The sequence below is a fragment of the Cygnus atratus genome, chromosome 7 (genome assembly GCF_013377495.2).
Source record: "Cygnus atratus isolate AKBS03 ecotype Queensland, Australia chromosome 7, CAtr_DNAZoo_HiC_assembly, whole genome shotgun sequence".
Taxonomy (NCBI): Eukaryota; Metazoa; Chordata; class Aves; order Anseriformes; family Anatidae; genus Cygnus; species Cygnus atratus.
In genome coordinates, this window is record NC_066368.1 from 9,182,643 (window position 1) to 9,326,821 (window position 144,179).

General features: G+C 40.4%; 3 protein-coding genes across 4 annotated transcripts; 1 reads left to right on the plus strand and 2 right to left on the minus strand.

The window, feature by feature from the left end:
- Positions 1–3,281: 3,281 nt before the first annotated feature.
- CASP7 (caspase 7) lies at positions 3,282–26,287 on the minus strand. 2 transcript variants are annotated; one of them, XM_035547832.2, is made up of 7 exons: positions 26,171–26,287; positions 24,433–24,545; positions 8,090–8,238; positions 7,004–7,132; positions 6,396–6,571; positions 6,161–6,299; positions 3,282–4,879 (listed from the first exon to the last, which is right to left on the minus strand). In XM_035547832.2, exons 2-7 carry the CDS (start codon positions 24,543–24,545, stop codon positions 4,656–4,658), a joined length of 930 nt encoding a protein of 309 aa, XP_035403725.1. In that variant the 5' UTR covers positions 26,171–26,287; the 3' UTR covers positions 3,282–4,655. The 2 variants fall into 2 exon arrangements, with proteins under 2 accessions (XP_035403725.1, XP_035403724.1); XM_035547831.2 differs by lacking the exon at positions 26,171–26,287 and adding an exon at positions 25,298–25,369.
- A 5,606-nt stretch (positions 26,288–31,893) lies between these two features.
- NRAP (nebulin related anchoring protein) lies at positions 31,894–82,100 on the plus strand. The gene is made up of 42 exons (XM_035547732.1): positions 31,894–31,965; positions 32,224–32,318; positions 33,021–33,108; positions 36,411–36,515; positions 37,059–37,163; positions 37,812–37,919; positions 38,708–38,812; positions 39,424–39,531; positions 40,620–40,724; positions 43,515–43,619; positions 44,631–44,747; positions 46,499–46,603; positions 47,645–47,752; positions 48,460–48,564; positions 50,466–50,564; positions 51,066–51,170; positions 52,619–52,726; positions 53,634–53,735; positions 54,234–54,431; positions 54,657–54,761; positions 56,986–57,084; positions 58,776–58,880; positions 59,031–59,138; positions 59,754–60,065; positions 61,133–61,237; positions 63,378–63,476; positions 65,267–65,371; positions 65,749–65,856; positions 66,668–66,781; positions 67,597–67,794; positions 69,663–69,767; positions 70,827–70,925; positions 71,720–71,824; positions 72,170–72,277; positions 73,943–74,254; positions 76,950–77,054; positions 77,734–77,832; positions 77,943–78,047; positions 79,347–79,454; positions 80,078–80,389; positions 80,636–80,788; positions 82,002–82,100. Exons 1-42 carry the CDS (start codon positions 31,894–31,896, stop codon positions 82,098–82,100), a joined length of 5,211 nt encoding a protein of 1,736 aa, XP_035403625.1.
- Positions 82,101–82,997: 897 nt separating this feature from the next.
- HABP2 (hyaluronan binding protein 2) lies at positions 82,998–96,996 on the minus strand. The gene is made up of 13 exons (XM_050711956.1): positions 96,820–96,996; positions 95,002–95,035; positions 91,040–91,171; positions 89,935–90,045; positions 89,336–89,452; positions 88,937–89,056; positions 88,137–88,308; positions 87,619–87,713; positions 87,239–87,485; positions 86,126–86,268; positions 85,637–85,771; positions 84,103–84,248; positions 82,998–83,174 (listed from the first exon to the last, which is right to left on the minus strand). Exons 1-13 carry the CDS (start codon positions 96,994–96,996, stop codon positions 82,998–83,000), a joined length of 1,806 nt encoding a protein of 601 aa, XP_050567913.1.
- Between the last annotated feature and the right edge of the window lie 47,183 nt (positions 96,997–144,179).

The following is a 144,179-nucleotide window of genomic DNA, read 5'->3' on the forward strand; positions in this document are numbered from 1 at the left end:
TTGCAGTAGATACAACAACTATAACCCAGGAATGTTGCATCCCACATGTCCCTGACATTGCCTTGGCAGTGTGGTCAGCCCTGCGTTCAGGAGGCATAGAAGGGCCTGCAGAGCTTAACATCTGAGGGCATTTAGAAAACCTGTTCAGAGTGGTATAGTAATTAGCATAATGTGCTAGTCTGTAGTAGTTTTAATACAATGCCCTCCCAACAATTTATAAACAGTGATGGATGTGGATTAGTATCATGTTTTTTCACAGTATCTATTTTTATTTATGTCAACTGGTTTTCACAGTGTCTCCTCCAATATCAACCAGGTAATATAATATAATATAAAAATATAGCTATATATTATATTGTAATATAATATATAAATATAGCCAAGTAATCTTCCTGTGAGCCTGAGAAGTTACATTACCTGCTCATGGCATAGCCAGGCTGAGGCAGAGATGGAAGCAGAGGCTAGGAGGGAGACAGAATGCGCTGATGCATTGCCATGGATTTTGCCAGGAGTTTGATAAATAACCCCCTAACAAAACACATAGGCAACACTCCATGGGACTTGGATAAATAACCCCCTAACAAAACACATAGGCAACACTCCATGGGACTTGGAACATTTAGATGGTAGATGGTGGCTTTGGTTACTGACTTCCATGGGGATTTTCAGCTCATTTGCCTTTCAGTGCTTTCCCTGTCAGCTACAACGAGGTGGCACAGCCTCCAGTGTGTGCCACATGAACCTGCAGAGCCTCTTGGGAAAAGCCGAGGGACTGAAAGTACCATCCTTGAGTTTTTTGCTGCACTCCCTGGCTGCACTGAGAGATTTAGGGTGTTTGCTTTTATTTCTACAGTGATTTACTCCCTGGTGCCAGAAGTAAACACAGAACAGCCAGGAGTGATGGTGAGCACCAGCTGTCACCCGACACAGGGTGGGTTTTATGCACAAAAATCAAGCTGTGAGCTTCCATACCCAGCTCCAGGCAAAGCTGTAAAGGAGAACAAACCACTGCAAACTCAGGTCTGCTGGAGAACTCTGTAGAGCATTTCTGCTTGTACGTTTTTTTAGGGAAACCTTTACAATTTTGCCTTTTGGGGAGAAAGTTTGGTTGCTGTGACAGACTATTATAAATTTTACTGCCTAGTCTTTTCATCTATTGCCTACCAAAAAAGGTTAAAAAAGCTATTTCCAGAACTACAAGTGACTGCACACAGTCAAATTCCTAATGTCAGTAGTGGGGGGACATGTCTGGGGTTGCAATGAAATGCAGTGTAATATTCCTCTCAGTGTGACTGACAAAGGCACCACGACGGGCAAGCGATGCATCTCAAAGCAGCGTTCCAAGAGCCTATAACATGACAGAAGTCTCATCTAGGTTTCAGTAAAAGTCAAGATTTGCAGGTAGAAAGACAGAAACCCATGAGATTACAGTAGGCTTTTCACCATTTGTGCTATCTCACTCTGCATTTTGAAAAAAAAGAAGTTTTTAAGTGTTGTACTTAATTTTTTTCACTTCAGTGGAAAGCAACCTATTAAAAGCATTATGTCTCATTCAGAATAAACAGTGCCGATTCCATGATTATACCCCTCAGATTTTTGTGTACCTGACATTAAGAGATTTGATTGATCTCAATCTGTGGAAATGCAACGAGGCACTTCAGTCAAAATGTAAATAAAGCACTGCAAATGACCGAGATGTTGGCTATTACAAACCTTCACAAATATAATACCAAGATAAGGAAAACAAACGGTGTTAATACTTACAGGCAGATGTCTTTATAGCGTAGAAAGTCTTAGAGAAATACACCTTGAAGTACTTCAAGATTCCTTGTATTGCTTTCTACGGCCAAGCACGGTGTCCTCACCCTGCATCGTCACTGCCTTCTTATAGCCGGGGTACAAATGCAGCTGAAATATGACCCACGAGGAAATTCCCGTTTCTGCCCGGGGAAGTAAATTAAAGGCTTTTCTGAAAGGGGAAATCCAGATTAATATTCACTTACAAACAAATAAAAAATACACACATTTGAGGCAGCCATAAATGTCTCCCATGCAGAAAAAAACAAAACAAAAAAACACAACTTTTTTTAGCTTCAGCTTATTAAACAGTCCCTTTTTTTCCCCCAGAGCTGTGTCTGAGAGATTGTATCCACCCACAACTGGAAGATAAACCAACATTAACAACCATAAAAGATCATAAAGTGCTATAAAATGTAACCGAGTTTTGATTTAAAGAGCTGTACTGACTAAAACATGAGGTGGAGCAGGCTCTCTTACGCTACCTATGTAATGACAGCGTACTTTCGTTCCAGGATCAATGTCCATCTTGGTTGTAGGTGACTTTCTGGGTTCTCTCCAGAGACATCCAGCATAATTAATGATACTGATATTACGCACTAAACCATTTGGCTAATCCTGCAAAAGGCAAGGGAAGTGCTTTTAGACAGAAAATAGATTTAAATAGTTCTAAATTTGAATGGGAAATAGGCTAAATTGCCCGACAGCTTATAAGTCACTATGCAGCTATCTGGCCTTGCTCGGGTCAAAGGGTCAGGCTTCCTTTCTCTGAACAGATTCCTCCCATGCTTTTTGGACGTGATCTAAAGTAATGCTCCACCTAGCAGAGACACTGGCCCCTACACAATGAATTATGTTTTTATCTCTTTCTTTCAATGTTACTAAAACTTGTCTTTCCAAGTTACTTTCCTCTCTGGCAGTGTCTTCAGGTATTTGATGCTTGATATTTGTATACTTCACATACCGGACAAGCCTGAAGGTTGTTTAAGATTCAGCCTTAATTTCTTCCTTTCATTGTAAGTCAGCACAAAGAATTGCTGTGCTCCTTTGTGCTTTTTCCAGGACAACTTTGGTCTACCAGGAGAGATGTCTTGCAAATTAGAGAACTGAAGAGCTTCAGATAACACTACTATTTTGCCTTTTTTTCTTAGACAGACAGCAAGCATTTCAGCTATTATTTGGAAATTCCCAAGCTGTCCTTATTTAGTATCCATAAGGATAAATGTACCACAAAATCTGGTAAAGACCCCCTCTGTCCACTTGTTTATTTCGTTAGGACATCATGTCAAATAGGGTAAGAACCTTTTCCTACTGTTGGAGTAAACTCACAAATATTACCTCCTGATTCCTCACCAGTCACAGGGAATCTCATCAGTCACTGGCTGAACCATCTGCATTCTTCTCTGAGAAAACTTTTGGGAAGTATTTTGGTTGGTTTTCACTTTGCCAGATTAAATGACAAACAGGCAGATATTCAAAAGAAATTAAAAAACAAAACAGGTCTTTATTGATGTCATGCTCAAGACTTCCACAAAACAGTAATTCATTTTATTCAAACAATTGTAAATTTGACTTATGAAAAAATATGCCTCACTATGCCACAGTTCTTGTAAGAAAATTAACTTAATACGTTGGTAATTTGGCCCTAATAACATGTAACTATTTTCTTAGAAGATGTATATAAAAAAAAAAAAAGTATAGAATGCATTAGCTGGGAAAAGGGTGAATAACTTATCATTTAGCAGTCTAACCAAATCATAAAACTTACTTTTCTGAACTAGCTACCAAATGTAAAGAGAATATAAAAAGTAGGAATATGATCATCATTGATGTATCTCCAAAATACAAGATCAAGACAACACAGTAACTAAAAAGGCACTTCTGGTTTCTGATTCAAGTAAGTATTTCCAGTCTTGGCAAAATTCCTCACAGACAGAAGTTAAATCTAAACATCCACTTGTAAACATTCACATAATTCTATCATTTCAACATTAAACCTTTTTTTATTTTTTTATAACAAAGCCTAGACATTAACTTTCTGTGGATTCAAAACTTCTGAATCAACAATCAGATATTTGTATTTCTGCAGACAAACAAATTGCAATACCACTGTTTCAGGTCGTTCTAACAGTTAATTGTCATTTGCAAAGCAAAAGTCTCCAAAGTGGCATTTTAATAAGGCATCATCCAATTACAATTTGCCCAATTTTAGAATAAAATAAAATTAAAATGTTTGTATTTGTCACATTTCCATACTATTCAACTGAATCACCTACAAATAAAACCACCTTTTGCTAGAATGATAACTAAGTAATTTGACTTCCATATTAAGCACAGAGCAACCATTAATCATCATTAATAATGTTCATAAAAAAGGAAATGAATAAATTAGACTATGAACCACCCTTTTAAACAGCTACAAAATCAGTTTCATCTCTGGACATTCCCATAGTATGACAGTCTTCAGAAATTTCCAAGGAATTTACAGTTCCTTGAGCTAGTAGTGAGAGAAAAGATGGAGTCTCATTGATACTTTTAAAAATAAATTTTACAATCTGTTTTCTGGAATAAACCTTTATGGATCAGGTAGCTAACTCTCAGAACATCTTCAATACCAATAAATCAAGAGAGCCACACTAAGGAAAATCAAAATAATTTGTATTAGCTGTAGGGTTGGTCCAGAGCATTTCTTTCTTTAAAATCTTGTATATTGTCCATCCATCAGATACCCCAACTTATGCAATTTATAAATCTAGTGTAATTGCATTATATAAAATAGTGTTATTCCAATTTATAATCCAATCTCCACCCAAAAACATATCCTGATCTCACATCATTGGCTGCATTAAAATCTGCTTTCAGAAGTAAAGTTCCTTAGTGAGCATAGACACTACGCAGGGAATCTGCTTCTTCTCACTGAAGCGTGGATCATCAGACTGTGATTCAAAATTTGTGGCAACCACATAGTTGACCCGTGTGAGGATCTGCATGATCTCAAGTTGTTTTCCATGTTCATTTAGCACAGAGCACAGAGACTGCACAAACCAGGAGCCTCTTCCAGGATTCCTCCATGAATAATAACCTTACAGGGAAGACAGATTAAAAAAGTACATTATTTTTCCTTTTTTTTCATTATCTTGCACTGAAGAATGGAATATCAGAGATTTACTAGTTTGTGTGAAAGATTCTGGATTTACAGTAACTGCACACACAAAGTTTAATTCTTATTATTTGCATCACCTATCCTGCTTTATTAATGTGGAGAATAACATCAGCTCCCCAATCCTTACGATACCAAGGTACCATTCTATATTTTTCCATAGAGCCTTATTTTTGTATTAGCTTCATGCCATAAACTATCCTCTTCCTGCATTCAACTCAAATTCAACATAGTCACTAAAACGGGCTGTGAAAAGGCAGTATCCCCTTCCTCTGCCATCTGTAACGTCAGTGCCTTCTTACCTGCCAAATCTGGGCCTTCTCCTGTTTCAGTGGTAGCTAGCATGAAAGGTGCAGATACAACACATTGGCCCAACATACGCTGGGTCTTAGCTTTTTGCCCACCAATGTACACCAGCTTATCAATGAGGATCTGCAATGCTAGGGCTAGTACTGCAGCAGCTGTGATGGATGCATTAGGGGCAGAGACACAACAAGTTCTGTAGAAATAACATGTTTTATCGGAGTAACTATTACACTTGGAAAATGTCAATTGAGAACTGAAGATAGGACTTCCAACTTCTTCCGGCTATATTAGTAACTCAAATCAAAGATTAATTCTCTGCCTACAAACTTTGTCTATGCTGTAATAAAGGAGTTCAGATCATGTTTTTTTATCAAGCAATTTAAAAAACGTATTTAAGATAACTTATTTCTGTTCCTGATGATTATAGCTTCATACTCAGATTCACACTCTCTATTTTAATTATGCACCTCCTACAAAGTCACTGCTACTGTGACATGCATGCTATACTTTTAGCTCCACAGCACTACAGTAGGAGTACTTTCTTTAGAATCTAAATTCTCATTAAAAAAGAAGGTTGTTAACCACAGTAAATTAAAATTCTGAATGTTAGTGAAAGTGAACATATACAGCACGTCTATTTGCACTTCTGAAAATAAAAATGTTACGGTTGCTGACGACAAAAAAACAAAATTAAAATTCTGAAGACGGAAAACAGAATTAAAAAAAAATCTAACAGAATATAACTGTTTCTTTTTTATTTACTAACACATACCCGGTTACTGAAATTTAAATGTAAAAATGCACATCTAATTTACAAATAGTGTGTGATTAATTCATATGAGTGATAAGTTGTCAGGCTTCTTTCCTCCCCCACTCCTTTTTTTTTTTTTTTTTTACCTGGCACTGTGGAATATGCAAACAGAAAATCTGCTTCTACTGGAATTTTGTATCTGGGATTGGCATCTGTTTCCAGAGTGTCATTTGCAGGTCCAGAGTCAGTTTGTATACCTTCATCAAATTCAGAGCCTCGGCATGCCTGAAATAGCAGTGGAGACGACAAGACCAGACACGTGACAAAACATGTCTTCCCTGCTGCTGCAGTAGTGTATTATATTTACCTTAGAGCTATTACCTGAATGAAAAATAATTTGGGTTTCCCTATAAGGCTTTTACATTTGTCTCCTCTGAAGAGTGCAGTCAGATGTTTGATAGCCATAGGTCCATCGGTGCCATAGATGAGGCCTTCTTCCCCGTGGCTTAGAAGGATACAGGCAAAGCAAGCAGCATCACTGTGATTCTCTTCAGCAGCTACAAGTCAAATACTTTTTAGCCAAAAGGAAGTAAAACTTTAAATGAAAACTTTCTGAGACTAAATGTAGTGGGCCTCTTCTGGAAGGCATAAGGAGTGGATAAAGACACAACCCACTTTTTAATAATGTGATGAGTACCTTGAATAAATGAATGCAGAGTTTAGCCCACTGGAGTAAACAGGCCGAACTCTTCACTAAATGCTCTTCATCTACTATGACAATAAAACTGTATTTCTGAATTGACTTTAGAGAAAGTGTGGGGAATTAAAGCTAATCTGTTCAGAAACACAGTCTTTCTACACTTCCTAAACTTCATTTAGAGGGGCCTAAGCAATCTGTTCTAATCTGACCTGCTCTGTGCAGTGCATAACTTGAGTGATCTCCAGAGGTCCTTTCCACAATAAATTATTCTATGATTGTAAATTTTTACCTTGCTTCAGTAGTTTTTCCATATCATCACAGCTTCGGTCATTGTATATGTGAACCTCAAAACCTAAGTTTCTAAAACTCTTAGTTAGATCTCCAGCATCTTTATCAGTGCCATTGCGTGTACCCATTCCTGTCAGAAAAGACAGAATACAGTTGATTGCACGTTAGACAATTAAAAATAATTTACATATCGGAAGGTGACATAATTTTAAAATAATCCTCTAATGTTAATTTTCAGCATTTAGAACAGTTGTGAGGTTCTTTTTAATGTAAAATAATGCAAAGTTCAATGTTAACATGTATCTTATCCTGAAAACTGTTGGCATACCTCCAGAATCTTAGAACATGGAACCTCTGTGGAGGATTCTATCTCCTTTTGGTTATGCAGACTAACACATGCATAAAGCACCCCAAGGAATTATTGTTGAAAAAGAGTCCCTATGATACCCACATAAAAGACACTGATGTAAATTCTTTGGAATAAGCTCTTCATTTAATGTGTTTGCCCAGCATGTAGGGGAAAAAAAATATGAAGTTGACTATAACACAAATATCATCTGCTTCAAAACTGTACACAGTCTGGAAAGTTAAAGGCATCTACCACAGGAGTGTGAACCGAGCACAGCTACAGATACTAGCTTTTGTAGCACAGCTACGGCTATTAGCTGTAGTTCAGGGACAGGAAAGTTATAACATGGGCTGCAGATACCAAAGTTCAAATTTTAACAACACAGCCTTAAAGTCTGGGACAAAGGTTTAGTTTGAAGTTAGCAGAGCAAAGTGATGTCACTTTGCTCTGCTAACTTCAAACTAAACCTTTTTGAAATATCTACTGCAAAGGAACTGCAAAGAGGTGCTCCAATGTAAGTATTAAAGAACAGGAATAAACTGTAGGAACAACTATTTCTCAAATAAGGTAAGTATAGTAATTAAAAAGCAATATTCTGAAAATAATAGGTTTATTGATAAATGAAAGTATAAAAAATCTAAAATCTGTAATGAATGTCATCAAAGAAATCACAGAATGGTTTAGGTTGGAAAGGACCTCTGGAGGTCATGTGGTCCAACCTCCCTTCTCAAACATTACCTGTTTTATCTTCAAAATTTTTGTTGTTTATAATAATACATTTGCCAACTTTCTTGTAGTCCATATTATACTGGAATGTGGGTGTAACAATTCGGTACTGATTACTGAGAGAGGACTTTGGCTGCTCTTCTTCTCCATTCTTCTTTTTTCTGTGTGAACCAAATGAAAATACTGTTAGTGGCCAGTCACACGCAACGTGCCTATTTATCTTGACTCAGACTATTGCAGCAGCCTGAACTCGTGCTTTTATTTCTCTCTTATTTGTTTTCTTCCTTCATATTTCAGACAGAGATGTAGAGATATTAACTCATTGCTTAAGTCTTGTCATTTCCATGCAGCGATTACTGTACGCTATTGAATTTTGATGACGGTAAAGTCACACTTGACTGAACTGCAGCCAACAGCAGACCCTGACCCAAATACCATGGATAAAAAAAATGGGCTAAACACCAAGTCAGGCTTTTGCAAACTATGGTTCGGGACATAAGTACTGTTTTACTTTTGCTACAAGTAATTCATGGAAACACAGACAGATCATCCTTACTAACTATTCCAAACATGACAACGAGATACACAGTATACCCTATAGCATGACAGGATTTGTTTATTGAATAATCACCATCCCTAGATTTTATGAAGATTGCTAGTTTCTACTGAGAAATGTTATAGGTGTGAACAGGTCATGTGTTAACTTGGTCTGTCAATCAATAGTTTGAAACTAAGCAAAATCTAAGTAAATTTTAAGTGTAATCTCATCAGCATCTGAACCTCACGATAGAAAAAAATCCCCTATAAATATTCTCCATTCATTCAGCTGTGCACTGACCTTTCTGCTTTCTGAGGGAACCATAGATTTAATGAGAAAGAGCTGCTGAGAGATAGCATGGACCTTACCCAGCAATTTACTCTAAATGAAGAATTATAGAACAATCTATTACAGCCAACATGCCCGCCTGAAGTACAGTCATGAGGAACTCAACAGTATTTGCTCTGAGGTGGACTTTTTGGTCCAGCCAGGTGGCTTCCGATTTTGAGATCTCCACAAGCAGAACTGAAGCCAATGAGAGCCTTTAAAGCATCTGATGATGCCTCAGAAATAAAACCGAGCTCTGGGCAGCACAGTTAGAAACATGCTCAGGAAAGGGCAGAAGGTATCAACAAATCTCTTACTGATTTAGTCCAGCATCCTGCTTCCAATAGTACTTACTGCTGAAGTCTGGGAGGAAAACATAACCTGTTTTCTTAGCACAATTAACTGCACTTTACAGTTTGTTTTTAACCAAATGAGATTTTTCCCATAATTTAAGCTCCTCATTCTGACATCTTTCTAGAGAATTACGAAGCTATTTGCTTCAATAACAGCCTGTAGACATGAGATTGCTGCAAATTGATGAAATGTTGTTTAGGAAACGTGCTTTCCTACCTACCTGATTTAACAATTGTTTTGGCTCCAAGCGTCCTCTTTTTTACGACTAAAGGACAGGCCTAACTGGAAACCATAACAAACCGTCTCTGGATGATTCATCATATTTAAATGCTACTGCAATTCAATTTTAAAACAGTTTCTTCATATCTTTGAGTGCTCTGTTATAAAGCACCAAATCAAATAGCTGCACCTAGTGAGTGTTGTGTCTGTATTCTTTTTACACATAACCCTCCTAATGTCATCTCCTCTCTTAAGAGTTCTTTTAGAGACTATGAAACTAGGTTTTGAATTGTACCTACTTGAGGACTGTATTTGATACTCTGAAACTACAGTGTTTTTTTTCTGGCAAATCACCAGTATTGGTATTCTCCCTACATACTACTTCTTGAGGGCCCTGGGAGCAATAATTAAATATGCTTTGCCTCAAAAAAAAAAAAAAAAGATTTTAACCATTTTAAAGAATTATCCACAGTTGTATGGTGTTAATATCACATTTGAGTTTCAAAGAGATCTTGGATTCTTATTTTAGCCTAAAATTTCCCCCTATCCCATATCACGAGATAACTCTTTAGAAAAAAGAAAAAAAAAAAAGAGAAAAAAATTTCAAAACAACAACTAAGCACTCAGATCAATGAAGAGGCTAATTTCCTCAGTCCACACTGGATTCAAATACTACAGATCTACCTGGCTTCACCAGCTTCCTGACTACGCTGTATGACTAGCAGTGGCTGTTACATATAATAGGATATTTTCATGGCTGTTCTACACAAATTCCTTTTTTATCTAGCCCATGAACACTTAGGACAGATCTACATAAGTGGTACGGCGTCATGCTTATACTGCCCGCTCTCTTAAAATGCTGGAAGTGATCTACTTGTAGACCAGAAGTCAGGCAGTCACGTTACCCTACAAAGAAGCTCTCTGAAAATAGCAGCTGGGTGAACTGGCCCCGGAATGTAGCCCCACAACTTCTGCTCTGAAACCACTTCACTTCCGAGTTCAGGAGTTTGCACTCATTCATGCAGAAAGTCTCAGGACTGTACGGGATGTAGCTACTGCTGGCATTTCCAAAAGCAAACCAGAAGCTCTGGGCTGTACAATGTCAAAATGTCATAGACGAGCCTTGCCAGCACGGCAGTCCGCACGAACCCTTTATTTCATTTCCCCATTCCTTTACAAAAGATAGTATGGTTTTGTTCTAATGATTCTTTCCATCCTGACCAGGATAATCAGATAATAAGCAACCACGGTGTATCTTACAGGGTTACGCCTATCATTTCTTTACTGGCAGAACAACAAAACAGTTCCAGAAATCTTTTGGTATCTGTCCAAACTGAATGAATAAGGTTGTGCTATATACTTATCCCCACTCTACAGTCCAGTGAGAACTCTTTTTTTTTTTTTTTTAAGATTTTGTTTGCCGTGCCAAAACAGTGCAATATGGGAATTGCCTGAGTGACCTAAGCTGATAGTATAAAATCCCACTCTTCAGTTTAAACAAGCTAAATAATTGCAATAATGATTAATAATGTAATAAATATGTACTTATCAGTCCTTAAGGGAAATTCCTTGTTAGTGAGAGGCTGGCTTATGACTGAAAGGATAAAGCTTTCCAGAGAACTTTTTTATTTTGTAAGCGCTGAACTGGACACATGTTAATATAAATGTTGACTTGTTCTCTAGGCATCCTAATCACAGTAGTTTCTGAAAGGGTTTCCATGGGTTAATTATGTACTGTTATAAACTGTTTTCATCTATCTGCCGTCAGTTTTATTTCCTTCTGCTTCTCTGACATCCAGCGTCATCCCTCTTTTTGAATTCAAACTTGCCCAGACTAAATACAAGCTTGAATTTTATGACTGTTTCCTCTTTCTTTAGCCTTTAATTACAGCCATGTCTTAATTCCCCACTCCACTAGTGGTCAATGTGATCTTTCCCTTGGACAGAAACAGTCTTTCAATCAGTGCTCTCACATATTTCATGGTCTCTCCTTTTGGTCAAGAGTTCAGGAAGATCAAAACTCCACTTTGGCACACTCATATATTTTGCACGTTTTCATCCTTACCATGTCTCTAAATCGAGGGCTTAGGCTTGACAATGGTCTGTCTGGGAATGGGACTTCAATGGAGATAAATTCATTTGCACCAGTAGTAACTTTGATCTTGACTGTATAAAGGAATGCTAGTTATCAGAACAAATTTTCCGTTACACTTTGGATAAACTATGATGTCAGTATGTAAAGATATCAGGATTTACGGATAAAAATATCACTGTTAACGTTTAAACATCCTTAAAGACTATTTTCAATAAAAAATTAAAATCTTGTCAATTTTACTGAAAGCAGTGTCTCTTAGCAGTCACAATTTCCTCTACTTTGGCTTCCTTTCTGCTAGCATTCCTCTTGCACTATCTTTGCTACCACATATGTTACTGGTATGACAAACCAACGTACTAAGAATCTGTGTACAGGACAAGGGCTTCCTCGGTTGTCCCAGTCTCTCATCATCTCTTCCACCTGCTCCAGCCAAGCTCCTGGGCTCAGGTCCTGATCATCACTTCCTACTCAGAGGATGGGAGGGGTTCCCTGTTTCACATTTCTTTGTTTTTACATTTTTTCTTTTCTAAGGGAAATTATAGTGTTAATTAGAAATTAAATTCTAACAATGATATTACAGGGCATACCTGGGCTTTGAAAACAGCTGTATTCCTTTTTATGCCACAGAAAGTCAGGGACTTTTGTTGCTATACTAGAAGATGTACGTAGCTTTAAAAAACAACAATTAAGATATTATTCAATTTAAGGAAGTTTCCATTCATAGGAGAGTGGAAAAGGTTAAACTGATTCCATGTATTTCTATCCAAAGTACACACACACACAAAAGAGAGAACTCTGACTTTTGTTCTATGAAGTTCAGTAAATTTAAGTTTTATTTTATTAGGACTGTCCCAGAATATTGTGATAGCTTTTTTTTTTTTAGTCTGGCACATTTCTTTAATCTGATGCGCAGCCATGTATCATTTTTGAATGACTGGTAACGGGTTTCTATTAAAAAGAAAAATTGTTTGTCTAAAAAAGTGTGCTTATTTTACAGAATACATCATCTCAGGGTTGCTTCTGGAGTCCCCATACCTTTTGCCATTGGAAAGTATATTTACTGTTGTTTGAGGTTGTCAGCCTTTCTGTTGAGTCCACGCAAAAAGATGACAGTGGTGGTACGGTGACAAAGTCCACAGTACAAATCTCAGTTAATCCGTCAACATCCAAAAGAACTTTGATGCACTTAACCTTGTGGGATGGAAGGCACCTTGAAACTGCAGTGCTCTTTTTTTATTCTATTACTAACCAGTGAGGTGTCTCTCTCATGACTTCTGTATTTGTCGACCTCTTAAAATACTGCATTTGAATAAATTCCTCATTGAATAGAGTGGGTAAGCATGAAGGACAAGATTGTACTTTTAAGACTTCTACAGAAACTTTGGTAGCCTATTGTGCTGATTTTATTTATATGCACTTTGTGTGGTTCTATGCTGCTTTATCTGTCTTAAAAGCCCCACTTCTTCCACTATTGCACGTATAGTATACAGGGTGTTTGCAACTACTTATCACAAGTGCTATGTTTGCTCTCCTGGGGAAAACCTCCCGCAGTGGATTTTCATTCTTCTCTTTAGTAAGCAGTTAAAGGATAGATGGGAAACACTGAAAATGCAAGGAAGATTTTGTCTGAATTCACAAGGCATCATCAAGTTCTGTGTAGTAAAGCTGAGTGTGGTGGAGACCAATTCAGAGTTATTCTTCTGAAGAAGTGATCAGGAAACAAAATTCATAAATTAGACAAATCAAGGTTCAAAATTTGGTTTCCTGTTTCTACTCCAGTCTCAATAATTAGGGGTCTCTTCGTATGTCTGTTGCTTTCTGATGATCATGCATGGATATGTCTTATTCCTATACAACCAAACTGCCAGCTTTAATACTTTTAGCCTGTTTCAATACTTTATCCAGTCTAATTTCACCCTATTTAGTACACCTTTAATTGCTGTACACTTTCCCCTCTTTGATTTTTTTTTCTCGTGGAACCTATTGGTAATAACAAGCACAAGACACTTGTTAAACCTGACTAGAGCTTTTTAGATCTTAAGTACTTTAAAGGCAGACTCTTTGTTCTTTGTCAGATCCATTTTGGTAAAATGTCATGCAGATTTAGAGCTGCATGCAAATAATAGATTATCCTGTTGCCTTTTCCCATTAATATTGCATCAGGTTGGCAAAGCAGCAACATTTCTGGACAAGATGAATGTGTCACTATTTGAAGCTTCCTTTATAAAATGAATATTCTTTTACTGTTAATAACCAGCAAGCATAAATTATGTGGGATTAACTAAGCATTACCCAGAAAGGCTAGTCCAAATACTACATCTGTGTTACGCTGCATTTGATTATATGATTCTGGGTCACACGCTAGCAAGGCTGCATGCTGGAATATGAAATACAATCTACTTTAAATACTAATTGGAGCCACTGCATAAGAGATTGGCTTTTGGGAGATCTCCATTCTGTTTGCAATCTGCCTGTGAAACACAACTGTATCTCAAACCTTTTCTCCTGAATATACCCCAGCAGCAGATGCGATTTCCACTTCTCTCTTTTTCAGACAGGTAACACCTTACCAACGACTCTCCTGAAAGAGCTTATATATAATTGTAAACCAAGTCAGAAAATAAATACTACGCCTCACAATCTATTACTTTAAAGGTTCTCCAAGCTTCCAAATTATGTGCCAGTTGGTAAACTGAAAAATGGCTTAATAGTTGAAGTAACTATCTCCTGAGGAAAAAGGAGGAATATTTGATAATATAGGAAGAAGTTCAAGTAAATATTGCATACTTTCAATTTCTTTACAGAAAGCTATTAGCAAATGATTGCTGACTTTGATAAACCAGCACCAACAAAATAAGCAGTCCTTAGAAGGCCATTTTTAAATATGCTCCAGAGAAATATTAAAACAGTTGAAAAGATTTCTAATATTGAAGTCAGAATCTTTTCAACAAAATAGAAACTCTTCATTTAGAAGAGAAAAGGGGTCCTACAAAATTGAACATAGAAGTTCCCTTAAAAGCATCTACACGTAATTGCACCTATATTACTTACTGTGGCAAGGAGATTGCACAAAAGGCATGAAAACTGACAGTGTCAATCTAGAAAACAACAGCAAACAAGCAACACAATACAAAAAAGAAGCATTTAAACAGAAAACAAACAAACAAACATACAGTCCTATACTTTTGTTCCCTCTAATAGATTAGCCTTGTTTTCTATGCTAAAGAAATTTTAAAGTGGTGAAGCAGATCAATTTGATAACACCGGAGTGTATGGTTTGTATTTATCAATGACAGAAAAAGTCTGGCCAGTGCTTTCTTCTTCACATACCACTCTGCCAAAGTGCCTAAACCACAAAAGTCATTTTTAGGAAGTGGTAGAATGCCAGGAAGTGGCAAGTGAGTTTACTCAAACACCACACCCCCTAGTGAGCACATCCCACAGACCTACTAAAAGTAAGAGGACTAGACAGGCCATAAAATACAGTCTGCTTCTGACTGTTCACAAGATCAGGGCCATAGTAAATATTTAGTCTTCAGCCTCCTTTTAAACTGCCAGTTAGTTCGTGACTTCTTTGGAACAGGATTGTCAGCTGACCGAACAAAGATCATTTAAAATCACCAGAGGAAAAGACTTTTCCTTGAACAGACCTGATATGAGGAAGCTGATGAAGAGAGTCCCTTGTTTCTTCGGAAAAAAACATGCCCTGAGTCCTTCTTCTAACTGTAAACACACTAATCTTAGGATTAATTTTGAAAGGAAAATATTCTTGTATCAGTCCTGAAAGAAAGGAGTTAAGTAAACAACGGAATTACTTCCTTGAACTTGTGAAGATACTAATAGGGCTGGGAAAGACCTGAGCTTTCATTAACAATTTCTTTGCCCAAGGCAAGACTGGGTTCCAGGCCAGTAAAACAGTTTCATATTAAAATCTGACTTTTGGTCTTGCTATGAAACATGTAGCAGTATTGTTACAGGTTTTGCAGAAAATTTGCAAAATAAAATGCTTCAATTTTTTAAAGAAATCCTGGCATTTTCCTAAGTTTCTTGTAGCATGCTGGATCACCTTCAACAGTAAAACACAAGCCATAAAAAGTATTTATTAAGATAACATGCTAGCTATGCTTTGCTGACTTAACTTGATGAAAAGTATTAAACAAACCCCAAATGCTTGACTGGTTCCAGGGGGAAGATACGTGCTGTTACCAACATTCAGAGCGATATAGCTGTGCTCAGGATGGAGAACTGAGTTCGAATTTTGCTTCTGCTGTTGAGTAACTTTGAGAAACTAATTCCACATCACTGGGCCTTCATTTTTTCATTACAAATGCAGCCTAAACAAACTTATTTCAAGCAATTACAGATCTCATAAAGCAATTACAGATCTCATGGCTTCTGTACAGGATGATAGTAGTGTGCAGTAACATAGAGAATGAATTTAAAATCCCCTGTTTTGCCCTTAGCAAGCACACGTTTGCACAATCTTTAGGTCCAGAGTAGGTGAGGTAGCTTACTGGCACGTGCCTGGTGGAAAAAACTGCTGCAACCAAAGGCATTTTTACTGTGTACTGTGGAAGTCTACAGGGGATTTTAGTCCAGAAACCACTCCCTATCTTTGGTTACTGCACATTAGCTTCCCTGAATAGTAAATAATCATACGTAGGCATTAACAGTTTTACGTTAACTGGAAAATACACAAACAGTTGCAGTCCACAGAATATGGCATTCCCCTAAAGGCCCCCGGCACCTTAATGGCCAATCTGCCATGGTTTATCAGGTTGCAGCTGAACTGCAGCAGTGGCTGTGTGCATGTTCCACATCCTTTGAAGCCACAATCTGAAGTGTATTAGCTTCAGCCCCAGTATGGCCTTGCCTACCACAAAGCTTCACAAGTGCAACAGTCACAGAGGTGAGCAAAATGCACCGGTGACCTGCAGCATGCTCACTGCAGTAGCTGACTCTCCTGTGTGTGAGCATGAGCGTGCTTTTCCTTTGATCTCTTGCAAAACGAACCACACAACCCCAATCAGTAGTTTCTACAAACCTGCAGCTTGTTTTATCGGAAGCATGGTTTTCAGATTCATACCGAAACTTTTTCAAAGATTTGCTGTGCCTAAATAAAATATTCCAGTGCTTAAATGCCCTCACTATTAAATATCTGCTTGTCTGAATTTATATCTTGTGTACATTTTCACTCTGTTGGATCCACTTATGAATTCTTTTCTTGCAAAAAGAGCGTATCTCCTAATACCATATCCCACATATACTTACACAGTATAAACAAATTATCTTTCAACTTTAGAGAAACTAAACAGAATACATTTTAAATCCCTCATTATAGACTTTTTTGTTTTTCAAAACCTGAACTACCCTTGTAGCTTTTTTAGTGCCATTTTAGTTTCAGACCCCTCTCCAATCAGGAGGGAAAGTTTTCTAAGAACTTGGAAAACAGAGAAACCCAGTTAAGCACAACTGGAAACACACTGTGTAACTGAGTTGAGCTATTTGAAAGAACAAACCTCAGACTACAACTTTTAACATACTTTGTACATTACAGCTATTTCTGGAGTTCTAGTCGTTGTACCTAAATCTATCACAGAATCACAGAATCACCTGGGTTGGCAAAGACCAACCAAGGTGGATCCTAAAGGCCAACCATCAAGCTGACCTACCAAGTCCCATCACTAAAACATGACCCTCAGTGCCAAGTATCTCACTGTCCTAATTTTGTGTTAGTGATGGCTTTAACATAACTCAAAATCAAAACCAGGGCTACATTTTTATTCATTAAATACAAATGAAGCAGATGGAGTACACTGGTGCTAAGCCAGTCCCACTTAGTAAAAAAAAAGTTTCAACAGTCTTTTATGTCTAATATTGCCCACATTTCATGACAGTTAAAAAAATACAGGATAAAATAAGATAAAAATAAAAACAAACAGCAGGTAGCAGTATCCTAGTCTTTGGGCACCTAATATTGTATGGATATTTTACAGCCTACACGAAAATTTGGAGGTGTAACACCCGCAGTTGACCAAAACAGAGCAAATTCTAAACTCTCAACCATCAATTTGTAATTCACCTTCAGCTTCCTAATTAACTTCCTGCATGGTATCTGCTGTGCAGGTCTCACAATATTATATGCAACATAATATTCAAAAGGTAAAATTTTATCAAAAATAATATTGCTTGCTGAAAGGCTTTCTACTCATTTCTGGAAAACCTGAGCGTATACACCTTCCATGGGTGTTCTGAAAACTGAAATCTTGCACATAATATCCTAAGTAGTATAAAGTATATAGGCAACTCCCAGTTATACAATACAAAAGATACAGCCTCTTTTATCTGTCATTGGTACTAGGAACTATTAAGAGGTCTACAGAGGCTGCTTGGAAAATGACTCAAAATAAAGCAAAACCCCCAAATACAACTTCTAAGAGAACATTCTAGCTAGGATTACCTATTGGAAAACACCAGTATAATTATTATTAGCTTGATATAAGCACCACAACCAAACTCTTTCAGGGTGCACATCCATGAGATTTCCAAACAGGTGGCGGAGAAAGAAGGAGATAAGTAACTTTCTACAGTACCTTGGCTCATCATCAAATGGCACTCCACACTGCATCTGAAAATAGCTTCAGCTTGTGCCAAGAGCAAGTCTAATCTTCTTTGCTAATGCTAGGAGCCCACCATGCTCAGGGCTACATTGGAGAGTGAAACAGGTTGTGTTCTGTGCTCAGGCCCAAAGATTCGCCTATGTCAGCAGTGGGTCACGCTGGACTTTTCTATGGGGCTATTCAAACCCTCACAACTATCACCCTGCGAGCTGAGGTCATGCAGGCCTGACCTACCTTTGCTGACAAGCGGAAAACACGCTCCCATCACTCTGATTCTATCACTGCTCCTATGCAAAAGTGTAGGAAAACAGAGCAGATCTTGAGATGCAGGTGGAACAGCAAGCTTTGCTTTTTAACACATCTTCCTTCCTTCTCTAAGAACCCCATTCACCACCACTACAATATTTACACAGTGAACGTTCCTAAGAAAATAATGCAAAACAACACACATGGTTTACAAAACCCTCTTTTGTATTCTAATTCACAGAACTATTTCCCACATTTACTCTGACACAGTTTTTGTTTATTATAAATTTGGATAGTCGTTGGTCGCTTTAGAAGGTTAAAAATGAAAATATACAACAGCTTTCCTCCAAATTTTAACTGCTGACAAGCAGAGTTTATTGTAAGGAAGGAAATAAATTACTACAATAAAAAGGAATTAAGCTACTTAGCTCACTGTTGTGATTGCTACAGATATAGTTCAAGAATAACCCAGTGTTTGCTGTGCAGCACATGAGAAAGTCTCCAAGGAGACTGGAAGCAAATACTGACTATGAATTAATGACTTCTTAATACTTTAGGCTAGATGCTATTTGAAGACACTTGGGTATTTCCTATATGGCATATTTATTAAGTGTCCAAGGGAAAGCACTGCCCACAGTTGTAACTCGTTGTTAAATGTTCCTGCCGCGTTCTCTAGAAGTTGAGTTCTAGATCTAACAAAAAGTACAGTAACAAAAAATAAAAAACAACCTCCAGCTTAAGAGAGAGTAATGAAAAAGAAACACCTCTGTTGTACTATGTTAAAGTCTCTTTTACTGTCTATGTAGGAATTAATATTAGCAGACTAGAGATGCCAAAAGCTATTACTTCTGAAATTAAATGTTCAGTGCTTTGGGGGACATACTCTGGTATTTAGCCTGTGAAAGCAAAACCCACAAACATCAAACAAATTAAAATGATAGCCTTTACAGGATGCTGAAAGGAAAGATCATCACCCATTTACAGAAAAAAACTAAGGCACGTGGTGATTTGCTTAAAGACATAGAGGAAACCTAAGGCTGAAGCAAGTGTTCAGTTCAGATCTCTGCATTCCAGCCCAGAGCATAAATTCAAATAATGATTCATTGGCTTTTATTTCTTTTAAGGTAACTTGCTATTTTTATTACACCTAATTTAAGGATAAAAGAGGTACTTAGCAATAGTTGGGTTTGAAATGTTTGTAATATTCTGTGGCTGAAAAACCTGCAACAAAACTGCATTTTTTACTTTAAAACTGTGAAAGTTATGATAAAAAAGATGAGGTAAGATTCAAAGCATCATTTGGATTTGAACACGTTAATTTCAAGGCAGAAACAGCTGATCTGGAGGCCAATACAGTTGCTTCACAACCATACAATGATACCAGCAGTAGTTTTTCAGTAAATAAAGCAATGAATGTATTAGATCAAGCACAGTGTTCCCCAGTGTTTCCCCAGTTTTGTCCCTCAAAAAACCAAACTGGGAAACTCTAGAAAACATATGCAGATGTGAGAGCGAAAAGAGAAATACATGATGTGAATCTGTTCTTCACTAAGTTCTACCTGCAAAACATCTTATAAACCAAACAAGAAGAAACTGTTGGTAACCAAAAGTGAATGGAAAATATCTCCTGAAAAGCTAGAGGAACAATAAAAGAGCAAGGCCAAAACAAAGACAATTTTCTACTCCTGTTGCAGCTCCAAAGCTGAGGTTCAGTTGTGGCTGAATCTCAAAAAGGAGTATTTATTCTTTGCAAGATAGGATTATTTATTTTGAGAAATGTGACTATGCTGATACATGGGGCGTGAAGTTAAAACAGCTTTAGTAACATCCATGGTTCCTCATTTTGACGCCACGTGGCCCAAATAAATACCATACAGATGAAAAGAAAACACCCCTATATACCTGTGAACCCTGGATATTTAATTGGTAGATATCATAACTCTTGAACTACAGAAGTAAGATACGCACTGATTTTTCCTGCAAATTTTCAAATTAATTAAAATAGAGTCTCAAACTTTATAGTAGCCTGACTTGGCAGAAATAAATAACATACAAATATTTTGTTACTTTACACTGTTAAACAGATGAAGTACTCTTGGTGAGTGTATGTCAATGAACCCTACCAGACTCTCAATTTCCTTATGGGGATTTTGTTAAAATACATTTCATGTATTCGACCTTCCAATACCTAAAGGGGGCCTATAGGAAAGCTGGGAGGGACTCTTTGTCAGGGAGTATAGTGATAGGACAAGGAGTAATGGCTTTAAGATAAAAGAGGGTAGATTTAGATTAGATAAAAGGAAGAAATTCTTCACTCAGAGGTGGTGAGGCACAGGCTGCCCAGAAAAGCTGTGGATGCCCCATCCCTGGAAGTGTTCAAGGCCAGGCTGGATGGGGCTTTGAGCAACCTGGTGTGGTGGGAGGTGTCCCTGCCCCTGGCAGGGGGTTGGAATTGGGTGGTCTTTAAGATCACTTCCAACCCTAAGCCATTCTATGACTCAAAATTTTTTGCAGTGATGATACTACAGTATCACAGTTTCAATGGTAACTCAGTATTTGTAATTCTTATATATATATTTAAACGATGTTTCCATCATTTAAATGTCTGTTTCCAGACAGCAGAGCTGCAGTGGATAAAAGTAACTAGTAGACAGAGGTTTCTATATAATTAAATTAGTATAAACCTGGTATCTAGATACTACTAACAACTACCCTCTTCTGTATTATGCTTCTTCACTGAAGCCGACCATCATGATTTTTAACAGAGCTAGTGCTAGTCTACCAAATCTTGGGCATTTTCAAATGTAACTTTAAAAAATATAATAATACATTAGGAGTAAGAGAAATCCTAGCTCCATATAATACAATGGAACATAAATTCTACTCCATTTCATGTCAAATTATGTTACCTGGATGCTAAACTAGGTTTTACTACTCTGTTTCTCAATCTCCCTAACAGAGTTCCCTAATAAAAGACTCCAAATGAAGATATTAAATCATCCTTTGGAGAAGTAGAGACTATTTTTAAAGTCTCAAAAAGCGTAACATGAATACATGCAGGAAAGAAGAGAAAAAAAAAATATGGGAAAAGTTCTATTAGTTTTTAATTATAACATAAAGAATTTAAAAATGTGTTTCAAATCCTCAGCTCAATATTTGCTTATCAGTGTCTTTTAAACTTTCGTTTGGCTCAGGCTTGCCAGAGCGCATCCTGAGGTCTTTGCTTTCTGAAATGTAACTTTTTGGCTCAACTGCAAGTCTCTGTAATTTTTATCCTTTATGTTGTGTTTTGTAGTAAACAAAAGTGAAACCCGTCTGCCATCTAGTGGCTAAAAAAACCAACACCCCCTAAAACAAGCCCAAACACTTTCCTCACCCAAATTATCTAAGTAATAGCACTTTTTTTTTTCTGAGAAAAGGAAGTATGTAGAAGAGAATTCCCATAAACTGTGCCACATAAAAAAGCCACTCTGTGCTTTGTTCTGAGATTCGTCACCTCCTTGGTAAACCAGGGTCACAGACTTCTTGGAGAGAAATGTGCTATATCGAAGAAGATTTTCACCTTTTTACTGCTCTTGTACATAAATCTCCAGTCACAGCCAAAGGAAAAGGAATTGAAGCTGTGAAGCTACTGGAAGAAGTTGGTCTTTTTGCATGGCTTTGAATACAGTTTCTCATTGTTCTGTTCTCTTCCACATTAAAATTAACATGCGGATCTACCAAGCTAGTTGTTTTCCTACCGAGATTACATATTTTAAGCACTAATAATTGAAACAGATGCTGAATTTCCTTGAAAGTACTGCACAGCTGGTAAAAATCTGGTTGCTAAAACAAAACAACAGACCGTATAATTGCAGTCAATCTAAAGCTTTCCAGACACCTTTTTTTTTCAGGTATTAATTTTATGTTGCCAAAGTGGAGTCTTGGCAATCAAGAACCACTCCAGTTCCACCTAACAGTACACCTAACCTAGTATCTGGTACTGACTAGTAATGAGAGTTAAGAGAACAAATGAAAAAAATGTGGTACGGAATATTCTCAGAGAAAACTCATTTAGGGACACCTTGTACCAAAGATTTTAACATCAGCATTCCCACCAGCCTTTTCTTCCATATATTCATCTAATTTCTTCTGAACTCAACTAAAGTATTGACATCTGCATATCTTGTGACATTTTACAACTTCATTCTACAACTGCACTCTGAGCTGTGTTGAAAATACATCTGATTATTTTAAACTGACTGCATAAACTTTTCATTGGATGCCCCCTAGTTGTTTTGTGAGGCACCATGACCAGTCAGTCACTCTCTATTCACTTTCTCCTACATCACAGTCACTATTTTAGATCATACCCCATCTTTCTTTATGCTCTCACACTCTTTTCCTATCTTCCTCCAGGCCAAAGAGTTTTAGTTTCTGTAAGACAAAGACTTTATCAGTGTACTTGGATTTTTAAGACCTTGTGGTAGAACAGCAGCTAATCACTCATTAAACTATCATCAGCTTCTTCAAGGAGCTTTGATAGATTTCTTGGGCTTTATTTTTTTTTTTCTACAAAATCTACGTTGAATCTTCTCAAGCACCTCATATTTATTCTTTTTTTTTCTGTATTTATTTTATCTGAGTGATTTTTTATTTCTAAAGAAAAATGTTTCAAATTGTATCTTCAAGGAGTTGCCAAAAGATGAATGCCTCAAACTGATGAATAGCCAAATTACTTGAAAATTTTCTTATAAAAAAAGAAAAGTGATAGAAATGCTGATTCTTGCCTTTCCTTCAGGAATGATTAACTTTGAGTTGCATAATTTAATAATAATATTAGCATATCACCTCTTGTAAAGAAGACCAATCGTATATTAAAACACACATTTAATAAATTTTAAAAGAAACCTTTGAAAAGTATTTAGCAAGATTTAGAAATAAATGTTACATTGTCTATTTTGTATTATGTGAGTTTTTGAAAATTAATAATATGCATACGCATCATAAAACACACTTGAGGAATGAGAAAATGAGAAACAGCAAAAGTAGAGTGATTTGCTTAACTGCACATCAAAAGTCTTCTAAGACTAAGGCAGCTTCAGTTCTCTCACAGATTTGCTATACCCATTAGCCTCTCATAATAAGCTGCAAAAATAAAATTAAATGGTACATATACTTTCTCTGAATTATCCTCTTCACTTGAATGTGTATGTCCAATAAAAAAAAATCAAAACCTCTCTGTAAATGCAATAGTCTTAGTAATAAACACCTGTAATAAAATACCAGAAGTTCACAATGAGAAGTAGTCTTTTTCTGACATTCAACAGTATTTGTAAATTTTACATGTTCATTTTTTGTCTTTTTCATTTTCAATCCCATTTATCTAGTGTTTTCAGGAGTACAGACAGCAGTATATAGTTCTTGCTGCCTGTACATTTAATGGAAGTGAGATTATTCTTCAGTGAGACTACTAGGCTTTAAAATGAAATGCTTTTAACTTCCTCTGTAATGGGTTACATTTCTAGACTTAGTGAGGTTTCTTTGGGCTACAGCCTAGATGGCACATCCAGGCTCCAAACTAACTTAAATAGTCAGTGGGGGATTCCAGTGATGTAGGAGATTAGCTGAGCTGACTGCAGTAAAATAGATAATTAATGGCATATTTAATTCCCAGCTCTATGAAAGGGCAATGTTTAAGACGAGGGGCTACAATTGATGCTAAATGAACTTAGTGGTCTCTTGACTACCAAGTAAGCTGATGAGAGATACTATAGGTCTCTGTAAATCAGAGCAGCTTGAGGGCTGTTCAGCTTTAGGGTACTGATTAGATACATTAGACCTTACACAACATACAGCTTCTCTCTGTCAGACCCTCTTTGACACTGTGGGCACGGCACACTGAATACTAGAATCCCATTAGAAGAGTACTATCATAGCTGATAGAAAAATAACAGAAATAAAAGTAGCAACTTACTTTGCAAAAATTGAGAGTCTACTACTTCTGTCTGGCTTTGCATCAACTACATCATCTCGACCTTCATCACTTCTCTCTTCAGTAGAATTATCAAGGTGGTGAGCTCCTGACATCTACAAACAGAAGTACAAGAACGTAAGTGTTCCTCAATGAAAACTATTATTTCAGAAATTCTTATACAAACCGAAACATTAAACCAGATACATGTGGGATTGCTGGTCTCGTGTGATACTTAAGGAAGAGTGGCTATAGATTTTTGACACCGCATTAATATGACACTGCATGTGCTCAGCCATCTCTGTACTTAATACCTTGTGGTAGTTACCAACAAGTGACTTGTCTAACAGTACTCAAAAATGCAGATAAGGACAGAAATAAAAATCATTTTATGATGCAAGATCTTATGTCTAATTCCCTGAAAATTTTTCATGCTTGGGAAGAGGTGCGTTGAGAAGAAAGCAAGGACAACTAACATCAAAATATTTAGAACTGCAGTCCCACCTGGTACAGAAACACCCAGAAAGCTCCTGTGTTTTCATTTGCATAAGCAAATGAGCATAAGAGAAAACTTGGTGTTATCTTCCATGGATAGAATCTTAATTTTTAATTTCTCTGTTTTGTCTATATCAACCGTAAATACCAATTTTATATTCTTCTAATGATTAATTAATACATGTGTACAGTCATTAGGAAAAAACAGGAGTGTTTCTTGGAAATTAAAAGACACTTTTCATGACATAAACCAGCCTCTTATGCAAATTGTTATATTTCAGCCAATTTTTTGTTACTCTGGTGTAAGCTTGGAACATCTTCAGTCATCTCAAAAGGGACACTAGGTACCACATGGCTTAGTTGGTCTAGTTACTTTTTTTGTGATGAAAAAAATTGGTCTCTCTTTTCTTCTGTGTACCGAGTTGACCATTCACTAAGTTTACTTAGATTGTTAAACTAGCAGAAGACTGTAGTCATTTTTTGATAGCATAGCGATCTGCATCAGCTCAGCACGGGGTGAGAAGAGCAGCAGAGAAGGAAAAGCAGGACCCCCACATCTTTGCTCCCAGTGGGATTTGCTGAGCCATTTGTCCAACTCCGGCCTCAGATTTTCAGGAGGAAAAGCAGCAGCTTTTCCTGCCTCATCCCCGTATTTAGGCAGATCAAAGTTGCTTTTGCAACGCGTTTACTCAGTAGTGTACAGGTCTGTATACTAGCTCGGGCAGCCTGCAGCAGGACCAGCCCGGCTGCGTGACCCCGAACACCACCCAGCAGGTTTTTGAGCCCCCCCAAGAGCAACAGCAGACCCGCTTTCGACAAACAGATTTGTTAGCCACGTTTAAAACAGGTAAGAAAAGAAAAGCGAGCAGTCGGAGGAGACCGAGGAGAAGCCGCCCCAGGGCAGCTGCCCCACACAGGTGGGGCAACCACCAGCGGCCATGCCCGGAATCGCAAGCACGCCTCCAGGAAATGGCCGTGCGGCCACCCGACGGGACGGCGCCCCTCTACACCCCGCTGGGGGGACAGGAGGTAAGGCCGGCCAGAAGAAAGGGACTGCCGGCTGGCGGGGAGGGGACCGGGGGGGCCGGGGGAGGAGAAGCGGAGCCGGGGGAGGAGAAGCGGGGCTGGCGGCGGGCGGGGAGCGGGAAAGCGGAGAGGGGCTGGGGCGGGGGGGGGCGCGAAGCCTCCGCCTTGAGACGAGCGGGGAGGGCGGGCGGAGGGGCAGCGAAGCGGCGCTGGGGCTTGCCTTGGCGCTGGGCTCCGGCGAGGCAGAAGCGAAAGCGAAAGCGGCGGGGCGGTGCCGAGCCGGCGGGCAGGCACCGGGGAGGGACGGCCCCAACCCGGCTCCGCTCCGCCCGGTGCCCCAGGGGCGCCCCCGGTTCGTCCCCCCGGGGCAGGGGACTCGGTGCTGCCCCGTGGCTGTCCCTGTCTGCCCGTAGCCACAGCCTGGTCACAGCCAAGAAAGATTAGAAAATTGCCAGGTTTAATAGTGGCGCTCCCTCACACCCCCTCAAAAGAAGAGCCTTAAATTTCATGGTGACACGAGGTTGTTTAGATCTAAGGAATTTTTTTTTTCCCTTATATAAACTTCTGTGGCATTTCCGTATCTTTCCAATTATTCACTGTGTTGCATCTCTGCTAATTACGGTATCCAACTGTGTAGCCGCTGCATCAGGCCCAGCAGTCCACTACATGGACTGAAGATTGGCAGAGTCTTACTAATTACTCCTGGATGCGGGCTCCAATCCTGCAAAATCATACACCTACCCAGTGGTGCGCGGTGTTTGACATTCACTACCTGAAGAGATTTACATGAAAGCGACATTTTTCACCGTAACTGCTTCTTAATTGGCACAAAACACAGGCATCGTAACAAAAAGCCTTTTGCTTCCCGACAGGTCACCGCTTCGATGTGAGAGAGCAGCGTCTGAACTGCGCCGCGGCTCTCGCCTCGCATCTGTGTGCTGCTGCTGGGCCCGGCCTCGGCTTTGTGGGATTACGCCTGTAGCTCCTGGTTGGACGTGTAGCCAAAGTTTGCGCCTGAGAACCAAACTCTGACAGAATCCTATGGCTCCTCTCTTGCCATCTGTTAGCCGCTGCTTTTCAAGGAGCCGGCACCGTTTCTAAAACTGTAATAGAGCATTACGGGCAACAGAGAAACTGGAAATGTGTAGATCTTCGAGTAAACGTGTGGAGAGGAGAGGTGGGAGTGGACTATGCCATAACCAGTAATGAGTGGCACTGGCTCCTGAGCTTGAGAACACCCAAATATGCTTTCCTGATGATGTGTGGGGTTACCAGGAAATCCGGTAGCTGTATGCCAACTGGCTTTCCATGTCTTCATGGCTAAGCTTATCCATTGCCACCCAGCCCTCACAGGCGTATTAGTAGATCTAGAAATGTCTCTCTTCCCAAAGTCATTGTAATGCTATTGAAAAAGTAGTATGGTATTTGATAACACTTCTCAATTTTGAAGAGATCACTAATAGATTTATATGTGGGGAATTTCTGACTGAAACTGTTGATGAAACCTCTCTTTGTTATTTTCATGTCAGTTGCTGACATTCACAAAGTGAAGGGTTGATTCCTGAGTGTGCTGCAATACCTTTCTTAACTACATGTTAGTTTAACTGATTTTAATGCAGAATAAAGTGTTAGATTTTTCAGAAAATTTTGCTGGTTTTCAGTGATGAGTAAGGGAGAAATTAGAAAATAGAGAAGTAGAAGAAAATACCTTGCTTCAGGGCATAGAGTGATTGCTACCTGGGGAAGGGTCAGGAAGGAAAATTTTTCTCACATATAATATTGCACAGCTGGCCACGTGTGTTGTTGGGCAGAGGGAAGAGCCAGCAATGGGATGCATCAGCATTCCTTTTCTTATCCCCAGAGACTCACTGCACTCTCTAAAAACATTAATAATGAAGCCTTTGAGTGGATATTTGCATTGTAGAAAAGAAATATTTAACTACCATGTAAGCAGTTGTAGGATGACAATGGAGCACGCCTTTGGGAAATAGAAAGGTAGATGGCGGGTACATACTAGAAGGCTTGAGGCAACTAAGTAGTACCTGTCTGGAATAATAACTTTGTGCTGTGTTCTGCACAACAGCTGTGAAAACAAGGGTGAGTCGTTGCTATGACCTGGGAGGCAGAGGTGGGGATACTTCTAGGACGGAGAACTTGAACGACTCTCAAGATATTCCCTCCTAAATTATGGTTGTTAGGATTTTATATATTTTGCAAGAAAAGGTGGATGGTTTGATACACTGTTGGGAATATTGGAGGTGTATGATATGATACACTCCCAATGATGTATGATACACAAAAGCTTTATGAAACTCAGTAGAGTAATGCATTTCAGTCAGCTTGGCGTGTGTGTTTGGGTGGGATTTATCTGGAATTAGGCAGGGGTGATCTGTTGCACTTGCCATGTTTTACTGGTTTTAAATGTGTGGCATTTTTAGGTTATGATACATGATAAATGGGAATATTTGGACAATGGAGGTCTCATCATCTGCACATGGGCTGTGTTGTGCATGCTATGCACACTTTCCTTCAAGCTTTCAATTTAAGTTGTGCCACATCCTCACCATTTCACTTTCTCATGCTCTATTAAAAGTGTCTGCAAAATCCCCTCACTCTCAAGTTTTCCAGACACTGTCAACAAAGGGAAAGTGTAAGCACAAGTCATGAAATGTAAACAGTTGTTGGTTGGTTTCCAAAACAGCAAAAATGTAAAAAACTACTGTAGAGATTTGGAAAGCAGCCCCATAGTGTTTTTTCTTCAAGTCTTGGGAGGTCCTGGCACTGATAAATATTTGCCAGCTTTCTTATGTTGTTTTTGCAAGCTGGGTTTCCTACTATGCTAAATTTGATTAGCATGAACAGACTGTATGAGCCCACGTATCTAATTAGCTGCGTGGTTCAGCGAAGGTTACGATGAGGTTGGGCTGGTGTTTGAACTTCTACAGGCAGCTTTTTAACAACCACCCCCAGTTTGTGTGGTGAAACAGAACCTTTTTTTTTTCTTACGGTTGCCATGAATTGTGGTGCCTGGCTTCCTGCGATTCATGTGGCTGGAAGGGCACAGCTGCTGTTCAGGAATGACAGAGAAGGCGGCCCTGACTTGAATGTCTGTTAAGAGGTTACTTTGTGTAACTGGAGTGTGCTTTTAGATTCAGATTCATGATTCAGACATGCTCTAAGTTTTCTATGCAGTTAATTCAATGAATGTAAGGTGGTTGGAGAGGTAACAATGTTTCTTCCTACTAATTTGCACTTTCAAGGTACTGTCTCCTTGTACTTTATACAAAACTGCAGTACTTTTAAACTGCATTGATTAAGGTTCTACTGTTAAGTAAAGCCTTTTAAGATTTTCATTGATATCAAAAAGCCTTTATGGGACCTTACTAAAGGAGGAAAAAAACCACAATGAGCTTTTAACTGAAGAGAAAATGTCTTGCTAAGATTTGTCAAGATAACAAACTTGCACTGGTTTTGTGATTTAATTCCTTGCAAGATCAAAATGGAGTGTGCGCTTTGTAATGACACCAGACAATGCTTGTTTTTTCAATAAACTCTTTCTTCTGTTACAAACTCTGATTTTATTCCAGAGCGATGAAGAACAGACCATGCAACAGGACAGTTTTGAGGTGCTCAGAGATGGGAAACTCTTCAATAGACTCCAGCAGAACCGGTGCACAATGGATGCGAGGGAAATAGTGTGGCTCGGAAAGAAAGTAACTGTATGGGATGTTGTTGCTTACCATGCTTGTTTTTTGGAACATACTGTAACCTAGGAGAAGCAGGAGAACTTGGAAAATCTTTGCTGACTTTCAGCCAAGCTGGTAATCTGTGTTGCAGTGAAAAGAAACAAACATGCTCTGTATATCTTGAATAGGTTCTCTCTGTGCAATAAAGAACTTTTAGCCGTGTGACAAGGCTCTTGGGAGGAACACATGGTGCACTGTGCATCCTAGAGTCCTGTCCAGATCTTAAGCCTTCCAGGGGCTCCTGGATCAATGATTTATTTCATGGTTTCAACAAAACCAACTTGTTTTGTTTCTGTGTGTTCAGGGATGTCTTATTTTCAGTACCTCCCAGCACTAGTTTCAGGAGTGAGTGCCTTAAGCAATGGATTTTCTGTGCTGGGACAAAAGGAGGTTATGCATCTTTTTTCTTGCCACAGTGTTGGAAGAGGGCTGTAACATGGATGTAGAAAGGATCAAGACAACTTGGACTATTTAGAAAATAAATGATATGTTGACACTTGCAGTAGATGAACACAAAGAGGCTGCAGCTGGTAGTATGCCTGACGCTAAGTAAAGAGAGGACAGCCTGGCTACCCTGACCCTAACATAGGTCACTTGTATAAATATAATGGCTGTTTGGGACAACATGAAAAGCTATGTGAGAAGAGAACTGGAAGAACACCAAATTATTTTGGTTCACAGGTGTAAGCATGATAAATATTATTGTGATGTAACATGGTTGACATAAAATTGCTCCAGATCCCAAAAGGAACAGCATGAGGTAACTCTGCAGTTATTTTAATACAAGAGGTTTTGTACCGTGACTGTATTTTTTAAAGAAAATACAACTGTTTGTATGTTCCTATTAATCACCTATTTTAAATTGCCATAAATGTTTGCAGGATTTTGTGCTGAACCCAGTGCTCTTCAGATTAGAGATGCTATTTTCAGCACACCAGTTGCTGACGGTACGTTGTGCCAGTACATTGTCAGCATTCAGTAAAAAGAGTTAGAAGTGAAGCAGAACTGTGTCTCTCCATCTCTTGAATAGGAGGCTCTCTAAGCACACTGAGAAGCTTTGGGTAGAAGTGATTGTGATAATTCTTCGTAGTCTACACAGAAGGAAAGTGCTTAGCAATATGCTGCAGATACAGGAAGTGCTGCGGATGCATGGACAACTGAGTAAACTTTTATTTAGGTAGGGAGCACTCTTAGCCATGTCCCAGGGTTGTCGAGCCCTGTAACTGGAGGTGTTATGATTAGGCGAGATGTAAATATCAAATCCTGACCATTTGTAGTGAGTAAAATTTAGTAACTTCTTTTGTTTGGAGCAGACTTGACATCCATAATAACTTGGTTGAACCCTAACGTCAAGAATGATGATTCTTGAAGAGTGTTATTTGGCTAAGGAACTTTTATATTCCGATCCGTGCCAGCCTACTCTTTGCAAACACTCTTGAATAGCTGCTTTGTTCATTCTTTAAAACAAAAAAGTTAATTTCTGATTGTTTTTCCATGGGGGTTAGATGTTTGGATTTGCACCCCCCAAATTTAGAGCTCTTTGAGATGCCCTTGTCACTGCGTGTCCTACAGCTGGACACGGAGCGGTAGGTTGACGAGATGGAGAACTGAGGGATGAGTGTACCTCTCCTGGGTGTAGCAAAGGGCCGGGATGCTCCAAACCCATCCCTGGCCCGCTCCTGTGGTGGTACCTCGTTCTCATCCAACACTGTTCCTAAACACAGAGCAGTCCTACGCGGAGCCATTTGCTGTGTATCAGGGTGAGGAGCGACATGATGCGTTGCTGCTGTGTATGCTTTGATCTTCATCCTGGGCTACTGAGAGCTGGCTTTACATCAAAACTGAAATACTAAGTGACCAGATTCTGATGTTCACATGGACATGATTTGTTTCTATGAGTTCATTCTTCTATTTCGAGAATGATATTGCTACCCTCCCTTACGCACTGACACAGTTGCCAAAATAACCCTCTTACTAACTGGCAGCTTTAAAAGCCAGCCTGCAGCTGACTTTGAAACAGAAGGTCAGGAAACGGAGCAACAGACTTCAATTCAGAGCTTTAATGGGAGCCATTGACCACAGCAAAAGGCCCTGACTGGAGCGTCTAGAGGGTGCTTTGCACAGGCCAAAAAGTCACTTTCATACTCTTTGAACCCTTTGTATAAACCTATATATTTTTCACTCTGTGGATTTCAAGATGAATGTGCAGCCGTGTGCTAGATGTGGCTATGGGGTTTACCCTGCTGAGAAGATTAACTGTATAGATCAGGTCAGTTCTCTTTCTTTATTATTTTGGACTATAATAAATGTATAGATTGGCACTTTTAACACAGTGCAAATCTCTCGGTTCCAGAAGTTCTTTACTCAGAACTGGGATCAGAACTGAAATGAGTTAATAATAGGCATGCATTTGAAGAATTCTTCAGATTCGTGAAATGGACGGAAGGGGTCAATGCTGAAATTTAAAACTCAATAATAATGCAATACAAATAATGCGTGCTTGGTTTCTCTTTTGTGGTGTTTCCAGACATGGCATAAAGCCTGTTTTCACTGCGAAGTGTGCAAGATGATGTTAACAGTAAACAACTTTGTTAGCCACGAGAAAAAGCCTTACTGCCAAGTGTAAGTCTGTTTCCTTTTTTCTTTTTCTTTTTAAATAATGTTTAAAACATCAAGTAATCCTAATATAACAAAAGATCACAATTTGGACTCAGCCTGGTCCTGTGTGATGACATTTTGTGTGTTGTCAGTGCCTGAGTGCATAGCTTTGCATTTACGTGAATCAACAATGATGGGAAACTCTTATTACCGTAGATAAAGCTTCCTCGTTTGTCTGATATGTTAAAAGACACCAAATTAAGTTCCATTTCAGTATTTTGGGAAGAAAATAAACCCAACCATAAAATTCAGTGCTTTCCAAATCAGCAGTTAAGAGTTAACAAGATTGAGTTAATCATCAGGAAAATGCATAAAATGCAGATTTTGGAGTTGGTTTGTTCTAGGAAGTTTTTATTCTATAATGATCAGTTCCTGTCAAATTTGTCAGTGGTAAAAGGAGAGATGACAGTTGTTTTTTATTCTATTATTCTCTTTTGTTATTAGAAACACAGCATTGATATGATGATCATTAAAATTAATTTTGCTCTAGGCATCCTACTCCACGCAATAATAACTGGAATGTAATCTGAGACCCGTGTCTGAGTGGGGGGAAAAGTTATGTAGTGGGAGGTGGAGGGTGATCTTGTGTTTTCGAGGGCTCAAAGAGAACCTGTCTTGTGGGCTGTCTGGCACATTCCTAATACCCTTTTATACTTCCTTTTTTAGGCATAATCCAAAAAACAATGCATTCACAAGCGTATTTGAGACACCAATAAATATAAATGCAAAAAAACTATCGGAAGTAGTAAGTGAGGTAAGAAGTTTGGCTGCCAAATGTGTTTGTCTCTGATTTTAATTTTGATACAATATTCGGGTCTTGTTTTGAAAATATAAATACGTATTCTTTGTTTACACTTCTGTATACTTTTAGAGTGGTAAAATCTCAGCCCAGGCTTGAGTCATAATTTTTAAAATTGTTTCATAAGAAGCCAAACAGGAAGGTTAGATCTGAAATGGTTTACACTTTCAAAAAGAGAAATGGCTAGCAGATTCTTATCTGGCAATCGACATGGAAGAATTGTTCGGGTAAACTGCAGGAGATACTGCCCAGGGCTATGGAAAATTAGTAACTAAATCAGGTGGGGTTACATTGCCATTTGAAAGAAGAGTGACCTACTTGCTTTATGATCTCATCTGAAACTGATACTAAATGCAATGAAACAAAACAAACAAAATTATCTTTTTATTAGATCTAGTAAGACCTAGGCAAAAGGTCACATAAATGCTTTGTCAAGTATTTCTGAAAAACCTGAGCTGATATTTCCCTTCTGTGAGAAAGCACAAAGTCCAGGGAACTTCGCATGGTGCTGCTGAAAATGTTTTGCTAGGACGTTAAGGATGGGATAGCTTCCTACGGTCATTGAACTGCATGCGCACTCCAAAAGGCTGCTGTGCACCGGTAAACCTCTAGGGGTGCTCAAAGTCTTCTTTCTTGCCGAATGCCATTCTGTGCTGCCTTGCATTGTTTTCCTCCAGATACATTTGTTTCAAACTTGCATGTCTATGAACTTTCAGACAATGAGAAACACAAAACCAGCCCATAGTTGATTGTGAGCTCACTTCTATGTGCAACACTGCTTTCTTGAGTGTCGTGTCTTTCCGTGCTCTAAAATAGCACTGTTCATTGCATAGCTATATTTAGTAAACAAACTAGTGTGTTTAAACATGATTAGACATTATTAAAATTTAAAAAAGTGAATTCTGTTACTTAGACTATAGCATACTGCATCAGTCTTTTTTCTGTATTTGCTGTACAAAGTTGATATACATTTAATAATCCTTATCAGATACTGAATCTTTATCATTCTTGTACGTTACTATTATGCATCAGGTCTTGCAATATCAGAGGCAGTAACTATTTCAGCAGTGACCATCACACTTACTTTAAGCTGTGTGTGACAGAAGTGGTCAGGAATGAGTTTGGGATTACTGCAGGTTCTATTTCTGGTTTTAGGCAGTGATATGACACCGATACTTCCAGTGCATGTGAATATACACGCCAGACAAATTATAGCTCAAAGATCACTTTCCCTTCCCTTCCCTTCCCTTCCCTTCCCTTCCCTTCCCTTCCCTTCCCTTCCCTTCCCTTCCCTTCCCTTCCCTTCCCTTCCCTTCCCTTCCCTTCCCTTCCCTTCCCTTCCCTTCCCTTCCCTTCCCTTCCCTTCCCTTCCCTTCCCTTCCCTTCCCTTCCCTTCCCTTCCCTTCCCTTCCCTTCCCTTCCCTTCCCTTCCCTTCCCTTCCCTTCCCTTCCCTTTCACACCTCAAGCACCTCCTGTCCTTTTCAATCACATAATGAGGTCCTGCTCCAGAGAGAAAATTGCTAAAGAAGCTGATTCCGCATTACTTACTTAAAGGGAGTACTTCTGTAGAAATTTTGGGTGTAGGAAAACTCTTTCATTGGTAGATGTATAAAGTGGTGCTAACTTGTTCCAATTGCTACTGTAATTTGCTCTTTTTTTAGTTAGTAGTATTTCTTGAGCAGAAAATGTTTCTTCAATCCTAACATAATGTTCTCACAAAAGTTTTATGTTGAGACACCAAGTAGAATGCAGAGATAAAAATTCAGCTCCCTCATCTACACAGAATTTCTGTGTGCGGACAAATCATCCATCTCTGTGTACCTCTGTACTTAAATTATAAAATGAGGATAACGGTAATCATGCTTGGTGACTTTTCTGTCCAGTCAGTTTAGATTTTGCACTCTTCAGTACGGTGACTGCTTGTTTGTTTGTTTGTTTGTTTTTGCATCTGTAGAATACGTTATAGAGTAGAGGTATGATTTCAGTTTAATTTCTGGCATGCTGTCCTGATAAAGGCAGCAGGAGGAAAACAATGATTAAGAACTAAATATAGTATCCACTTGCATTTACACAGTCATGAAACTTTATGGACACTGCACAGGGAAATAGGAGAGCAGAATATTGCCCAGCAGGTGTTAGTTCTTTCATCTAATTCTGCATTGGGATGTTCTGCTTAACATTTCTTCAGGATTTCAGTCTTCATAGATATTTCCCCAAATATTTCCCCAATCTAAAGACCAAATTATTCTTGCAGAACTTCATGTTAGATTTCAGGTCTAATATGCTGTTCCTTGTGCAGCTCCAGAAATAGAGCCAATGTTAGACAGAAGCTGGCTGTATGGATTAGAGAGTAGAGCTTTGACCTTAAGGCTAAACCCAGTCTTCTCTTCCATGGAGATTCCTTTGCCAAGAAGGGGTGGCAAGGAGGAAGTAGTTATGTAGTCTTTGCATGGCATAGAGCTACAGGCCATGTGGCTTTTTTGTACATAACCTGGCTGTAAATGGTGTTGGTCAAAAGCGTGAGAAGGAGGAACAGATGGAGAGTTTTGCAGACTGTCAGAATAGGATTGGTATTTTCTTGTGGACTGCAGAGATTTGGTGGACCAAGTTTTCTTGTCCTAGTCCCTAAGTTTCTGCATTTGTATCATATAGAAATGGGTCTTCAGGGTGAAATAGTGAGTTGGCACTGAAAACTAGGCTGCTCTGTAGCAATTGGAGACACAGATAAACAATGACTAAAATTGTCTTAAACTGAGTCAGGTTGATGCTGTCACCCAGAGAATTTGTTCTGTGCAGTCACACTGTTCCTCTGCCTCTGTTGTGTTGGCATTGATGATTCTTACAGTGAGACAGGTGAAGGAACTGGCATGGTTGAAAACTAACACAGCAAAAGCCTGCATACCAGTTCCCTCATCCAGTTTGGCCTATGGATGTCTGTCTGATGGTGGTGTCAATGTGTAAGAGAGCACAAGAATGGTTGCCCAGTATGGCCAAGGGTGATTTTTGCCTTCCTTTAGACTGGTGTAAGTTGCAGCCCAAACTAGTAGGTGCTGAAGTGGATTTGTTACGGTGGGAATTGCAGTTTTTGTTGTAATTTGCATTACTCTTCTTTGGTTGCTACAGTTCATGTAGATTCCATATCACTGTGAATTGAGGCAGTTCACCTTGTTTGTCTTCCTTCTTGTTTTCCTCCTGAGGGTGGTGTGCTTTAGTCTGTGCTAACAAGCTACTAATACCAAGTCATTCTTTTTTGTAGATAAAATATCGAGAACAGGGTGAACAGTTCAGGTCCGCCTTTCAATGGGATGTGAGGTCTAGAGATATTGAAGCTGCATATAAAGCCCAACAACTGGCCAGCCAGGTAAGAAATATCCCTGAAATCTCCAAGCCTTTAACCTGCAGGAGAGCAAGGACTTGACGGTCGTGATTGTTAGGGTTTTACTCACAGCATTCCAATGCTAACAAAGACATTACTTCTCGTTTGGCTGAACTATTTATGGCAATGTAGCTTGATTGTAGCTTAGGACGGAAGAATCAGAAGATGGGAAAGGAATAGCATACCTATACAGCTAGCAATTTAGACTGCTGCGTGTACAGACATACTCAACATGTCTCTTCTCTACTGACACTGAAGCTTCACAACAAGTGGTCTGATTCCCAGGGAGAATTATTTGAGTCTTACTCCAGGATCCCAGATCCTGACATCTTGATGTCAGTTCTTGGAATATAAACTCAGCCCTGGCATTCCGAAAGTATGTGGAGTGTAGGCCTTGTGGTGTATGTCATCAGAGGGTAAATTTACTCTTTCACAGCACTGTGTGTTTCCATTTCTTTGTGTCAGACCACCTATTTGCTTTTTGAAACAAAGATACAGATCGGTAGTTATTTAATTTTTGTTTTATAGAATGCTTACTATGCTGCCTATGAGGGGGGAACTTCGTGGTACTCAGGAAGCATCCCAGATCCTCAGATGGTGAGGGTGACTCAGGCACAGAAGACTCTGAATGATGTAAGTGTACGTTTGAAATACCTTTATTTTCATGGGGTATCATAATCTGAAGACTTAAGAGTGCATCAAACCCAAGTCTTTACTAAAATGTTACCAAAACATACTGATATATCTACTTCCATCATTAACACTATTTAGCCACGTGAGCAGTTAGTCAGATAACAAAGTTATTGCCTATTCTGGAGATCCTACATTTTTGTATTTATGTAATTGAGATGCGCTTCAGCTACTGAAAAATGGTATCTGAGCTGACCTTGATTATGTCCTTATCTAGCATGGAGCGCTGTTTCCCTCAGTAGTGCAGAACTCATGATGGAAATGTCTTATTTTCCACAGTGTAGACCTTTCATTGATTGCCTTTCCCTTACTGGTGAAAATCAGTTCTGAATTGTGACTGTCTCTGTCCATAAAATATGTTAGTGACCTAATCAACATAGCAAATTAACACTGAATAATAGATATAAATGGGGAACCTTTTCTTTTGTATGTAGGAAATACTTCTACCTAACTACACTTAACTTATATGGTATATGCTCTTGAATTTGTCTACTTTTAAATAAATTGATGCATATTTTTGGGAAACAGAGGAATCACATTAAACCACAGTGGGTTCTTTTGTAACAAAACCCAGAAATGTTAATTTTCCAGTTCCAATATACAGAAGAATATGAGCCACGGAGAGGCAAAGGCAGCTTTCCTGCTATGATCACTCCAGGTTACCAGGTTGCTAAGAGAGCTACTCAGCTAAGCAGTAATGTAAGTGTTATTTTTTTTAATTGTATATTAGACATCCTGAAGGTGGAGGATTCTGTGTTTAGGCAATTCCCTTTAGACAGTAGGTTCTATGATGAACCTCCAAAGTGAGAAAACTGGAACATGATGCAAGAAACACAATTAGCAAACTACTTGCTTTGAAACACAATCATATAGGATAAATGACAATACAGTCATTTTCTGAAAGATGAAGCAACCATATTACAATGTGAATAAGATCATGAACCACTCTATAATGTTTATTTCGTTACTTTAATTTTCATTTGATGGCTTAATTAGTCTTTTTTTAATTTATATTTTTAATTCTTTTTTACATCTTCTGATCACTCCCACTCTCTTGATTATATGAAATTAACAACTGGTAACATTAAAGTTAATTCATTTACAAGCTACTTTAAACCATATATGCACACAAAATTGTCCCTCTATAAAAATAACAATTCAACTGAACAAGATCAAGTAAAAATGAATCCTGTACAAATGGTTTTAAAGTATTGCATTTTTTTCTACAACACTGTCTGCATTGTTGCTGCAGTATGATCTTAGTACTTCGAGCTTTTCTTGGTATATTTTAATCAAATGCATGGCTCACATAAATCTCCAGCATTCACTTTAAGGAAGTTGAGACTTAAGTATGCCAATAGCTTCAGCCAACAGTGGGGAATGTCACGTCTGCTGTTGCTCATTTTCTCTTGAAGCTTTCTTAGAGAAAACAGATATTTGCTACTTATTGTTTGTAATATGTATTTTACATATGTTTTCTCCCCCAGGTAGAATATAAGCGGGGACATGAAGAGAGAGTTTCAAAGTTCACCTCTGTTGTAGATACTCCAGATATACTTCATGCAAAAGTTGCAGGACAGCTTTCAAGTGATGTAAGTGAAACAAAAGAAAATCGGTTGACCCATTTTTGACTATGAAAGCGAAACTTTGGACATCTATACATCACTGGCAAATATAAACATAAATAAAATTTAGTACTAGAAATGTACGTATCTTAAAATACACTTGATACATTTCACCATTAAGTGTTCAATACCTCTAGATGTAAAGACCATGTTCATTTCTAGGCTGTTACGGGATTAGCTGGCTGTCAGAGCTGATGGCAGAGAACCAGTCTGCTCTACATCCAGCAACTGGGTGCCATGCAAGTTGAAGAAGGAAACTGTCTGACTAATATAAATAGAGCAGGCATCTCGCAGACAATTTTAGTATTTTCCTTAAACAACTGTGATCCACCCTACACACTGAATGAGACACAGAGGTTCTGCAGAAGATATATGATCACATAGTTAAAGACTACATTGTAAAACATGCACACAGAGGTTAGATTCAGATTGTGTGGTTCATCTTCCTTTTGGCAGTTGACAGACATTGAATGCCTGACTTTGCAACTTTAAGGATTGATTATGTGTGTAACCAAGATACATTTGTCTGATCTAATTGCTTCTGAGCTGTCTTGTTTCTTTTCTTTTTCTTTTTACAGCTGAAATACACTGAAGACTTTGAAGAACGGAGAGGGAAAGGCAGCTTTCCTGCTATGATCACTCCATCTTATCAAATTGCCAAGAGAGCAAATGAATTAGCCAGTGATGTAAGTGTCCAAAGCAAAGTCTCTTTTTGGAAATAAGAGAATAAATTCTCTCACAAAGTTTGGATTAAAATCTTTACTGGCAGAAATTTCATTATCACGGTGGAGTTACAGCAGCAGCGCATGTTATAAACAGATTTTCAAGTGATTTTCTATTGAAGGAAGAAAGTTGACTTTTATGCAGAAAGAGAAAACCTGGCATTTTATTTGTGAATAAACACTGTGGATTTTTGTGACTAAAATTGTGTTTTCTCACTGGAGAGTGAAAGTAAAGCTCTTTTAACTGGAGAAAATAACATATTGGGATAACTCAGTGGAAGTGAATTTAAAACATTATTAAGGGTCACCAAGGAGAACCAGAAGAGATCTGTAATTTTGAAGGCAAAAGCAACTTACTAAGGAACTTATTCTAAAACATTTAAATGCCTTAAAGTTTGCCTTTGATCTGTGGAAGACCCTTCATTTTTTTCAGCAAAGATATTTGTTGATTAAAAGACAGTATCAGATTATAGGTACTACTTTTACTTCAGCAACAGTGATGCAACTCTTGGTCCAAATTTGCAGGTTGATTTCGTACAATTTCCTTGATCACTGGTGAGATCACTGTATTTCAGAAACATGTCACTTTATTAATGGCATGCATGTGACCTTGTGGCAGATTAGGTAGGAAGAAGTGCTCTGTGGTAACTATGAATTTATTTTACGATCTTTTTTTTTTTTTAACCTGCTGCAACATCAGGGATTAGCCACTGACAATCAGAGGTTACTGAATACACTGAACTAATGGTATGGGTTAAAATGGCAATTTCCATGTGTCCATGTTGCTAGCGTATTAAAAAGTACACCACTATTTTTGTTTTTATATCTTCAAATAGCATATTTGACTTCTGTAGATTGGTGGCAATGGGACTTTTAACAATGTTTTATCAACATGTGTGTGCCATTTATTGTTTTTTTGTCTTGTTGTTGTTGTCTGCATTTATTGTTTGTTTTTTTTTTTTTAATCTGCATTTTTTGTTGTTGTTATCAGCATCTGTGTACCAGACTAAACTCATCCAGATGATTCTTTTCATTTTCTTTTTTCTTTTTAGGTGAAGTATCATCAACAATATGAAAACGAGATCAAGGGAAAAGCCAGCCATTCAGCTGGAACAGATGTTAATTTTGCAAGAGAAAATGTAGATCAATATGACCAGGTATGCATCATCCAGGAGATCCCATGCTGATGTTGATCATTACTATGGCCGATTGCTCAAGACTTTAGAAATGTCAGTGGGACCCATTTTCACTTTGCTTTTCTGTATAAGAAAGCAAGGTCTCAAAGGAAAAGATGATTGCAGTAACATCATGCTATGAATGTGTAATATATTTGGCATTGACACTTACAATATGGGACTGCAAGGTGCATGGTCCGTAAGGTATTGGGTTATGGTAGGTTAAGGTAAGACTTACTGTGGCAAATTTTATCTGTGTACATGTATGCAGTGGACATTTCTATCGTGATGTTTTTATGTATCACACTGAAATATGTTTACATGTGGAAACATTCCCATGCTGTTAGAAAGTAAATGAAAGAAAATGTAAAATCAGCTAGGAGAAAATATGAAAGGGTCATGAAATGATAGAAGGTTAGTAGGTAGTTAAGCGTGTTTTCCCTGCCAATATTTTGAGAAATCTTTGAGAAAAGCTTTGCGGTTCTGAATATGCGCAAGTGGCACCGAAGGTCATGCAAGTGCTTAGTTTTTGGCTCTTCTACCAAAGTGGTACTGTAAGCCTGACAAATTGTAGTTGTACATATGTGGAATCAAATAGGCTTTATTTCTGTTTTGGTCTGTGGCATTCTTCTTGGTTTTGTTTCATTTTTTAAGGGAATATAATTATTTTTGTGGTCTCCCAAAAATCATACGAAGTTCTATCCCAGTTAAGTTAGGCTTGTCCCAGGGAAATAGTACAGCTAAAATAGAACTGAATAGGAAAAGGAATTTGAAAAGAATTGAATAGTGTTTTTGTATAAACAAAACAATGCGGTTAGTTTAGGTTTGTCATCCTAGTTCCTCATGAAACCCATATCCTTTGGAGAAATTAAGGAACAAGAAATGCATTGTTCTAAGACATTTGGAAGTTTATTCACTGCCTCTATCCAAACCTACAACTTGTGTGAAAAGCAAACCATAGTTAAAGAATATGAATTTAGAATATGTAGCAATCGAGCCTTCAATTAGTTTCTATCTTTTGAGCTACTACAAGTCTTAGCAAGAATAAACAAATAAAATGAGTTTGAAAAAGTGCTAATTGCATCTTCAAGCATTGGAATGCTTCTATCTTTAGAATTAATTTAAGTCTTTTTTTCTTTGAAAGTATCTTTGAAACTTCAGTCACGGACTTCAAATTTAATTTGAGTTTTAATCTTCATAGGTTGGATTCTGATATTTTTATTCAAATAAAAGAGAGCCACTGAAATTAATGGATCTTTCTGAGTGAAGTGTGATCTAATATGGGTAAACGGATTAGAATTCTAGCTTTCAAGATCGTGAGAGTACATCATATGTTATATAAATATATAAACACACATATGCATATATATATATATATATGATGAGGCAAATTAAAGAATCTTACTGTAAAATACCTGTGTTCTGAACACCTGTTTTGTTCATTTTTAAAAATCTTATGAGTGGCTAAAATTAATTATCTGGACCTTTAAAAATACTGTTTTGGAATATGAGTGATATTAGAAATAATGTAAAAATGTATATGAGGAAAGTACAAGGAAAAAGAAAATTACAAGTTAGTCTGGAAAATTCAGGCTTGTGAATGGCATTTTAAAAGACTAACTCAGCAGATTAGTCAGGGATATTTTTTATTTTCTATGCCTGTTTATAGAATAATTTAGATGAAATAACTGTAATTATGTTATATTGTTTGCAAACTTATGATATGACATAACATATCATATCATGTGACATTGATGTTGCACAGAATGACCTACAATGAATTGTTTTGTATTGGGAAGTCACAAGAGAGAGACCCTAAATATTTATAGTCATTTCTATCTATGCTGTACTCTCCATTACATTTTTTTGACACGTCACACTGTATTTTTCACTTAAGTTGGCTCTTTACTACAAAGGAATTAAGAGAGAAGACACATTACATTATACCTTACTTGTTTGTATACTTGCCATATTCTTCCTGGATCTGGAAATCTTTGGGGTGGTTATTTTACATTGCCATACTAAAAAAGCTCCAATATTTTGTTATTAAATCTTTAAAAGGCTTTTCAAATGGGCAAACTTATTTATAGTTTTAATAGTATTAATTCCAGAATGTATATATTTTAACTCAAACAAATTGAATTTTGTTAGCTTGTTTCCTAAGGAAATAAACTAAAAAAAAACCACTAAACCACTAAAATATCAAGGTGTTTGTGCTTCATTAATGAATCCCTCTTCAAAATATATCACTACACTAGAAATATATTATGTTTTGGTCAATTATGATGTGAGGAATGGCCATGATGAGGTCAAGAGACGTCTGTCAGGTCACCACCCTAAATTTGAAAAGTTTAAGCAAGTCTTCTGGCTGCTCAAGCCATTTTATATTCTTCTAGTTTTTCAGGCAAGCATATATTTACACAGACAGGGGCTAGCAGATATCATCTCTATAAGAGTTAGGGTAAAATTAGAAGAATTTATGTCATTGTACATTGTACACTTGAATGCTGTATTGAACCTTAGGTAATTGCTACCTTTTTTTGTTGTTGTTGTTTTGTTGTGTTTTTTTTTTTTTTTTCAGTGCACATAAATAATTTTACAGGCACAGTTAATTTAATAGGTGATTTTATTTTTAAAGTTGGTCATTTTATTCTATTTTTTGTTTAAAATAAAGAAAAAGTAATGTCCTAACAAGGACTATGATGTTTTGTGAAATTACTCATGACCCCACCTGCTCATGTATGATGAGTAAACACCTTGAATTTTCTTCAGGATTATATGGATGAATATGAAGAACGCAGAGGGAAAGGAAGCTTTCCTGCTATGATCACTCCAGCTTATCAAAATGCCAAGAAAGCAAATGAATTGGCAAGTGATGTAAGTATGAAACCTGGATCAATACAATTCATAAACAATTAAAAACATCAGTTTGTTAGAGCAGTGCCTAGAAGGAAAATGCTAAAATAACACTTGACAAGTAAACAACAATGACATTTCACTGCATTGCTGGGAACTGGGTGGCTCAGGGGATTAATAATATCCATTAATAGAAGGGGACACAGCTCCAGCTTGCATGAGGGAGGAGGTGGATGTAGCAACTAATGGGGATCCCTACTGTTAGGTTAACCCTCCTGGCAAATCTGCACCTGTATTATTAATGAAACCTTCAACCGCCTTAATCATCCTCTGGACTACTGTGGTATTCCCAGTAGTGAATAAATGGGGGATGAATGAGCTGAACTGGTTTTGATATTTTGATGTGTATCATGCCTCTAGCGCAAAGCGAGTCATACGGAGGGAAAGAAACTATAGCGTGTGACATTGTCACCTCACAAGGCTGAGGTTATTTCTAGGCTGGTGATTTTTAGTTCTGGGTGGTAAGCTGGAGAATTGGCAAGAAAGGTGGAGATGTGTGATTCTTGCCATGCAGCCCATTGATTAAAGAGCCTCAGTCGTGCTTAAGGAGGCTATTTGTAGCAGTGACAAAAATGAGGTCACTACCCTGTGGCTGCTGTGAAAAGTTCTTGTTAGTGACAAACTTTGTAGTGTGGACACCTGTCCCCTCTGGGTCTATCTGAGCTGATGGGCTCAATCTGTTTTTTGGGGAGCTAACAGATAGTTGAGTCTTTCAGCTTGCGCTAGCCTGGACCAGACACTAGCAGTAAACTAAAGTGAAAGAATCGATGTTACTTGAGTTTACGACTGAGAGAATATAAAACCCCCGATATCTTCTGTGACCAGATCCCCTATGTTAATTTTCATAACTTCATATATTCTGTTTTATTATCAGAGCAGAAATAAGAAAAGTGTTATCCCAACTCATAAAGTCTGTCTAAATAGCAATAGTGAAAATGTAGACATCTATTTTATAATTGCTCTTCTTTTCAGATAAAATACAAGAAAGATCTTTCCAAGATGAAAGGTGCAGCTCACTTCCACTCTCTAACAGCTGAAGACAACCTAGTCCTTAAACAAGCCCAAAGTGCTAACAAGCTTGTCAGTGAGGTAAGGGGTTGAATTGATCTATGAACTGGCGTGAGACATAGCTCACGCCATACAAACACTTGTGTCTGATGGATAAGGACTACAAGTGTAAAAAGCTGCTGTTTTTATTGTCTCTCATTTAACAAATATAGTCTGTGTTTAGTACAGTAGCTGCAGAATAAGATGCAAGAACAGATCTCCAAGTGCTGTTATCTGGCCCTGCCCATGATGGTGAATTATACCAGGAGAGCACTTCTAATTCTGGTCACGTGGAGAATAGAAATCTAAGAAAACTCTGGACAGTGCTCTTAATGTGCTGTGAGGTTATAGACATAAATGCTTTAAGGATGACTTGGCAGTATGTATTACAGTGTTTCAAAGAAGGTTGTAATGATAATTAAAAAATAATACCAACAGAGCCAAAATTTGTACCATTCTGTTAATGCAGATTTCTGTTTTCTTCCATGATGTAAAAGACTGACTTACTCATAATACATTCTTCTTCTACTTGGCAAAGGAGGATTGCTAGGGAACTCTCAGTAGATTCTGAATTGTTAATTTATTTATATTGTCATATCAGCTATAAAGCTATTAATAAATGTGAGTTTCTAGAGCTTCCCCATGGCAGTTGAAAAACTTATACGCTTGAGATGTCAAAGAATAAAATCTTCAATAATGAAAAACCCTTGGAAGTAGGACTGGAAGGGGCCTCCTGGGCCAGTGATTCCTGACTTCTGCTGTTTTGGCACAGTATTGTACAATCCTCTTCTTTTAATTTCAAGCCTGCATTTATTCCTGTCCATTTTATTACTGTTGTGTTTTGTGCCAACATTGCCCTTTAGTTCAAAAAGTTCATCCCCCTGCATGATTACCTTGCTGAGATGTTTACAGATAGATATCATTTTCTGTCTGCTTTTCTTTTCCCAGACTAAGCACACCAAATTCTTCTCTCATAGTCTTTCACTGCAGCTGTTATAGGCTGAGTGCATGTTCCTTAAACAGGAATGTCTGTAAGAGTACGTAAGTTCCTGATGAGGTCTTGCTGGAACATGGTACATAGCACACGCACTTCCCAGTGCCTGCTGAAAAATCTCTTCTTGCTCCTGCCTTGGACTTTTTAATGGCTGAATTACTTTGGCATCTTGCCATTTTCCTGTGATCAGCCAACATATGAACAATTTTTTTGTTCTCAGCCTTTCCAGGTGATGAGTTCTTATAGTTGATTTTTTTCTGTGGCTAGTCCGTATATATGTTAACCTCTGCACTGCTGAATTTAGTCCCATTTCTATTGCTCCAGTTTTTAAGTCCTTTTAATATGCCCCTGAACATCTCTACTTTGGAGCAAAGGAGCTTAATGAAAATATTAATCCAGTAGTCTTTAAAATCACTCTGAAGAATTATGCTAGTAAATTTCCTCTTGTTCAGTCCTTCCTGTTGAAAACCACACACTGCTTTTTGTGCTTTCATTTGGTTCACACCCACCTTAAAATCCCATCAGATACCCGTTTTTGCTAATGTTTTTTCACATGGCACAGTCTCATACACTTTGCTGAGGTTCAAGTGAATAAAAGTGATTGCATTTCTTTTGCCTATAAAATGAGAACTGAGTTATATGGAATTCATCTTCAGAATAATTTTCATTGTATGCCATCTGGTAAGAGACGTATCAAAATGTCTGAACAGTGGGCCTGGCTAATAAAGAGTGTGGAGGAACTTGATAGAGCAAGTTAAGGTGTTACCATAACTTTTCCTTGTGTATTTTTGTCACCAAGGTGGAGTATAAGAAGGATCTTGGAAACAACAGTGGCTACAGCATTAACTACTGTGATACTCCGCAATTCAAGAATGTGAGCAAGATCTCAAAATACACCAGTGATGTAAGTTTTCAGTACCTCTTGTGGTTTGTTTAAAGCTTACCCTGGTAGCTGCTGGAATTGCAAGTCATCTATATGTGTGTTTCAGATAAGTGTGCTCTGGGAATGATTATAGCTGATTTGTCTCTTAGGCTAAATAACCCCAGCTCCCTCAGCCTCTCTTCATTGGAGAGGTGTTCCCTCTGATCATCTTCATGGTTCTCCTCTGGACCTGATCTAACAGGTCCATGTCCTTCTTGTACTGGGAGTCCCAAAGCTGAATGTAACGCTTCAGTCTCACAAGAGCAGAGTAGAGGGGGAGAATCACCCCCCTCAGTTTGCTGGCCAGGCATTCTTTTAATGCAGCCGAGGATATATTCCAGGCTCCAAGTGCACATTGCTGGCTCATGTTGAGTTTTTCGTTTTCCATTTCTTGACAGGAAAGGTAGGCAGGAGTTATTTTACCAGAGTTAATGTCAGAGAGGAACACGTTTCATGTGTGAAAGTAATCAATATAAATAGTGATACTGCTTGTATCTCATTATACTGCAATATAATTTTGCTTTAAAATGCTTGCTCCCATTGTCTGAAGTCCAGGGGGAGTAAATCTTATGTCATACAGATGAGATGGTAGGGTAGTTAATTTGTCTTGTTGTTGAATTCCCAGCTTTGGACTTGGTGAAACCTGCACCCAAACAGACCATTTTTAGTAAATGATTCATTTGTTAATGTACAAGTCATGCTTCCTTGCAACTTTATTCTATTTCTGATGAAATAACATGCAGCCATAGAGTGTTGAAATATCCCCTTTATGTGGCATCCAGGTGGTCTGAAGAATATATGAATAACATCTTTTAAATTAGGAAATTCACAGTGTTCTAAGCTTTATTTTTTAAAGTACTGAGGTTGTCTGTGAACTTGTGGGTTTTTGTAGTAGTGCAACACTAGTATACCACAGCTGTAATAATTTGTTTCACTGCCGTAACACATAGAAATGCATGGAAAAACTAAATATATTTTTTCAGAGTATTTATGCTTTTTTTTTTTTTTTTTTTTTTGGTACAGCTTAAATACAGAGAAACCTACCAGAACCAAATGAAAGGTCATTATATAGGTATTGGTATGGACAAACGAATGTTACATGCCATGAAAGTTGGCAACTTGGCAAGCAATGTAAGTCTTTTTTAATCATACTTGAAGAGTTGTTGCTTTCTTTAATTTTTCTTTTTCCATAATAAAACTTACAGGAAACTTTAGATCATATTGTACTGAGGATCTAAAGGCTAGATATGTTGGGAAGAGAGGAAATTCTGGAAACCCTTTTACACTGATTTATACCTCACTGTGTGGGAGAGGCTAAAATAAGCAAATTCAGTGATCTGGCAACATACTGAGCTCCTTCAGTTTTCTTTGACATCAGTAGGATGCTGAAGGTTGCTTGCTACCCTCCCCCAGGGTCAGACCTTTGGTGAAAAAAAAAGCAGTCTTTAATGAAGATTTCTGGATTCCAGTTTAATTTACTGGGTTAGTCAAGAAGCTATTTCATTACATACTATTCCTTCAAGTACATTATTTACAAATCTGTAAGAAGCTTGAGAACTAAGTAGAAAGATAAAAGAGATGTGTCATAGGTGGAAGTTAAGTTAATGCTCCCACTGTTGGCACTGGATTAATTGAGGAGCTGAAAAAGAATCAATTAGTGGCTAAACTATGCAAATAATTTCATTTTCTTTGTCACTCACGACATTGAAATTACTTTGTTTCCTGCATTTAATATTAATATTATTGTTTCTCCTTTCCTCTTGACTGATAATTATTCAAACAAATGACAGCCTAAAAAAAAAAAAGAATGATTTTTTTTTGTTCTCCCTGTGTTTCAGATAGCCTATAAATCTGATTACAAACATGACGGCGTTGACTACAATTACCCAGCTACTCTCACTCCTTCATATCAGACAACAAGGAAGTTGGTCCCTTTGAAAGATGTAAATAATTTTATGTTTTTCTTTTTCCATGCCTTGCATGGCTCATCATCGCTCTGTAGGAGAGATTGTGATGGATTGCATGTGTCAAATGATGATTTAATCATGGAAGCAAACGGCCATTGATAAAAAAAGTTAAAGTAAAAAGTGCAAGTAGTTAAGAGGGCTCGGAGGAATAGAAAGTGCTGCCACCTCCTGGCGTTGGTTTCAGCTGAGCACAGTGGGGCAAAATAGTTCTGCCCCATCCCTAGTCTGTTAACTTCTCACCATCCTGGACAGAGTCAACAGCAGCATCAAACACTGAGAGGACAGGGAGACTTAGACTTCTCCCCTTTTGTGAATTTCCCCAAGACAGGTGTTTGTCTCTGAAGGGAAACTAAGGGGCTACATAACCTTCTTTATGCCACTGATTGGTGTGAGAGAGGTACACACTGTGCTTGGATTTGAGATTCTGGTGAAACAATGTGAATAAATTTGTGTACTGCTGTGGCTATACATGCTCTGCAGATAAAGGGAGGAGATCAGACTTAAGAGGATACCATACTTTCACCTCACAAGCAGTAAAGTCTTGGTTGATCTTATCTAGCATTAAGAACCTAACCTGTGTCTTACTTAGGACCACAGTCACCGGGCATTACTCATGAAAATTGTCAGGAAGAGAGCAGCACCTCTACGGGGCATTTCAGATTGCTTAAGGTGTATATAACTGTTGAAAACACAAGAAACCAAGGGCAAGATGCATTACAGAGGCCATCAACATTGTATGAGATGTATCTGGGCCTCAATATTCCTTCCAAGAAAAGGATGATAGCATGAAGACATAGAATTAAGAGCCCTGACATCTATGAGGAAGTATTTGATAAACTTCAAATATAAGATGTGCAGTTGCCTCTTGAGCAATAATTCCAGCTTTCTCTTTGAAAAGGTTTTAAAAAGTTAGAGTTCATTGTTTGATTACTTAGTGTGTGAGAGAATTGTATTCTTAAAGACTTCAAAGTAAGCATGTTAGTCGTCAATAAGCAGAGAAGCCCTGGAGCTGTTTCCAATTTGCCCAGAGAAGTTGTGGATGCCCCATCCCTGGAAGTGTGCAAGGCCAGGCTGATGGGGCTTTGAGCAGCCTGGTCTGGTGGGAGGTGTCCCTGCCCATGGCAGGGGGGTTGGAATTGGATGTTCTTTAAGGTCTCTTCCAACCCAAACCATTCCATGATTCTATGATTCCATGATTCTATAGAATTGTTTAGTGTAGCACTAAAGCCTTAGGCAGCAACAGGTTTGAAAGAAAGCTTCTCCATGATGTGTTATCTTCCATAATTTGGGGCTTTGATATGTTTCTTTTTATAGTTTATTATTGCTGCTACCATGTTAATGTATTAGAAATTTTGTGGGCTCCAATCTACAAAACTCTTACCACATATGGAACTTCTGTGATTACTGAGTTTTAATCGAATAATTAAATACAATGCATAAGAGAGTTCATTTGCTCTGTACAGAGTTGCACTGGACAGACCTCTTTATAAAAGAAAATTATAACTGTCAATTAGGATAGTCTGATAAAGATAAAAATAGTCTGAGTGATGGTTGGAGATGTCAGTTGTATAGAAATGCCTTGAGGGACCAGCTGAAACTGCACCTTTTTATGAATTTGTGGTTTTGAGGGAAAGGGGTTGTAAGTGAAGTTCATTTTCAAAGTGGAATAAAAATTATGACCTCAGACTAGGAAGTTTTCAGAGCATTAACTACAGATCTCATCCAAGAGATCCTGACATTCGTCTCCTTCTCAACTTATTATGGTTTAAGTTATGAAAATTAGCTAACAAAATTTTGTCTACTCAATCTCTCATTTTCCAGCCTGAAAGTTTCTTCCTTTATTAAATTTATTTATTTATTTATTTATTTTAATTTAGGTAAACTACAGGCAGAGCATAGACAAGCTGAAGTACAGCTCTGTTGCCAGTACTCCACAAATTGCTCAAGCCAAAATAAATGCACAGCAGCTCAGTGATGTAAGTTCTGTCAACATTGGCCATGTTTTTTATTAGAATTATGAGATAACTTTATTTCACAGCATTTGTAGCACTTAAGTGTTTTTATTTTTGACAGACAACCAGCAGATTTACAAATAAAACAAGAATACAAAAGGAATGAAATTACTTCAAAAAATGTAACAAACAATACCACTAAATACAGTATTGTCTTCCATTTTTAACAATTGTATTAGTGTGCTTTGTTAGTGATTTATCTTCTGTGCATTTTTTTAATCAGATATTTGCTGCTTACAAACAATCAATAATGACTCTATTTATAGAATAACTGTTCTAATCAGTAGTACCCAGGTGAAAGTTATAATTAGCTTTTCACACCCAATATATTTGTCAGCTATGACTTTCACTATCATATGGCACCAATAACCTACAATTCAACAGCAGTCAATCAGTGTAACAGGCATATCATTTAGTGAGTTAAAAATAACTGAGTTTGGTTTTGATTTTTTCAATTTATGACAGCTGAACTACCGAGCCCAGTATGAGAAGACAAAAACAAATTACACTCTACCTCAGGATGTACCTCAGCTAGTCAAGGCGAAAGCCAATGCTGAGTTATACAGTGAGGTAAGTCAAGTGTTGTGGAAATACTTGTATTTGTGATGCCATTAAAAGGGAGAAATGAATGTACAGATGATGACACTGTTTCTGGAAGTGGTTAGCATTTACAGTCTGTTTTTACTAAACAGCATGAGATATAGGAACCAGAAGAGAGAGGGCATGCAATTTCAAGTACATGGAAACTGACAGACATTTTTTCCAAGATTTTTTCCAATGATTTGAATTTGTTTAATATATCAGTGATCACTTCACAAAATTAGCTGCTTCTGTGGTGGTATTCATATGAAAAAAAACAATATTTATTTCATTTCTAATAACTCAGAGGAAGTTTTTGCAATGGAAATGAAGTCCGTGCAATGAGTCACAGTGACTTCAGTGAACTTCAGTCAAGGCCACTGTTGCTACTGTTCTTCATTCATTACTATATATAGAGATTTACTTAGTGACCCGGATGTTAAAATAAAACACTTACAGGAAAGCTTTAACCTCTATTTAAATTGTTAAGTAATTATCAGACCTGCATTGTAGATAATTTTGTGGGGAAAAAGCCCAACAGATGACCAAATACAAAAACAGAAAGAAAAAGAAGAAAACAACAACAACAAAAACCTCCAAATGTATTACTGGTGTGACTTATTTTTGAGCCAGCTTAATAATTCTTCATGGTTTTGAGTTGGCATTGCTGCAAGTTTTTCATGGCATATTCATACAATTTATTCTACGCCTAAGTTACATTTGAGTCGCATTTGTGTTGTGGAGAAACGCTCTTTTTGGCTATAATGTGTTGGGATGCATGCTCAGCATTAGATATTATCAAAAATGTAAAAAAAAAAAAAAAAAAAAAAAAAGCTACATCCAGAAATCAGAGGTTCATGGATGTAGGTGTATGCATGCAAGCATACTTGATCCTGATCTAATGGAATTTAAAGTGGAACCTTGAAAACAAGTTTAAACAACTAGTGCTTTAGCTTCCATTGACTTCCAGAAGTTAAACGTGATTTTCACATCACTAGCTCTAGTTTGGCAGTACGATGGGGGAAGAAAAATCCTGAAATGTGTAGTGTGATGTCTGAAACATGTAGTGTGAACAGCACCAGCTGTTCATCCCTAGAGATCAGCTGCTATTAATCTACAGTATTTGCATATTTAGACAAAACCACGGACACTTTTGGAAACCTTTCCCTCCTCCATGCCAAGAAAAAACAAGAGCTATGCATGCAAAGCTGGTGCAAGTTCTGGGGTTTAAAATGACTCTAAATTGCAAGATTAAAACTCTTGATTCAATCCTAGCCAATTAATTAACACAAAATGATAACAAATTGTGATTTAATAATGTTCTAGTTTGTGGGCAGAGAGTATTTATACTTGTTTTTTGTTCTTAGTCATTCTCATGCTCATTTGAAGATCTTGTGTGTTCATGTGTTAGTAACATGTTCCTGTCTTTCCTTTCTCAGATTAAGTACAAAGAAGGCTGGGAGAAGAGTAAGGGCCAGGGCTTTGAAATGAAACTTGATTCTCTGCCTCTACTTGCTGCAAAAGCTTCAAGGGATCTTGCCAGTGATGTAGGTTACATTTAATTACCTAGGAATTATTCTTTACATAAGTTACTGTAGCACAGGGAAATAAAGCTTAGCTCACTTCATCTGGGTGTTTAAGCCCTGCGTTCGGCTGTCATGCATTCATCTTTCTTAAAGGCAGATGAACAGCTGGAAACTTTCTCAGACTCCGCTATGAAAATTCACCCTCTGAAATTATTATTTTTTTGAATATGTGTATGGAAGGAAGCAAAGTTTGCAAAAGGACAATGGCTCAATCCTCTCATAGTAAAATTCAGTGTTTTGAATTATTAGCTTCAAAATTGCTGTTATCATCCACTGCAAAGGGACTGTGTGTTTCTTTAGTCTGTTTCTTTAACACAAACACATGCATAGTAAAAAAATATATATCCAAACTAACTATTTTTAAACAACTTATCTCACAATTCTTAGCCTCTGGAGAGGTAGAAAAGGAAGAAACTTTGCCTGTAGTTGGAAAGTGTTCAGCAATGAAGATGATTCAGAAGTCTCTTAAGAATGGAATAGAATACAAGAGTTTTCTTCTCACTCAGCTGCTCTCCCACTTCATTAAGAAAATCAAGTCTTGGATTTCTTGCTTGATTTTTACATGATTGGTTTTTTGTCATTTGGTTGAAGAACCAGATAATTTAGCTATTCAGAAGACTTAAAGTCTGTAAGCACATACATGTCAGAGGAGTAAGCCTTAAAGAATAAGGTTAAAGACAACGTAAGTAATACCAACCTTGTGCCTGTGGGAATTTCTGAGAAAGTCTGGGAAATGTGAAGCGATGAGATGCAAATCAGACTAAACTCTTCTAAACTTTGACCACCCAAATCGTCAGTGAAAAATATATTGCTTATCTCTGGGGTAAGTGAAAAATGTTCTTTGACTTGCAAACTATTTTTTTCACAGATTAAGTATAAAGAAGAGTATGAAAAAACAAAAGGAAAAGCAATTGGAACCAAAGATTCAAGACTTTTGCACTCTCTGCAGGTGGCCAAGATGAGTAGTGAGGTAAATTATTTATTTCCCTTACTCAAAAGGTGTTTTTCGTAATTATGAATCTTTCAGCAACCAATACCTGACCTACCACTGCTACTGATGTTTAACTATAAGAAATGGAAGCCTTTGACAGAAACTGTTTTCCTTCCTCAGTCTGTTAATGTACAATGATTGCACAATATTTTTGTTCCCCTAGGGAATTTTGTGTTGATGATGTCCTAATTTCAGAGCAGGAAAATAACATCATCCTATTAAAACCTCAGTATAACCACTTCTACATGGAACTTTCAAGCAGATAATAATATATTGTAAACTATGATGTACTGTAACAGAGAAGGTGTCTCTAGAGACTGCAAAATTAATTCTGCCAGCTGTTTTATGGATTCCTCATAGGACCTGATTAAAATTTTTTTTCCTAATCTGGAAACAAACAGGACTGGACATTTAAGATAGACTTGGATTTGCAATGCACTGATACAGACAACTTATTTTCATTCTTTCTGTTTCTAGATTGCCTACAAAAAAGATTTTGAGGAGAATAAGACCCATTTCCATCTGCCTATGGATATGGTAAACCTGAGGCATGCTAAAAAGGCCCAGGCACTTGCTAGTGACTTGGATTATAGGAAGAGACTCCATGAATACACAGTGGTTCCAGAAGATATGAAGACAAAATGGGCCAAGAAGGCCTATGGATTCCAGAGTGATGTAAGTTTGTATGTACTCCGCTTATGTATTACAAGCAATATGGATGTTTATAAACTTTTTTTCAGAATTTGACGTTCTTATTTCACGTGGACACTCCTTGATTTGCACTATGACTTTTTAAAATGTCTTCAAAATGGTTTTTGAAACTGGCAAGTGTGCACATGTTCACATGCAAACATTGTACCTGTGTCCCCCATGCTAATAAATGTCCTTTTCCCTCAACAGCTTCAATATAGGTCAGACTTGATGTGGATGAAAGGAGTTGGGTGTATTACAGAAGGAAGTCTTAATATACAACATGCCAAAAATGTAGGAGATTTGGTCAGTGAGGTAAGCGGAGTGCTCAGCCTTCTGTCTGTTGTTTGTTTAGAGGCTTATGCATGCTTATTCCACTGCATCATGTGGAATAGATAAGGAACTCCTATATCAAAAGGACATAATTTAGATATTCTACAGTTTAGGAGATCCTGGAATCAAGGTTAAAAAACAATTTTCCCACTATATGATTATTAATTTCTGTCAAGATTGTGAAGCAAAAGTCCCCGTAATTGTGCTTTCATCTCTTTTCATTCACGTACCCATTTTGCAGAGCAGCATGGAAAGGAATCAGAATTTCCTACGTGATGTGCTACACGTAGTGTGTAGAATTCTAAGGAACGGTGCTGAAAAATTAGATATTTGACAGCCATGTTTGAAAATTTTCTTGCTCTTCAGCAAATAAGGGCTGTGACTTTAGTGGCAGTTTCAACCTGTGCTACTTTTCATCACTTTTCCCTAATTCATGGTTCCACACTGCCATTAACCTTATGGAAGTACACTTCCTCAGCTGCTTAGCTATGGTTGAGTTGTTTCACTAGTGCTGGGAAAACCAGAGGATAGAAGAACAAATAAATTAGGGGAAGTTTGACAAGAAGGTTAAAATCCCACTTAGTGCTGGAGGAAGGAACGGAAGCCAGTTAGTTACTGGAAATCACACTCTCTGATACCTTGGGTCTCTGACATCCTCTCACTGCTACTGTAAAGGGAAAAAAAATACATCTTAGAAACAAAAGAAGAGCAGCAACTCTCAGATCCAGTGTCTTGCTAGAGATAGACTGACATCTGCTGCTGTGGTGTGCTGTAGTAATAATCACTTCCACAAATACTTAATCCATAATGATGTGCTTTTTCATTTCAGTGCTGTGTAAGGCCAAGAGATGGCTGACAGTCATTTAAACTGGAGACTGGTGGATATTTTTTAGAGATCTCTTACCTGGCATTTTGTCATTTCTTTGCAGAATGTCACTACGTTGTGTTCCATGATATGTGACAAAACATGCCGATTTTAATCTGTCTCCTTCCCTTCCAGGTTCCTAAAATACAGCGATGAGCACCTCTTTGAAGTTCTGCATGCTTTTTTAACTTCTGTTTTGTGTTCCCCTAGGAAAGTCACAGCATAAACTGATCTGTTCGCCCATCAGTTCAAACAGAAGGATTTCTCTCCTGAAATGCCAGATAATGAAAAAATGCAATTAAACCTCTCCTAGGTGGAAAGCCCCACCTCCTTGTGGAATTGTTAGAATAGGAATTTGACTAAAGTATGCAAGAAGTGTTTGCCTGGTCTCCCCTCTTATTCTGTGGTCTTGAAATGATGTGCTGAATTACCTTGCACTGTCTCAAAGACAGATAGAAGTGCTTAGCTTGCTCTGAAATAAGTGATGCAGAAGACTTGGGCAGAGGCATGGATACAAAAAAGGCCTGATCCAAGGGCTGATGAAATCAGTGGAAGTTTTCCTCTTTCTTTAGTGTGTCTCAGATGTAAAATAAAATGGAATAAAAGTAAGGGAAGTCTTATTTAGCAAGCTAGAAATATTAGTCTGTATGCAAATTTGTCTATGCAAGTAGATTTCATTTAAGTGCTGGTACCAGAGGATGAGTGGAGCAGGATGTTTCTTTCCATATCCAAGACCTGAACCTTGTGTTGAGCTCTCATGGGTGTTACTCTCAGTTTATGGTGGGGAAGATTTTGAATTACAATTAATTTCAAGACACTGAAATTTCCCATTCTAATTTAACTGATAAATTACGAATGTCTTGATAACTGAAAAATAGCTTGTATGTTCTGTGATTTGAACACCACATCCCTATGTTTGAGAAGTTTCATGTAAGAAAATGAGATAATAATATTGACTGCGTAGCTCACAGGCTCTCATGGGCCCTGACTTAAGACAGCCAGTTTGTAAAGAGCACCTTTCAGTCTGATTGCAGCCAAGATCTTGTAAGATATGTGGCAAGTACCTCTGCCACCAAAGATTATCTCTGCTTGCAGTGTCAGCAGCAGTGCGTTAGGCATGCTCTCACACTAACCTCCTTGCCACTGTGGTCCTCTCAGCAGGAGACACTAGCAGAATATATTACTTGGAAGCTTTTTTTTTCTGATAGTAATGCTAAAACTGCCTTGGGAATTTGCAGCAGACTTCTGGTTCTATTGGTCATATGCTTTTTGAAAGCACTGAATCTTTGGGAAGATAAATATTATAGCAACTTTTGTGTAACCTGCTTTAATTTGATCTAGAAAAAATACAGACAGAAGGTTGATGCTCTGAAGTTCACCAGTGTGGCGGACAGTTCTCAGATCAAACATGCCAAGAAAAGCCAGGAACTGCAAAGTGATGTAAGTCCTTGACCATAATTTTCTCTTTGCAAGTAGTTTTCTCATGATGTGGTCATTCCTGGGATATATACACTGAGGGTGGGGAGAGGAGAGGAAGAAGAGCTCGTCATGAAAGCTTTCAACCTCTGGAAGTTCTTGAGATTTATTTCTAAGTGTTTTATTTGTTGATTACATGAATTCTCTCATTGAATTTTCTGAACTAGAACAACAGTTGCCCCCCAAAAAACAATGGGAACAGAAATTTGCAAGCCAGGCTTCTCATAAATGATGTCAGTGGCCAGAGAAAGAGAGGTGATACCTCTACAAGACAGCCTTGGCAACAAACTTGTGAGTGGTGCAGGCAGGATTCAAGTATGGCTGAAACGTGTTCATGAGAGGTTGCCTGAATACTCCTGGGACATTAATATCATCTGCATAAAAATTGGCTATCCATGAGGAAGTAAAAGGCATGAAGTATTCCCAGCTGATCCTCAGGCAGTATTTCAAAACAATGTAGTAGCAGACAGCAACTCTCTTAAGTTCCCAAAAGAAGGGGAACCTGGTGTTACAATTACTGACTGACTAATATTGTAACAGAAGTGACTTTCCAAGCTGTGGGTTTTTTTATTTATTTATTTTTTATTATTTTTGGTGGGGGGGGTTGCATTTTAATGTGCTGTTCCTTGAACTGAAGATACAGTCAGCTCCATCTACAGTCAGAACTGAAGATACAGGTGTTACATGAACAAAGCATTATTGCCTCATGATTTTTTTTTTCTGGCAACTACCTTGTTTCCTTTTTTTGTTCCTTTGCATCAAGAAAAATGCGGCACGCACTTGGATGAGTGCTGTGTGTCTCCAAGATAACACCAATGTGAATCAGAGGAGAGCGCTGGTCTCTTGACTGCTATTATTTATCTTCTGTGTACTGGATAATTCTACCTTTCTGAATGTGTTGAAGCTCGAATAGTAATGCTGAATTTAGGGCTTTATACTAGGACAATCTATTTTTTTTCCTGTGAGATATAAGAAATATAACGCTTCATGAAATGGTACATCTTTTCATAGCTTTTCAATAGCTCTGCCAACAGCTTTATGGGGTTCTGAAACAGAGTAGCTAACTTCTCTGTTGAAGTTGCTCTGGGATATAAGATAGAGATGCTTGCTACTTGGATCATAAAAGGGACCTTTATATTTTTATTTAAATGCTGGAGTATTATGTCAGCAATTATATTTAGGTCACATGTTTTCTCTGCAGATTGAACTGCTTGGTGTTCTTCATTTTGTGACCAAAATTCACTGTTTTTATGTTCTATTAAACTCTTTCATTCCACCTAAAAAGTAGCTGCAGTTTAATATTGGATGAAATATATTCTTGCAGACATTTTGTATGGGCTGTGAATTAATGTCAGCTTTATAGCCAGTTAAGTAACTAACTTTAGGAAGAAGAATTAAAGCATCCTGATATGCATGTTATTTCACTGCTTCCTTGAAATTTAACCATGAGTAATTAGGCCAACTTGGCTCTGTGGGTTGGCTTTTAAATTCAGACTTGACAAAAAAAAAAAAAAAAAAGTCATGAAGCTGAAGACTAACTCACCAAATAAATTAGCCTTAACAAATTCTTGAATATTTGGAGTGTTTCAATTGATATTTCTTCAAAATTAAGCACGGGCTGTTGTTTGTTAACCACACTTGCTTTCTGTGGACAGGTTGCCTACAGGTCAGGAAAAGAGCAGTTTCTTCATCAGTACACCATCACAAAAGATGAGCCTTTCTTCATACTCGCCAAAGCAAATGCTGCCAATATCAGTGAGGTATGATCAGGATCAGATCCTTACACATATAGTTGATGGTCATGGAGTGTATGATAGTCTGATACTACTTGAGAACTTCCGCTCTAACTATAAAATGAATAGAATATTATTGATAGTAATAAAAACACTGTATTATTGTCATCTCTTCAGAAACTGTACAGAAGTAGCTGGGAGCAGCAGAAGAAAAAAGGATTTGTGCTTCGTCTGGATGCTTTGTCATTCTTGACAGCTAAAGCAAAGAGGGATCTGGCAAGTGATGTGAGTATGGACTCTATCAGGGTTCTTTATCTGTAGGACAGCTGAAGGTCCAGGGTGCTACCAGAGTGTTAGGGATGTGTCACATCTGTCCCAGTGCCCTGAGCCACCCTCCTTGATTCATGCTAAAGAGTAATGGAGGAGTTGTCTGGGTGAATGGTATTCCATAATAATTCAGAAGGCTTGCTCTGAGCAATTCAGAGTTATTCCCTACACGCTGACTATGTTTTCCTATTCTCATTTTGACCAGAGAGTGAATTTTAGAACTCAAAGTGGGGTTCTCATGTGAAACATAGTAACTTAATACATCTATGGGTGGCCAGAAAATCCCTGAAAGATTCTTTGGACATCAGTGCTTATGGAATATTGTTTTTTTCTAAAGATAACCAAAAAGAAAATATTTCTTAGAGCTTTTTGAGAGCATATTACTATTGAGATAGTGTTTATTCTTGGTAGACGCTAATTTCTAAGGCATTCCAGTTCTTTTTTTTTTTTTTTTTTTCAAATAGACTCCTTGTATTGGGGACCCAACACTGATACACCATTGCTTTAGTAGTAGCAAAGGTGTCAGTTTCACAGCTTAGATCATTTACTCATGGTCTGTTTCCTTCTTCACAGATTAAATATAAGGAAGATTATGAGAAGATGAAGGGTAAGCTGATTGGAGTAAAAGCTGCAGAGGAAGATTCAAAAATGGCTCATTCCCTTCAAATGTCAAAGTTGCAGAGTGATCTGGAGTACAAGAGGGCATTTGAGGACACGAAGAATAAGTTCCACATCTCTATGGATATGGTTAACCTTGTCCATGCCAAAAAGGCTCAGAATTTGGCTACAGACAAAGGATATAAGACAGCCCTCCATCACTACACTGTCTTGCCCACTGACATGAAAGTGGCGTGGGCCAAGTGGGCCTATGGATTGCAAAGTGATGTAAGTCCAGAACTTATTGTATTTTAACACTTTCATGCAACCCCTTCAGATACTTAGGGCTGAATTTCTTTGAATGTTTATGCTAAAATGCCATGACATATTTATGCACTTAATTTTTCAACCGTTAAATAGCTAATATTAAAAGAGCAATTAGCAACCACTTCTTTGCTCAAGAGACATATTTAAGGTGTTCGGTGTTTTTGAGAGGAATTATGATCCTATTTATGATCATGGCTTCTTCAGAGCCTATATTAATAAAACCCTACTAATTGCATACGAAGTACATTTATTTATTCATTTTACCTAATGTATAGGGAGGTTAAATAATTTATGTAAAATGATGATAAAATTCCACGTGGAGCCCATGTACTGAGCTGTCACCATCAGATACACTGTCTGACACTATGTGGTTAATCTAAGTCAGTCTGCCATCCTGAGGTTTTAACTCAGAACTTCTAAAGGAAACTAAGATGGATATGTGTACAGGTCTTGTTGAGGTGCAGGTGCTGAAATGCTTCTGGCTTCTTTGAGAAACCCAGCTGTTGAGCTTGTATAAGCTTTTGGAATTTAGTAGGCTGTTGGCAGAAGAGATTTAGTGAGGAAACAGAAGCACATCTGTACCCTTGCTCCTTAAAGACACATGGAAAACAAACAAACAACAAAATGCTTTCCCTCCAGTACAGCAAAATGTTAGGGGTTAGGAAATGCTAATTGTCATTTTCATATCATTGCAAATCGTTAATAATCTTATAAACAGCGCAAATCAGATGCTGTGTAGAGTGGAACTATATTTTTTAGCTAAATTAGAGTAAAAATGACAAATGACAGTAAGGTGTAGGCCACTTCTACAAATTGCCTTGCAAAGTATATTGCACAAGTGCTGGTGAGTCCTGATACTGTTATCTCATTCTGTAATTTATTTTGTTTTCCTTGCAACTGCTCAATAGCAAATAAAACACAAGCGGGAACTAATTTGACTTGGCTGTTGTTCCTGAGATTTCTGAATCCTTTAATGCCATTTTAAGTGTATGAACACCAACAATAGGATGATTTTTTTTCTTTGTCAGAACCGATACAGAGCAGATTTGAACTGGATGAAAGGAGCTGGATGGATAGCCACTGGGTCATTAAATGTGGAGCAGGCTAAGAAGGCAGGAGAACTCATTAGTGAGGTGAGATTTCATGACAGCATGCAACAGAATTTGCTGCATAATGTGTGCAAAATGTCTGTATAAAATTAAAATAATTTCCACTCAAAGGGGAAAGAAAAAGGCATACCACATGAAAGCCCTCAAAACCAGGGATAGGACTGGTAATTAGAGGGAAACCAGATACCAAACACACACCAGTAGGAGTCCATATAGCCTTTGCAAAAACAAAGTAGGTGACAAATGATATTATGAATAATAATGGCAATCAAACAGTGCTCAATTGCTACCCACTAGCCTACCTTTTTAATGAAGCAAAACAGGAGAGATGATGAAAAGATGCAGTCATTGGACCAAGAACCTTCTTTTGTAACAGGTACACATTCCTTCTTGCTCCTTTTCCAAATATATTCACATTAGCTATTTGAAATTCACATAGATATCTCTGTATGCAGCTACATATATATGTCTGAGTAGTTTTCATCCTTATTTCTCCCAGTAGCCAATGCTACTTACAGGAAAGGCAAACTCTAGAAACATTTGTGCCAGTCTCATGAGGCCTTCAAAGGAGGTACTGGTGGAAATGGATAAAAGGTTCATCGTATTCTGTCTCTGTTATTTCAGAAGGAGTCCTATTGGCCAAATCTGCTGCACTAGGAGACTGAATTTTGTGATTTTATTTTTTAGATAACCACTGGTGATACAGGAATCATCTGTCCATTCGCTCAATGAGAATAACAGTATAACCACTGGTGTAGCGTCATGGTTATTCTTTCACATTTGCCTTATTCCTAACACTACTTTTTTCTTCCTGTACAATTGTCTACAATGAAGAAGGATGTTTTTTCTTACACACAACAAACTAGATCCTCAGCTGGTATAAAGCAAGGTAGCTTCATAAAAGCTAGTACAGCAATGGCAGCTGGGATAATAACTGTAAATCTATATAAGTATACCATTTTGATGTACAGTAGTGGCAAGTTTGCCATGTAGAAATTTGACCTGGTAGGTTGTTTATACCAGTCTTTTTTGTGAGTACTAAATTTTAGATGGCTATGAGCCTCCTCCCTTTTTACATACAAACCACAAATTACTTGTATTACTGCTAAAAAGCAATATTATTTCTCAGAATTTTTGTAGAGGTGTTCTGGTCAACTCATATTTGTCTCTACAACTGAACAGAACAGTGTCCCCACTCTTGTCCCCATTTAAACTCAGTAAGATTGCTCATTATTGAGGATTTTCTCTCTGAAACCAAAACATTGCTTATAAGCTTGTGATCTCTTAAAAGATTTAATGTGTCTTACATAGTCGTTTAGAGTCTCCAAAGAATCAAGATGTTGTCTGAAGCTTCTGCAGATCATAGCTCAAATTAAAGGAGGATGATATGCCTTTAAACTTGAACACTGAGATATAAAGTTTCCAAAAGAGCCATGAATATGTTTATTGACTTGGGAGTTCATCACAGGCATCAGGAAAATTTAGTACGTGCTATTTGGAGAAGAAATAAGAGTTATGATGGGTATAGGACAACTCATGCAGGAAGGGAAGATTTTAGAAACGGGACCATGTGGAAAAAGTGTCAGTTTCCCATCAAAGTCTTCATTTTAATTATGTACATATATAACAAGTTTTCTGAGAAGCTTCTATGGGTCCTTCCAAACCAGCTGAATTAATATCACATACCATAACAAATAGACACAATGTTAATGACTGCACATATTTGCTATATGTAAGTTAGGAGGAAACCTGAGTCTTGAAACAGTAAGTTTCTGCTGCCATTATTAACACACCACAATTGTATACCATTTCTTGCTTAAAGGAACAATAAATAAAAAAAATAATCAGTCATACTGTATTTGAAACCATCTGAAAAAGATTTTAAAATCCTGAGTCCTGGAGTATTTTAGTAGGCAGAACCTGATTTTGAAATATTTTCTTTATATTTACGGAGAAATACTTTAACATTAATTGGCAAAAGGTTATCGTTAAATCGAAACAAATATTAATCTGAAAGTACCTAGGACATAAAGATGAGGAAAGAGGAATAATAATTATGTTCACAAATTCACTCTAATCTCCAGCAACCTATGATTTTTCTCTTTCAAATAGCATGAAAGAGCAGCACAAAATTCACAGCTTTGATCTTTTTTCTGCTCAACAGAAGAAGTACCGTCAGCATCCATATGCTTTGAAGTTTACCAGTATTAAAGACACTCCTGAGATGATCCAGGCTAGAATTAGTTATAACCAGGCTGTGGATGTAAGTTATAATGTATATACATTATGATTATAAGAGTGGTATCCTCTTTGAACGACCTGATTGAAGCACTGGCTTTCTCTTTCTTTCTCTGAGATTATCCTTGGGAACCATGAAACTTCTGTGTTCTGGTGTGGTGCATCTCACAAAGAGCATGTTTCTAACTTGGAATGGGAAGTCGTAGCAATCCCACTGAAGTGAATGGGAATTTCATGTAAAAAGGGCTTTCAGTCCTTTTTTTTTTTTTTTTTCCAGAAGTAAAATTTAAGAGTAAAACTGACCTTTGACCTTTAGAGGCTGTTGGCCTTTTGAGATTCACTGAGGAAGAACATATATGGGGTTCTTTCACCTTTTCAAACAGATCTTTCAAAATTCAATTTCTGTATATTCTTTGGAAAGAAAATGTGAGGCAGCATGACAAGGAAGAAAAAATAAATTATTTCAAGCTGTCATCCTCCTGAGAGAGAAATCCAGAAGGGGAAACCTTAAAGGGAAGAACTGAGGCTGTTTAGTGTTTAAACATGTTTATTTTTAATAGAAGAGCGATTTAAAACCATTGTAGACTTAACTGGGATAATACTGAAGTAAATAATACGCAAAAGTCACTCAAAAAAGACAAGTTTCAAACATGAGAGGATGTTTCATTGTGAAAATAGATATTTTTAAAATGAAGAAGAAGATGAAAGACTTTGTGTAAAACACATGCTATTGTAATACTTATAGTGTCTATGCCTTTGGTTTAATTAATAAGATCCAAAAGGCTTACATCTCAGGCAGGATAAATAAAAGTCATTTTGTTCCACTGAGCCACAGTCAAAATCAGTCTGCTGCTCTACTTCTTCACACGTGGAGTTCTCATTAATTTTCCTCTCATGGAGCTGCATTACAAGTGGGTCTACTTGCTAAAGAAAGTGGCAGCAGGGTGAAACAGAGAGATGTTCATTCTAATCTAGAGGGTCTCAAACCCATCATGCCTGGGAAAGGCAAGCTGGGTGGTCAAGGTATGGACCAAAGGCCACAAAAAAGTGGCTATCTGTACTGGGCCGAAAACTAGCATGTTAATGTAAGAATAAACTAAGAGAGGAAAGAAAAATAATTTGAAGGAGGTGATCTGATTAGCCATGGTAGGTGAAGTTCCAGTTAACCTCATAGAATGCCTCTTATCTGTCTGTAGACATCCGAAAGTCCTGAGCCAACTCTATATTCTTCCTCCAAAGATTGATACGAGTGGCCCACATAGGCAATTTAGGATGGGATCAGTCACCTTCTGAGTTTTTTGTTTCTTGCCGTTGTCTATTGAGCGACCCCCTTGCAACTAGCTCTGGAAATGAAATTGGAGTAATTGCACAGATAACTGTCATAGTATTCATCTACTAAAAATGAACAAATTTGGAAAGATGTGTTTGGGGAACTTCAACTCCCCAGATTCCTGTGGAGTTTCAGAAGTGCTGGTGGGCCTCTCAAGGCTGCATATCTGTAATAAATATTGTTTATTCTCCCTTTCCTTATTCGCATATGTTGGAAGTCTTATCAAATTAATACTCAGATAAATGAACTTTCATAGTAATTGATTTATATGCTCGTAACTTCTCACATACTCAAGCTGATGGGTGCGTCAAACACTAGAAGTTTTTTTGAATACTTTTTGACTGATTTGGTTGCCTGTGTTTAATGCTGTTGTAATTTTGCCATAGTCTTTGCATTCCATAAACCTATTTGAAAATATTTTTTGTCTGAATTAGGTGATGAATGGGTAGTCAACACTTGCTACTGAAACTCTTTTCTGTTTGCAGAGACTGTACAAGGAACATGGAGAGAGTGTAAAGCATCAGTATACACCAACAACAGATTTTCCTGAACTCCTTCTGGCCAAATTAAATTCCATGAATATCAGTGAGGTATAAATCTTACCTTTAATACTTTAAAGGAAAATGGAAAAAGTTGATAGTGCTTTCCCGTTTATCCTACACCAGAAATCATACTATTTTTTTTTCCTTTCACCAGTGTATGATCTGTGGTCTAGGTGTTTCTGAAGTAAAATCAGAAATCAAATTTCTTACCAAACTTCTTAACAAACTTCTCTTAAGTTAGAAAGATAAGAATGAACACACGTGATGTGATTATTCATGTTGTGTATTGATATTTTCATTTATGTTAGCAGTTTGTGCTAGAATAGAATGAAACTACTCTGGTAACGTTGCTAGGATAACAACAATGCTGCAGTGTCAACCCTCTGAACAGCCTCTCTGCTTCTGTCCTGTTCCATATTTCCTAGATTCGCTATAAGGAGTCCTGGGGAAAGATGAAAGACGGTGGATATCAAATGAAACTAGATGCCATTCCTTTCCAGGCCGCAAAGGCTTCGGGTGAAATCATAAGCGATGTAGGTGAACTTACTGCTGATATTGTCCAGTAGGAGATGTCAGTCACTCCAGAGTGTTTCTGCTCTGCTGAGTGACTCTTGATGGAAACAGCATGTCCAGTGAACTCTGCAGCTGGGAGACATCCGGCCTCAGTCTAGTTAGTTATTGTGCTTTTGGAGGTGTGGACACAATCAAGTTAACCATCAAAGGAAGGTTTGCTAAGGCAAAGCTGACCAACCTCCCTAATGTATTGACTTGGCTACAGTCACTAACAGTGATAGGGATTGTTCAGGAGATATCAGCCACTGTCAGATAGCCAACCTTTGGAGAAGAGAGCTTAGTCAGGAAGTTCTACCCTTCAGTGTTTGTCTTGGGTGTCCTTTGCAGGTTGTAGAGATATATAGTTTAATTTCAAGCATAGGAGACTAGCTTTTCTGAATTTGCTAGAGAGCTAATGGAGAGAGGCTCATCAGGTTGATTCTAAACACCTGCATCAGGTTCTTGTCTTTCACCACCTGTGTAATAGCAGGTAACTGACCCAAACTATTTTAAGTGTTCATTGTTGTGGGTTTATTTATATATTTTTGTATGTGTGTGACTTTCTCTAAATAGGATAAAATATTTAAATGTTTCGTAGATGAAGTCTCTGAAGATTTTTTTCAAAATCCACTGAAGATTTATTCAAATTTGTTATCATATTAAGTATAGCCAGAATTAAATGTCCATAGCTCTCCTTCTGTAATAAGAAAACCTTCTTATTCAGATTTTAACAGTTCTAATACTTGCTTCTCTTCAGTCCTATTCATATTTTTTTCCTATTTTTTTTTTCAGCACAAGTATAAAGAGGCATTTGAGAAAATGAAAGGACAGATGGTTGGTTCATGTGGACTGGACGGTGATATTCATATTGCTCATTCAGTTCATGCATCATCACTGCAGAGTGATGTAAGTACAAGAAGATGTGGATGTTGATCTCATGGACAGCTTTGGACTAGCTTCTTATACTGTTTGATTGCAGTGGGCTTACACTGGGATTCTTTCTTGTGTGATGGTATGCGTAGATTGAGATAGGTAAAACAACTGTCTGAATAAATCAGTCATCCGTGAGGTTAGTTTAAGTCAGTTTGATGATCGTCAATAGATCTGGATGTTTCTCGATTTTTGCATAATCTGATTAGGAAATTTCATATGAAAAAAATCCTTGAATATTTCTCCAGCTTTCTTTTCTTGGAACAAGAAGTGAAAACAAAAATCAAAAACAACTCACCCCCCCCCCACCCCGAAATAATATTTAATATTTTGAAATTAAGCTGGCCAAATTAGTATATAATGACAAATATTTTGAGTAGGGATTTTTACTAATTCTAATACACATGTGGCCGTTTGTGTTCTATCTTCAGGCAGTAGCTTCAACTTTTTGTTGTGCATTCTAGAAATGCAGTAAATTAAGAATTCTTTCCTCAGTTTGATAATTTATAGCTTTAATGTGTCCAATTAATAAAAATGAAAATAAATTATACCTCATCTTAATTAAATATAATAAAGATGACTCCTATTTTGATGAAAAGTAGGGTGCCACATATTATAATTGCACATATTGATTCTTCACTGCATAGTTAAACAGATTAAGAAAAACATTTTTAAAAAGAATAATTTATGCTGGAAAATTGAAGAAAGATGGATAATGCGTCTTCTGATCAAAATTTGAATTCTGATTACCATGCTGTGATTATAAATGTGATCTGTTTTTAATTTGATAGGTGAAATATAAGCAAGGTTTTGAGGATGCAAAGGCTCACTTCCATCTGCCACTGGATATGATAAACTTGGTACATGCCAGGAAAGCCCAGTCTTTGGTCGGTGAACAAGAATACAGACAGCTGCTACACCAGTACACTTCTTTGACTGATGATCTGAGATTGCAGTGTGCCAAGAATGCATATAAACTACAGAGTGAGGTAATTGCAAAACATCCCAGCAATATTTCCCTGTTGGGTCTGGTGCAAGATAGTTCTGTTCCAAATCATGGCAGCTGATGGTATGTATTTGCATGGCAACTGAGGGATAAACAATTACTGTTCTCCCTTGATTACATTCAGGAATTAGACATTTATTTGTTGGGCAGTTGTACAATGTGTGTGATCGCACCATGGTAAGAGATAAAGTAGTCTTTGATGTTGGGGCAGAGAAGTGTTTGCAAGTGGGGATGTTGGTTGTAATTCACTGTTGGCGAGTTACTCTTTTTAAGGTCTTACTAACCATGAAGACTCTTTACCCATAGGTATTCTGAGTTGATTTGCACCTGGGTGGGAGTAATGTGCACTTCCACAAGAAAAATGCCTGTTGTTAAAGATCTGATTTGTAAGAGACCTGTACACTGTGGCCCAAGATATAACCACTGCAATTCTCATAAGGATGAGTTTAGCTCACTACATGATCTTGAGTAGAATTACCTAGATAACGCATTACAAATTCAAGGGTAGGCAGTGTCAGTATGCACTAATCTCTAAGTAAAGGGCTTTCAATAAATTAGGTTGCCTCAGGAGTCCTCAGGAAGGACTGTATCTTAAAAAGAAGTCTGGCCCAAGAATGCCACTGTATGTAAGTTCTACATTTTCAGCCAACAATCTTAAAGATGGCAACTGCGTTCAAACAATCGTTAACATCAGCTACGGTTGTGCTGCCCTAACTCGAGTGAAAACAGATGTAATCAGAGATTCTGAAGCAGATTTCCCTCCGTGCTTATCTTCTGACCTGGGAATCAAATGCTGATAGGCAGCAACATGTCTCAGAGTGCAGACTTTACCTCTTTTATCAGCTGGCTAATAGCTGGCAAGAGGTGAGGAGAGATATCTACTGTTGTCCTCTCTAATCTACAGACTCCCAAAGGGTATTTCCCATACACGGCACTGCAGTGCTTTTGAGTCCGGAGCTTAGCACTGGGCAGGCATATGCGTGAGAGGATAGAAGAAAAGCTGATTTTATTCTCCTAGGCATAGTCCATTTCCATTACATGTGTTTGGCTGAACAAAAACTCCTAAGTAAAGCTAGTTCTTCACTTAGTAAGCACTTGCAGTTTCCGCATATCCATCAAGTAGACAAATCTGTGTTTTACTACTTGTTTGGTCTTTATAATTCTTTTGAAGCAGAAAATAAGACAATCCTCCTTCTCATCATCACTCATCTCATCAACAGATGAAATAATATTTGTTGTAAAGTATCTACTTATAATCTAGTGGTAACATTTGAAAAAGTAACGTCTACAATGAGTCTCTGCTGTGTTTGGTGGTCCAGAAAATATTTTAACAAAATCTGCAGACTGTCTCAGTGGTATTTTTCTGTAGTGTTCCCTATTTATGTCATAACCGTGCAGAATTGTTTGAAAGTAACCTTATTTTGTTTGCTATTCTAGTTATTATGAACTTACTAGCTTTTTTTGTAATATTTCATACACTTTTCTAAATTGCTTTTTTTTAATGTGAATTTATAAATGAATACTCTGTAGATTTGATTTATATGCTATATGCAAATGGAATTTATATATCTGGGAAAAGTTTTTTCAAGGTTTCAAATGGAAGTTAGGAACCCAAATATCATTCAGTGTTCATGGGACTTAGTACTCTTTAGAATCTTGCATCTGTACAGTAGATCTGTTGGTGCTGTATGCACAGAAACACGAGAACCTAGGGGAAAGTATCTTAGCTCTCTGTGGTAGGCACTAATTTTAGTGGATTTATTTAAATAACTTTATTGTGTATTTTTGGATGAATAAATATAGGGCATCTCAAATGCAAACTTGTAATTACTTCTGCTTGGTTTTCCTTAGAATTTATACCGGTCAGACATGAACTTTATGCGAGGAGTTGGATGTATTACTCCAGGGGCCCTAGAGATTGAAGGAAAGAAGAAAGCTTCTGAACTCATCAGTGAGGTAACAAAAGAGGTTTTTGATTTCTCCCCTACAAACAAGAGTTTGCCAGATGTCTTTCCATTAAACTGGGCTGGCAAAGTGACTCACTGGATAATGCTAGGCTCCCTCCCCTTGCGTTTGATCACTCCAATCATGTTCTAACTGCAGATAGGCGAACCTGATGGAATTCAAGGTTTTGCAGGCTTTGCTAACTTTTCACAAATCTTTTCTCCCATGTTTCAGACCTAGGAGGTTGTTAGTTTATGTGATTTATTTTAGTTTTAAAATGTTGTGGTTTTTCTTTTCTGTTTTTCAACCAAAAAATAAGGTTGTGACTCTCTCTCTTAAGTGCCTTGTACTGTTTCTTCAAAATTAGACTGCAGAGTGCCCAGTACATTACACTGTCCTCAGCTTGACTTCTGCTTTGCGGTCTTAGATTGTTTTTCACTTGCCGCCTTCATGTGCTATTTTTTTTTTAAACACTGCTTTAACTGGATTTTTCTCTCCTTTGTTTTGTTGTCTTCTTACAGTCTCTACTAGTTTCAAATCATGGATTTTTAGCCCATATTCAGATAGACGTAAAATTAGGAAAAATAAGATTGTTCTTCATAGTTGCATTCTAGTGAATGGATCCCTTCTTGCAGTGATCTTAGTTATTTTGTTCACAATTCTGACATAACACCACAGGTTGGATGGAACCTTATCTTTCCCACCAAAACAAAATAATTTGGCTTATGCAGCACCTTTTCTTAGGATTGGATTTACCTTTACTGTAATTCCACTAGCCAGGGTTAATGGCACCAAGGGGTGAAACAACCTTATTACTATATTCAACATAGCAGCACTTCGTTTGTTTGTTTGTTTCACACCTTATTCCTTACTTTTCCCCTGTGAGACTTGAGTTCATCATTCAGAGAAGCAAAAGGTAAATTAGTCTAATGGTTAATAGATAACATATCCTTTGCAAGGCAGGGTTTTAAACACACTTCTAGTGTGTTTAAGTACTGGTGTTGGAAAATGTACCTTATCTGACAAGACAATTTAGTTATTCTGTTCATTTTTCTTTGTGTATGAACTCAGAGTAAATATCGTCAGCAGCCACATTCCTTCAAGTACACATCGGTGACAGACTCTCCTGGTCTCCTTCATGCAAAATTCAGCAATATGATTGCTAATGAGGTAGGCTCTCCTAACGTGAATCAGAAAATATGCTTTTCAAAATGCAGAGAGAGGGATGGAGGAGTGGGAAAGAGACAACCCTGTTCTTGAAAGAAAATGCATCAAAAAGAAAGCAAGCATCACTGAATTCTGCTTTTGCACAGTTAGATCACATTTTATTATTTCCAGACAAATATTTAATCCCATTTTTCAATTCAGCCTCTTTTTAAAAAGCTTGAATAGTGCCCATATGCCCATATGTCCTGTTATCAGGTGTTTTTACATGAAACAAAGCCTCTAAAGATCATTTCTGGGGGGTGTTCTTGAGGGAGCTCATTTGCATAATGCAGTCCACTTTTGAGGCCTCCAGAAAAAGAATCTTTTTTCTAATTTTCAAAAAACAAGAGAAAACCCACAGGTAAATTACCAGAATTGTCTGTAATAACACAAGGATAAAAAAATCCAAGCTAGAAAATGTCGAGTCTTACTGAAATGCCAGCTCTTTTAAATAACCCACATTCAAGGTGCCCTTAATGTTCTTAGGTCAACTTATGGCCTCCTGGGAACATACAAATTCAAGGCTAACAGCACACTGGGTAGGCTTCATGATATATGCATAAAAATTGATTTTAAATTTGCTTTTCTTTTATGCCCAGAAAAAAACAAAATCATACAATAGCATTGTTATATTCTCAGCTGTTTTTTTCAGTGGCTGATTACAATTGTCATAATCATAAACAACTTAAACACTGCTATTACATTATTGAAACACTGGGAAAATTAATTGCAATTGTCTTTTTTGATCTCTTTTCTAGCGTCTCTATAAAGCAGCAGGAGAGGACAGTCAGCATCACTATACACCAACGCTGGGTCTGCCTGAGTTTACGCGAGCAAGAATAAATGCAGCCAATCTCAGTGATGTAAGAGGTTTTTATATCTCTTATATGAGTTGGAGGATGATTTGTGCAATTTCAAGAAAGATGGATAAGCAGAGGACTTTTTAGATCTGTTCTATTTATGCTTTCCCTGATTTGATTATATTTATCTCCATTAGCATACATACAGTTGTAAATTAAATCTACATAAAGAATAAGACTTGTTTTGTCTAAGTTAGTAGGATTTCCTCAAGATAATTAAAAAAAAATCCTTTGATTATGAGGGATGAGACTGTAACTCAGAATAACAAATGAAAGAGGGTTCCTTTGTTTGTTCCTTTGTGCATTTAAAAGTGAAAGAGCAATCTACATGTGCCTTTCCTATTTTAGGCAAAATACAGGGAATCTTGGCGTAATCTACGAGCTCAAGGCTACAAGCTGACAACGGAAGCACTCCCCTTCCAGACTGCGAAGGCCTCCAGAGAAATTGCCAGTGATGTGAGTTGAATGATTCAACCTTCCATCTTGCATAATTTCTGTTAACTTCATGTAAAACAATGTCTAAAGCAGATTTTACTGAATTAAAGCAACTCCATAACCATGTGAGACAAGTGTGAGACAGAATATATTACTTATGAATGAGATTCTTTGTGTGAATTTAAAAAAAAAAAAAAAAAAAAAAAAAGGGAAGAAAAAAAAAAGAGGAGGAATCACTGCTAATCGGGAACCAAGCTCAGTTAAACATCTTCCAGTGGGAAATAGCTGGTGAATTAAAGTATTTGCAGACAGATAAATCAGAGAGATTCTGCTCCTCTCCAGGCTTTTAGCTTCTCATATTATAAAGTGCCCACTAATTCTGTCCACCCTGCTTTGAACTGACTTTTGGAAGTGCTTAGGGCTCCTGAATTGAAATGAACTCAGAAGAAGTGTTCTTTGAATCTCTGTAAATCAGGAGCTGACTGTCCGGTTAGGAAGTGAAAATTAGTGAATTCTCTTGTACATGTGTTTTTTTTACTGCCCAAAACAGAGGGAACAAATCTTCTTACCCCTAAAAATATTCTCTCATTTAGGTTGTTGTTTGGAAAATACTCAGACGTGATGTTATCCATTTCTCAGAAAGCCGAAGTTCATCTCGAAATTTAACAAGAAAAAACTGACAATTAAGCTAAAATTAATTAAAGAAAGTATTTTTTTTGTGTAGTATTTAGTTGCATATTTTATCTCTAATATGATAAAATATGAATCTATTTCATGTGCATTTGTTTTATGAAGCAGCTATATCTAGCTGTAATGTATACTTAACTATATTTTGCAGAGTGCTTTTGGTTACAGCTTCAGATCTGCTCTAAAGGGTACAAATCCATAATAGAATTACATCCACTTACAACAGATCTGAATTTGGCCCTTCATCTTCGAAGCACTTTATAAACATTAGCTACTGTAATTTAATCCCCACAACTCTCTTGTGTGGTAGATAAGTGTTATTATCCCATTTCAACTACATTATGAACTCTTCAGGGCCCAGGCCTTCCCTTTAAAGTTCCAAGCACCCTGTTGATGCTGTATAAATAATCATTATCATCATCATCACTATTTCACAGAGAGGATAAATGCAAGATCATAGGGAGAGTTATAGTCCCAGCTAAGATGAGAATGAGGGGTTGCTGGTGCTTATTCTCGTGTTCAGGCCACCATCTTAGGCTTCTCAACATAGTTATTGATCCAGAAAGACTGAATTTACTCTTTAAAATAGCTGGGTGGCATTTGCAAATCTGAAGGCTACAAAGTGCATATGTATATATGCTCTGTAATGCTCTGTATAGATTTTTTTTCTTCTTTTGTTTGTTTCTCTTACATTCTCATTCCTAATGATGGGATCATAACTATGAGAGATAATGAAAGTCCATGATCTGAGGTTAAACATGACAAATGCTTAGAGGATATTCAAAGCATGTATTGAATTGTGCTTAACTTAAATGTTGCAACTACTGTGATATTTAAACTTGAGAGCAATGAGAGATTCAAAAATTACTTCGTAGCACTGCATACTCTGGCTGTTTTTACAGTCAGCATAGATGTTTCCATGTTTTATCCTGAGTTATTTAGCCAGAGCAGCCAGCCTAAGTTTGGCACGTTTTCACTTTTACCCTTTTTTATTTTTAGTACCAGTATAAATACAACTTTGTGATGGAGAGAGGAAAGCACATTGGTGCCAGAAGTGTTCTGGATGATACCAGGTTGCTGCATTGCTTGCATGCTGCCAAATTACAGAGTGAACAGGAATATAAGAAAGGATCCCAAGGAGTGTGGTCTCAATACCATTTGCCCATGGACATGGTGAATCTTGTCCATGCAAGGAAAGCCCAGGCCTTAGCAAGTGATCAAGATTACAGAAAGAGGCTTCATGAATTTACAGCACTCCCAGAAGACATGAAGATGAAATGGGCCAAAAAAGCCCACATGCTACAGAGTGAGGTAAAGACTTTCCCTCTGTTAACAGTAAACTGAACTTAGCAATAACAAAGCTTTGAATGACTGGAACAAATCGTATGCTGACATTGGGCAGTGGTTTTAGGAGGATTGTAAACTTGTGTATGTGTAGCAGCAAGATATCTGATTGCTCTGCGCATACGGAATATATGTGAATCAGAGGTTCTCATGTTATGAATCTGACAGAAAATCATTGTGGTCACTTACCTGAGGGATGTAAAAAAGATCTCGTGACATTTTGGATCACAGCCAGGCAGAGGTTTGACAGCCACTGCCCTACGTGCAGAATTCTTTGTGCAGGAAATTAAATGCTCAGAGGTTGCTTTGAGATATGGTGCTAGAGGGTCATTTTGCAGATGGAGCTGGGAATATCAAACAACCAGTTCCCCAGATGTGTTCACAGAAATTGATCTCACAAATGTAAGTTCAGACAAGCTTCGACAGAAATGATGGAATCTCAGAATGGGCAACATCCGATGTCACTTCGTCATAGCATGTTTACCTTTGTTCAGGGGCAAGCTATTGGCTATGTTCAAACACATGTAAATATCGAGTTCATGTATAAGGCTGCATGGATGCAGGTAGCTGTATTTTAATGCTTTAGGTTCTGGAGTCGTCTTTCCTTAGGTGCTTTGTACCAGAAAGCTATATTTGGGTGGGTTTTTGTTGTGTTAGAAAAGAGACTGAATGATCCAGCAAGGAAGTGCAAAAGGTTGTTCAGGAAGTTGTTCTAACTCTTTATAGGTTTTCAGAGAGCTGATCGCACTGAACTCAGGATTTTATTGAGAGACAAAGTGATGGGATGTCAGATCTGAAGGTCAGATATTTACAGATAGTCCAGCTATGAAAGTCAGAGTGGCAATCAAAGCACTGTAGAGCTTGTAACCTTCTTTCTTACTCAGTGTACTTGCTATCTAGTATCTCAAATATACTAGATATAATACTATATATATTATAGAGTATATAAATATCCTCTTTGTTGCCAGAAAAAGACATCTTCAAAGAACCCTCCTTAACTTCTCTCTTCAAATAGGAGCAAATGATCCAACTGAAGGATCCCAGTTGGATTTTATTATTATGGTATAAAATTGTCTTTTTTTCATTTGTCTAGATGAAAATAAAAAAGTGTTACCCTGGGAAACAGAGGTATCCCAGTGGAGGGCAGCAAAAATAAGGATTAGGAATGAGTGAGAGAATTTTGGCTGTAGTTTCAGATCAGTACAACAGACACTAGAGAGTGTTTTCACTAGGGAAAACACTTTGTCAACTGCCTTTCAGTTAACAACCTTCATAGTACTTGGTGTTGTGTGTACAATTATAACATTACATATATGTAATGTACACATACACATATATAATTAGATGCTTTTAAAATTAATAAAATAATCACGTTAAGCCATTCCCTGAGGAAAATCTAATACACTTGCTCAGGCCATCCAACAAGGCCATAGGTACTTTCTCTGTGAAGTCACAGAAAGCTCAGTCTACTTATTCCCTTTCCAAATTTACTGCTCCTATCCCCCCACTGTCCAAATCAGCACTACTTGATTGCTTAAACTTTCTTTTTCCTGGTTTACTACTCAGTAGAGCCCACCAGTTGCTGCCTCCTGGCTGATGACTTGTCCTCACAGCTACACTGCTGGTAATAGACAAAGAGCTCTTAGCTGTCGAAGTACGCTAGCTGTCTCAGGGAGCAGTGACTAAGCAACTAAATTCACTATGCAACTTTTTGGAGATATTCTCGAGATGGTGTGGAAGCTGTTTTTAGAAGCAATTCTTTGCCTTTCCAAATGCCATTCCTGCCTTCTTCTGTAATGGGTAACTGATGACATAGAGGTTATTTAGATCCAGGTAGGCAGTATATTTTGCTGTTTACTGATCTGTGATGGTGGTTTATACTATAGGAAAGTGTAATTTCCAAGGACTTAGTCCTAACAGCATGTAGTTTAGAGCTTTCCTAACAAGGGTCAAGGCAGGAGATGAATAAGGCCCTCAGGACTTGGTTCCCTGCCTATAGATGCCACAGAGAAATGATCAAGGTGGTTTTGTCTGATCCCCTCACTGTCTAGTAAGGATAAGGTACAGCACCCATTTGAGCTTGCTGGTTGCTGTCACCTTTTGTGTATAGGAGAAAAAAATACTGGTAAAATGGGTGATTGGATTAGTCACACAGTGGGCCAATATCATGCAAGGAAAAGGCAGAATTGTTGGGACTGAGAGTACTTTACTGGTTCTGACTTTTTATTGGGTCTGTCTCATTTTACTTTATGGATCAGGAGGTAGAGGAAGCCTTTAATGCAAGTAAAGAATCTTAAGTCTCCTCTTAGAAATGGGGTTAATGAGGAAGCCTGCACCAGATAAAATAATTAGTATTCTTGACTTGAACTCACCTCAGAAAATTATTTCAAAAGGGTTTCTTTTACGCCCAGTACAAACAGGTTATTACTTACTGCTTTGAGTCATACTAATTCACTGGTGGGGCCTTCTCTTGTAACTTGCATATGATACATTATTTAATTCCTGGTGGAATGAACAAATGCAAACAGTTTGGCTTTACGATCTGATATGTGCATGGCAAATGAAAAACCTCAAAATGTTAATATGAATCAGGGAGTTTTTTTAAAAAACCTTAATAGCTGTGGATACAAAACTGATAGCTAACGATTTTCATTTTTAACAGCATCGCTATAAATCAGACTTGAACTTCATGAAAGGAGTTGGTTGGATGGCTCTGAGATCTCCGCAGATAGAAAGTGTAAAGAAGGCTGGAGAGCTCATCAGTGAGGTAACTGATAAATCTTTCATGGGATAGCACGTCTGTAGGAATTGTTTACCATCAAGGCTCCTCGTTACATGACACTTACGAATGTAGCTTATCATTTCCTTTTGATGTGGGAGCCTGTTTATACAAGGTGTAAGTTACCAAGAAGCAGTACGGGAGATGCAAGTCCACTGTGTGACACCTGCTGAATATTTTCCATTCTGAATGAAACACAAGAGTATAAACAAAACATGTAGCAATAAATAAATGCAGTAAATTCTATTATGAAATTCTAAGCAGGTGCTTATGGAAATGTTATAGAAAGGTACAGCATTGACAGTCACGCTGAGGGGGCATTAGCCTGCTCAGTATTATGTATTAATGGAGAAGAATTATGAGCTGTCAAAAGTGTAGTGTTCAAAATATTTTGCATGTGAATATCCAGTGCAAAGTCCTTCTTACAAAACAACAACAAAGTTTGGTGCCTGGACGTTACAGCAACGACACAGTGGCGTCCTTTTTCATTAGCGGAAAGAGCAACTGAGACTAAAGCAGAACGGTATGTTTTTATTACTATGGCTTCAGGAAGGTGATATTTGTGTTTTGCCCCAGTTGTCACACACCCAAAATCATGATATATCACTGTCTAACAGAAACATCCTGTTTTTCTTTTTCTGTTGTTTGCTTTTGTTGCCTCCTCCAGACAAAGTACCGTCAGAAGCCAGAAAGTTTGAAGTTCACTTCTGTAGTTGACTCTCCAGATTTGATTCATGCTAAAAATAGCTACCTCCAGTGTAGTGATGTAAGTTTTATTTTACTATAAATGATCATAACTTCCGTTGTGCTATAATGCATTATAGAGTTGACCTCAATTCCAGTATCAGTTAAACTCAATGACTTTTGACTCCTCAGAGGCTGTACAAGGCTGGAGACTCTGAAGCCAGGCACAAGTATACCCTGCCTCCTGATCATCCAGACTTTATCCGAGCCCGCCAGAATGCACTCCACATCAGTGATGTAAGTAATAGAGGCTTTTACTTGGAGGAATTGACTTGGTAATGGTCATTACCAATGACCATTACCATTTAATGGTCATTAAAGAAAACAAATTTGCTTGGGAATGAAAAACTTTCATGAATATGTAGAAGCCGGGTTCTTTGAGCCTGACATGAACTGAAAAAGCCATAGCTTGTGGACAGCTTACCCCAGGCAGAGGCACTCAATTTATCCCTAATATACTGGTCTGTAATTAAACCATTGTCATCATTAGCTGCAGGGTCACATTCACGTTAGTATGAAAAAGGCTTTGAGTTGCTTGTTTAGTGGTAGGTCCTTTATAGGTAGAAGAAAGAAATAGGATTTACATTCTTTGAAGTGACAGAGGAAAAAAGTAACATGGCAAAGAGATGATTGCACACAAACAAAAAGTCAGCCCTAGACCTATTAACAAAGCACACAGTAAAGACTGTATTGGTTCTACCCAGGCTGCCTACTGGTTCTTGCAGGACTTCTGGCATCTCAATTTACTTTTGGACTAAGCACCACCTAGCACTAAATCCATCAGTGAAACGTAAAAATATCTTTTGAAATGTGAAGTGGATTTTGTGCTGGTTTTCATACAGTCACAAACCCCAGAAAAGATGAATCAAAGTCTTACAGAAAGAAAATCAATAAAATCAGAAAGGGACAGCCAGAAGTGTCTGCTAAGGTACAACGGCTGTGTAGCAGGATGTACAGACTGGAGGCTGGTGTAAGAATGCTTCTAAGGGAGGCAGACCCAAATCTAGAGAAATTTTTCTCTTCAGGATGTAAATGTATTTCACATCCACAAAGTCACATTAAATATGTTAGAACTGGCTGTTATTCCAGATGAGTTAATGAAGCCGCATGTGGCTGTGGAATAGAGACAGGGATCATTAGAAAAGCTTGAAATAACTGGCATTGAAATTATGTCATGAAACCCAAGACACTGCAAGTGGATGCATCAAAAGAGAGAATAAGGGCAATATCAATGCAATATTGATGTGACTGATGCATCACAGTTTCTAATAGAAATTAAATCAAATCAAAAAACAACCACATTCAAGTACAAAAGGAAACCCTGGTGGCATTTTTCAGATGAGACATTTTATCATTATGGGGAATAGAAAAGAAGTTGAAGTGCTATAGAACTGGATCAAAACCTTGGAGATGGTACTGATGACTCTTGATGCAAATAAGCCCAGTAGGATAAAACATTTATTATTGCTGTTATGGGACTACGTTTAAGACACTGCGGGGGGAAATGACTGTTTTGTTCTTTTCTTCTCAACACAGAAAGTGTATAAAACATCTTGGGAACAGACAAGGGCATCTGGCTATGATTTTAGGATTGACGCCATTCCGTTCCAGACAGCAAAGGCTTCAAGAGAGATTGCAAGTGATGTAAGAATTGTTCTGTTCCAAACACTTCCCAACCCTATTCCCATGCCACCCCCACCCTGTAAAAATGGTGAATTCTGACATAAGAGAACATTGTTCTGTTTCCCAAAAATGGGTGACCAGTGAAACCAAATGCCAGTTAAGTGCAAAGGTTTCCAACTAAAGGCTTCCATTAATAATGTCTAAGACCAAGCTGCTTTTCATTTCAAGGAGCTGTTCTTGGGAAGGAAGTGTATTATATTATAGGTAAATAAGCTAGGAATCAGGCTAGGGATAGCCAACCATGGGCTAGAATAAAGTGTGTCACCTTTGAGCAGAGAAGACATCAAGAAAGCTGAAGATAGAAGAGCTTTATTGCTTATTGGGAGCACAATAAGATGACCTTTGGTTGCTTTTGAGAGAGGATTGCTTTGGGCTCCCTAAGCCATTACACTCCCTTAGCACAAAGGTCATTCTCCTAGAGTGTCACGTTAAATTAGCAGATACAGTTTGATATCAAACAAACCCTTGGTCTCTGTGCACTACAAGAAGCATTATGGATATCTAGGGGAGGATAAGTTATTTCATAATGGAATTTGAAGGTGATGTAAATGTGAAAGTGAGATTCTCCTCTACATTTCCTGCAGTACAAATACAGAGAAACCTTCCTGAGAGGCAGAGGCCAGCAGATTGGATTCCTCAGTGCAAATGATGATCCCAAAATCAGACATGTCCTCAGAGTGGGGAAACTCCAGAGTGACAACCAATACAGGAGTGGATATGCCCAAAACAGGGCGCAGTTCCACAGTCACCTTAACCAGCCGGGGTTCCTGCATGCTAAGAGAAGCCAGCAGCTCGCCAGCAATGTTAACTACAAGCAGCCCTTGCATGAATATACTTGTGATCCTGAGCAGCTAAATGTGAAGCATGCAAAGCAGGCCTATAAGCTGCAGAGCGATGTAAGTACAGCTGAGTGGCACTGTCCTGTCAGGCGCTAGGAGCTGTCTGTGGCAATGTGCTTCACAGAGCTTGTCTATCAACAAAATCATTCTTAAAAGAACTACAGTCTGTTTGTGGAGAACAAACAATTTGTTTATTATTGACCCCGTTGCTCTTTATATGTTCTCTCTTGAAAACCCAGGGCATGTGGTTTGATTAATGTCAACCAAATTGAATACACACTAGTGTACATTTCATTCTCTTAGGTAAAATACAAGTCTGACTTGAACTGGCTCAGAGGCATTGGCTGGACTCCCCCAGGTTCTTACAAAGTCGAAATGGCAAGAAGAGCTGCTGAGCTGGCATACCTTCGGGACATGGCAATGCAAGCTGCTTCTGCTCAGTATGGACCTCAAGTTGTAAGTAAATCATTCTTCTCACAAATTGCAAGAGCTCTGCTCTGTAGAAGGCAGGCAGGCACACATCCTGTTTAATGCTTTTGGATGCTCCCTGGACATTGCAGTTCTCCCAGTTATTTAAACAGAATATATATTGCTTCCATCATCAAGCTTTGTGTACACCTCAGTATGAAGGAACCTCTCAAGGGAACTCAGCTATGTCAGGGTTGAGTAATTCCTTTAGGGATCAGGAAATGCCCCAGGACAGGATTTTACTTACACTACAGGATGCGTTTCCCTTAACTTTGGATGCTGTCAGATCTCAAAGTGTCCTGCTATATCCACAGAGAGCAAAATTTCAGTTGGAAAGGACTCCCTGTGCAACTCCCTTTCTCTTTTCCTAGTTTCGGCAAGACACATCCTTGTTACCCTGTAATCTCCACTGACAGCTGTATTGACAAGCTCAGTGTAGACTCCTAAGAACATAAAGCGTACTGTGGGAAGCTTTTTGTTCCAGCCTCCTCCACCCCTGTCCGTCCCAAGCTGCAAGAAATTACAAACTTGTTTTTTCCCCAGGTTTTCCTTCTCCCTCACCTCCACAGCATGGCTCCCAGCCTGCAATTTCCCAGCATAATAAAAAAAAGTCCACACAGAGATCTTGTAACCCCTGCAGTTAGGAAGCATTAAGTTACAGTAAAAGAGAAGCTCTGCACTTTAACTACTTGTTTCATTTAAGTTTTAACCTTGGCAACAAGTCAAACAATAACCCAACACAAAAGAAACAGGACATACCCATGACTTACATTCCCATCTGAAAAGCTACTCAGGAAATAAATTATAACTATGGTTGAGCAATGCAGGCAGTGGTGACTGCAGGCAGTATCTTCTTAAGCCCTACGTGTGGTAATGATCTGATGGTCCCAGGGAAATCTACAGGTGTGCAATTCACTTAGAACTTGCTAGGTTGCTCATTATTTAAGGCTCAATTTAGAAATTAGACCTTGAGCACATTCTGTCCTTGGATATGTGTGTCATTTAACTTACACGCATGGGTCAGGTATCTGCACTTCTCCACGGCAGAGATGTCCTCAGTACAGAGCAGTAATTCAGATTTTGTCCAGTTGTTTCTAGTTGAGGTAACTTTTAATTTGTAAATATATTTGTAGAATAATAGTTAAAGCTTTCTCCTGTCTATTGGCTGTTCTCACAATTTAGTTGTTTGATCTTATTACAGGACCAACTGGGGGCAGAAGGATCTCAGCAGGTCACAGTCAATCCTGATGCTTCAGAAATTCTGCAAGTCAAGAGAAAGAAAATGCAGCTGTATAAGTAAACAGAAACATGACACGATACAAATAGATTTTCATCTTATCTTGCAAATCTTGTAGCTTTTCCATTTTTCTGGAAAGCACAATAGATGGCATCTAAGATTTTTTAGTTTTGTTTTAAAAAGCAAGCTAGACATTGCAATTTATAACTGATCTTTCTAATTTTTGCATGGATACTTTGTGATTTATCATTGTATGAATTACAGAGGCTGATATTTATTTACAGCTGTAAATGAAATTAATACTAGATGACTGGCAGGCTCAGCTTTGTACTACAGATGAATGAACCTGATTGGTAGAATATAAAATCATTTGTATTGGAACCAAATTTGTCAGATTTATTCATACTTCTAACCTTTGGAGTTTTTCATGTTACTGGATTATTGGCACCACTGACCTAAGAGAATACAAAAGCATGATTTTGGTGGCTTAACAGGTGAACAAGACAAGGGCCAGTGGAAGCAAAGTTATTGACTAACCAAGGGCATGTCTTTTAGTGGACAACAGAGAAATTGTTCTTGATCAACAGGATGTATTCGGATCACTTTAGTTATTCACTCTATTTCAAAACAAAATATCAAGATTAGCTCATTAGAAGCTAGGAGGGGTTGCTATAGATAGATTAGGTAGCTGCTTAGCGAAGGTTGTAAACCCTGGAATTCAGATGAGAGATTACTATTTTAATGAATTGAATATTTGCTTGCAGATGTCTACTTTTTATATCCTGATTTAATACCCATCCCATTTCTCAAATTTCTGTATGTGGTTACAGAATCATTGGACAAAAAAAATTATAGTTCTATTTGCAAACCTTGCAAAAACTCAAGAATTATCCAATAGACTTAGATACATCTTTTTCTTTCAACAGGATTTAATACCTTTTGCCATTCCAGAGCTGTCTCCTAGTGAAGTGATCTTGACTCTGACCGAATTTTGGATTTAATCCAACTGAGAAATGTTGTCACCTGGGTATAAACTCCTGGCTTGTTTTTTAACCCGCACTGATCACCCCAGCTCACAAGGCCATATACATAGTAGGAGCCGTTTTCTACACAAGTTAGAGGGCCTCCAGAGTCTCCCTAATAGGAGAAAATACGAAAAAGCATACAAAATTAGTTCAAAATGCGAAGCAAAACATTGACTGATATAAGAATTCCCTTCTTTCATCAAAAGACCTTGAAATTGGAATGATGGTGGGTTTTTTTTCCTAGCAGATGTATCAGCAGGTGCTGCTCAGTTCCTGAGTAGACTTACAGTTCTGGAAACAGGTCATACAACACTAGACTTTTGTGGATGTAAATTTCTGTTTAAGTCTGTGATGTATATCTGACAAAGTCAAATGAAATTTCCCAGGCATGAAAGTACCAGGCAGTCAGAGTCTGAACTCAGAAAGACAAAGATGTGATACTTAGCATAAAAGAAAACACTTGATCTTCCCCACACCATCCCCCTACCACTGATCCCCTCAGGTAACAATAACAAAAATAATTATTCTGAGCTGGTTGGTAGTTTTCAGTGTTACAGGTGATTTATCTTGCTAAGTATCCTTGCAGTGGTAGTTTTCAGCCCAGGAACCATTGTTCAAACTCCTCCCCAGATTTACAACAGTATAAATATGAACTGGCTTCACGTTTGCACTAGCTGACTTGCCCTGTAAGTATTAGCTCTGATAGTGAAGATCAGATTAGAACTGTTCCTCGTGGTAGTGGCTGTAATAGAATTGAGAGAAAAAAAGACAAGTTTTCAAGTTATTAAGAAAAAATGCCTCAGAAGCCAAACTTCCCATGCTAGTCTCTAGATCCCATAGATCTGCCTGTGGCTGACAGTGAAGACATTAGCTCTAGGGGCATATGTCTCAAACTGTACTGAAGAAAGACGATGGCTGTTGAAATAATACACTGATGGGAGAAACAGATACGTATGCAGCACCCTGCCAAAGCTATTACTCTGCACAGCCTGACTATTTACACGAAAAATTAGTGTTCAAATACAGAAAAAGCAACAGACCTGACAAGAATCAGCTCTGGGTCTCTGAAGATTTCCTGCACAAAACATGCTTTCATCCAGTAGCTGATCATATGCTCTGGGTGCATTGCATTGCTTCTGTGAAATCAGCTTGACATTGGCATCTAGCAGCTGATGGGATATATCATCTGCAGGATGTACACCAAAAATAAAAAAAAGTCACCTTCCTCCCAGTCCTGTTACATGTTGACTTTGTTCAAAATAGGAGCTTGCTTGCCATTCGTATGGGAAAGGGTAAGAGCAGGGAGGGGTGCATGGTCTAGCCTGGGAAGAAAAGAAGCATGTCTGCATTGATAAGGGTTAGAGTTTGAGCCTGGAGGCTTCACTCAGGACACTGAGCTGTTGCCTGAACAAAAGCAAAGTCAGGTATTCAGCATTTGGCTCAGATCAGCTCTACACCTGTCAGTGGTATCCTGCTTTTCAAAGGTGCTGGTGGTCTGCAGCTCCTACTGGTCCCAACGGGACTTAGAGCTGCTCAGCACTTCTCAGACTAGTGCCATTAGATGTTGTAACACATAGGCTAATGAAACAGATGAAAACTGAAAATCATGCAATATTTAAAGGCAATGATTAATTACATGGAATCTAAAGACATAACTTGACATCTAAAGGCAATAGCCAGAGTTTCAAAGCACTACATCTGTAGATAATTAAAGGTGGTTTATAAGTTAGGTTCTGCCTGAGATTCAGGAAATATTCTATTTCTGCAGTGATTTCCTGAAATGCTAATAATAGCTCTGCCCAAAGAAGGAGACAACTAGTTTGAACACATACAGGATACTTGATATTCTTTGTAGGAAAAAGAAAATAATAATAAAATTCCCCATTCACTTTTTAAGAGAGACTTTCTATTTGGAACTTTTAAAAAATGTCCATTAAATTCTGTTGGTGCATTCTGATCAAATATATGTGCTTGTCTCTTGTGGACTTCAATGGGAGTTACATCAGAAGGGAGAATTTGGTCCTGTGTATCATATCAGGCTGTATCAGTCACAAAGCACTAGGACACCTACTGCGGCCTCAGTGACACATCTTCCTTCTGCTGCTTTACAGCAACACATCAATCAGAACATGAGAAAATGCATTTTTCAGAAAATTGCCATTATCTTTTATTTAAGCATAGTAATTTCTCCCCTCAGGATTTACCATGGGCAAGAAAGGTTTTGGATAGAGCTAGTTCAACTTGAAAAGCCTTGGTTGGGTTTTTTATATTATTTTCCAGCACATCTGAAGATCCAGATGCTGCTTCTGAAAAGCTTTATCTGACCCAATGGGCTGGAAAACAATGTGAAAGTTCCAGCCTGTCTTAGTCCTGTCTTGAAACTCACAAAGTGTACAATAGTCTCTCTTGATACCTTCTTACTTCTATAGCTGGCTCCAGATGAAACCATGATATGTTGTGTCATCTGGCAAGCAGAAAACCTAACCAAACCAAAAAAAAAAAAAAATGGGGGGGGGGGGGGATTTTTTCAGAGCTCTCTGAAAAAACACAGCCAGCCCTCATGGGCTCACGTACCTGTCTCTGTTGCACCCCATCCTGAAATGAAGCAGTCAGTCCCAACGGGAAAGTAGAAGTTAGGCAGACACACTGTTTTCACGTACTTTGTTTCCACGGCACAGTGACCATCAACTGGCTTCAACTTGAGTAATGCTGGAGACAAGATAAAAGTATTTGTAACTTGTATTTTGATTTTAATCCCTAGCCATCATTATCGGTCTGTGCCACAACCCCATGGGATAGGGGCTTGCACTGACATATCGTTCACACTACGTGCTGGACCTGTCCCTATTTTTTTTTTTTTTTTTTTAGTCCTCACATACAGTGGTTTCTCCCTGCCCAACACAATTCACATCCCAAAGATTCACATGGGTATAAACCATAATTTGACATAATAATTTACAGAATACATTCTAGGAGTGGAATTTTATACTGACTTCAGTTGTGGAGAGGCACTTCAGGCAACTGATTTTAGAGCTGAGATACATTTAATAAAAAGGGTTTTACCAATATCATTGTGTGGGACACCACCCTTCTCTCTGTATTTGTGATGTACGATGATCTTCTCCACATCAAATATTTGCTCTTGATGTTCCCTCTTCTTGAGGTCTTGCTTTCCAAGAACCACTTGGAGATTTTCTGCTGGCTCTCTGCAAAAAGAGTAAAGTAAACAACATTATCTATTGTGGTGGTGCAGACATTACAGACCTTGTATATCAATGGTGAAAACCTGCGGCTTTAGTATCTGGAAGTCAAGACACTGCTTCCTGTTGTGGAGCATGACCAGAAGATTTCCTAAGATTGTTATAACTGGGCTTGGTCAGGAAAACTCTAGCGTTGGACAATACACGTGCTCTTAACTTGTTGCAGTCATTAAACAAAATGAGTTAAAGCTGTATGAACATGCTTTTTAATTTTATTATTGTTTTTTAATTTATTATTTTGATTCTTTTTATTTTGGGGCAGACTGGCAGCGTACAAATAGTCTATTACCATGGCTGTGATGCTGAGTGCTAACTCACAGAGCCATGGGATTACAATCCTTCGCCACTGTCTAAGCACACTTAAAATCATCTGTGCTGGAATGGTCTCTAGAGTGTAATTTACCAATTTTCAAGGGTAGTGGCTTCCAACCTCTTCAAAAAAAAAAAAAAAAAAGAATTCTCAAGGAAATGTCATTTTCTGAGCTAGCTGGCACATAAACAATTGGAAACAAAAAGCATGTTTGTGCTCTTCTAAAGATCTTAACTATGATGCAATTTGTCAGGTTGATCATGGTATCCCAATAATCCCTGAGATTTTCATGGGTGTTTTCTTTCAAATACTGTAAAAACCTTCTTATAGTCCTCCTGTTTTCCTCTCACACACTTATTTTAGCTCATTTTAGATGAGTGAGGTGTAAGTTTAATTTCTAATTCCAGCAAGCACCATTTTTTTCATATACACTTATACATTTTCATGTGCATGTTCTTCTTTTTTTTTTTTTTTGGTATGTTTTCCTTTCAATTTGATTCCCAGAATAATTTGGATTGTAAATCATTTGAATGTGAAGCTGTCTTTAACTGCCACCCTGTTTTTTTTTATATGTTTATCTACCCTAGGCACAGGACATGCACCTACGTAAGGCAGTGTCCAGCAGTAAGAACCCAGCACGATTTAATTAGCACTCCACCACAGAAATGTGTGCTTCTTCTTGAAGTCTTTCTCTGCAGAGACACCATCCAGGGATGTTTGCCAGCTGTAGTTTTAACTCCAGCATAGATCCTCTTGAGTGCCCTCTGACCTTCTGGTTGTCCACATGTTTTGAATATTGAATTTGTTCCGCTTGGGTCTGCTAGGCTGTCTGTTGGCCATTGGCTCTCCTGAGCTGTGTTGGAAAAGGCAGCAGATGGGTAATGCAGAGATAATATCAGACAGGAGGAGTTAAGCAACGGGTGGTGACCTGCTCATCCAGACACCTACACACTGCCAAACAGCTCACTTCTAATTCATTACTCTACCTGTTCCTGAGCAGGGTGAAATGTCACAGAAGTCCCACTCCACTTCATTATTTTTTCTGATGTAGCACCAGGGTTTTTGATCCTCATCAGGATTCCTGAAGGGAACAGTTGAGCATCAGCCAGAGTGGGGAAGTCTCCATGAAACTGCAAAGGAGCTAAGGATGCTTAAGAGAGCGGCCTCATGCTCCCATAAAAGAGCCAGGCTTTGAGAGATACTCTTTCATAAGATTTGACAAAGATACCTAAGATAAGGAAGTGCCGCTTCTGCCATTTTACTGTCCCCTTACCTGTCTTAATCCAGAAAAAAAAACAAGGGAAATTGAGGACTGCTTCTGGAAGCCTCACTTCAGTGCAGTGACTTAGGGAATGCAGCCCTAGCATCCTCGTATTTTATAGACAGGCACTGTCTAGAAATACGCGAGATTTTAACACCCTCAGTTTGCCAAATTCCTGGGAGCAGTTTGTACTCAGTGATCTCTTTGATACTGACCTCTACAGCTGCTTCTTCAAAATATTACCTGCAGAAGTTATGTTCACCGATGCCATAAGTGTCGGCATCCTCCATAAATGCATTAACAGGGAGGTCCAGGAGCAAATGGGAATTCCAGTGCAGGCAGGTCTTGCCATTCTCTGCTTGGTTCACTCTTCCTCTGTACCCAAGGGAGTCTTCTTCATAACAGTCATCCAATCCTGTAAGAAGACAATGTTGACATGAAAAAGTCTTCATAAAAAGTTGCTCCTTGCCTGAAGTGGCTCCTCTTCCTTCCCTTCCTTGCCTTACATTAATTTGATGAGGGATCAAAAGGACCCATGGGATCACATAGTGATATCTCTTGGCCTAGACAGGCCAGAAACAAGAGTTATGTCCCAGCATCTGTCCAGCTTGAAGCTTGATTGACTTCAAACACCCGAAAACTCGTTGCATGGTAAGGACCACCCAACCATGTATCAACAGCTGTCCCCAGCCTGGGGAGGCACAGACAACCGGCTGTGAACCTTCCCTACATCATCTTTCTGGTGTTTAAGGAAAACCCGATGTTCCTTCCCCACGGGTCACATACAAACCCTGGAGAACATGCGCTCACTCATGCTCTACCAGTGGGAGCCTGCCGAAGCACAGCTCAGAAAACATCGGTATGGGAACAGCTTTGATCCCCTTGGATGATGGAGGCTGCAGTGCTCAGCTTCTTCCCCTGACACCCTCCCCAAGGAGGCCAGTGGTCAGGCTCTTGGTGGGGAAGGCCTTGGTCGGCCCAGCTGCAGGGTGAAGGCAGCCTGAGGAGGGTTAGCCCCAGCCTCCCTGGGGGCCGTGACGTACCGATCTCACAGAACCTCCCTCTGAATGGCTCAGGGCACTTGCAGGTGAACTTTGATCTGATTCTGTGCCGTATGCAGGTTCCTCCATTCTTGCATGGGTTTGGCCTGCATTGTGAAGATGCTGTCAAGGTGGAAAACAGAGAAGGCCTTGCAACTCTCCTGGATGCTCCACAGCCGCTCACACACCCCATGGAAATCCAGGAAAGCCCCCGTTTAGCCTCAAACTGAAATTCTTATCAACTGAACCACCACGCTGTACATGTGGTGAGAACCATCCCATCCCCACGGCTGGGACCTGCAGCCATCTCGGCCAGAGCAGGACTGAATTGCCACCCAGTCCCACCACCACCCACACAGCACCCCACAAAGTGGGAGCCCCTTCTGCTGGGGCTGTGCTCACCGTGGTGGCAGTCCGGTAACTTGTAGGGATGACTGCAGCTGCACTGAGAGTAAGGTGGGGTTAGAGTAACAAGACAGTCTCCTCTGACGCAGCTCTTCTCCAGACACATGTCCTTCACTGTGGGAAACAGGTAAACAGGTAAACGCTTTGCTTCACCAGCGTTTGTGCACGCACAGAGCTGTGCCCCCACAGGGTGGTGGAAAGCCATGCTTTCTCCTGACTCCCCAGGAGCTGGTCACCCAGCTGTCACACCATACCACGTAGCAGTGTGGCTTGGGATTTTCCTTCTTGTTCAAGCATCTACAGCAAAAAGGCTGCAAGACCAACGAGCAGCTCACCAGTGTCCACGTTGGGTGGGAGGGTACAGAGGTGCACTTTCTGCACACCAGAAGATTGTTACTGATAACTGCTTTAGACAGACTTGGGTTCGGACCACGAGCTAAGTGCAAGACATATTGACGTGACTGCAGCGGGCTGCTAAAACCCTCACCTCAGTGAACAGTGGGTTTATAAAGCCCCAGTGGTTGCTTCTATTGGCAGAGCCATGGCAGTAACATCAGCTGTGGAACAAGGAGCGTCAGCCAGCAAGGAGCGATTACCTTTCTCGCAGGTAGTCCCGGTGTATGGCTTGGGGCACACGCAGCTGAAGCTGCTTCCTCTCTTCTCACACCGCCCATTGTTCTTGCAGGGATCAGAGGAGCAAGGGTCAGCTAGAGTAAGAATGGAGGGCTTTTAGTTTGCCTTTCAGCTTCTCTACCTCCTCACTTGTTCTTCCTGCCCCCCTCCCCCCCCCCCCCCCCCCCCTTTTATTTTAATGATGCAGAAGGCTGGGCACAGCATCCAGTGTAACACACACCATGGTTCAGCAGCCACAGGAGCACCTACAAATTGCTGCAGAATTTACTGTAAGGTCTAAGAGCTCGTGGCTTTGGGTCTGGAGCTCTCCAACTCCCTTTACAAGCCTGTAATGGAGCAGATTTGCCTCTGCAGCAGTGAAAGAAGCAGATGTGTTCAGAACCAGAGCTGGCCCTGGGCATCTGCCTCCATGTGCTTAGTGCAGTGGTGGCTGGATCTGGCATTGCCCTGGCTGCAGCATGGCACTGAAACTCCCCTGGAAAAGCTGTCCACCACTGTTATGCTATGTAATACCCCCGGGGTATAAACACCACCGTGCTGAAGCAGCCAGTGTTGGGGTGAGCAGGGCCAGCCTCGTGCCAGCTCTGCTTCCCTTGCACCAGGGTATGAGCAGGGACATGGTAGGCAGCCTCCCGCCTCTCCTCGTGTGTTCCCTAAGCAGTCCAGAGGACCCTTTTCTGCTCTCCTGAAGTTTGGCAAAATAGAAATAGGAAAAAAAAAAATAAAAGGAAACGTGCTCTACATTTGGTTCCCAGCATAAATACAGAACATATATCCCATGAAAACAGCAATTATGTCTTACAGTGTCTATAGACAAATAAGCCTGTGCTTTTTTGTAGTAGCAATCAGAAATGTTCTGCCTGATCAGAATCCATTCTGTGAAACCCAGAGATAAAACACAGGCTCCTTAAAAAAGAAACACAAAGGAGAACACAGCAAACAATCCTCCTAACTCATCCCTTTGATGCAGGGGTTTCACCAGCACGCTGGCAGACGAGGCCTGCCGCACTCCGTGAGCGCGGGGCTGGGATTTCACCCTTCCTTACCCCCCGGCCCACCCCGGAGCACCTTGCTGGGTGTCGCTGTAGCCAAAGAACTCCTCAAACCAGTCGGGGTCCTCCAAGGTCTGCATCTGGTGGAAGAGGTCCTCCTCGGCCTGCGTGTACTCGTCGTAGTACTCGTAGTCATCGGCGGCCTCGTCTGTGGGGAGGAGAAGGGAATGGACGCGTGGAGGAGTTACAACTGCTACAAGGCCACCCCTGCATGTGGCTGTCCCCTGCCATGGCCTTGCCACCGCTGCCGGAGGGAGCTGGAGGTGCTGGCTCCTGCCAGGATGCTTGGGGCAGTGGGACGCAGGGGCTTTGCCATTTGGTGGCGGGGGGCCCTGCAGGCACAGACACGAGGCATGGGTGGCTGCCACCCGCAGCGCATGAAGCCGTGCGAGCAGGAGAGGTTTCCTTTGTCTCGCTGCTTTGATCCCCAGCACCTCTGCTGCTGGCAGGGGGAGAGCAGCGAATCTCCGAGCCCACAGAGCCCCTCTGAGGGCGCAATGTCCCCGCCATGCCATGGGACATGTGCCACAGAGCATGCCGATGCTTGCCAGCATCCCCCAGCGCTTCGCCAGCCTGTGTTTGGGGCAGCTGAATCGCGTGGGCATGCAGAAGCCCCGCCAGAGTGTCAGAGACGAGCTATGGTAATGAGCACTGCTAAACTGCGAGCTGAGAGATTTTGAAAAGCTCTCCCCTAGGGCCGGACTGATGGCCCCACGGATAATGCTCTGCCTTGAACTGATTATCAACTACATTATCTTAGTTTTCTCTCCTCATTCATTCTCTTGCAGCCTTTATCTTTATTCTTTCTTTGCTTCTGAAAAAAAAAAAAATCCACTTTTGTACAATGGGTGTTTTATATTTCATATTAAAATAGAACCGTCTTTTTTCGTCTTTTTTTTTTCTCCTTCCTACAAGCCAACTCTCATTTCTCACCAAAAAAAAAAAAAAAAGAGAGGAAAGTTTCACCTCATTTATTGCTATGTCAAGTCAAGACTCCTTTTCCTCAGCTCATTATTTCCACAGGAGCTAAGTCTCGACAGTGTGCAAGTGTTGCAGAAGTGTGTGCCGTGCTGAGGAACAGAAGGATCTTGCTGGAAGATAAGGACATTGTCTACGGTGAACAAAATTAAATTTAATGTGATGTAGTTAAGAAAGGAAAACAAAAAGAGGGTTTTGCCTGAAATGCAACCTGCGAGCTCACTTTGTCTGAGGGGAGATTTTGCAGGCGGACTTGAGTTGGAGGGAATATTGTGAAGGAGCCTGATTTTGTTTCCCTGTTTATTTTCAAAATCTTAGCAGGGAGCGTTGGCTTTTGTTCCACAGGTGCTTTAAGGAACTATTCAGAGAGATGGGGTAGCCTTTTTTCTATAACAGACATACCTGGTAAAAGTTGTGAAGGATGAACAGGGGAGTTATAGCTGCTCAGAGCACACTGCAGACATGCCCAGCATGCTTTACAGGGGCGAGAGAGGACTTTGCTGAGCTGGTAGCCGGAAAAAAACAAGTGCTCCCAACAAGCACAAATAGCAAAGTTGTTGCAGAAGCATCTACCGACTACTCAGTGTAAGGATGGTGTTAAGAAATGATGATAGTGTCACTTCATTTTGTTACATTAGTGTCAGTCCTTAGCAATGGATCAGTCATTTATTAAGCACCAGAAAAGAAAGAACAGAAACCCCTGACTTGGGTACATCAAACTGAAAGACGTCTTCCTGTTTATCATTGCTTCAACACTAAATAACTATTTGGCTTCCACGTCTCTTACTTAAGAAGTGTTTCCATTCCATTTTTTAAATTATTCATAACAAGCCATAGGTTTAGTAAAGCAAAAATAGCATTTTTTTAATCTGAGCACATAATTAACACAGCCTGATACACTGGTTGATTTAAACATATTATTAAATCAGAGTGCTCATTCTTTATAAGTGCTGGAAAACCTTAACATGCTTAAAAAAGCAGTGATCTGACATTTGTCACTGAAATGTGACTATTACATGAAATTAAATTAGACATCCTGCATGCAAATTTTCAAAGAATAACTTTCCTCTGTGTAGTACAGAAAAAAAAAATCCCCCCATAATTGATAGGCAGAGATTGACTTTTAAAGCTTCAAATCAGCTTTGAGGTCTGGGTGATCTTTTAAACTGCTCAAGCTTTCATCTGCACTTTTTCACGTTGCCAAGAGCTGTCAATCAAGTAATGGATTTCTGATCAATATCCTCTTGTTCATTAGCTTACACGGACTCTCTCTTGCGGGGAGAACAGATATCCCAATGCCGGCAGTCACACTGTTTTCAAAACCTTGCCTGGATCAAGTCATGACTAATGTTCCGAGCGCAAAGTGATGCATTAGGATGCCATTGAGTGACCTGAATGGCAAGGTAACTTTGTTGGACTGCAGTTATCGAGATAAGTGATGTGCAAAGTTAAAGCCTATTGCCAACACAGAAAGCACCCGGCATTTATTCAAGCTCTCTGAACCTCCAGGGACAGACTGAGATCTGCCCCAATTTAAGGAGGATGAGTTTTCCTGCCACATTTCTAAATACTTTTTGTCTGCAGGTCTGTGAATAATGTAAAGTTATTTTTATGAGGCTGAAATCCTGATGGTATTTCAAAAGACAATAAGTCTCCCATTTACCTCTGCACAGACCTCTCGGTACTTCCTCCCTTCCACATGGGTTTTGGCTGGGTGCATCTGCAGCTTCAGAAAGAAATTGCAGAAGGGATAGGAACAGCTAACAGCCAAGCCCTCACTCCTTTCAAACAATTTTGGGGCTGTTACAGCCCCAGTTCTGCAGCACCTACCCCTTGGAGGGCATTGGCTGCTGATGGCTGCTGAAGGAGCCCGAGTACTTGCAGAAGCTAAGCGCTGATCTGGAAAGGTGTTTGCCACACACGTCCTATGAGGAGAGCAACACTGGTCTGGGGAAGGAACCGGTGCTACATGGGTACAGGGCAGCCGGACTCGCAGGCCGGACCAAAGCGCCAGCAGAATGAAGAGGCATGTAGTTGAAGGAGTGCACAGTGAAAGGCACACTTTTTTTTTTTGGTGGGAAAATTAATTTAATAGTTTACTAGTAAATTAATTTACTCATCATTAGTTTAATAATTTATAAGCTCAAATCTAAGAGCCACTAAATTCAAAGAAAAAAAGAATGGGGCTTACCCACAAAATCACAAAAAACTTAGCAATAAAACCACAATCTCATAGATCAAACAGGCTGCAAGAGCATGTACAAGTCCTCACAAGTTATCTACAGCCCCCACCCCACCCTCCCACCCCCTAAGATTCATCACAGCATTTCTCTTACCCACATCATAACATTACATCACCTCCAACGATTTTTTACTCACAGGATCTATCAAACACTTTCTGAACCTGCTTGCATAAGTTCCAGAGTAAGTCCCACAGTTGTGTGCAGCAAGGGAAAGCTATCCATCCTTTATCTGACCTCCAGTTTTCATGTACAGCTGGCACTGAACTGCACCAGACTCTTTCCTTACCCTCCTGTGCACTCTGCAGCTCAGCACCATGACCTCCACTCCACTCTGAGACCCACGTGCCAGACCCAGCTCATCAACAGGTCCCCAAAGCTGCACCAAGCACATGAGGCCACGGAGCAGCAGAGGATTCCTGGCTTTGAACAGCACAGCAAGCTGCAGGCGCCCTCCAGGTGTCCCCCATTACCATTGCTGCAGCCCTGCTTTGTACCCCATTGTGCCACGACCCGATGCAGAGATGTTTTCTGCACCAACACAGAGCACGTGGGAAGGCCTGGAAGTGCTGACTGTGTTATTTGTCCAGAGTCCAACAGACCTTCTCAGGATCTCAGGCCTTATTTTAAGGCATTACAAAGCCATGCATGAAGTTAATAAAACTCAATGCTAGGCACTAGCTGAGGATCTTGATGGACCAGGTTGCCAACAGTGAGGCCTGCATGCAGAGCTTCAATGGAAGAAATCAAATCCACTTACCATTCAGCAAGTCAGCCAGGAAGAACCAGGAGGTCTGCAGGGGATAAAGAAAGGCAGAGTCAGTTTCTGAAAAGAAAAATCAGCCTGGAGCGTGGCTACAGCACAACTTCTGACACGTTTCTCTTTGCCCCAGCACCGGTCAGCCAGAGAAGCTCATTACCCACTTCAGATACACCCAGGCTGCATTTTTAAGAGCTCTTTCCAAAGATCACCAAAATGCCTCAAAAACCCACACTGCTCCCAACAACCTTGGGGGAGCACCAGCTTTTCTGACCACCCAGCTCAAGTTGCAGCATGCTTATGAGAAACCTGTCCCAAACGAGTTAATTGCCTTTATGTATTAAGTGGCCATGCACTGAGTGTTTACCTAATGGCATCACAGCCAGGTGCCAGAGCCAAGAGCCATGAGATGCTGGGCAGGATGGAGCAGAGGGCAGCCCACGTGTGGGGAGCCAGCCCTCTGAGCTAGAAGGTGATCAACAGCCTTCGGATGGAGGAGAATATTTTTGGTGCTTCCTGTGAGGAAATGCCATGTGTTTGCCCTCTGACGTGGGGCTCCAGCCTTTCCTATTTGGCTTGTGATCAGGGGCAAACGACAAAAGGGAGCAGAAGGAGAAGGAAAACAACACTCAGCCTTTGAAGAGCGAGTGAGGCAGAAAGAAAATGTACCGCCGCCACATCAGGACTCATCCCCCACACGAAGATGTCAGCGTGCATCCCGTCTTGCTGTAAGTCACAGCTACAGACGGGGCTACCTGGCTGCAACGAGAGCACGTGCTAACAGCAGGTGTGAAGGAGGAGATTTGAAGCTGCATCCCTCACATGATCTGTCAGAAGAAAATGCATTTCCAAACAATTTAACGTGTGTAATCAAGGCAGTAGAGACACACAGTTACTACATGCACCTTGCTACAGATGTAATTAATTGTAAAAACACACTTCTTACTTGTGCATTATATTAAGTACTCTGTACAGAAGAGAGGCACTCTCAGCTAACACCAAGCTGTAGCTAGGAATGAGTAAATAAGCAGCCGTGAATAAGAACCTGCCCCAATAACCCAGAACAACTCCCAGCTGTGGCTGCCACCTGGAGCTCACACCTGAGCGTCCCCCTGCAGCCGGAGGCAGGGAGCACTGCCCTCCTCAGCGCTGCCCCTTCCTGCCCTGGGCTTAATGCGCTTGGAGAGGGTTTCAGGGTAGAAGCTTTTGTCTTCAAGGAGGTTGCTAAACCTTACCTGTGCTCAGGGCAGCCATTTGCTCTGGATGGGAAGGGCAGGGAGTGCCAGCATGAGCTGCATGAGGCATGGAGGTGGCTGTATCCAGCTCTTCTGTGCCTCAGTTTCCCCCAGCTGCAGAGCACAGTTGGGAGTCTCCCAGTGTCCAAGGGGAAGACTCAAATACCAAGAACAGAAGACAGAAGTGAGCCTGAGCACATTGCTATGCTAATTTTCCAGGCTACCCTTCCAAGCCTTCCCCTATGGACAGAGCTGCTTGTAAGAGGGCAGGCACCCTAAACCTCTTGCAACGACCTGGTGCCCTGGAAAATGTCCAAATTTCCTTCAGAGCAGACAGTGCCCTGTACTCTAGGGTGGCCAAGCCCCAGATTTGGGTTCCCAGTTTTGGATAAAGGCCACTGTCCACTGCCACAACACAAATGTCGTTCGGAACAAATGTTCCTGGAGCACCCAACACAGAGAGTGCCACCTTACAAGTCCAAGAGATCAACCTAATCTTTATCACAAACCTGGTGTGATAATGAAATGAAACCAAATGAAACCATTTAAACAAATGAAACCATTTTGTCCCTTTGCCCCTCACGTGCCTGATGCAGATCTGCGGGGTACAAAGCCCCAGGCCGACCTGGTCTCTCAGCATGGAGACTTTCCTCTCCCTTCTGAGGTCCACCAGACCACATTGCTTCAGACCCATTTCCACCTCCGCAAGCCAGCACGGGGCCAAATTCAACCTTTTGGCTCCCTGCACGAAGCTTTCCATGGCGCTACGTGGCAGAAGCTGGAGAAGCACCCATCTCCTTCCCTCCTGTGGGAGCTTGCCCTCTCCTGGGCATGGAAACGTGTCCCGCTGGCATGTGGGACGTGGGATGCGGGATGTGGGAGGTGGGATGGGAGACACGGGATGCGGGAGATGGGATGAGGGAGGTGGGGTGCAGGAGGTGGGACGCGGGATGCAGGAGATGCGATAGGGGGTGCGGGGTGTGATAAGGGGACGTGGGATGCGGGATCCCAGAGGGTCTGCAGGAAGGGGGCTGCAGGAAGGGGGCCCAGGAGGGGCTGCAGGCAGGCAGGGCAGCACGGCGATGTGGCCGGGCCCCTCGCCCGCCGTGCCGTATTGCTCACGGCCAGCAGAGGAGGATCTTGTCCTTCCGACGAGGTGCAATACTGCGCCCAGCCGGGAGCAGGATGCAAACAAAAGGAGGAGAAGGAGGGGGGAGAGAAAAGAAACGAGACTGTGGGGCTTGTTTCACCAAACAGTCTCCTTTCTGCAGCCCGACACTGATACTTTGTGCGTTCTCTCAAGAGGGAATAAAATCGCTGGATCCTGCTCGCGGCGGGTCCGCAGGGACGGGGGACGAAGCTGGAAGAACTGGCGGAGAGCAATTTTAAATTTTATGACTTTAGGCTCGTAAAAAAAAGAAACCCTGCAAAAACAAAATCCAGGAGAGACATTTTATGTGGGTACTGGCGTGTTGCTGAGTGTGGAGCCGATTACATTTATAGGGCTCCTAAAAAAAATGGTGGAAAAATGGCTGAAATTCAAAATCTCCTAATTTCACCTGACCTTTGTTGTCATTATCATTGCAATGATTAGCACTTGACCAAATCTTCGTTTCTCCAAAGAACCATCAAACTTTGCTAATTGGGCTTTGTACAAATGTTAAACACTGCGGATACAGGATACTCTCAATTTTTCCATTTCAACCCCTCAAGAAAGGAAGACTATTGAAATATAATAGATTTCAAACAGCAGTGCCAGAACCAGGAGCTTTCTTGGTCTCAGGACAGAATCCTACAGCTCCAACTCTGACAAAAATGTCCAGTTAATCTCTGGCAATTCTTTCTGAATAAAGCCAGGAAGATTTGACCCTAAATTCAAGGGAAATTATTTACAGCTGCCAAGGGCATTCTGCAGTTGAACTGTTGATTGTGTCTCGGGTACATTTGCTACCCCTTATTACAATCAAAATGAATAATTAAAACACAAACGCAGGTGGAGAAACAGGCAGCACAAAGGCGACAACCCAGGGTTAGGCTGTGAATTTACATGTGTGCAAACCAGAAGTAATTCCAGAGCAAATAATGTACTTATTTGAGCTGCTGTGGCAGACTAGCAGAGGGACAAAACCTGCCCCTGTACACGCGCATAATTCCCAACAAAAGCTCTACAGGAGTTCGAAAATTCAGCTACCTTGGTATGAATCGGCCTGCACGCTTAATTGCACTGCATCGTGGCAATTCTCCTGCAACTTGCCACGGAGCAGCCTCCGCAGCAGCAGCACAAACGTTGCCCCTTTCCCCTGCGCCGGCACGGCTTTGCAGCCGAGGAGGCGGTGGCACGGGGCTGCGTAGGAGGACGAGGACGGCTATTTGATCAACTTCCATCCACAACTGACATCCGGCACGAAGGAGCCACGAGGGCAGGCACAACTACTGCCTTTTCCTCGTGAACCCCTTGATCCTGCTGACAGCTCTCAGTGGGAACCTTTGTCTGGGCTGCTCGCCAAAGGAGGAGGGAATCGACGGTTCTGATGCTCTTACAATCGGCCAGATTTTTGCCTGCAACCATCTTGGATAGTGACAGTCTTTGAACTTCAAGGGAAAGTGGCTTTTCCAGCAATGACATTATATTTCTCAGCCAAGGCGATGGCTGAAGCATAATGAAAGCAGGGCACATTATCATCTGGAGCACACATGCAGCACATGTTGTATTTTTAGCCTGGGAAACCGTTCCCTTAAAGGATTCCACCAAAACCTCTGAGTTCTTCACCTCTCTGCTAGCAAGCCATCTCCTGCCTTCCACTGAACTGCAGTGTTTGCCTCAGAGTAGGTGGCACGCTCCTTATTGACCAGTCCCGGGACACCATGGGAAGTTCACATGCAATGTCTTTATTTCCCTGATTATTCGGTTGCGAACCTTTCCTGGGGTAGCACCTGACACAGTAACCACTGGGACCCAGCACAAGAGCAGCCGCACAGCCCTCGCAGGTGCTGCAGAAACCAGCCAGGTTCCCCACACAGGCGCGACCTGCTCCTGCTTTCCAAGAGATCAAAGTTTTCAAGTTAATCTTTGCACTGTGGGAGATGGCTTGCTAGCAGCTGGCTGGTTTTAAAGTTGCTCATTCGTGGATGAGGTGTGCGTGGGCTCCCCAGTGGAAAACAGAGCCAGCCTCGGATGCCAGAGCAAGGGGAAGCTCCAAAATCTGCTCCAAGGGGGCTGCACAAGCCAGAAATGTCGCACTGACGCATGCGCCATGTTATCAAACGCTTCGGCAGCCGGTGCCAGGATCGCAGGTTATGCTGCTAGACTTAAAGCTTATGCAAAGTCATTAAGACCCTTTAGTTCCAGGGGATATCAACCTGCACGCTTCAGGGCATAAGCTGATTGCCTTGGGGGGCCAGAGAGGCACGCGTCCCTCCCAGAGCGCACAGTGCACAATTAGCTGGGGGCGCTCCCAGGGCTTCCTCGCTTTTTGCTGCATCAGGAAAATTTAGGCGAGCGCTGCAGAAGGGCATTGCACCTAGTGGGGTGCAAACGGAGAGGTGTTTGTCAGCGCTCGCTCCTCTCTGCAGTGGTTTGGTCATGGCGCAGGGGAGCATAAGGCCCTCAGAGGAGAGGTGCAGTGATGGGGAGAGGGTGAGGGGAGCAGAAATGAGAGTTTACTACAGGAATGGATCCACGGGTGGGTAGAAACACTGCCATAAGATGTCAGAGAGACACTTGGGGTCTTTTCACCCTAAAATATGGTTTTCCAAGCACTGGAGACATGGAAAGACCTGTGCTGCTGATAACTGCCTCACATGTGCTGTGGGCCAGCTAGGAGATAGGCATTGATAAGTTTTCTTTGCAGTTAATATATTAGAATTAATCTTAATCTTAACTTTAATCCTTCCCATTCTGTTCCTATGTGCACTCAGTTATTGGCCTGGACATGGCTGGTGACTTCAAAACACCTCCATCACTACTAAGCATCAATTTTCCAAAGTTCCAAAATACTCAGTGAATGACCACTTCTGTTGCTCCAAGTCCTGCCCTTCCCAACAAAAACTGGGAAGACCTGTCACATCTGAAGACAATCTTTTATACAGTTGCATCTTAAATGTTAAAGTAAAGGAGCAAGTTTTGCTTTTACTTGCATTCGTGGTGCATTTTCATGCATCATGGAAATACTTTGGATTCATTCAGGTGAAACCACTTTCTCCTCAGGATATGAAAGACCAAATGGACATTGTCGCCTTACAGCCCTCCTCCAAACCCTCTGGATCCATAAATATCCCAGCTCTTTTCTGTCCTATTTTGACTGACTTAATATGAGCTACTGTCTAAATCTGTATTTGACTTCTGCTATATTACACCAATAACACTTATTAATAGGAGTGTTACAATAGGGGTGTTACTTATAAAAACTCCTAAAACCATATTTGAATAAAAATGAGAATGGTGAAAAGAGATAGTAAGGGAAAGAATGATGGAAACAGGAATGGAGGGGGGAGGTCCACAATCAATGTGCAAACTCTGTTACTTTTTATTCAAAATATTTCAGTGTAAATTCTTCTTTGGATCAAATCATTAAGGCAAAATGTCCTCTCAAAACATGTTTGTCATGCAATGGTCACGTCACAGAGACTCATTCCCCTCTTTTTTTTTTCTTTTTTTTTTCTGGGATTCATGCCAAGTGCTAAGCCAGAAACCTTGTTATATTAATTATGAAGAAAAAACATGTTTTATTAAAAACTAGCCTGCTGAATATTCTGTCGTGCTGCTTTTCAGTGACAGCAGAATTGCTTTTGCATTTTAGCAATGTTAATGAATTTTCAGGACTGGGGGAGACACGCACTGCATTTTCCACAGCAATATGTAGACCAGAGTCAGAAAAGGCTTGTCAAAGCAAACGAATTAATCTAACACTTAGAGCTAGTCAGGAAAATCCGTGCAAGACTTCACGTTGTCGAAGACTGCACCTACACCTGCCTCGCTGAGTGTGAATTAACAAACCAATTCATCGTGGGCTGATTTATATCAGACTGGGTTCCCACGACATCTGAGGACTGACACTGAGTTGCTCTAGAACTGATCCTCCCATAAGCTGTCATGTGTTGGTGGATCAAGTATGCCACATCCACTGCTGCCAGTGGATGGATAGTCCCGATGATACACTAATTAATAAAAACCCTAGCGTGTCGCAAAAATAACTGCTTATAAACTCACCAAGCTCTTCAAAAGGATTCATCACCTATTAAAGCCCCTCACTACATATTTTTCCCAAAGGACTCAATTTAAACATGTCAACATCTAAAATTTTGAAATGAATTTCCGTAAATATGAAATCACTGTACATAGGAATTGGCATTATAAAGCGGGAGTTTGAGGGTACCTGGAAGTCTTTCATGAGAAAATCTACTTGATTGCGGTGCTTGGAGAAACAAAAGAAATATTTTTAAAACTGAGTTGCAACTTTGCTTTGGTACAAGCCATTCTTTCATTCTTCCCTGAAGATGAGCTGAAGAGACTTGGGGCAGTACTGCCAGCCCTACCCACGCAGGGCTCTGCCGTGCTTTGCCGGACATTTTGCTGCTAACACACCTCTAGAGTTAAGAGCAATGACCATTCAGCCATCTGAAATGTATGGCTGGGATAAATTTTACCTTCAAACAAAGATGTTGCAAAACCTCCCAGCCCGAGCACAGCCTGAGCCTGAGCTGTTCAACCTGTGAGCCTGTCCTCACGGCAGCTGTGGTGGCTGCATTAGCACATGGGGCACCGCACCTTGAGTGCCCACGTTCAGCCCAGGACCATCACCATGCCCTGCCTGGGGACAAGGTAGGTGGGCAGTCCCTGTTCCTTACCCTCTCCAGCTGCCCAGGAAGGGTTCAGCAAGGTACAGGACTGGCATGCAGCAAGTAAAGCGAAATAAAAACATACTCACGCACAAATGTGTGCTCCCTAGGAAAAGGATCAGTGGAAGAACCTGAAGGGACAAAGCGCCGTTAGCCATCCTTGCACTGCTCTATTTGTTCTGAAATTAGCTTTTTTCTTGTTGCCTATGTTTTTTCAGATGAGGCACAATCATTTGAGGGTGAGCTAATTCAGCACAAATAATTAACTGTGCTTCAAATATTGTTTAATGTTCAACAGATTGCCCTGATCAAATAAGTGCATCCTGTCCAGATAATCACTGCATTGGCTGCTGGTAAATGTTCCAAACCAGTAACTATCCAACCTGGAAACAGTATAAACTAATGGCAAAACAAAGTATTTTTCTTGTATTAGAAATATTTTTCTTCTGTTATTGTCATTTTAAATAGGTAGGAGTCAGAGTTATTTCTGTCCCCTCCACCTGAAAAAACAGTGAGATCCAGTTAAAAATTATAAGATTTTTAGAAACAAGAAAACATGCTTTTTATTATTTTCTAGGTTTCAAACATCAAGGCTCATGTTCTCAAGCATTTTTCCACAGATTTGAGAACTTGAGATCCATTTTTTGATAAAAACTGAAATTCTCAATTAACCCCCAGTGCCTAGAAGCTGAAGCATTTACAATGGTGGCAACTGAGGGAATCACAATACAAGAACAAACAACCCCCTATTACAGAAATGCCATCAGTTGTTTTACTGATCAGATCTTGTTTGTGCTACGTGTTAAGAGAGAAGTGAAAAGATATACTCTTCTCCCAAATAATTTAAAGGCCAAGAGGATGAAATCCAGTAGAAATATAGTGCCTTGAGATCACAGCCCACTTTCACAGGGAAGTCCCTGGTAATACGTTTTCTCCGTGTTTATAAAGCTGAGCACGTTCCACACCACCAGGAGGAAAAGAATATGATTGCCTGTTGGAAGGACTTGAACAGTGTACAGTAAATATAACCAACAGGGAGAGGGCATCCACATGTTGAATATGAGGAAGAAAACAGTGAAATCATGACGGCCTCAAGCTTTCCCACCCTGAACGATATTTTTCCTGGTGAAAAAAGGTAAGATGTGAGCGCTCGATTACAGGCTCTGTGGCAAGTGCTAAAATTTGGATGCCAGGAAACCTTCTTTCTGATGATTGCTCACTTTGGAGCCTGAGCGTCATGGGGTAGCTTTCATACATCAGGAAATAAACAAAGAATTTAAGTATGATAATTATGCCACACGTGCATAATTTAAGCAGGTGCCTACAAGCAAAACATGTTTGAGATTTAGTATGTTGGTGGCCACACATTCAGGTTTGAGAGATTCCAGATTCTTTAACTAGTTGGAAAGACAGCAAGATGAAAGGAGTTAGATAATGCACAACTTTATGTAATGTGTCCTTGAGTAAGCTGATTTGCACTGAATTTTAATAGAGCCCTGATTCATCAAATCTCAAACAGAATTAAGGTATGGACTGGATCCTAATAACATCATGCTTTATATCCATGAAAGATAAATTAAAGGATGCAAAACTGCTATTGACAAACATTGATTATATGTACTTTGATGGACTTTGAAGTTGTGCCAGATGCGTCTTGTCAGCCTCCAAAGTTTTCTTTTAAATCTCATTGCATAAGGCTTTTACTTTTTAATTATTTTTTTCCCTCAGCCTCTTTGATCAAGAAAAAATGTAGATCATATTTGCGTGATGCTATTTCCTATGCATTTTATTTAGATATGCCCTAGTGCACAGCTCATGATATGTAAAAAACATTACATGGCACCTAGTAATCTAAACCTGTTATCCTGGGTGCTTTTTAACACTTAATTGACCTTCTCAAGCTGCTGAGTGAAATCTGTCTATGTGCAGAGTGTTAGCACAATGCCTGCTCATATCCTCCTGTGCCACATAAACCTTAAGAGTAAGACACAAGTGACAGAGATGCCACTGGCTCTTTGTTCCTGGGAGATTTTTGCCCACTGCAGAAATCCTACCCATCCTTTTCATTCTGTCACTGTTGGAAAAGGGGTCCTCATGCCAGACCCCATGGAAGGGCAAACCTGCTCACAACATCTATCAATTTCAGAAGATGGGTTAAAGTTTAAATGAGTGAAACTCCTTTATTTTTCCTATATGTGCAAATGTCTTTTCACTAGGAAGCTTTAAGAAACTTAAAAGCAGCTTTGGAGACATTTTGATTCTTAAAGTTGTTAACCTGCTTATGCCTTCTTGCTTTCCTTGTCCACAAGTATATGGCCAACCCTTTCATGGCACAGCAGGTGCATAAAGTATGTTGCTATGCATAGTAGAAAGCTTCAAAGGCAGTGAAGGGTTTGGGCCCAGTTGTTCTTTTTCTTTGAGTAGACCCTTTCCCACATCTCCAAACCCATTTTCTGGCTTGCTCACCAGACATCAAGTGCTTCTCTGTGACAGTTTAGGTGGCTTCAACTAAAAATATGGAGAAAAAATGTAGAGAGGAACTAACCAATCCTTTAAAATTGAGAATGAATAGGTGGAAACAACTGCTTAAAATGCTGGAAGAGAACTGTGGTGGACTGGAGGGCTTCTGCAGTCATCTATACTGCCTCAAACAAATCATTTACTCTCAGTATTCCTTTGCTTCCCACCTGAAGAGTGTGGGTGGCAACACCTCCTCTTTCCCTACGTGTTGCCTGTTTAGACAACAAACTCTTCTGGTTTACTATTTTTTTCCTATGTTAATGAACAGCTCCAGGCACAAGAGGTGCCTTTTCTTGACTGTGGTGCGTAGTGCAAAAGTAAGAAAAGAGTAACTTAAAGGACTGTACTCTCAATGATTTATTTAGAAGTACTACTGAGTATTATACTCTATAATGGTTGGGTAATTCTGTTGCCAAAATAAATACCAGAAACATCACTTTGTCAATCTTTTTTTTTTTTTCCCTTGTTTTTCTTTTTTCCTCACTAAAATAAGAATTTCCATTGTATAGATATTTACCTGGACGTTTCTTTGCCACGATGCACAGCCAGCAAATTCTGATTTTGGAAAGCATTTCCAACCCTTCCTGGCTGATAGCTCTTCATCTTCCAACATAAAGCAGAAGAGAATGAATGAACAACATGCTGTGCTGGATATGCATGTGTGTGCGGATTATTATGGTATTGGGTATGGTAACTGCAAATATAGCTATTCATACCTGAAGGAACAAATCGCCACAGTTGTCAGTGGAGAGAGGAAATTCCTAATGTAAAAGAAAAACAAAAACATTTAATAATCAACTTTAATACAAACAGTGATTCTAGAAATACTTGCCTGCATCAGGCACCAGCACAGTGCCCGCAAGAGCATGAACAAGTCTCTAGGAGGGTCAGATAAGAACTTTCTTCACACACAGAAGCAATGCTGTGGAATATGCAAAGATCAATGCTTTGGCTTTGGCCTTTTCCACTGCTACAATTTTGTGGCTTTCTTTAATTAACCTAATAACTCAAAATCTGTATGTATGTTCATGCTACCTTTTTTTGTGTTCCCTCTATTTCCCTTAAACAAAAGCCTTTTTCAAACTGCAAATAAAAATAAGAAAGCAGGAGCCCTATTATTCCTCTTTATGCAAAAGAACCAGAGTTGAGCGATAGTATTGGGAACTGACTTTTAATATCAACTCTGGGAAGGGGAGGAGGGGTATTCTCTTTGTGAAACTCATCTTGGTGCAGAAAGCCAGCATGAGGTCTAGACACCACTTAAATCAACATTTAAAGTGTTGCGGTTGCATTTTGTTTCATAATTCTCTCTAGCAGCAAATTCCCAGTGATGGTTTCAATTCTTGGGCTCAGATCAAAAGCAGAGTAAAAATTTAAAGACAAGCAAACAAACAAAAACCAGAATAAGTGCAGGCAGCAGAAAGTTCTGTTGGACGTGAAAGAAGACACTTCCCTTGTCCCTGCTGCTATAACCCACCCGAAATACTTCAAAGGCTTTAAGCAAACTCAAACATAGAGCAAGGCAGGGCTTGGCTAGTTAGGAGGAGAGGCAATCTGGCTCCAGAGGTACACACTGTGCCCCACATCTTCTCTGACACTGATGTGGCACTGAGCCCTTGAAGAACAACCTGCCACACAGGAACTTTATTCTTGCCCCCGGCCTGAGATTGGTGTATGCCCTGGCCATGATGTTTTCTGTCCCTTTCTGCCTCTTGGGTGTTCTTTTAAATCTTTCCTGTAACAGCTGCGAATATTCTTGTTAGCTGCACAGCTCTGTGAGCCTATTTTTGTGTCTTGAAGCTGCCTGCTAAAAGCATTAAAACTGTAAAGCGGTGGACGAAGAAAGGCAGTTTTGCTTTCAAGCTGAAAAACATGCATCAAAGCTCCTGCCATAAATTTATGGAGTATTAAAAACAAACAAAATGTGACCGTAGGGTAACATCATTTTAGGAAAGATGCGATGGCCTACCTCAAAGTCTGCATTTAATGTGCGCAGCTCTCACTTTAACCTGCCTAGGCTATGAATCCCAAGGGCCAAATTCTGTTCAACCACCCTAAAACAGATTATTTTCACTCTGGAAAGGTAGAGCTAATATAGTTACTGTGCTCTGGTTACAAACGCTGCTTTCACAGGCTCCAGTGGTCCTTCAGGGGACACCAGCCCGAGGGAATTTGGACAAGCCATGCCCCTGTGAGGGGATCTCTGACAGGGAGATGGATGCAGTGTCAGGCCTGGTCCATGCTGTGGGAGCTGGGGAGAGCTGGCATGAGCTGACAATGCTGCCCTGGTGTTCTGGGAGAAAAGAGAGGTTTTCTGAAAGGTGCAGCCTTTGGGTTTTTGAGCCAACTGCCCCCCAAACACCTCAGATACCAGCAAGCAAATCAACTGAAGGTAGGAACCTCTGCCACCTCCTCACACAGGGCTCCTGTGGCATACACCAGCTGCCGTGGGTAGTGCACAACTGCTGAGGTGGTCCTCAGCCATGAGCTGCATGGAAAGGGCAAGAAACAAAGTAAGCAGAGGTGCATGGACCTCCAGGGTCTCTCCGTGTCCTGTCTGTGCTGAGAAAGGCACCGATCTGCCCGGGCACCCAACACTCTGAAGCCATCAGGCCCCGCGTAGCAGCAAGCCCTGGCATGCATCTTGGTGCCACTTTCAGCCAGCATCCACGTCTTTTCTTCTTTCATGCAGTGCAGATGACACCAGCCACAGTAATAATTTATTTTTACAATTCCCCAACAAGCTAAATATAATGAACATTATGGCAAATACTTTTTTTTCCTGTTGAAGAAGCAAAAACCTAATGAAAGCTGACCTCCATGTTATTTTGCATGCATTTAGAGGCAAGCACAAACTAAGCAACACCTGGTTAAAAAAAAAAGCCTCTAAAAGACATGCCTTAAAATAATTACTTTAACTTTTTGACATATTTTTTTCTTTCCTATTCACTGCAGTGCTGCTGGTTTAAACAGGAGCCAGGCATGTTCAATGGGACAGTGGGATATCATCTGTTTCCTGTTGGGAATCCAACAGGAGGTCATGGAATAATATATATCCTAAATATTTGGGAACTCTTTGGCAGAATAATTTAGCATACTATGTTATTAATTATCTAAATGATAGATAAAATAACAGACAAATCATTTCAGGTGCAACTGTGCACAGCTGCTATGAGCACTGCTTTGCAGTTCTGAGAGAGTCAACACAACTTGCTTGAGTAAGAACCATACGTCTACATTATTCTTCTTAGGTGTTTACATTTCCTTGTGCAGAACTGTGAATAAGAATAACCTTTTTTTTTTTTTTTTCTTCTCGAGTTTTAATTTAAGTACTAATGCTCAATACTACACATGAGAAAGAGTTAGCCATCTGAGTGGATGCACAGCTGAAGCAGTGCACAGTTGGAGCCCCTGCCTTGCCTCCTTGGTCCTCATACCTCATGGAAGTGGTGATGAAATACCTAGCAGCTCTAATACTTATGTCATGTTTATCTTGGCTTCATGTTTAACTTGGCTGGCCTAGCATGATGAGCAGGGCCAATTTGGTTGGATCTTGATTTCTTTTCAATCCCAGCTTCCCCAGGCTGCAATTCCTCTTTCTGATCCATCATCCCAGATCTGTGCTTTATCCCTGGATTTTCTTTCTGAAAAGCAATTTTTCTATGGACACCAATCCACAATTCGAGATCATTTTTTACATAGTTGAAGTTAACCAAGTCTTTTTTTTTTTTTTTTTTTTAAATTTAAGTCTCCCAAGCTTATGAAAGAAGCAGCACAGCACTGTTTGCATTTTTCTCCGTGTAGCAATGGCGACTGAAAACAAAATTGATCATGTTTTTTATAAGACTGTCAAGGATAAGAAAGCTGTCTCTTGAGAAGCAATGCTAAATGTTAGTTCCAGACTGATAACTGTGGGACAAATAGGTTATAAATTAGTCACTGGAATTGTGAGCAAGTCCTAAGGGATTTCCTGTCCCTGAGCCAGACCGGTGAAAGCCACAGGAGTGAGATGCTCTGGTCTCCGGAAAGGCTATGTGGTTTTTCTGCTTCAGAGTCTAAACAAAACTAAAAATTTTTAAGGTTGGAAAGCTTTGGTATGAGCCAGCCATCGCAGTGGTTCATGGCAGCAGCAAAGTTCCTCCTCCGCTAATGTTACATTGGTGGTAACATGGAGCTCCTGGTTGGCACTTTTCTTGTGGTGCCTCGCGGTCTCCTGAAGAGCTGAGCTAAGAGTCACCACCACATACCTATGAAGCAGGCTATTCATGAATCCTTTCTTCTTCTTCTTCTTCTTTTTTTTTTTTTTTTTGTTAAAAAGGGCTTTTTGTGAAGAAGTTAACATTTTGTGCGGGAAGCAGCACTTTGCATACAGTATTTTTAGACAGGCCCCTAACTTTTCACTGCAAATGTTGAGTGTTGAGGTGCTGGTATAGGTGTCAGCATGTATCAGTGTTTACCTTAAAGGTAATCACAGTGATGTTATAACCATCCCTAAGCTAAGCATTGCAAAACTGAATAATTTATCATTAAAGTTAATTCAAATGTGCTCCAAAGTAGGATTGATTCCTGCACGGTCTGGGCTTGGCTCTGTAATGACATCTCAAAGTAAGTGCAGGAGCACAGTCACATTACTTTAGAGTTCGTGGTCTGTGCTTACAGTGCACTAATTTTTAAAGGGGTATTTATTTCCTCTTTTATTCTTTTTCCCCTCCCATGGTGCTTCCCGTAAGCACAAAGGTCCCTCCACACCAACACCCTTCCCCAGACATATTCCCAGCGTAATCCTCACACTCGGCTCACAGCCCACTTTGCTCTGCCTGTCTCTGTGACCATCCTTCAACCCAGTGCTAAAATACCCCACAGGGAACGTCAGTTTTGGTGAGAGGAAAAAGTATGTCTGAAGTTAGCACTTCCCTGTCTGCCCCTGCCCTTGCATCCCCAGGCAGATGCATGCTCTGTGGCCCACACTCACAAACTTTTTGCTTCTTTGAGCGATTTCCATACTCGGAAACAGCATCATTGAATTTTGCTTAGTTAAGGGAAGATGGCTCATGTCAGAAGATGTTTGCTAGATTGGGTCTCATTTTGTAACATTTCCCCTCAAAGGATCATTCAATGATGCATCTTAGAATCAGATTCCAGAGAGGGAACTAAAAGAAACATCAATAAAAAAAGAAACTGTGAGGAAACTAAATATAGAACAGGCCAATATGAATTAAACAACATCCTAGAAATCTTCACACAATAATTGATTTGCTCATTTGTACTTCTTTCTATTCTTTAATCTTTCAGCAGGGCTTCAATCCTCCCCCCATTGCTTTTTTAATATTCTCTGTTCATCTGTTGTCTACAATATTGTTTCTGATCTCTCTCATCCCATCAATCATCTATAAAAAGAGACTAGTCCACACACTCTGGTCTCCAATCCTAATGACTGTAAAGAACTAATCACCTAAACTGAGTGATGTTCATTGTTGTAAGTGTCGCTTTGATTTATTAAACATCTCTGTATAAATTCCTGCATGTTTTGCAAGTTTTTTCCCAGAATCTGTATGAAGGCACTTTGAAATCCTAAAACTGTCTGCTTATGGGGTTTTTGGTTCGCCTAATAAATGGATTCATGTAATGAAAAAGAGCTTTTACTTAATTGGGAGGACCACTCCATTCCAAATTCAGGTCAGATCCTCAGTTTGAGCTTTCCCTGAACACACAGCAAACTTACAAAGGCCACTCATACACACTTTGTATTAATTTGAAAATACTGCATGCATTGCTTCAGCATGTCTGCCTGCTGACGGAGAGCCATAGACACTACGGAAACATTCTTAATGATGGTGTTTTCCCTAGCTGTCTCTTTCATGTGCTGTTGCAAACTCTTCAGTTGAGCAAGAAGTTTTCCAGTTTGATTAAACAGAGTTAAAAAAACGAATAGGTTCACACTCTGCCCCAGTCAAAGTGATGTATTCAGCACCATGTCATCACCATGCAACTGTTCCTCATGGTGATGAGGTCTGATGGGAGTAATGAATTCAGCCTGTCTGACCTTGGTGAGACCACCAATGATCACCAAGTCCCCTCGAAAGGATCTGGGTGTCACCAGACTTGGGTCCCCATTTGTCCTACTCTCACCTGAATGAAAAAGAGACACTCAGGACAGAGCAGAATTCAACTCGAACAAGGTGTGTCTGAAGATGACTCTTCCAAAGGAGCACAACGTAATATTCTCATGAAAAAAATGTGGAAATGGGAACTAGACAAAATACTGTCCATCTCTGGGTCTGCCTTCGGACTGGTGGTATTCATGTTTTTTTATCAGCACCTTAGGGTGCAAGACTAGAAGAAAAGGTGTGAGATATTTGAATGACACCATTCTGGGATGGTTTGATTGTTTATGAGAAGTTTAAAAGTTCCATTCCCTTTTCCCATGCTGAATTTGCACATGATATTGAGGGCCAGCTAAAAATAAATGCATATTCCTTAATGCTCACCACAGCCTGTACAGCAGTCCCTGCTAATGAACCAGTTACTGTTACAGGCGGTTGAGTTTCATGCATTGATTGCTTTAGTGCCTCATACTAAGTAAAAGAGACATTAATAATCTTATTATTACCGAAACATCATGGAAACTCATAAATATAGATTCAACAGTTAAGATCACAAATCTGTGAAAAACCTTTTTTCAGCACAGTATGGGCATAGTTGTGCTGGCAGACAAAAGAAGTGGGGGAAAATTATGTTTAATTTATTCTATGGATTTGCCTACTTTTTCTGTTTACAAAATGTACATTAATACCTTACAGCTTTAGTGTTCTGTAACCATTATCAAAACAGTCTCAACCACCCTCTAGTAAGGGTGGTTTAAGCTGGGCTGGTAAATCTTGGTTTGGTGTGTAGCTCGTGTGGCTTTCCTTTTCTCTGCCTGATTAGCAGATTGTCTAGTGTTTCTCTTGATTTTGTTTCCTTACATTGACTTTAGCATTCAAAATTTTCTTTCTGTGAAAAGCTGAGGATATCATGCAAGCATCAGTGTTTTTGTAATTAAAGTCATCAGCTGGAGAAACCACAGAAAGTGGTTAGGTTCGCTGCAAATGCATGCACTCAGAAAAGGTCTCAAGATAAAAATGCAGCAGATTTTTTTTTTTTAATGTGACAACAGTGTTTGGAAAAAAAAAAAAAAGCAAATAACAGAGAAAGCAGACTTAGATCTCTGTTCAAACAAATATTAATAGAACTGATTTGTGAAGTTTAAAATGTCCACATAATCTGTACTCATTTATATAATGTTGCTGTAAAAAATATTTCTATTATCATCAGGTGAGAGAACTCCATTACCCAGTCATGGGAACATAAATAAATAATAACCATCCGTAACACTGGTGTCAGCAACTTTATCATAGATGCTGATTTGGCCTAGATGATTTCCAAACTCCCAGGAAGGCAAGACTCATTTCTATTCCAAGAAGCTTCTGCTCACAGCACCATCATGCAAATGGACAAGATTATGAACAACCAACAATTTCTACATATGTGAAGTCACTGCACTACAAAAAAGATTGCACAGAGAAGTATTTTTAGAGAGTTTAAGAAGTAAAGTGCAGGCAATATAGAAGCTCTACACTGTGAGAGAAAAGGCTTGAACAGGACGGTTGAACAAACACAAAGAATTTAACCCCCAAGCAAGTCCAATTAAAACATTTCCTTGGAGCCATGTCACCCCATTCTGTGGTTGGATCACCTATATTAGCACTATATACTTACAATACCTGCCGCTGATGAAGTCAGTCTACAAATTTGTTATTAATGGTTTCACTGGGAAATATCTGTGATTTTTTCTGTGCATAACACTGACAATTTAAACTCTATTATCTCATTGTCTACCTTGGGCTTAAAATCAAGTGTTTTCTCTCTTCTCAGACAAATAATTCCCAAAATTCTATAGGATAAAAATGGTGATGATTTAACCTGATTTACAATATATTTAGCTTTTAAAATATTAACTAATCTAAGAAAGGGTATTATGAATTGTACAGCTCTGGTTTGGGAGAAAATCCTACAGCTTGAAGGAATGAAACAAATGCTTTCTTTATCTGATTAGTGTGTGGAGGGGTTTGGTTGTTTCTGCTTTGTTTTATTTTGTTTTCCCAGAAAGAAGGCTGCTACTTGAGAAGCACTGAGCAGTAAAGAAGGCTGGAAGTAGTTAGTCTTGGTGGAGGCGAACATTACGGTTAGAGGGCAGAAAAAGAGGTCAGAGGTATATATGATCAATACAATATTGCACAGGAATTGCCACAGCAGACACCTCATACCTACTTTGTGTGTGCACTTATAAATACCTGTCCGTATCGCCAATCCCTGGCTCAGCTGAAAAAGGTTCTGTATCTTTGACGCAAGGCAAGAAGATCTCCATCCCCGCAGTTCTACTGAGATTACTCAGCTGTGAACAGATAACTCGATACAAAGACAAGGAAGAAAAAGCAAGGAAAAAAGTAGAAGCAGACAATTTCATAGAGCCCAAACCAGACAAGACTCTCTCTGATGACCAAGGGAAAAGCTTTGATAAACGGTAGGGCAGCTCCTCAAATCCAGGTCTCTGAAAGTGGGGGTGGAACACTGCAGGAAATAATGTGAGAGTCCCTGCTGTGGGAGTCAAGGGAGACAGGGAAAATAGTTCAGGTAATAAAAAAAATGTTAATATTACAAGAGTGGAATGCATCTGAGTATAATTCCAGACTTTTAAGTTCAGTTTTCAAATCTTGGAGAAAGAAAGAGACAGCCCGCTGCCATTTCACTAGTTTGTCACATTGGGTTTAAGGTGTGGAATAAATCAAAACTTTCTTTTTTGGAACATGGTACAAAGAAACGCATTAATAATACATGAAAAATGTTCATCACGTTGGTGTGCATCAGTGGAAACACTATTTCAAAGAAGCTATGAGGAACACATGAAAAGACTTGACCTGGGTTTCACTTCTGATGTGTCGGGGTGGGGGCAAGGCAAGCGTTTCTCTTACCCGCTGATCTGCTCTACCTGTGACTTCCTGGCCGGAAGAGAAGTTGGGTTCCCAAGCCAAGGATGATTGTTTTTTTTTTTTTACCACAAGCAAGCAAGGAAGTTTGAATCCTCTGAGCCATCTCCTCTAAGTGCAAACATGAGGAGCAGAGAGAGAAATAAAATAAAACCTCCCAGCTAACTGGTAGCTGCCATGCCTTTTCTTCCCCTGCATGCTGAACGTTTAAATGTCTAAAGACTCTGATGTTTGCCAAGAACAGCAGTCATTTTTGTGCTCAGCTCTGCACACTGTACTACAGAGGACAGGTACACATGCACATGCCTACATCCTGTGCTTTTCTAAATGATTTTACTCTCCTTCCCTTTAGCTTCCAGATATACATGTTTATTAAAAAAAAAAAAAAAAAAAAGTTGTTCTGATTAAAAGTATACAATTGCTATTTACGGAAGAATGTAGCTGCAATAAATCTTTGTTTCTAAGCCAGTTGAATCTATCAGCAACCAGAGTGTGGAAAAGATCAAAGGGAAGGGGAGATAAACACAAATGTGACGTTCGCAATTCGGCTTGTGGTAGCGCCCAAATGCTCCACACAAAAATAAGGCCTCTTACAGTAGATGCTGTACAAGCAGATCATGGAATTTTCTTGTCTTCCTTCACTTGATGGGGAGGAGGGGAGGGGAATGGTTGCTGACCAGGCTGTGCAAACCCACACTGATGTCTCTGTCATGTTGCCTCACCTTCCCTTGATTCTGAGGTAGGCGTAGCTGGTGTCAGAGCTTATTGTAGGCCACACACTGGGATGGGGCCATGGGGCCTCTCTGCAGGGACCTGCTGGTGGCCGTCACCTCCCTGTGGAGGCAGCAGAGCATCCTTCAGTAAATTCATGATCCTGAGCGAGGAGTGGGTCAGCACCCAGAAATGACACGGTCTTTCCCTGCCGCACCCTGATTTTCAGGTGGGGGATATGGGAAAGAGGGAATTCACCACTCCAGCAGACAGCCATGGAGCTCCTTATAATAGGCCTTAGGCCTGTTATCACCTTTTTCATTTGTAGTTTTGTGAAACACTTTTAACTTATTTAACACACACTTACATTAGGAAAAAAGACCCTAAGGAAAGAGAAGAAAAAATTGTTACTTTGCTAAGACCTTGCCTGGCAAGTTTCAGCTCAGAAACCCCAGAGAATGCAGAAGAGATTAATGAAAATGCTGAGAATCACCATAATAATTCTAACGACCCGTGCCAGTGTCAGCAGGCTCAGCAGGGCCTGTCATTAGAAAGCCCCCTTTTAAAACGGGTGTCCCTCCTGTTAGTTAAATTATCTAGACTGTGGCGAAGAATATTCCAAGGTGACAGAAATCGGAACAGTACAGACTTGCTAAAAATGAAAATCAGATAATTGCTCATAAATTACTTCTGGGGTCTTTCAAGATCTTTCAGTCTTGCTGACTGAAAGGCAAGTCATTTGGAATGCAATAATTAAAATAAAAGCTGCAACATACAGGAAATGTAGTTGGAAGGAAGATATTAAGAGATATATTGTACCTGCATAAATTATCTTCTGGTTTTCAATAGCATCCTAATTTTGCTCTTATTCTCCTTAAAAAATAAGCAAGGATGAGAGTCTAGGCATCAAGACCAACCCTGCTTATGGTCCCACACAGTGCCCTGCACTGGGAATGAGCGTGCTGAGGGGGACAAAAGTTTATGTGGCCAGTGTGACACCGGGCACGTGGAAGGTGCTGTGTCTGGTTTAACACACAGTGACATCCACACCCTGGCACGGGAGACTGGCACAGCCACACACAGCTCTCATGTCCCTTCGTGGCTTTGGCCCCTCTGGAGTGGGAACAGTGTCCCCTCACCTGGGACAGACCAGAATTTCCTCCCTCAGGGTGGGAACCTGCAGCTTCATCATAAAAATATGTTCAAGAGAAGGCCTTTTCTTCCAAGTTGCCACACCTACGTAAAATTAATGTCACTTGGTGTTGAGCAAAGTCATCTCCATATTAGTTTTGTTTCAGTATTTTTAAATGAAAGCTGATAAGAGACTGAAGGGGTGATCTGGTGAGCTGAGAATCAAAACAATTCACCTCCTCAACAATATTCTCATTTTTTTTCTGATCATCCCACACAGCAACCAACTTTTCAGAGAAGGACAGCAATCTAACTCCAGAAAATGTCTGTTAAAAATCTCTTTGACACTCTTTTACTGCTGACCACGTTTGGTCTAAAAACAATAAGAAATTATTTCACCCCTCTTGGCATTTATTGGACTACATGGAGATGTTTTTTCAGACATTTTTTTTTTTTAAAGTCGGACTGTATTATGTTAGTTGCCCAGAGGATTTCATGCATGGGCTACTCTATAAATAAGACTTATTATTCCCCAGTGATGAATGTGGTTTCTTTCTGAGAAGTTGCATAATAGCTCAAGTGGGATAAATAGGAATATTCTGATGGTGTTAAGTTTCGCAATTAAACAGGGGGACAGTTCCTACTACAGGCAGGATGGCTAACTGCTTTTTATACAACTTTTTAATTTGGCACTGAAGCCAGCAGCAAGCCCTCTGCCCGTGAGCTACAGCTGGGCAGCGAGAAGGGAGGTGACGTGAGCCACCAAAGCACGATTCCCTATGGTACCCCAGAGATGCATTGGGTTCTGCCAACCAAATTTATAGCTAGGGGGAGGTCGGGGAGCCTGTACTGTCTGTCACTGCACCAGCACTTTGTGCAGTTCTCAGCAAGGACAGAGCCACTGAAATACCCAGTGCCACTGAAGGCAAGGCAGGAGGCAAGTCTGTGGGACAGGGAACCTGCAGCTTGAGCAACACAGCCCGCTTCTGGGAAGGTAAATGGAGGGTTTCTGTCTTTGGGGCTGCTTCTCTGACACATTTTGCCAAAGCTAAATTAAGCACACAAACATAGAACAAACGCACATATGCTATAGGGCTTCTTTCATTAATAAAGGATGCCTAACCTCCATCCCAATTAGCAACACAGGAAGGGAGAGAGGAGAACTAATTTGAACTTACAGTGGGAAGCAGAAAGAGGTTTACCCAGCCCATGTTCTCTTGCAGCTGAATCATCCCAAAACCCAAGCTGTCAGAAACCAGCAAAGAACCACACAAATTCACACAGTCTTCAGCAATCCATGCCCTGCCCTAGGACGGCCAGAGCCTCCTCTAACCAGCTCTCAGGGGCCTCACACGGCACAGTCACTGCAGCTCCCCAGCACTGCCCATTCCAGCGCCTTGGTGCAAAACAAGGGTCAGGAAGGATTTTTCCAGTTACGAAATAATTTCCCCACAAATTAAGTTTTTCCCCAGTCCCATAACCTAAAGCTCTCTTAACACATGGTGGTTTAGTACATGTCCAGAATTTCCACTATGCTGAGTCTTTACCATCCTTCTGGCTCTTTATGCTTGGGGAATACTATGCATAGGATTCATGGCATGCAGGTGAGAGCGCTCTTGTAGGCTGACCTTTTTATAATCTGTAATTCTCAGTGGTCATGGTTTCATCTTTATCTGGAAATTCATAGGAAAATTTATCATCAGAACAATGAGAAGAAGGATGATAAAATAACTGCCGAGCAGCTTCTGGAACTGCGAGAAGAGGAAGGGTGGTTACCCCTCAGTGGATGCCCGAAATCAGCAGTCAGGAACAAATACAGAGCTCATACTCCTATTTTGTAATTAGATCTCAGTGTCGCATTGAAGTGAAGCCAGCTATATCGAGTGGTACCCTCCAGTGACACTGCTCTGAGGAGCAATGATCCTAAAATACACACCTGGGCAAAATTCTCTGCTTCTACCACAAATTGGGAAAATTTGCTACAAAATTTGTTTCTAGTATTCTATGCCAGGCTTGTGAGCAAAGTCTTATTCCTTAAGTGTGTAACCATCTACCCTGTCCTTCATTACTGCCTGAGGGACAGATACCTTGCATCTTCATATAGATGCCACGGTCTCTGTTCAATTGATTTATTTTCCCCGGTGGCTTTAAGCCAGGGGTAGTTTCTCTTAAGCATAATTACTTTCCTCTGCAGCCTGCATGGCACATTCTTCCAGTGAAGGGATGACTGGTGAATGAATACCTGGCTGCTAATCAAGGGCAGCTTTTTCTAAGCAAAGACATAAACATCTTTGTCAGATTTTTGAGCGCAAAGAGACTATACCACACGTTTTAGCTCAGTAAGGAATGAGTACAACAAAAGACACTCTCCCAAGTGTAACGTTTTCCACAGTGGGAAGATCAGAACATCAACATCAGCGACACGCGTTGGAGAAGTGATGTATTCATTGGTGCTGTAGGGCTGCAGAGTTAGCTGTGTGCTCTGATTTACACCAGCACACTCCCAGTCACCCAAAAGGCCAGCTGGAACTGGCTTTGCCTGTTTGGCCCTCTGTGAACGTAACGTGAGTCCCTTCCATCTAGCCATGTGTTTGACCACAAAGGGCACCACCAGGCTGATGCTCAGAGGCACTGCTGAGGTGTGTCTCCAGCACGTGCACCTACTCATAGGCACGTTTAGGGTGACGAGGTTCCTGGCTAAATCCATTGAGACAGGCTTCACGTTGTCCTTACACGTGAAGTATGTGTGTGCAGCCCAAATTCATTCGTATGCAGTGGAACTTTGCAGTTTTTCAGTGCAGAAACCCACGAGAGAGCAGAAGGAGACCAGGCTGCAGAGCTGACATTTTATGGCAGGTCCAGCACCATCAGTCTCACATCCTCTTAAATTTTCCTGCTCCTTTACCACACTCTCTCTATGTATTTTCTATTGAAAAATATTTAAATGAAAAATGCTCGAAAGGGAGAGAGGTTAACAAAACTGTCATCTGGGATAAAAAATTAAGCAGATCTTTTCCAGACTCCACGAACAAAATACATTTCTAGCACTGTGTACCCAGGACTTCTAGCAGACTACTGGACTCCCAGGAGGATGCGTTCTTAGCTTATTTCACATATCAGCTTCACGTAGAATAGTTGTTTGTTTCTACTTGTGAAGGACACATTTTCTGATGGAGATTGCCTACCTCAAGGGCAAACTAAATTTAGATCTTCAGCTTGGAGAACAATAACTTTTTTGTGCAATTTAGCTAGAAAATGGAAAAAGTGACTACTCTTCACAACTTTTGTCAGGCGGGAGCAGAGACATCCTCAGACAAGACTGTGAATATACATTGACATTGAATCTGAACTCAAAGCTGAGTTCCTGAACACCTATTATGTCCAGGTCTAAGCACTTCATTCTTATGTATTTTTTGAGAGACAGACCTTTCCATTCATCTCTCCAGTCAGAAATGTCTTCTTTTTCCCCCACCTATGGCGGGAGATCCTCCCTTTCAGATAAGCAACCAGCCAACTAAAACGTTGCATCCTGACCGATCAGGACTCATCCCTGCACCAAAATGAACAGAAACTGGGCCATATTTTTGCTGAAGAAATGATGAAGACAGAAGGTCGGCTGTCCTGCTGTGCTGGCTGAAGGAGAAGGAACGGATGGGAGAGGGAGGGGGCGAAGCTGCCCCACACAGCTGCAGTGTGTGACACCAGGACAGACAGCAGAGGGGGACAAGTACTCGTGGGATGGAGCAAATTATGCAGTTCGTGTACTCTGCAGTGATGAAACAGCAAGGTCAGTTTCTGTACACGCTGGCTTATAGGCTGGCATATATGATTCATATATACGTATTTTAAGTCTTCTATATCTCTCCAGCTCAGGCTGCCATCCGCTTCTAGTCTTCTAACAAGCAGGCTTTTGAACAGCGTTCACGCTCACTTTTTAAGTTTTGAAAGAAGTGTCTCTTGCTGTAGAGGCTGCTGCTAATGAGAGATGAGGCAGAGCGAGGAGACATCGCTGCTCTAGGTAGGCTCTGCGCTGTGCCGCCCTGCGCCACGCGAGCAGATGACAGCAGCGCTCTTGGCTGCGCCGAGACTCTGTGGGTCAGAGTCTGTGTTAGCACACACATAACCATTAACCTGGCCTTTGCCGCCAGCTTCCAAAAACATTTCTGAGCATTCACCTCTCGTTCTGCAAATAACAGTTACATTCAAGGAAAGGTCAGTTCGCAACACGGTGCGGCTGGCTAGAATAGGAGCCACAGAAAAGCAAGGTCACGGTAACACAGACTTCTCTGCAATCTCAGCAAATAAAGAACCTCTCTCGCCCGCTCGATCTGTGTGCAGCGAGCTGCGCTGGGACTGGCAGAGCCGAGCGACGGTGCTTCTGCAGGTCAGCATCCAGCCACGGCAGTGGGCTGCAACCACAAAGTGCCTCTGCTGTTCCCACCGTGGGGCACACACTTGACTGCTGTGTAGCATGACCTGCAGTTTGCCTGGCTGCATCGGTAAGAGCTATTGAAAGGGGTGCGCAGCGTCTCTTGGCGTTTGGTCCGCCGGGATTTTATGCGCAGGGCAGAGGAGTGACTCCTCTCTCCAGCCACATCCATTTCAACACTGGAGGTATTTGAAACACTGAGGTCTGAAAAGGAGGTGTCCCGTTAGATACTTGAAAGGATGGCTCCCCCTGTTTTATGATTCACAAAACACAGGATTGAGATCTCTGTGTGTGCAGCACCGCTATTAATGGATACGACAGAGCGGGCTGGCCAGTCTCATTGGACAGTCGTGTTAGAAGTTTTGCCTGCTCCTGTGGCACCAGCTCCTCTTCACCCTCTTCAAAAACGTGAAAACTCTATTTATTCCCTCCGGGTGAAAACCTGGCCCATGCAGACCCAGCAAAATTCCAGCGTAAGGGACAGGGAAGAGAGGAGATGTTCCCTTTCCTAGATGATGACTGATAGCGGTGTAACTCGTGAGCCTGACACATGCTCATCTGGACTTGCCCTGACCTCAGCGAGAATCTCAAGACAGCAGAGGGGCCATGAAGGCAACACTGGGGACCTCTCTCTCAATCCCCTCTGTAAGGAATGGGGTTTTCCCTCGGAACAGTAGGCAGCAGTGGCAGTTACCTGCAAGTCGCTGCTGCAGCCACGGTACCACCTCAGGGCACCTCCAGGGGATGCCATCCTGCCCTACCTCAGTTCCTCAGATACTTTATCATCCCTGTCCTGTAAGACCCAGCACAGACATAGAGAATCCCAGTACATCTATCTCCACCTCTTCCCAAAAACACTTTTGTAAGAAACCTTCCTACACCAGGCACATCAGCTCAGCATCAGCAGAAGATAAAACCAGCGATATCAGCATTATCTTACCAACGAAATTCCCACGCTTGTGGAAGGCAGCAGCAAGAGAGAAAAAACTGCCCAGACCTGGTCTGGCTTTGATTTGCTGCGTCCCTCAGAATGAAAAGTGATGTCTGCATAGCCTCCCTGAGACCTGAATAACAGAGGAAGGAAGGTGTGTTCTTGCTCAGTTAAATGTTTCTAAAACCCAACAAGTGTTCTCCACCTGCTGTCTCTGTCTCAGCACAAAGTGAAATGGTTATACTAAACACTGAACAAAAGTCCTTCCCATTTACAACTCTCCCACCTTCAGCAGCGTTACAGCAGTCTCCTCCGCAGCGCAGAGCTGTACAATTTATGTACCCTCCTCTGTCTTAAAATTCCCAAGCTGCGCTGTACAAGCAAGGAAGCTATAAAAGACACTTCGCACAGACAAGACTTACAACTTGCACTCCGTTCCGACGTTGTAAAAAATGCCTCGCTGAAACAAAGATCTGAGTTTCGCATGATTTATTTAACTTTCAAATATCATATCCTGGGTTTTACAGTGACGGGCACTACAGAAAGCATGATGAGAAATAGATGGGTAATTATTGTGGCGGGTTTGACTTTTACCATCATCTAAAACTGCAGCATAGTCAGAAGATACAGGTTTACGCTTTTTGAGATACACGTTTAAATCTAGCTCATGTCATAAGTGGTCTGAAAGTAATGGTCACAGCTTGACTCCTCACCAGGCGTGGATGAGTGACTTCGCACAGAATTAGTGGGGTTTCCACGTCAGAGCATGGGGACCACGTGCTTGGGTACAAACCAGCATGGCTGGCAGCAGGTTTCGGGACAAGCAGGGAGCAAGGGAACTCAATCTCCAAAAAGAATGCTGTAGGCAGCGCTGGGTGTGGGATGCTCCCCCAGCAGCAGCCCAAAATGTGCCGGTCCCTCAGCCTTCAGCCCCTCTCACCTGCTCTAGACACCGTGGCTTGTGAGAGGCACTTCTTGGATCGGGAAGGAAGGAAGGGGTGGATGAAAAAACGTTGGAAGAGAAAACCAGAAAAGCTGTTTTATCGGCATGTACCTACAGCTAGATCACAGGGGAACTGTGAAATGCAGGATTCAGTATTGATGTGGCCGCTGTACAGACCGTAACCCCTGGCTGTTACAGGAGCCCCAGGCAGGGAGCTACGCTCGGCTGCAGCATCCTTTGATGCCCAGCTGCAGGACAAGAGCGTGAGCCATCGCACGGCCAGGGACAGACGGGATGGACCAGACCCTGTCCAGAAACGGGGTCCGGCCACAACCGTGACCCACAGACCACGACGGCACCCCGCGCTCCCTCCCGGGGCAGGCGACGAGGCAACCTGTCCCCCCGGGGTGCGACCCAGGGCACGGGGACCCACGGGACGTCCCTGCTTCGAGGTGGCAGCGCCCACCGGGTGCATCGCATCCCACTTGGGGCTCTCTGTCCCCCGTGTCCCCGTGTCGTGCGAGCCACGAGAGGGCACTGAAACATAACCGAAGCGCCGAAACGCTCAGCCTCCTGCGCCAAAGGGGGGTCTCCCATCTGATGCCACTGCTTTCCCCGTAATTATATCTTTAGATAAAATTCCAGAACAAAGAACCGATACAAGGGTAGAGTCATGACTCTGTGTTTCAACTGTCCATTATGAGGTCTGAGACAAAAACAGGGTTCATAAATACCGCACAATGCAATGCTTTATGCGTCGGGAGCTCGCGCTATGAAATATGACTTTCTGTTGTAGTTGGTTGTCAGGCTAAAACAATAATTGTATTGAAATTCATTTTTAATTAAACTGTTTGCTGTGCTCTGGGAATCTGCATTGGCATTTATATAGCGTCCATCATTGCTGTATCAGTGTGCTTTATCTGCACAATCAGTTAAGCTTAGTGTATTTTAATTGAAATTCTTTCTGTCTTTCAGCCGTTACTTCCCCCTTCAGATTATCATTCACATTATAGCAGCATTTTATGCTTATCCTGTACGGAGTGATTACAAGAATAATTCTGCCATTATTTTTAATTCTTCCATACTTCCCCTTCACTTCCACAAACCCTTTTTACAATAAACTCTTGCTATTATGATGGAATTTGGTGCAAATCAGTTCACACATTTTTTTAAAACTATAAACCAGATGTAAGAAACCCCAATATTAAAAACATTCAGCAGTGAAAGACTCGTTCTTCAGAACTGAAAATATGCCACTAAGATATGAAATATTTTAAAATGTAACTGGAATATGTAAGATATAAGTACTGAAATGATTTTAATAAAATATACCCTTAAAATTTCCAAGAGACAACCTCATCACAGAAAAGGAATGAAAAGAGTTCCTGTTACTGTCTTTTTCTAAGCAACACATTTTCTTTTACTTTATATAAAAGAAATTTCTTTTTCTTTCTTTTTTTTTTTAAATTTTTTTGCTTACCTTTCTTAACTCATCTTATTATAAAAAAAAAAAGGAGAAAAAGAAACCAGGAGACTCATAGATTTCTTGCATAAATTATTTGAAGAAAGATTTTGATTCGCATTTGTCCAATAATGCTAATATACTACTTAGTTAAAAAATTAGTTCTGCAGAGAGTTATAGCAATTAATACTTTCCTAGGAGTACATTTTTTACTGAACCCCCTGAAAATATATATTTAAATGTTTATATGAAATTCATTACCTCTTATCTCACTGGTGTGGCACTATTGATAGTTTGTTAGGTACAACAGTCTTAGCGCTGCAAAGCCCCCAAACAGCCTGCATTCCTAACCTCCGTAATCAAGGGAGGAGAAACAAAAGAGACGGGGTGTAGAGGGGGGTTCAGGGGAAGGGATGGCATAGGAGTTCATTTTTACTTCAGTGGGAAGCATCTCATAGGAAAGAACAATTTGTACTAACAAGGTTTTTGCACAACCACAATCTACATCTGGTGCTAGCAAGGGGGAAGACTTAGCCTGGTATGTTATTTCCGTGCCTTAATAACACAAGAAACATCCACCACCTTCAGCCTGAACGAGGCATTTATTTGAACGACCAAGAGCCAAATTCTTCCCGATACTAAAAGCATCCTTCTGGCACTTAGCGTGGATCCGCAGCTTCCGCAGCATCCGAGGGCCCTGGGAGCGGAGCTGCACCGAATAACCCACGGACACCCACTCAGCAGGACTGGGGGGAATTTTGCCACTGTTTGTCAAACCGTTAGACCTCGGGATTTTTCATACATCTAAATCCAGATCGCTTATGTCAGTGTGTGTGTGTGCTGACATGGTGGGGAAAAAGTAAACCTTCTACAAAAATCTGTGTTGCCTGACGATGTTTTCTAAGGAAAAAAGAAAGAACTTTTGCCCTGCTTTGCGCTGTGTTTTGGAAAGCAAGGTAAAAATGCAGCAGGGACGCCTCTTTGTGGGTTCAGCCTAAGCCGTGGACAATTTTTTCTTGTGTTTCCAAACAGCTGCAGTGTATCTCAAAATGCGTAAGAAATACACGAACGCACAGGCTCAATACTTGCGCACATCAGAGCTGTGTATATTATGCATCATTCTATTATATAGCTACACACACACAATCAGTATGCAAATTCTGTCTACCACAGAGAGGGAACAAATCACTGGAAATGCATCTGAGTTTAATCTGGTAAATTCCTGGTTACATTGATTAAGGAGAGTAGAGATTTGTCTGGCTCCTGGGTAGACGACCAGTCTGTAGCACTCAGTATTTTCCACCTTTAAATCCCCCATGGCCCATAAAAACCTTTGCAAGTATTTCTTATCGTTAAGCACGGTACCTCACGATGCAGGTAGATCTGATCTCCTGAACGCTTTCCTCCCCCTTAAGCACCCAGCTAAGCAAACCTGACACCAGCACACCCATCTACGCATGCTTCGCTTTTGCACTCTGGGGAAACACAAGGAGCAACGCTCTGCCTGCCAGGAGCAAACCCCAGCACAGCAGTGCTCAAGACATTCTCCTTTGGGATAGGGGCGGGCGGGAAGATGATGACTTCAGATTCTCTCGGAAGATTTGACTTCCTCCCTACTTTTTTTTTTTTTCCCCCCTTCTTTTAAATGTCAGGCTCCGACATGGTTTCTTTGAGAGTTTGAACAGTTAGTTAGATCAGTCTGGAAGCAAAACAAACCACAACGCATTTCACCTTTTGCAGAACTTTCTAAGAGACGGCATGCATTGCAGAGCGGTGACGATTCAGCATTCAGCTCTCTGGGGCTGGGGTGTAGACCTAAAATTCAAAACATTTTTTGTACATCTGTGTTGAATCAGGGCTTATTTCTGACTAAGGTGGCTGAATTTTTAATATTAAATTCTTTTAAAAATTGATCACTGTTGTATTTAGGGACATCACAGATGGGAACAGAGAGCTCTGCTGTAAAATTGCGCACTCTGCTTAGGATCCAAGTTAACTGAGTTGGAAGGGTTCTGCTTTTCCCTTCATCTGCGTTTTGCCTGAGGTAGAGCCTCTGACAACAGAGCCCAGACTTTGACCTACTCGTGGCATTTTCTTTCACTGTGCACACTGGGAGAGGCTCTGGCTGCTGCGCTTTCCCTCTCCCTGATGCTCAATGGGAGGTTCTCCTCCTCCACGTCTCCCTGCTCGGGAGAGGTGCTGGAGCATCCCAGGCTGATGGCACATGGGGCAGAGCTGAGATAAGGATTCTTGGACAATAAAATGCTGTGGAAGACACTGGTCTGGTTTTGAACTCTGAGCTGTGGTTGGAGCTGCTTCTGCTTGCTATGAGATCCAAAACCAGAGCAACCATCTCACCATCTCAGTACTGGGAGGAGAGCGGGATGCTACCAACATCAGTAGTCACTGTGGGGATTTATAAGCACAAAATCCCACCCAAACACAGGGCAGGGAGAAGGCAGGATGGAAGGGAGAAACAAGATTGAGTCCCAAGTGCATAAGGTAGCAAGAGAAGCCTGTGCTTCCCTGTCCTCTGCCGTTCCCAGAGCAACATCAAGCAGGAGGCTCAGCTGCCCAAATCACAGGATGTCTGAGGCTGGCAGGGACCTCTGGTCACAACTGTGACCCTCCCCGCTCCCCTGGGGCAAAGCTGCCACAGCAGCTGCCTGCCAAAGGCAGGACGGGCTGCAAGGAGCACCCTGCCCTTCTGTCCGACCTCCTCAGCCAGGGCTGGTTGGTGGCTGGAGTTTATAGCACAAATTTAGGCACGCCACATTAATTGTGTTCACATGAGGTTTAACAAGCTGAGCTTGTGGTTAAGGAGCTGAGGGCACTGGCGGAGGCTGGCAGCAGGTAGATAACGTGTTGGGGAGCAAAACTGTCCCCTGGCAGAGCTGCTGGGCTTGCTGGCACGGAGAGACAGGGATGGGAAAGGTGTCTGCACAACACTGGTGAGCATGATTGCACCACGAGTCATCCCTGGCAGCACCGCTGGCCTGGACACAGTGCCTGGACCCACCTCCCAGTACTGTCAGACTGCTCCGTATCTGCTGTTTGCATACGCTGAGGATAATGAAGAATTACAGTCCTGTTCTATTTTTTTTTTTTTTTAAGGAATGCCTGATAAGCCTCAACAACCGAGAAAATATTGTGATTTATCTTTCTGCAGTCACCGGATTTGCCCACCCCATGTCAAACTTTGTTTTTCCCCATCATCATCCATCATACAAGAGGAATGGCCAAGGACACCCTCTTCTTAGCCCCCGAGCCTAATTCCGTGACAGCCTAACATTTTGCCTTAACTCTTAGCTGTCCAGACAGAACCCCCCTCAGCTCTGAATTAAAGAGGTGATGACAGAGCCACTAAAAAGAAGGGTCCTTCCATAACAACTCTGACTTCAGAATAAGTGTTCTCTTCTTCTCAGTATTAGCAACACAGAAACACTCTCGCTACCCAGCTCAACCCTGTGTACAGCCTGTGTATAACCTTTTAAACAGCTTTTGCTGTAAAACACAAGTCTGTTTGCTGTAACAGAAGCGTTTCATTCCTCACAGTAGAATAAAAGAGTTCGCTGAAAGAGAAAGGGCATTGCAAGTCCCTGCTTTGTGCTCTGAATTCTTTTCCAGCATCTTCCTTTTAATACATCGCAAAAGGAGGGAAAAGAAGAAAAAACACATTAAAAAAGTGGTTTAGAGTGTTTTCCCAAGAAATATCACACACTGAATTGAAACACCTTATCTACAAGGAGGTCCTGGTGGCAAGTGCAGAAGCAACACACGAAAAAAATCAATACAGCCTGCAGAGATTAAAAACGTACTGGAAAAACATAAGAAAAATGCAACAATTAATGCCAGTTGTACATATAATATGTGAAAACAAAGCAGAGAGGCATTAGTGTCTACACACAGATCTATGGGATAGGTAATGCTTTTATCTCAACTTGAAAATGGAAGCTTTATTAGACTGCTTCCCATCAGGAGGCATCATACCAAGAACAGAGTAAAGCTCTAACTAGCTAAAAGCCTCTTCCCCCCACACCTTCCATCCCAGTCACTTTGCATACGGGTGAAATTCAAATGGCTCAACCTCAGAGTGAGGTGGTGGCAAGCGGCGGTTCAGATTTGCCAGCTCAGACAAAACCACACGCTCCCCCTCCAGCAGAAGACATGAACTAGCCGAAAAAAGAGGCCTTTTGATAGGTGGGAACATTTCATCTGTGATTCAAAAAGCCCCTCCATAAAGTTAGAGCTAGAGATCTTCTTAAATGTCACATCTGTGGCATGCTATATCATCTATTTTTGTATGTCTGACTTGAATTAAGTGCCTTGCACAAGTTTTACCTGTGGAGGGTTTCATAATGAAATAAAGATGCTCATGCACAAAAATTAAGCAAATATTTAAGGTGCAGCTCCGTGGAATGATTTCTCTAAACTCCCTCCAGCAGCTTTGCATCCATGCATTAAGTAGACCAAATTTTTCCAATTTACAGAGTAGGTTGAGTGTAAAGCTCAGGAAAAGGCATCATATCTAATAGCTCTTTCTTACTCCACCACCTAATTTTAAAGCCCATTATGAAGCCTAAGCAGAATATTTACTCCTCAGTTCTGTGAATCAGCAAAATAAAAGGGAATATCCCCCTTCTCATAGACACATACCATCAACACTGTTTCAATATACAACGGTCACAGCAGGGCTAGATAGGGCCACACATCAGCTAGCCTGGCAGTACTGGAACAGCAACATTTTAACCTTCCTTCTGCTACAATCCCATCAAAATAAATCAATGTTAGAACTTTTCCTTTAAACCCCAGAAATCTGACTTAAGGCTCGCTCATGCCTGCTGACACCGGCGAGTAGAGGCAGGTACAGGGGCACACGTGTGCCTGTTGCTACTCCAAGGCAGTAAAACAGCTAAGCTGACCAAACCACCTGAGTCCTCCATGGGCAGGGACTATAAGGAATAAGAGACAATAAAATATCCAGGCCTCTAAGCAATGCTTGGAACAATTTATACCCAAATACCTCCACCATACTCTTAGAATTGCACAGACATCAGCAAAATAGCAGCATCTTCGATGTAAGTTTATCCTAGATAGACAAATATGAATGACACACATGGTTATATATGGTTATACACCACAGTGGAGGCAGCAATTTCATGGAGTTAGCTGTGTTTTGCACGGATTTCATGAACGGCTCTCAGAGCTCAGCTTGTATTTTGTCCTTGCTTTTTGCAGCAGGGGCACCTCATGCTTTGGCCAGGCTCCCATTTTAGCATCGTATAAATCCAAACGGATAAAGAACATACTCGGGCACTAGTGCTCCCGCTACGGACAGGCCACTTGCCAGCATGGATAAACAAAAGTACTTCTCTTTTATTAGTTACTAGATTTCATTCAAATTCCCAGAGTGCTGATTCCTTCACTTTGGACTACATCCCGTGCTTCTACTGGAGCCAGTTGTAAGATTCTCCTGACCACGCTGAGAGCAGATTCATTTGAAATGCATTTTAAAGGCTCGGCTCTGCAGTTCTTACACGAGAAGGTGCAAAGTGACTTCAGCAGGTAATTCCCGAGGATGACTTTACACAAGCCAAATTTGCAAGATTTTAATGAGCCTTCAATAAGACCTCTAGCTTTTTTTCCAGTAACACTGTCCACTCTCAGCAATGAGTAATAAGCATTCACAACACCCCATGAGGCAAGAAGTCATAGCTGGGCCTACTTTAAGACGCATAAACTGTGGAAAAGCTATTAAGGCTTCACAGCGAGCCAAGACTGGAGCCAGCACGCCAAGTGCAGGCAGTGCTGGCTCTTAAAGCACATATGAACCTGTTAGTGCTAAGGTTCAGCTTTGTCCTGTCAGGCGTCCTGACTGTATACTAAATCCAGATGGCCTGAGGAAATAAATTAGATTAAGAAGTCTGTTTCATTCTCACACTTCCAAAGTCCTCTACAAAGTATTGAGCTGCTACAGATAACGCGTGTATGTGTGGGCAACAGTCCTCGTGAACGTGCTGAGGACTTCATTACCTTATCCTCAGCAAAGCTTAAAAGCCTTAAACACTCCGCTCCCTTAAAAAGGAACATGATATTCTGCCTTCTTATTTTTTGAGAAATGCCACCTAATTTCAGCATTATGAAACATTTTCACTGGTATCTCCAAGAATCCATGCACGGTAGCATTTCCCAAATGGGAAGGATGGGGGGATCCTTCACTCCAGGGGGAAAAGGAGGGCATGGGAAGGACAAGGGGTCTATAGAAGGAGAGATGTGGGAAGTGGAAGTGCTTGAGCTCACAGGGCCCCAGCTCAAGGTCTGGATACACCAGCACACACAGGTGGGCTGGAACTGGCCAGAGGCAGAAAAACATGGGTTTACTAGCACAAAAGAAAAAGGCGGAGAGGGAAAAATCTTCCAAATACGAATGGCTATTATAAAAGAGTGATGACTAACAGTCCTCTGTGTTCCCCAGAGAGAGAAAGACTGATGCAGTTGGGCCAGCAGGCCCCTGGAGCAGCAGGAAGCTGGTGGATGCCTTTCACAGAGCTTTCAGGAAAGAGCTCAGAAACAGATCCATTGGGAACAGCTCAGGAGCGTTCAGTCCTCCTGAGGTCTCTGCCACAGAACAACATGCAGGAATGAAATCAGCCCAGCTACCCCACATACAGGTTGCAGAAGGAGAGATGGAGGACATGCAAAGCACAGTGGTATAGGGGCACATAAATGCCAGGAAAGCACTCAAGGCACTGGAAAAGTGAGGAAGATTATGCAGGCAACTTGCTCATCTCCAGTTCACCTTCTGCATGGTGTTTGTGGGAATGGGGTGGACAAGGAGGTTGTCTTTGAAGCAAAGGTGGTTAAAATCCTGTTTTTTCACTTTCAGTAGTTATGCTTTGCTTGTAAGCCCTTCTCAGAACTCCTTCCCTCTGACTTTTCCTTCTTCATTTTAATATGAAGAAACATTTCTCTTTTTGTAATAAAAGGGCATCAGGTGGAGAGCTCCATTTAGAATGAGAGGAGGGAAACCTGCTTGGGGTAAGGGGTTGCAACTCGGGGAAGCCCGGATCACTGCTTCCAGAGATGTGGACAGATCTCCTGCTCGCTCCCCACTTCAGCTCACTGCATAGGAGTCACAGATAACAGACTTCTTTTCTTCCAGCTTTTTATCTGTGAAGATTTGGGGTTACTGTACATCCAGCAAGAGGTGGCCCAGGCCTCAGCGGAGGTGCCTGTGCTTTGCCATTGTACAAACAATAGCACCTCTGAGGAGCAAACCTTTGCTTTGTATATTTACTTTGTTTCTTGTTCAAGCTTTGGTAGGGAAGCAAGGCACTTAGGCTGGTTACTAAAATAAAGAAGTGCTATAAAAAGAAAGATCAGCTCTTACAAGGAAATCCAAGCAGTAGAAACATGAACAAAGATCCATTGAAAGGCAGGGTTAAATAAATACAAATTAATTTTGCCTAGTTCCAAAGTCCTTTGGTCAATACACGCCTGTTCTCATTATTATTCAATAACATTTAGCTAATATATTTGGATTTGCAAGCCCAACATTTTCAAACATTTTTCTAAATTAGCACAAATCTTCTGCTTCGTCTTTTCTTCGTCTACTATCAGCAGAGCAAATAATCAGAGAACAAATAGATACGTACTCTGCTTATAAATTCTTCTTGCCAAAGACTCGACCTCTAGAGACTTGACTTCACATTTGCTTTCCTGTAGAATTTAACAAAATTAGTCAAGTGCGATTTGCTACGTGTTTGTTTCTTATCAAAGAACGGCAAAGCTCAGAAATGTCTAGCTCTGGTGATTAAAGAAAAAAGGGAGATTTTATTAATAATGCTTAAGTGGAAGGATATTAGAATGTCAGAAATACTTGTTAACACCTTTCACCTGTTTGTAAAAGCTTATAAAATTTCTTCTCCTCTGCAAGACCGAGGTCATATCCCACTTACCAACACAAAGTCAAAAAATGAGGGACAAATCTTCTGATACCACTGAACTTTCCTGGCTGGACTGTCAGTAGGAGAGGCCCAATATTAAATTTCATAACAGAATCATGTGCAAGATGTGCAAAGCACCTGCACAACTTGGCCCTACCCCGAGACACAGGCAACCTGAGATGATTATGTATCATCAGAAGCGTGTCCTCTTTCTCATTAGAGCCAGAGGAAGGAACTCGGCCTGAACCATTCCGTGCAAGAACAAGGCATCTGCATTTCAATAGGATGCTTGTCAAGGTTGACAGCAACTGGAGAGCTACTTGTTATAAAGCTGCGTACTACAGTTGATACAGCCCTACTGTATGTCTCTGATTGCTGCAAACATGCTCACTAGTCATTTGGAGGCCTTTAAGGCATGTGGCAACAAGGGGCTGAAACACCACAGAAAGGAATGTGGCCAGCTTCATTTTAACATGCTCGTACCTTCATTTTCATGTATCAGCCTTTCTGGTCTTGAGTTATAATAAATGGAGGGTTTGGAGATCAAAGGTAATTTTGTTTCTAAAAGAAAACTGCAGTAGACATACAACCTGGGTACTTTTCAAGTCAGCATCAGGGGAATTACTCAGTTACTGCACTGATGCTTTCCCTGAAAAACGTGTCAAAAACTGGCAGGCCTGCTCTGTTCGGTTAGGAGGGGCTCTCCAAGTCATCCCACAGTGGCCAAAGCCAGCAGAGCAACAAAGAGAACTTTTGGAAAGACTCCCTGCTGTCAGCATCTGGCAACAAATGGAAGAGACTCACCCAAGTGATAAAAAATTATTTGGTTTAATGGAATAGAAATATTGTAGAGAACTCATATCTGTTACAAATCTGGCCTTCTCTGCTCTGTGTTCATGGTCCTATGCAAGTACTAAGTAAAATAAAGAAATACTATTCCCCACTTTAAGTCATCAAACAAGTTGACATTTGCAACCATGCCAAATCTAGCTTGCCAAAAATCAAGCAGGATTCAGCCAGTATTTTGATACTTCCAAGAGAGGGATACCCAGGAATTGGAGGCTCTCTGTTTGCCAGCCTCTGACTTGGTATAAAAGGAGCATAGCATGATGACACCCTAGAGGAGTGAGCCCTCTTAATTTGACTTGAGCCAGAGCCACTGCCTGTGATGGAAAACACCCCCATTCACTGTCAGATTAGAGCTCAGTGGGATCACATACCATTTTTGCTCTATGAAACTGTAAAAAAGCCCTTCATTGCCACCAAACCAGCATTAACAGTTGTGTTGGGTGAAACTAGTCTCCAAAACCAGTGTCCAAGCCAGTAGCTGCAGTCAGTTGCTCTCTGCACATCTGGAGCAGAACAACTGAAATAACACCATGCCCTCTGGAATCACTTCCTAGTACCAATGCCTCTGCACTTAGTGCCAACTCTCTGGCTATTCAGTTTTCTCTTTTCATCTCCATTTATTCCATCTTTCCACCTACCCACTTCTTAATCTTATGCCTTGCCTTTCCCCCTATCCTTTATTATATGTTTGTTTCGTTGTTGTTGTTAGTTTTCCAACACTACCTTTTAACATTTAGCTTATTCATTTCTAATTCAACTCAAGGAAAAATAAAAATTCATGAACAACATCCCTATAGGCTGCTTCAAGTATTGCTTATCTCAAGTGGTCCATTCACCCCTTGGCCATTAAGTAATACCTTTATAAAAACAACAAGTTCATGCTCTGAAAGACATTTGAGGATGGGATACAAATTCAGCCCACTTACCACTCATCTGTGAGCAACAAACTCAACAGGGAAGGGTTCGTTCCCTGCACAGCATCTGCTGTGCTTTTTGCACTATTTTCCTTCTTGTAACTTACTAAAGAGAATTCTCTGGACTGCATAGCTTTCCCACATTGTATCTGCAGGTGACCATTGCTCTGTTTGCCATCAGCTCTAATTTCTTTATAGACGAGTTCATCATTTCCCAAAATTTTGGGAAAAAAAGAACTCCTTCCCTTCTCAAAACAAAGGGAAGAAAAGAGATTTCTTGTTCTCTTCACTGGCCTAACAGCATCGAGTTCGGGAAGTGGCAAACAATTGGGATTAGCATTAGCCAGATGGTAACAAGGAAGTTGACAATAAAACATCTTTTTACACTTCTACCAAGACAAACACCTTGTTTGAATGGACTTGTGCATTCCAGAGTCACATTATGGGAGCACCTGCTCTTGTGTTGTTTGGAGAAGTACAGACCTAGATAATCACGTATTGTAGCCAGTTCACTACAGCAGTCAATAAGTTGAAGACTTTTCTAAGACAGAACAAAAGACTCACTGACGCAGGGAAATGACTCTTGAGAGCAATCCAGAAACCAAGATGTGTCAGTTGTTACTTTTCACACTTGCAGCCCAGCCCTCTCCAAACACACGAGTGCTTGCTGCCAGGCAGATGGCCTCCCAGGTACAGGGCCTGTGTCAGCGCCATGACCCGCAGCGTCCTGGTGTGCTGGGCCACCCAGGAACACTGCTAGAAAAGGGAAAACACGTGTGACATTAGTGAGAGCTCAGCAATGACTAGTGATCATCTTTGACACTGTGAAAAGTTCTGAAAACCATTTATGTGCCCGCCTTAGTTGATCTTGACTAGAAGGTCTGGATTCAGAAGCTGCCGCAGGCTGAAATGTATTCAGAGGTTAGCCAAGACCTATGTTTTGCTGGGTTAAAACCTAAGTAAGCTGTGCTCCTGAGCAAGCTCAGTGCCTTTTGGGGTCACACCCTTTGTGTAGCCCTCAAGAGAGTGGCAGCCCTGCAAAGCATGTCCCCTCTGGGCCCAGGCCTTCTGTCACTCCTGACAGCAGCAGCAAGTCACCACATATTTCAACAGAAGGAAGCACCCAACAGATCTGAGCGAAAGAGGGTAGGAACATGGATAAAATATACAAAACCATGTCAAGAGTGTCCTGCAGCCAGTGTTTCAGGTATACTCAGAAGATGCTGGATCTAGTCAAAACCAAAACAAACCTTTGAAAACAAGGCCTACTTCCACCAGGCTTGGCAGGCCTTGGATCAGGCTGACATATTTATGTTTGAAATAATGCATTTAAGAGCCTGTACTAAGCAAGTCTGTTCAGAATATTAGCCCAATTGCATGTTTATATGGAATTACTGGGCTTCTGTTACTTTTCTGAGCACCAGTTTATGACCAAAATAGTCATTTTTTGGATTCAAGCTGACTCCTCATAGTACACAAAGATGTACCTCTTAACCTAAGGGACAACTGCAGATCGCTCAGAAAAAAATTGAACTATTTCAATTTCTTTCCTTCAAGACTGAAAAATCACTTTAAAAAAACACAAATGTTCATATTTGTTTATTTGCATGATTGGGCTTCTTTATTCTTGTGAAGAAAGTTTTAGAAACAAAAGTCAATATCCTGCTATAAACTTCATCACCAAGTATGAAAATCCCAGAGGCTCAGTCAGTTGCTCACAAGGAGTTAAACCCACTAGGGAAAAACTGCTAAGCACCTTCCAAAATAAATAAAAATAATAAAAATAAACAAATAAAGTTTGTCTGTCTTAATCTTGTGTTATCACTGCATTTGCCCAGAAAGCTTCTGTAATTTTAATAATGTGAAAAATAATTTCTTTGTCCTTATGGACAAAAAGCCTTTTTCAGCTCATTGTACACTGGAAAAATCTCAACTATAAGGTGCTTTGTAATTTAGTTCTGATATACACCTTGGCTCACAGGTGTAATTAAAAACCCATTATAATCATCCAATGCGCAAATCAGAGCAGTCCCGAGAGGCGCTGAGCTGTGCAAGCCTCTATTTATAAAATCATATTTAATGTAGTCTTATCTCTACACTGAAAAAAACATCTGTTTAACATACTGTAAACAAAAATATTAAGGTTTCCTGGCCTTTTTGTCAGAGTGACTTATGACATGATCTGCAACATATGCAATTAAGGTGTAGTGGAAAAACTGCCTAATTTCTATGGAAACCACTATTAAAAAAACTGTACATTTGCTCCTGTTTGATACTTTCAGCTCAGGAGCGAGAAAACAAGGACTGATGTGTGTGTGAGGGTAGGGGGGATCTGAGGGAGGTTTGGTCAACAATTTGCAGCCTCTTATTTTTGTACATTTCAGCTCAGACAAAGTAGAGGTAGCAACATTTTTTTTCCCTGTGATTTTGTCTGGAAACCGCAGGGGAAAAAACATGTTGCCTCAAGTGTTAATGAGCTCAAATTAAAAAAGACAAACCAACAACTACCAGCACCGTAACAGAGTAACAAGCATATTTGCATAACCCAGTCTCCCATGCATTTATAGATAACCATGTCTTACATCCAGAAGATGAGATGTGGTTTATGCTACCATGAGGATAAAAATGGGGATATAAGCACTTTATGATTTAAGAAGCTAGAATAAAATAAGACCAATGGAAATTGGTCATCAGTTGGCGTCGAAGTGTCATTCTAGGAAAGTCAAGCATGAAGCTAAAATCTTCTTTTCCACTGCCCCTGTGAAATCATGTCCCCTGCTAATATAGCAAATTTAATATTGCTGAACAGACACCAAGCCACGTGCCAGGATCAGGATGGACATTGATGAGCTGTGGTGTGTTCTAATGCTGCTCTTCCTGGGAGCAGGGCAGATCTAAGCAACGTTACTGCATAGCAAAAATCAGTCTTCTGCTTGTCAGTCTTCTTGCTTCAGTTTTGTCCCTCCGTAAGTTCAGAGAGTCCCATTCTCTTTAAGAATAAAACTCCATTCCTCTAGTTTGTGGTGGCCAATCTTTTATGGGGTGAACATTAAAGGCAGTCAAATTTTTTTTGAACAAGCAGATAATTGCCTATGATTACACGTTGATAAAGCATGAAACACAGATGGGCACCATCCCTAGAACCTGAAGAAATTCAGTTTACTCTCCAGCAAGGGTGTTGCTAAAGACAGAGGAAGGAACAGAGACATCCTATGCTGCCTGGTTTGTTTACATTCACTTCCCACTTGGAGACAATATCGAATTGTTTGTAGGGCTTCTTCTTTCTGGAGATGCTTCTTTTTGGTATGTTAAAATGCCAGCCTACTGCTGGCAAAAAGAACAAAATCCAGAAGCCAACATTCAGATGGCACTTCAAGTCTCTTCAGAAGTGCCTGAATATTGTAAGTGTGCAAGGCGCACAATTGCTTGCCTGTGCAAAAAGGTGCCCTCAGACCTCAGCTTTCAAGATCATGAAATCCTGTATTAAATTAGAAGAACAGGGAGCCAAAACCAACACAGGATAAGGCAGCAGCGTGTACAAGCTCGCTGGAAAAACGTCTGAATATCACATAAGCAGTAGCATTCACAAAACCCAAAGGCAGTAGGCATGCCATGTTATCGAAGCTCTTCATACACAATCCCTTGCTAAACATGCTCAAAGCTCTGGCTGGGATGCTGGGGCTACTGAAGCCCATGAAAAATTTGAGAGTTGTAATGGCAACAGGAACATGCCCTGTGCTATGTACTGGTGTTAAATGTCCTCCTTGTTAGGCCATGCAGTCAGCTTCCAGCAGTTGCTGCTATGGGAGACTGGTGCAGAGGGTGTCTCGATTCAAATGGAAGAAATTGATGCTCATCTTGTGGCTGATCCACCCACTGTAGCGGAATTACATGCTGCATATTTATTTCCACAGGGACAAGTTGGCACACAGATGGTATGTAGTTTACTTGCAATTACCTGACTACAGTTAACAGCAAAATATACCTGGTTAAGAGAAATCTCAGGACGATCCAGTTTACAAGTACCATTTTTCCTTTGAAATCACTCCTAACCGTCTCTTGCTGCACAACTGAGCCACTTCCCTGCTCTTCTCAATAGCACAGTTGAGTGAAAAAGATTTCCTCTGATGTTTGCTTGAGCCAAGAAAACAAAACAACCTCAGAGCTGAATTTACCACCTTTTTGCAACCACCAAGTATCAGAAGGGACCTTCTGAGATCACAACCAACACACAAAGAAATTAATTTGGTGTTGACACTTCACAGTGCTTTGAGAGTATAAATCAGAGGCTGCTTGGCAGGTAACGAACACCACCTCCCTTAAACACAGGAACACAGCAGCTGAGGAGACCTTTCTGAGTCATCAAGCACAATCCCCCACTATCATGGATTGCAGCATCTAATATCCCTGCTTTCTTAATAGCCCTCATTATCACAGCAGCTAAGCATCTGGCAAAGTACACAACACTGGCACTGCCCTCCCACGATGATCTGAGCCTGTGTGAGTGCTAAGAGGAAAGATGGATATTTGCTTGTACATTTTGATATACTCGTGAACTTCTGAAAACAGACAATAGTCACTTATAGGCCAGTGGAAACCTGGCAGAAAAGATCTTTGAAATATTTCTCACCCAGTTGAGAAAGGCAGAAATAAAGCAAATTATTCTATACCTCTCCTGTACCTGGAAGGATTAGAGTGTATTTATGCAACACATTCCTGCCATGCAAAAATCTAGTCCCAGACATTAAAAAGAACAAATAAATCTTTCTAGCCTTAAAAAGTCTGTGTTCTCAGCTCAGACAGACACATGGCAGTGTCAAGTGGAACGTGCATTCCCTGTGATAATAAATCTCATAACAGCAATCAAAGCCAAGTTGAACTGCACATTAGGCATTAAATGTCCCAAACTGCTCATCTCACTAAACCTTCCTAATAAAATAATATTATAGTCTATAATTACATGGTGTAATGATGCCACAGGAGTAAAACTCAGGAAAGGCTTCATTTTCCTGGCTTTGCAACAAGTGTGAATTGGTCTGAGGCTTAAAAGGCATTCACAGCCTAGATCCAAATCTAGGTGCAAATAGGACTAACATAAAGCAGACAAACTGTACGAGGTCATGCTCAGAGCTGCTAAACAAACCCTGGGAAGGGAAGTTCCCCAAAGCCAGACGCATCCACAGCTTGTTACATCCGCAGTGTTTTTTCTGACAAATGTGAACAGAGGGACCTGGAAAGGCTGGGAGACTTTGCATTATTGCTTCTGTGACTGTGAAATAACAGCAGCTAAAGCCAGGAAATGCAAGAGAAATGAAGAAATATTTCAGAACTACACATTTTCCTGAGATTTTTTTTTGTTGTTGTTTGTAAAAGCTCCAAATATGACTTTTTTTTTTAAATGCAGGTCCACCTTCAGTTTAAAAGAGCCACAAGTCATGTTTGGCCCATGCTGATCTGGCACTCAGATACAGAAGTGTATTGCATACCTGTGATTAGCCCATGGTGGCACTGCAGTGTCCCCAGCAGCCTGTAGCCCTGAGGACTGTTCATCATCAGTGCTCCATTGCAGAAGCCATAGCCACCAGAGGTACTGCCCCACAGAACTTCAGCAGCTCAGCTATCTCTCAGGCAACACATCTTGCAGCAGGGATTCATCTCCCCCTTTTTCTTGCAAAGCAAACAATCACCTAAAGCTTTCAAGTGTCAACTGAGATTCTCAAAAAATCAACTGAATGTTAGTTTTAAATCTTGATGTTAAAATATCACTTAAAGTTACCTCACCGAGAAAAGAAACGTGATTTTATTTAAAGAGTGTTCTATATCTATCTGCAGAAAGTCTAAACATTAAGACAGATGCGTTACCTCTCACTAAAGTAGCAATGCCAAGGGCAGGAGTCCATTTTGGCAATGCAGACAAACTGCTGAAATACAGTATAAGGGTCAAGTTTGCTTAGTAAAACTACAAGGACGTGCTCAAACCTTACAGAAAAATTTAAGTTCAACAGGACCTCTGGAAGTCTCTAGTCCAACCTCCTGAGCAAATCTTCAACAGATCAGATTCACCAGGCAAAGCCATGAGCAAAGTCTTCAAGGGTAGAAATTTCCCAGCCTGTGCCAATGCAAAAAGAGCTTTCCTTCTATCCAGCCCCAAACTTCCCACTTCCCTCACGGCAAGGCTTGCTTCTTGTCAGTTTGTGCAAGGTCTCCGGTCTCAGCTAGCAATATTACCTCCCCTTGCAGTCAGCGAAGACAGAGACGGTCATCCCATGGAGAAAGATGCCTATGCTCAATGGCTGTAGCATAGGGAGGACCATCTGCAAGTACCTCTTTTGACAGTGCCTCCAGAGGGGTCCTGTCTGGGTGAGACATTCAACTTTTAGATGGCTAAAGTTTGGTTAAATCAACCCTTTTGCTCAGCTTTTCCTTTACCTTCTCTTGGAACCTCTAACCCATGATATATTCCACTGTTGTGAAATCAATATAATATGCTGAAATATCAAATAGCTCATGGAGCAAACTGTTTGGGAACAAACAGCCAGAATTAGTAAGATGTTTAATTTCAATGTGACTAAAACCACATTTTGGAGATTATGGCAACATTTTTTTCATCTTGCACTGGCCCAAAATATTTTATTTTGAATCAAGATATACCAAAACAAACAAACAAAAACACACAAAAAATTAGCTCAGTATTATACTAACCTGAAATACAACATCTTATTTAGACTTTTCAGAGAGAAGACCAGCGTTTCTGGAAGGAAAGCAAATCTTTTCTAATCATATTAATTTTTTAATAGAATCACTTTCACATAAAATCTACCCCCAGGATTCTGCACCAAGATCTATGGCTGTGTTACTAAAGTTTTAGACACCTCATTCACAGATATAATAAAAGTAAAAATCTGGAGAATTTAACCCTGAAGTCTCACTTGCACTAAAGCAGCTGCTACTGTTGCAGCAGGCCACCTCAACCCCAGAAGTGGTGGTGCTTCTTTTTTTTTCCTCCTTTCCTTTTTTTTTTTTTTAAAAAAAAAAACAGACTTGTTAGAAAAATCCTGTTACAAATACAGGTTACAATATACAGAGCTGAAAGATAGTAAGACCAGGTTTAAATAGCTAGCCCTTACCTATCTATGGCTCATGAGTGCAGGAATTACACATAGAACAGGTCTCATTTGCCATTTGGATGCTTTCTGTGTATTTTGCACCATTTTTCTGTATCAGTTCTTTCACTAGAAGAATGGGTGCAGAATAAGCAGCAGAGCCAAAAGATGGCTGAGATCCTTGTTGCAGATCAGAAGAGATAACCTGAACCTGCATCAGCAAGGATGACGGAAAGACACTGCAGCAGAGAACAGAGCATCAGGCCTGAAGGTTTGAGGTTTGAAATCAGGCTGCAGGGTTGGAGGGGCCATGCCTGCCTTTTCCTGCAGCTAGAAGGGCAGTGTTACCAGCCTGCCTCCCTCAATTTGTTGGAGAGTTGTACCAGCACAAGGAACAAGTGACTTTTTTTTTTTTTTTTTTAAGTTCAGGCCATCTGCAAGTAAAAGTTGGTAATTTCTCTTTCAGAAAAAAAAACAAGCAAAAAAAGATAGCTCTAGTTTCATTAATTGTTTTTAAAAAGTACAGTGAAAGCTCTATTTCGTATGTATTGACAGATACATTATGCAGCACCTTTGTAAGGCTCAATGCCTTACATGTTAACCACATAAATGCTTAAGACCTTAGTTATGACTCATTTTTGGATGCAGACAAGGAGTGCACAAATATGTATTATGGATAAATACGTATGTCAATGTGTTTAAGAGTCACTAGATTCACCATTCCTCAATTCCCCTACACCAGTTGCTATTTTTCTGTACCTTTCTGTACTAAGCTGGAGGATCTCTTGCTGGATTGGGGTCATAGCACTCTCCTTGGTTCCTTGCTCTGCCCAATAATGACTAAAGGCACAGGTGGACAAAATCCTGACCTTAAAAAAGTCCATTATAAAAACATCCATTGATTTCAAAAGGGCCGGGATTTCACTTCTTTCTTTCCCGTGGTGCTCGGGTATTGCTGCAAGCTTCCTCAGACATATCCAGGGACCTAGGTCTCTTGAGTACTTGTATTTTATTTACAGACATGTAAGACCCACAGGGGTCGCAGAACTAGCAATAGGGGAGTGAAGAGGTCATGGCTCTCCTACAAAAACTCTATCTATTACTGGGCACATAGCGATAGGTCAATCGTGGGGTCCCCAGAGCCACGTGGGAGACGTGTCTACACATCTGTGCAGCTTCCTCACACACTCTTGCTGTGTTGGAATAACTACCCGTTACAACACCTCTATAAATGCTTTTGTATAATAGCGTGGCTATGTGAAGTAAGTCTCCCTACAGACTTCTCTGACATGCTCTTCTCTTACCCACTCTTCAGATGCTTTTGACAAACATGAGTGAAAACAGACTCTTGAGGTGTGGGGTTAATTGTTCTCCCTTTTCTGTTTACATAAGTACTCCGCAGCCTGAGAACTGCTATTTCCAGAAATATATAAATCGATTAAAAGTTTCATATCCCCACCTCATGGATAATTTCAGAGCCTGAATCATCTGTTTTGCAGCAATTAAAACAAAGGACACTTGTTTGAATGCATTGTTTTCACGCTAGAAAACCCTGTCTGCCTTCAGCTGTCTTTACCAACTAGGAATTCAAGAAGAAAGAAGCTATTAAAGTTTCCTCTACCCAGTTTAAGTGTGGCACAACATACATTCCCAGCCAACTTTTCAGACTAAACATCTTAGTAAATTCTTCCTGACAATAGTTAGTGACAAGCATGTCAAAAACAACAAACTCAGTCACATATAAGGCTTATCAATAATTTAGTCTTTTCCCCCCACGAGAGACTGTGTGTTTTGCAATAATGAAATATATGATTTTAAAAATAAATAATAGGCTGTTGTCAGGCCGATTGTAGCTAGAAGTTATGAATTTGATTGATTGATTGAACATTTGACTTCATTCTCTCTAGCAAGATCAAAGCGAAACTCTTCCATTTGCCCAAGGCCACTTGCAATTTATTTAGAGATTGTGTTCATATCCCAGCAGGTAGCAATATTGGACTGAGGTACACAGAAAATCAGCTCTTTGAGGTTTTTTCTGAGTCCAAGGGATGCAACAAATGAGATTTTTTTAGTTCATTAAATCATTAACCACTTAATCACTAAAAACCACAACATTAGTTGTATTTTCCATTAGCTAGGGGTAACAAGGAAGCAGTCATGGTGCTGAAGACTTCTGTTTTAACATCCGTGCCTTTGTCAAATATGACAAGTCTGTATTTTTTATTTATATGGCTATTTACCCCCTCCCCCTTTTTTTGTTTAATTAGGGTGGCAGGAAGCAGTGACACCCAAAAGCGACAGGCATATGAATCGCAATGAGAAACCCTTCCAAGAGAAATATGGAGAAGAGACATACATGTGCATGAAAGCACACCAGTGATGTTTATGTAGCAAATATTGCAAATACCCTAATGTAAAAAAGCCCCACACAAGTCAGGCTAATGTGAAACCTTCAGCCACCATGAGACCGAGCCAGTATCAGATGCTTTTCCCCCCCCTCTACAGAGATCGCTCACATGCTGCCTACAGATTTTTGCAAGGCTTCCAAAAAAAAGGTTTGGGGATTAGCAGTGTTACAAGAAACAAAACCCAAACCCAACCCGGAAGGGTCAGTGCAGGCAGCAGCTTGTTGGCAGCGATGCAGACACATGCAAATCAGCAGCGGCTGCACGTGGGACCTCAGCGGGGGCTGCCAGCAACAAAGAACCTGCAGCCCCAGAAACCCTGTTCAGGCACAGAGATAAGGAGGAACGAGCAGGGAAGGAGGACTTCCAGGAGTCAGGTGAGCCCATCTCAGGACAAGGGAGCAGGTTGGTAGCAACAGGAATGATCCCATAGCAGTCCAACCGACGATACCATGCTCTTTTCCCAGAAATAGCAACCTGCTAGCCAAGGGAAGGAGTGCCACAGCCAGCAAGTCCAGACTAACAGCCCAGCCAGAGCTTTCTTCCTTACCTACTACAGGCTCCATAGAAGGAATAAATGTTTCAGAAACCTTCAGTTCTCTTTCTTTGTACCATAGGTTGTTCTATAAATCTAAGATGGTGTGATATCAATGGATGTTGGAAGGGACCTCCCGCAGTCCTTGCTTTTCAGCAGTGTTTTCTAGCCATGCAATCTACACTATCCACAACTTAAACTACTGCCACTTACTCTTTCACTGTTTCTAGTGAATCCCAACCTGTGACAATACTTTGCCTCACATCAAGCTCTGGCGAGTGTCTCTGATACTTTCTATGACAGCCTGCTGCAAAGCATTACCCAAAGCTATGTTTTTCTGCATATTATATGTACTGGCCTCTAATTCCCAGTCTCCACAGAGTCCTTTTACTCCTGACACACCCTGCAGTAACATATCTAAGCATGCTTCGGTCACCCAAGCCACAGCCTGCGCTCCCAAGAAACTGGTGGTGATGGGAATGACAACACAAATGGACAGTAAGCAAAGATTTCCATGCCAAGCTCCCAAATAGATGCAGGACAAGAAGTGCTAAATACAAACAAAACAACAACAACAACAGCTATGCTGGCAGACCTCTAAATATTTTTCCTCTAGATGAAGGTCATGCTGTTCGTGAGCCTAGAAAATTGGTGATATTTTTAATTACTAATATTTTTTTTAAACGGAGTTTGTTCCTTGGTGGTGCCATGGCAGACTGCAGCTTGGCCCCAAAGCTTGTCTCCACTCCTGCACGTCCCCTTTGTTCTCTTTCACACTTCCTGTAACCAGTTTCCCTCCAAACCAATAAAAAGCACAGCCCTTCCATCTGATACATAAAAATCCAAGCCATTACAATTATATTTACAGCTCCAGTCCTAGCCTTTTTCACTGAAATATATGAGTACACAGGTTAACAGTTGTTTGGCTGCTGAGAAGCTTCCATAGCAAAACCAGTACACAAGTATTTGCTCTAGCTGAGCATAATGGCAGATGCCTAGATTTCAGCATTAATATTGGGAATATCAGCTGCTTGCCCTGTAAAGGGTCTCTATTTACTAATTTTATTAAACCTCAGAGAACAGGCTGACTGCAAAAGTATCCTGAAGTATCTTGGGCACTTCCTTTTGGGAGACGAAGGAGAGAAACAGGAGGAACTTGTATTCCTCTGGCATTTATGTCTGTCCCATTGCCACTGTCTC

What these genes read in the sequence shown, in the direction of transcription:
- CASP7 (XM_035547831.2), bottom strand. Translation starts at nt 25,354, where the DNA reads ATGGTCAACTCGGTACACAGAAGAAAAGAGAGACCAATTTTTTTCATC. An exon ending in AAATTTTGAAGATAAAACAG is followed by an intron (nt 7,133 to 8,089) that starts GTAATGTTTGAG and finishes CTTTTCTGACAG; the next exon opens with GAATGGGTACACGCAATGGC. An exon ending in TGCATATTCCACAGTGCCAG is followed by an intron (nt 4,880 to 6,160) that starts GTAAAAAAAAAA and finishes CTTCCCTGTAAG; the next exon opens with GTTATTATTCATGGAGGAAT.
- NRAP (XM_035547732.1), top strand. Translation starts at nt 31,894, where the DNA reads ATGAATGTGCAGCCGTGTGCTAGATGTGGCTATGGGGTTTACCCTGCT. An exon ending in CACAGAAGACTCTGAATGAT is followed by an intron (nt 37,164 to 37,811) that starts GTAAGTGTACGT and finishes TTAATTTTCCAG; the next exon opens with TTCCAATATACAGAAGAATA. An exon ending in ATGTAGATCAATATGACCAG is followed by an intron (nt 40,725 to 43,514) that starts GTATGCATCATC and finishes AATTTTCTTCAG; the next exon opens with GATTATATGGATGAATATGA.
- HABP2 (XM_050711956.1), bottom strand. Translation starts at nt 96,996, where the DNA reads ATGGAAAGCTTCGTGCAGGGAGCCAAAAGGTTGAATTTGGCCCCGTGC. An exon ending in CGCAGATCTGCATCAGGCAC is followed by an intron (nt 95,036 to 96,819) that starts GTGAGGGGCAAA and finishes TATCCCCTGCAG; the next exon opens with ACCTCCTGGTTCTTCCTGGC. An exon ending in CCAGAGCTGATTCTTGTCAG is followed by an intron (nt 83,175 to 84,102) that starts GTCTGTTGCTTT and finishes TTCTCCTATTAG; the next exon opens with GGAGACTCTGGAGGCCCTCT.